Raw genomic sequence first — 144,179 nt, 5'->3', positions numbered from 1 at the left:
AATACTGCTCTCTTCTTAAGCATTCTAAACTTTTTAATCTCATTATGATTAATTATATTATTGTAATTCTAAATAACATTGCACAAATATTTATATGGAAAACTCCAAAATGAGAATAAGAAAAAAAAAGACTGCTGTTGTTCAGAATTTAATTTGATTTGTTTCCAGCAAAAGAAATTTAAGATTTTCACTTTTCCTTAACTTTTGGTTTTTGCTTAAGTATTACTTATTTCAGACTTTTCAATCAAAAACCTCAAGTTTAAGCACATTTTAGCTATTTTTATTAAACCTTTTAACATACATCTCATTTGACCAGATTTAAATAACTTGCTGAACTAACTAAAACATAAGAGAACTAAGGAAATTGTTTCCCTGAATTTAATTAGACAGATAGGCTTCCTCTGGAGGGCTTCAGAGACATCCTCCTCTCCACTAAGTACTTTCTAGAATGACTCCACTCAAATTCTGTGGTTTAGGTGCATTTTAAATGGTCAGATTATACAGTACACAAATAATGAAGTCCCAGTCTTAATGACTGGAAAGTAATTGGGCAGTTGTTATTCCAGATGCTGGTATAGAAATGCACTTAAAAAAAACCAGATAAATAACATTCAGTAATATTTCTCCTCAATGATACACAGAACTTGTTGCAATAGCTCAACAGGAATGAGTCCTTGCTAATTAACTACATCACCTCCATGTTGCTGTGAGAAGAGGATCACTGAAGCCTCTGAATAAATGAGTTTCGGCCATACCTTAGACTATGGGCTGTACATCCAGGATATGATTTAATTATCCTGTAGTAGGTGAGTCAGTTTTCATATTTTAAGAGTGTGGATTGTGTACATGCAAGATATTCTGTTGTTCATCGGGACTTCCACAAGCATCTAAGCACTTGAAATTGTCAGAGGTTTGTTCCTGGTACTTAACAGCTCCTAAACAACCTTCATGGCACCCACCTGCCTTGTTAGGCACTTAAACATTTGCTAAAAACTGGCCTCACAACTTTACTAAGGACAGTTTTGGCCCAGAACTTTTTTTTTTCCAGCCATTCAGTTTAACATGATTATTTTCCCAGTATTAAAAATCCACCTTCCAAAATACTCTAGAGGCGAGAACCCATTCTTACGATGAGCTGCCAACCCAAACTCTGGAAGCGATTGCATTAATGTAACTTCAAATGCCAGCAAGAAATAGCCCAAACCCACTGGTGTTGGGCTGACCCTGAAATTTCTAACTAGTGCTAAACCAGACTCTTCCTCCCCCAAGTGCACTAGGAAATAGTATTTACCAAGGATGTTTTGGGTCTTTTTCCCACTGCGTAGGAGTTTTGCTCCAGTAAGAGCACTGACAGATCTCTCAGCAGTAAAGCATGAGTAAAGCATGAGGCTCTGACTCATATTTTCGGGTGGGTTTAGCTAGGACAGCTGCAAGAATTATTGTCCCGCTGCTCCTGAGCGGCTCCTGCCAACCGAGCCAGAGCAGCCCAGTGGTCTGCGTGTCCTCTCTCGTGCAGTGCAGCACAGCGTGACATGGAGGCTGCTTGCAGAAGTACATCAGTCTGTGAATTGTGGCCTTCAGAGGCGAGCAAGCATCCTCTTTGACTTTTCCTTCTCTAGGAATACCAACCACTCCAAGAGTGGGAACTGCTGCAGCTTCCCCCATAGCGCTGCCTGTACAGGCAGTAAATACATCTGAAGCACACGGATGCAGGGATGCAACAGCTACCAGCCTTCAGAGATATGGCTAAAAGGAGGCATTTAAAAGCAAAATTCCTCAGGACAAGTAAAAAGTCCAGAGTGGGAATCAGTCTTGTAAGTGGCATGGACCAGTTCCCTCTCCTGCCGTCCACTATGATGAAAAGCTGGTGAGAAGTAGCTGCCATCTGCGACACTGAATGGAGAATACTGTACTTTGTGATTGTGGCTGCATTACTAAATTAAATAATGCCAGAAGCAATGTCCAGCCCAAAAGCAGCTGGAATGGCATTGGAATGTTGCCAGTGTTAAACTGGATCAGGGGACAGGGTAAAAAATTAACTGCATAGGTGACTGGGTTGCAGTGCTTGGACCTGTGCTACAGTATTTTTTGATTTACTAGTAGGAACACAAGTCTGCACATAATCCTGTCCTGATAGCCCTCAACAGGCACTGGTTTCTGGGAACTTTGCAGCCTTGAACCCCATTTTCCTCTTGGTGTGAGAGCTGCCCCTGGTGTTTGCTACAGTCAAAGCTTCCAGGATTTACATGAATTTCTACCAAAATTCAAACTCTAAGTGCTGGCATCTCGTTGCTCAGCCTCTGGAAAAAAAAAATCCAACAAACTACAACCCCCTCCACACAGCAGGGCCTGTCATTATCTTGCTAATCAAAACAAGAACTGTCAAAGGACCTGCTGAAAGGAGACTTATGTATATACGTCAAGCTTGTACTATCTAAAAAACTGCTCATTGACTAAATCATTAAACAGTAGGAAGTAGAAATGAAGCTTTAAATTTAGCAAAGATGTTACTGCTAATTATTAACCACAGTCTTTCATTACGCATTTGCCTGTCATTCTAATGAACTGTATGAACAAAACAGGATAGAATATAATCTACTAATCAAATTATAACCAAATGATGTCCAATCAAACAAGTATGTGGTCATTTTCTCAAAAGATCAACTGGTGGCTTTATCTTGCTATTGCTAATTAGCTGGGGCTTGACTGCTTGAAAATAACTTGGATTATTTCCGTATCACATTCTTTATTGTCACAAATAAGGACAGAAGAGTACTCAGCACTCGAAAAAGAAGCACTGCCACAGGATTTAACTTCACTTGCTATCTTTGAACTCCTCTATGTGATAAGGGACAATTATCTTCACAGGACAAAATCTCCCTATGTGACTCAGATTTGATTCTTGTCGCAGCCAAAGGAGTTGTTTCATGCAGTTGCTACATGATTTACTGCTCTATGAGCTGGGTTCAAAGCAAATTTAAGAAACTCTCACCTGCCAGACTCATCGAATACAAAAAGCAGATCGATATCCAATTGCTCCATCTAGGTAGCACACCAGTCGTTTCAAAATCACCTATCACGATTTTACTGAGGCTGGTGGTTTCTCCTGTGAATGATGAAATTGTTAAGGCAAATGCTGCCTTTGTGAACCTCAGGTTAATAGCTGAAGGCAATGTTTGTAGTTGTCACTCCTCCCAAGAAAATGTACATTATAATGGACTTTTTTTTTTTTTCCCCTGTAAGGCTTGGATCAAGCTGAATCCAAAGGACTAATTCTTTTCTGTGGCTTTTTCAGCTTTTCTACCTAGCATTGCAAATCTTAAATGGCTACCAGGGAAAAGTTACATTTTGGGATCACTGTGAAATTCTGCCATTGCCTTGCCTTAAATCAAAGGATTCCTAGGAAAGAACATTCAAATTTGAGCTTGCATCTAAAAATACATCAATGACAAGTGTCTTCCTCTCAAATGCATTCCTGTCTCCTACAATTAAGGAAATCAATTACAGAGGATCTCAGAGTGACAAACCAGGCAAGAGTAAAAATGGTGAAATTTAATCGATGCAACTGTAGATGTTAGAAAGTTTTTTCCCTATGTATCAGCTGCTCAGCCATGCTCCCTTCGGAGTCAGGAGGCAATTGCAGAGGGCAATTAACTTGACCCAAGAGAAACTGCCTCCTGTAAAAGCCTGGTTGTGTCCATGGACTACAACGAACATCTTAGTTTTGACTTAGCCAGATCCTAGACAGATAGTCAAGTGGGAAATACCACTTTATCATTCATGACATGACAATAATATTATGCATTAATATCATTTAAGAAATGCATTATCATTATTATAATTATCATGTAAGAAATCACAGATTTGGGTTTCAAGTCTGCACAATAATTTTCTAGGCTCCCTCTTTGATCAGGACCTCGGCACTTGACAGGAATGACCTTCCCTCGATTCTCCTTTCCTTTTCAGCACCACTGAAATGCACCAACACTTGAATCTGGATTTCACAATATTTGGGGTTTTTAACAGGTAGCTTTAAAAATCCCTGTCCTGCACTGCTTTGTTTTGCAGTTCTGAGCACGCCACAATTCAGCACTTCCTGGAGTTAATTAAGGGTTATCATTTTTCTTTGCTCCAGAGGTTCATTTTAAGACAGATCCAAAAATGGCTAAAAGAGCACTTGATGATGCTCTTTTCAGAAACAGATCATTAATTAACCTTCCTCTTTTCTGTGCTTGCTAAAATCTGCGTTCCTCTTTCTGCTAATGCTTCATCTCTTAACCTGCCATTTAAGTCTGTGTCTTTGGCTCTCAGACCAAAATGTTCATCTTTTCGTGGCTTGCAGATGGGTCACAGGGCTGGTTCTTCAGTCCTTTATATCCCTGTCTTAGAGGATCATCAGGAAAGATTTTGAAAGCTGCTGTGAACTGCCAGTATTCTCCATTGTTACTGCCCCTCTCCTTTACTATCAGTGAATTTCAAAGGTTTCTTAGTGCAACACCTCAATTTGTATCCGGGTTTTGTGACTAATTAGCATTAGCAATTTAGTATGAAGCTATCCAAAAGGTAACAGTTATCTTGCCAGGACAGTTAAAGGGATTGAGGAGAGGGGCGAGACGAGATGAGGATCGAAGGGATGAAGTGTGAGGGGATGGGTGTGAGAAAAGGGATGTGAGGGGATGGGCATGGATGTAGTGTACCTGGACTTCAGTAAAGCCCTTGACACCGTTTCTCACAGTATTCTGCTTGAGAAGTTGGCTGCCATTGGCCTGGACAGGTGCACCCTCTGCTGCGTCAAAAACTGGTTGGATGGCCGGGCCCAAAGAGTCACAGTGAATGGAGTTAAATCCACTTGGAGGCGGGTCACAAGTGGTGTTCCCCAGGGCTCAGTGCTGGGTCCAGTTCTGTTCCATATCTTTATCAGTGATCTGGATGAGGGAATTGAGTGCTCCCTCACTCAGTTCGCGGATGACACTAAGCTGGGAGGAAGCATCAATGTGCTTGAGGGTAGGGAGGCTCTTCAAAAGGATCTGGACAGGCTAGATTGGTGGGCTGAAAACAACACGCTGGGGCTTAACAAGGCCAAATGCATTTGGGACACAACAAGCTCATGCAGCGCTACAGGCTTGGGGAAGAGTGGCTGGAAAGCTGCCTGGTGGAGAAGGAACTGGGAGTATTGGTTGACAGCTGGCTGAATGTGAACCAACAGTGTGGCCAGAAGGAGCATGGAAGTGATCCTGTCCCTGTACTTGGCATTGATGAGGCCGCACCTCCAATACTGGGTTCAGCTTTGGGGCCCTCACAACAAGAAAGACACTGAGCTGCTGAAGTATGTCCAGAGAAGAGCAACAAAGCTGGTGAAGGGGCTGGAGAATGAGCCTTGTGAGAAGAAGCTGAGGGAACTGGTGTTGTTTAGCCTAGAGAAGAGGAGGCTGAGGGAAGATCTTATCACTGTCTACTACTACCTGAAAGGCGGTCATAGCGAAGTGAGTATTGGTCTCTTTGCCCAAGGGATAGATGATAGGACAAGAGGGAATGGCCTCAAGTTGTGCCAAAGGAGGTTCAGATTGGACATTAGGAAAAATTTCTTCCCCAAAAGGGTTATCGGGCACTGGAACAGGCTGCCCAGGGAGGTGGTTGAGTCACCATCTCTGGAGGTGTTTAAAAGACAGGTAGATTAAGTTCTTAGGGATACGATTTAGTAGTGGATAGGTACAGCTGGACTCAATGATCTCAAAGGTCGTTTCCGACCTAGTGATTCTATGAAAACCCTACGTAAACCTTTTGAGAAAGATGCACCATGTTTTCCCAAATTCCTAGTCCCTTGCTCTCTGATTTCTGGCTGGTGCTCCCAGACCTCACTGCCTGTTTGTGTGCGCATCAAAGCCATTGATGCTTATCGCACTCCATGTCCCCTTCCATCGAGTTGGCTTCATTTGCTTACTGGAAACCAAGCAACTTTCAAATTTGCAGTTAAGAACAAGGTTTCAGCAGGTTACAGTGTTTCTGGTATTTCTGTTCCAAAACTCTCCTTGTGCTATTGGCTTGTCTTTTATAACTTCTCTGACCTTCCTTGACCTTCTTTGACCTTCTTTCTCTGACCTTCCTTGGCAATTTGATATTATTGCTTAGGTCACCTTGCGCTTACAGAGTGTTACTGACATGCTTCTCTAGGCACTCGCAGACTTGCAAGATTCCCCAGGAGGTCCCAGATACTCCCCCAAATGTCCCTACAGCTCAAGTCATTTCTCAGTTACCTCCTCCTTAACGACCTGTGAAATCCCTTGCAGTGCTATCTAACTTTTGGCAGCCTCTCACATTGACAGCTGTCACATGCAGCAGTTCTTCGTGTCACATCCCGCACTTTTCCACATCTCACTCAGGCAGCCTTCCCTCAGACCAACGTCTGGTCTGACCTACAGTTCTAACAAAGTATATCACTCAGAGAAAGCTAAGCTCATCTTGGATCAGGAGCAGGTTTATTTCATTGTTTGGGATTTATAGCTGTCACTCATGACAATCCAAGGCTATCTCTTCCAGGAAACAGTAAAATTCTTCTTCAAATTATGTGAAGACCTTTGTTAAATTAATAGATGCACTTTGGGCCTGGAAGAATGAACGGTGTCAGGCTGAGCATGATGGAGTCGGTAGGAACGTCATAGCATATATTCCACTGAAATTTGTAATTAAAGTGGAGGTAGAATTCCTTTTGTTCATGTTTTTGTGATTAAATGTTGTCTCCATAACTCCTGCAGTAACTCTTCAGGGGACTATTAAACTGTCTGTATCATATTCTTAAAAAACTACTCCCTCCGCTATTGCTAGGAAACAATTTTAATTTCTCCATCCTGGATTTTAGTCTCAGTTTTATGGGTTTCTTCTCATCATCTGCAGCCCAGCTTATATGTACCTTTAAATCACTTCTTCAGATAGAGATCAGCTTAAAACTCACCCACAAGAATGTGACCTTTGTATGTTTACCTGACCTGAATCTTAGACAATATTTTCCCTGCCAAGAAAAGCTTAGATTGAGGAATCATTCCTGTTCTAACAAAGCCAAGCAGCAAGATCATAGCCTTTGTTGTTTTGAGACCTCTCTATCCACAAGAAGTCCTCCAGTGCTTCCCTCCTTCTTGGCCTCTGGGGATTCAGGAGAGAAGAGTCAGGATTTATCCTCTGCCTTACTAGAAACAACTTGTTCTCACACTTGTGTGGCTTATTCAGAGTGCAGCTTCAAGACCTGCACTGACCTGTCTTAGGAGGTATGAACAAGGAGTGGGAAAGAAGGCCAGGGCAGGAGGATGGAGACAGTGGTTACAGCCAAGCTGCAGTACTGACTCCCATGCCCACCTCCCTTTGCCCACCTGTCCCAGCTGGAGAGTTCTCTTACCCAGCTCCTCACAGCATGAACAGGATTAAGTGGTTGCGAATGACAGCTCTTTATTTTCTTGTCTTCAGAATCTGCATTAATGAGATATGCAGATTAGCAAACCAAAGTTAATTATTTTTTGACAGAAACTAGGGGAGATGAATCACTGATGATTAAAGCAAATTTAAGGTCTCTCTTTGCGTGCCCTAAAACAAAAGGGAAAGCAGCACTCGCACACATGTGTGTTGGTGACTGTAATACTGCTGAGTAACCAGTGGTTGATGTTTCCACAAGCATATTTCACAGCCACCTTTCTGCAACAGAAGGTTTCAAAAACAACTGAGGAGTTTGTTATATGCATGGAAACTATCTGGAGGAGCAAGTATTAACCTGGATGGGCAGAAATCCACTTGCTCTGGTTTCATCTACCTAAAGGTTAGATATTGCATTCACCTAGGTCCTTGATACAGTTGCTGGATAGAACCATGCGCCTCACCTGAGCTATCTAGAACCATAGAACCAATAAGGTTGGAAAAGACCTCTAAGATCACCAAGTCCAACTGCCAACCCAACACCCCCATGCCTACTAAACTATGTCACGAAGTGCCCCATCTATAAGTTTTGGAACACCACCAGGAATGGTGACTCCACCACTTCCCTGGGAAGCTGGTTCCAATGCTTCACCACTGTTTCAGTACAGAAATTTTTTCCTAATATCCAATCTAAACCTCCCCTAGCAAAACTTGAGGCCATTTCCCCTCCTCCTATTACTTATTACTCAGCAAAAGAGACCAATACTTGCCTCCCTACAATCTCATTTCAGGTAGCCATAGAGAACAATAAGGTCTCCCCACAGCCTCCTTTTCTCCAGACTAAACAACCCCAGTTCCCTCAGCCGCTCCTCATAAGACTTGCATTCCAGACCCTTCACCAGCTTTGTTGTCCTCCTCTGGACATGCTCCAGCAGCTCAATGTCCCTCTTGTACTGAGGGGCCCAAAACTGAATGCAGGATTTGAGGTGCAGCCTCACCAGTGCCAACTACAGGGGCAGAAACGCTTCCCTGCTCCTTCTGGCCACACCAGTTTTGATACAAGCCAGGATGCTGTTGGCCTTCCTGTCCACCTGGACACACTGCTGGCTTATGTACAGCCAGCTCTTGACCAGCACCCCAAGGTCCTTTTCTGTTGCGCAGTTTTCCAGCCACTCCTCCCCAAGCCTGTAGTGCCGCACAGGGTTGTTGTGACCCAAGTGTAGGACCCAGCGCTTGGCCTTGTTAAACCTCATGCAATTGGCCTCAGCCCATTGATCCAGCCTACTCAGATCCCTGTAGAGTCCTCCTACGCTCAAGGAGATCAACACTCCTGCCCAGTTTGGTGTCATCTGCAAACCTACTGAGGGAGCACTTAATTCCCTCATCCAGATCGGTGATAAACAAGATTTGCCCCAACACTGAGCCCTGTGGATCACCACTTGTGACCAGCCACCAGCCGGATTTAGTTCTGTCCACCACAACCCTCTGGGCTTGGCTATCCAGCCAGCTTTTTTACCCAGCAAAGAGTACACCTATCTAAGCCATAAGCTGCCAACTTCTCTAGCAGAATGCTGTGGGAGTCAGTGTCAGATGCTTTACTAAAGTTGAAGTAAGTAACATTCACAGCCTTCCCCTTATCCACTGGGCTAGATATCTGTTTCAGTATGAAATTACTAATCATCTCTTTACAAAGGCCGCCTAAGATCCCTTCATCATCTATGCAACTCTTAGACATGGAATTCAAGCATATGACCCCTATGCTAGATGCTTATTTTTTTTGCATTTGTCCTCTGGGCTTTTCTAATCCATAAGAAACTCACTTTAAGAAATGGCTTTAAAAAATGGATTAAGTGTCTTAGCAAAAAAAAGTTATTGGGTTTTGTGGAAGGAAAAGTCACACGGAAATTTTGCTTTGCATCTTCTCTCCTGGCTCTAGAAGTCACGTAGGAACAGTATCTGCCATGACCCTTAAAATGCCCTCATAAGGAGACAAAACACTGTGAGTAAATTCTAATGAGTGAGATGCAATAGGATGCTGAGGCAAAAGATCAAAATCACCATCAACCTCTGTGGGTGCAAAAAAGCTTATCCAAAGCTATCAAATGGTCCTCAACCTAAGGAGAACCCAGGAGGCATGAGGTGTACTTAGTAATCCGAGTCTTTTGTACATTTTTGTACATACACCACAAGGAATACGGACAAAAGAACCTTGTCCACCTGATCCACCTGATCACCTTCTAGATGCTTAAATGCTGCACAGGTTACTTGCGCACATCTTGGTACCTGAGATCATGCAGACAGGAGAACGGGAGAAACTGGCTTTTGAGCTTAAAATATTGTTTCTACAATGGTGCAGTCTTATTTCCTAAAATGATATGATGCAATATGAGGCCATGCGAGCTTTTTCTTCTACAGAAGCACTGTCAAATTCAAAATGTAATGTGCCACTTCCTCAGCCGGTATAAATTAATACTGATACAACTCTTGACCTTTGCTCATTTTTAAACTGCATTTCTCTGTTTATGTAAAACATACGGACTAGTTCAAACAGGAATTCATCTGGGGAAGCCCAAAGACCTTTGTTTTGACCCAAGTCAGCTTAGACTAGCAGAATGAACTCTTCTTGTCCTCGATGTAGCCATCACCCTATGAGTATTCAGTTAAAACACTCAGCATGTCTAATTCTGCATGAGTTTCAGCTTTAAGGTTAGCAAACAACACAGCTTATCATGTCAATGCAGTAGCTCCAACTAATCTTATTCACGTTACCTCTGATCAAAATCTTGAGCACTGTTGAACTTAGTCATGTTCAACCCTTTTTACTCTTCTTCTCCTGCTTTGGCCTCCATGCTCTGGCATACGGTACCTGTAGGAACAAACTGTTTTGACAGTACAGTACAATAATAAAATATGCAGTATATCACAGGTAAGCAGCACCATCTGCCAGCTCTCCCAGAGCACTGCAAGGAGCAGCAGGCTCAGACTGAACTTGGGCAACCCTGACAAAGCAGTGGATGAGAAAAGGAAAGATGATATTCCCCAAACACTCCTCACTCCCCTATAATGTCCTGTAGTAAAGATAGCTGTTCATGTCCCATCGATTTAGTTCATGACTCAAACTGATCAGGAATTTTTGAAATGCACCAAACTACAACATATTTCTCAGAACATTTTGGTTTGTTGCAATAAAAAAGCATAAAAATTAATATGTTAGTTTAATTTAAAGAATTTTTGGAATAAGTTTTCTAAGGGCCAAGATGAATATCTGGTAAGAGAGATCTTGCTTCCACCTAACCACAGGCATTCATAGATAATCAATATTTGGTTGTCCCAAACAACCCTGTAATTTCTCTCCCAGATAATCTTGAAAATAAAGCTTGGGGAATCTCTAGTCCATCCATTTCTATTTCTTTCCTCCATTTGCACAGACACATCCCCTCCCAGATGTGTGAGTATCTGAATGAATATGCCTCCCTACACAGGAACAGCCGGCTACAGATTTCCAAATATTCTTTTTTAAAAAAACTTTTAAGAAGCACGGTACTTTATGGAGTACACAAGCAGGTTATTAGGAAACCAGCCCCCAGGACTCCCCTGAGGGCGTGACCCAAGTCATCCTCCCTGCAAAAAAAAACCCAAAAAAACAAAACAAAAAAAAAAGTAAAAATAAAAAAGGTAAAAATGAGATAGTCCTCTAGACCTCTGGCTTACAAAGAAAAAACACATGGCACAGCTCTGATCTGCCAGCAATACCCTTTCCTCCACTTGCTCCTCTGTACAGCAGTGATAATTAGCTTTTACATGGATGACATGTTTTAATTAGTGACAATGGCAGATTGAGAGAGAGGAAAAGAAGATAAGCTAGGCTGCAGGCTTGTAAATTCTGGCATAGAAACATACACAATGGGGGATGATATACTTGAGAGCAGCCCTGCAGAGAAGGACTTGGGGGTGCTGGGCGATGAGAAGCTCGACATGAGCCAGCAATGTGGGCTTGCAGCCCAAAAGGCCAACCGTATCCTGGGCTGCATCAAAAGCATTGTGGCCAGCAGGGCAAGGGAGAGTATTCTGCCACTCTATTCCTCTCTTGTGAGACCTCATCTGGAGTACCGTGTTCAGTTCTGGAATCCTCAATGTAAGAAAGATATGGAACTGTTGGAACGGGTCCAGAGGAGAGCTACAAAGATGATCAGAGGGCTAAAGCACCTACAAAGACAGGCTGAGAGAGTTGAGCTTGTTAAGCCTGGAGAGGAGAAGGCTCAGAGGAGACCTTATATTGACCTTCCAGTACCTGAAGGGGCTACAAGAAAGCTGGAGAGGGGCTATTCATAAAGGGTTGTGGTAGATAGGATGAGGGGGAACGGGTACAAACTGGAGAGGGGCAGATTTAGACTAGACATTAGGAAGAATTTCTTCACCATGAGAGTGGTGAGACACTGGCACGGGTTGCCCAGGGAAGTTGTGGATGCCCCATTCCTGGAGGTGTTCAAAGCCAGGTTGGATGGGCCTTGAGCAGCCTGAGCCAGTAGGAGGTGTCCCTGCCCATGGCAGCGGGGTTGGAACTGGATGATCTTTAAGGTCCCTTCCAACCCAAACCATACTATGATACTATGATACTATGATGATACTATGATACCATGATAGAAAACGTGGCACAGCAAGAACTAGAAGCCATCAGGATCCAAACATTAACATGAGGAAAACACACACCTTTTCAGATGCTTAATACAGATTTCACACTCCTCTAAATGTCATCAGTTGAGTCCAGACAGAGTACCAGCTGGTGTCTGGAGATAAGGTGCTTTGATTTCTTGCTTGTCAGTCATTTGTCAGTCAAATGAAAAACCATGGAATCCACAAGACAAATGAATCAATATTTGAAAAATAAAGGGCATCACTCCAGGGAAAGCCTGAATTCCATCTGCTAATCTGACAACTGCAGGCAGAGGGGCAGTTCTGAGTTAGTACCCTCTCTGGTTCTAGTCATACAGCATACATCAAGTTACTAGAATATTAAATGAAACAGAGTAGAATATTAAATGAAACTAGAATATTGAATGAAAAACACGCAGAGCAGATGCCCAGCTTCTGGCTCATCACACAACCAGCCTGGCTAGGCTGACCAGCTGCAATACAAAAAGGACCCTTGTAGTATTTATGGCAGTTCTGCATTATGTTGCCACCTTGCTTGTGCTCAGCCTGCCTTTCCATGGGTCTTCAGCAAACTGCAATGTTATTAATACCCAATCAACTATATTTTTTTTGGTTTTGTACTGGAAAGACTCAAGCAAAACCAGCTGCTGTTTCATTTTAGCATCTTTCCTGAGAAATTCTCTATCTGTCACATCTTGTCTTTGTCACCGTATCAGGCATACACAGAGTTGTCACACAGACATGTGCCTGCACTGTAGCCCTTGCTCTCCATACGCTCACAAAGATGTGCACATGGCAAACAAGGCTAAGAGCAAAATGAAGTGCACAGGAGAAAGTCACAAGACTCTTTACAAGATAAAAACCTTTTTTTTCCCCTGTTTTTCAATGTATAACATTTGTAGGTTCTCATCTTCTTAGTATTAGCTTGATATTGAGTAACCTGTACTGTTTGGTTTCCAGAATTTTTTTGCAGGCTTCCAAATTTTTGCAAATTCTCTGGAATTCAACAAATGTGGACACCCACACAAGTCTACTACAAAGTTTTCTTCTCAGAGATCCACCAGCTAAAGTCAATCAGAGGTGCTGATTTCACCCTGCTACCTAAGTGGTCTTTGGCCAAGGGCTCAGCCTAGTGTTGAGTGCTGAATGACAGAGACAGCTCAGAGCAATGGCTCCATGGGCACTGGAACAGGGCTGCCAAAGAAAGCTCAGAGCTGCAGAAAGATCTCTTTCACGAGGACTGTTTAGCTGGAGGAAATGCTTGGGTACCTTGCCTAAGGTCCAGCCAAGTATTACAGTTCCATTCAGAACCAAGGTATAAACCCAAAGCTACAGCTGTTAGGCGCTGGAAAGTGTCTTTCCAAGCAAGCTGAGGGTTGATGCCAGAAGTCACTTTGGCAGAGTGCTGCAGCCATGTTCTTTCTGCTCTGGGCTTTCTCTTTCTCTCAACCCAACACTGAAGTAAAGCATTGGCTTTACTAGAGCTCTAACTTGAGGAATAATTTGTCCCTGGACTGAGCAGAGCCTCTGGCCGATGGCTTAGCTTATTGTTAGACTCAGGATTAGGTCTGAGTGCAAGATCACAGCTGGAGCAGGGCCAGAAAAACACAGAGAGGGATCCAAAATAATCTTTCCTTGGATATGGCATAAATGGAAGAAGGTGTGGGGTGGCCCATCCAAGGGACACTCAAGGATTAGGATTAGGATCAGGTTGAGAGAAAAATTCAGCAAAAAAACACAGCTGAAAAGCAATGGGAAAGTATCTTCTGAAGCAATTGAAAGGCTCACGCCCTAAATCTTCTCCAAGAGATACTCAGTCCAGGGGAAGCTCTTAGCTTGGGAATAGTGTGGCTTATCCTCAACTTACTCAAATCTTCCGACTTAACAGTGATTAAAGAGGTTGCATGTGACAGCACAGCTAATGCCGCAAAGAGGTAATATGCCACAACTGAAGCAACATGGAGCAATGTTAAAAGGGTAACAGTTTGTTGCAACACAGAAGAAGGTGCTATACATCCTTTTTACTAACGCTTAGGTGCATTACAGAGCTCTTGTGCAATTGTAACCCTACTTGGTATCCCTGAGTGAAGATTTCCCTGGCCATCCACAAGATCACAGACGTGGGCACGGGGCAACTCAGGCAGAGCACAAAGGCCATCCAGGCTGTATTGGGTCTGGCTGGGATGGAGTTAAGTCTCTCTGTAGCAGCCCTTACAGTGCTCTGGTTTGTATTGATAGCTCGCAAGGTGTTGATAACACACCAGTGTTTTGGCTCCTGCTGAACAGTGCTTGCACAGCATCAAGGTTGTCTCTCCAGCATTCCCCCCTCACCAATAGGCTGGGGGTGGTCAAGATATTGGGAGGAGACATAGCCAGGACAGTTGACCCAAACTGACCAAAGGGATACTCCAAGCCATATAACATCTGCTCAGCAATAAAACTGAAGAGAAAGCCGTGGGGTGGGGCATTCATTATTATGACATTTGCCTGCCGGAGCAACTGCTACATGCATTGAAGCCCTGCTTCCCAGGAAGTGGCAGGACATCACCAACAGATGGGAAGTAGTCTTCTGTTTTCCTTTGCTTCTAGGCACAACGTTTGCTTTTGCTTTATTAAACTAACTTTATCTTTACCCATGAGTTTTTTTCCATCTTATTTTCTCCCTCTTGTCCCCCATCCTGCTGAGGAGAGGAGTGACAAGTTAGCACTTGGCATCCAGCCAAGGTCAACCCGACACACACAGAAATCTTACAAACGTCTAATAAACTAGTGGCCACTGCTGCTTTTTACTGTTTAACAACTAATCTCTCTAGCATTACCTCACTAATGAATAACCTATCCTGTTCTCTCTGTGACAGAGTTGTCGTTAGTATTCGCTTGGTTATACGCACATAAAACCACTCCCAGACGTCTTCAAACATTCTCCCAAGATCCCCATCAGCTAAAAGAATCAGAGCTGCTGGGAATGTATCAGAGCTGAACACATTCTTCTCTGGTTTGTGAAGTCTTACACGAACTAAGAAACGGCACAGTGGCATCTAGTGGGTATTCGCTGCCTTAGCTGATAACCAGCAATTATTCTTGACTCATTGGGGTCATATCCTGCACTAGTGCTGAAAGGCAGGAGTATTAAAAGGGTGCCAAGGACAGGGAAAAGAGGAGGTTTGCCCTTCTGTCTCCATCTCTAAAGCAGAGAAACTCCTGGCATCAGGAGCCACTCTCTGGGCCCTTCCATTCTCAGTAGCTGTTCCAACAAACAGCTTATATGAACTTGCCCTTAATTTCTTCCCATTTTTCCTTCTTCTGCTCCCCCATACTCGAGTAAAAAAATTCCTTTATCACCTGGATATTTGTACTACGCCAATATTTGTCTTGTTTCTTCATCTACCTTCTTGGGTTTTACCCATTACATAGGAAGTGAGTCACTCCAGTTTATCCTTCTAAACCTTCACCACCTTGGTGCCCTTGTTTAAAACAACTTCAATTTATTGTTTTGTTTTGTTTCGCTTTTTTAGCAAAGTAGTTTCATTTTTTTGTCATGGTGCAGATAAATTCAGTCATACTGTTCAACTAATGAGGGAATTTCTGCTGCCCATTCGCACCTCAGGCTAAGAAATTACAGAAGAGCAAGCAAGTTTGTTGGTAACTGCCTTACACAAGCTTTTTCTATCCCATCCCAAAAATAATTAACTCTTAATGAAAGATAGATAAGCATTTGACAACATAAACCAGCAATATGAAAGCAGGAAAATGAGCCATCAAGCTCTGTCTTGGAAGAAGCTAAAACCAACAAAAAATAGATACATTTTTCCACCACAGACTCAGCCTCCACCATTTTGTGGTTAAAGGATGTTTCAAGACAGAGTTCACAGCTAACTAGCCATGACTTCATTTCCATTTCCATGACTTCATCCAGTCACTTTTTTAACCCATTTAAACTTTTACCATTCAAAACATCCTGCAGCAACGAGTTCAATTATTTCACCACCTTTAGGAAAAAAAGTATCTGCATTTCTAAATGCAGATTGAACCAAACACCTATTGTTTTCATTTGTTTTTTCTTAGTGACTAACTCCAGTTCTTGTATTCCACAATAAGCAGCTGTTCCCTATCTGCTGTCTCCATTCCACGCACAAATAAATTCCTTCACTTTCACTATAAGTTAAAACAAAACTTCACAAGGTTACACAGAACAGCTTCTTACCACCACCTTAATCTGTAAGGTATCAACATGTTGCTAAATGTAAATTACATTTTTGAATCACTTGTTCTTCACCTGGGTCATGTCTCCTTCTCCTGGAGGAGAAGCTAACTCAGCTCAGCTTCTCCACTCCATACAGTGCCTTTACCTTTGTGTTATGTTTGCTGCTCACCAGAACTAACTGAACAAAAATCCTTACTCTATCAAAGCCAGGGGAAACTTGCCATGATTTGAAGTGAGATCAAGACTATACCTCCAGGTATATCTAGGCTTTGATGGCTCAGAGTGCCAGAGGTTTAAGCTAGTGTCCCAGGAAGACTGGCCTATGGTTCCTCAGACCCAATCTCACTGATCTCGCTGATGGTTCCCTTAAGCCTTTGATCCACTTCCTTGTATTTAACAACTTTCAGAATAATATTACATGTGTAGTGTTAGCGATGCACTTTTTTCCCCCAGCTCCTGATCCTGGCCCTAGCCAGATATGTTTCTATTTTATCGATACCTTTCTTGTACTGTCTACAGTCCAATGGTCAATATTCAGGCTGCGCTTTCAAAATGATGTCTCGCACAGTTCAGTCTCAATGCCAATATTTAAGTCTGAGTTTCTTTCACTGCCTTTTATCATTTTTTATAGTGTCCTATATATATGCATTCCTGCCAGTGCAGTGAAGGAGCCACATCAAAAAGCCTGTGCCCTCAGAACAATATAAGGCAAAGCAGTCAATCACAGTAAACACAGTCTGCTGGCCAGCCAAAAATACAGCCTGCCGATTGCACAGAAATACTCCGGTGGAGTGTACTGCCAGACTGAACTCATCAAGGTGAAAAAAGAGGAGCAGGATGGGGCTGCAGCACCCTGCCCCATCAGCCAGCACCCCCGGGGTCGCTGGCAACGCTGGAGCGGGCTGGGTGTGCAGACTCCCCATTCCAGCCACACAGGGCTTCCACCCACCCGACTCAAGCAAGATAGTAGAGACCTACGTCTATAAAACTGCTGAAATGCTCCCTTTCACTGCCACATTTGGTAAATTTCCCTTCTTTTTGTAGTGTCTCCTGGTGTACATACACTGCTGTACTTCCCAACTCCCTCAATATCTGCTTTCTTGCAGTCTTGTTCAACCAAATACTCTACTCTTCTTAATTAACCTTTAAAATCAACACTTCCAAAAGCTCCACTACAACATAGGCAAAGGCAGGCTGGCCTTGCAAGATGTGTTTATCAGGGTTTAAGGTGAATTCTGCTGTTCAGGGATAGAAGTGAACTGGTACAGCCTAGAAAAGCCCAAGAAATGGGGTTTCAATATTCAATGACTTATTAAGCAAGACACCAAGAGTGGGAGGTGAGGCAGACTTGTGTGCTTTATGTGAGAAGTCTGATAACATAAATTCTTGCAGAAATATATGCTTGTGATAAGTTTTATGTAGATTCAGCCCTTCAGGGACAACTAGAAATCACTTTTTTTAAAAAAAAACTTACTTACATTTCCTCTAATACAATCTGAGAAGAATTTTAGCTCAGATCTGTGGTGCTGGCTGTTAGCTTTTCAATGAGCTGATGCTTTGACTTTATTGAGCAGAGATGTTAAGTGACCATAGAGACACTGTGCATACACACGCAGCGCTCGTCCAGCGGAGTTACAGTAATCAGATGCATAAACCACACAGCTATTAAACAAACTCCCTTGCATGGCAAATGCTTATCTCATTAGAAAGCCTTGCACAGAAATACAGTTTGTCATGCGAAGGAAAAAGCTTTAACTATGCTATTAATGCTCTGTCTACTGCATAGAGCAGGTGGCAGGGATGGGCATTCTGAGAGTTCATTAGAACCACTGGAGGTGATCTTCAGAGTCAAAGCTAGGTACGGTTGCTCAGGTTCATGTTCACAAGAGTTTTGAATGCCTCCAGGGACAGAGGTTCCAAAATGTCTGTGCTCTGGTGCTCTTTCACTCTCAAAGTGAAAACTCTTTTTATGACATCCAGCCAGAATTTCCCCTCTTGCAATTTTGCCTCAGTTACAACATTTCCCCTTGTTCTTCCTCGGGATATGCACGGTGGGAATTCAAGCTGCAGGACTGAGGTTCTCCACACCAAGGAGAACCTGTGCTCACAGGAATCTACTATGAGTGCCAAAGCCTTTCTATACACCAGGTCAACCAGTATGTGATAAAATCTATTTTTCTTAATGAAAGACAGCTACATTTATTGTATTACAAAAGATTTTTTTTTCCTTGCCACAACAGTCAAATAAAACAAGCCAGCCATTAAACTGAAAAATTAGAAGAAGAAAATTGATCTTCCATAAAATTAGGTATCTGTTACACTTGTCTTTCCTTGACAATCCCAAGGTGACTTGTAAAGCAACAGGCAGTCTGGCCTTCTATACAACCATATACGATTTAGTCAGCCCTGAGATTCATCAAGAGACTGAACTTCCATGTCTAGAACAAAATCAAAGCCCATCTGCAGTAATCTTAATTACCTGGAGGTACTCCTAAAGGATCCTGAGGTCTGGGGTATAGTCTCCTCCTCACCAGGCATCATGTTACTATTTTAGTTGAAATGGTTTTGTGTAATTTTGTTTGTTTGTTTTAATCCAGAACATTCTGGTATATTTGTCAGGAAACTGCTAAATATTTTACTGTAGCTTCTGAAAATGCTGTTTCTGTGCCTTCAAGCCTTGTTAGATATTTCAAGCGTTGTTAGATACTTCAGGCTAGAAGTTTGAGATTTGCTGTGTTTGCAAGTAGCTTGGTCAAACTGAAGAATAAAGAGAAACAGGCCCAAAATCACCTCCAATTTTTTCTCAGCAAAACAAGAATTAATTTTTCCATTCTGTTCCTACTCCCTGTTTGGAACTATGGGCACAGGAAGCATTGTCAAGATACACTTCTGGACAAATTTTGGAAACTACTGTGTGTATTAGCTAACTGAAAAGCTTCCATGCCTCTGATATTCCAAACTGGACGCTCATCTTCAATAATCCTTTTCTTCATATAAGGAGCTTGCAATTGAAAAGGGTTACACCCTCTCAAATAGGTCTGACAGATGTCCTCCTCCATCATCTGCTCCCTTGCTGCACATAAGTTTCGGATGAGCAGAGCGGCATCCTCAAGAATCAAGACCCTTATTACCAGTTTTCATTTTGCTGCTGAAACCTGAGGGTTCAGTCTGTGGCATTTTAAGTTACCAAAAGTCAGGACTATTTGAGTCCTGCCAGACTCTTTGCCTCTGAACCTATATCTTCTGTTGTGCAGCTGGTTCAGGGAATTGGGATAGATGAAAATTAACATTACCGAAAATGATATCATTAGCCTTTGGCTGGGTGTCCCCACATTCCTGCTGTCACTCCTTCCAGAGGGAGAAGAATGAAATAGGGCCAGACTAGCCAAATTTCTTCAAAGAGAACAGTAACACTAGTCTGGCAGCTATTAAGGATGCAAGTACTAACAAAATAGAACCTTGTCAAGGCAAGGGAGGCTTCACAGCTCAAGTACAGATGTCTAATGAGCAAAGTGCAGCAAACAAGAATCTGGAGGCCACCAGAAATCATTCCAAAACACATTCCTATCACACTGCCTCTCTCGCATGGCTCAGCTGAACGGCAGGTGACTTTCTATGGCAGTGTGAGTCATTTGCTATCCAGCTCATTTGCTATCAGGATATAACCCAAGAAAGGAGACATCTGGCACCGGAAAACATGTCTTCTGCTGTTATAAACCTCATATTAGTGCACCACATGATGTGGCAGGAAGCTACATGATGAGGTCAGACTAGACGCATCTGAAACTACTGTTTTTTCAATGACATTTTGAGAGTGCAAAAGTGATTAAATAATGGCTGTATAACAGGCTAACCTCAAATAAGTTATTATACAGAAAAGAGAATGGCAGGTCATGCTGGGGACCTGAATGACCGTGACAGTAAAGACTTGGGAGAGAAAGGTCTGGATTAGAATAGGTGCATGTTCCATTTAAGTAACAGAAGAGGAAAGGTGGGTATAAGTCTAAAATAATCGTATCTGTATTAGGATAACATTGAAGCCTGATAACTGAGTTCACTCCTTGTGACAGCCTCACAGTGATCAAGGCAAAAGGGCTTCTAAGATGATGATGTCCATTCCACCCCTGAATCGTAGTTGCTGGAACCTGGAATGTTTATAGGGTTACACCTGCCCATTAGTGAAGGCCTCTCAACATTTTTTCTGCCTCTAAGTCTTCCCCACTTTCTCCAAACAGAGTCATTTCTGGCCACGTGTCAGCCAGCAAAAGGCCTTTTTAGAGTTTCCAAACCTTCACCCCAGTCTCATCCTAAACAAATAACAAGCCTCACAGAGCACAGAATAGCTTGTCTTAAGCTCCATCCATCATTCCTTTTGAGGCTGTGCAGCAGCTGGCTATAAGCAAAGCTAATTGTTCCAGGGAGCAGTCCTCATAGCCACCGTTTTACTAGCTCTAAGGCTTCCTCTGTTTTTAGTGTCTTCAATAAAAGCTTCTGTCCACTGCCTTCCGGTAATTATAGGACACTAAAATTAAATGCATGTTAATAACACAAATTAAAAACACTCCTTCAGGCAAAGCTTGCTTTACTGTGAACTGCATTTGAGGAACCCTCAGACGTGTCTCAGTTTTGGAGTCAGGAAGCACCCAGAACTTGTAAAGCCAGAATCCCTGTGCGCTATACTCTTCCTACTCATCTGCCAGTGCAGGAACCAGGCAAGATCCTGGAATACAAGAACATTCCTCATATTATGACATTAATCCACCCACTGTCTGTTCTGTACAAGTGTTCTTCAAACACTATCTGCTCTCTCTGGTAACTGATTTCAGGTTTTGTATCAGCCGGCTCCCTTGCATGCCCTGCACACACCCGTGAGGCCTTGCACACTCACACATGGAGCAATATCTGCTGTATCAGGGAGCTGACCTCGGAATCTGCAAAGTCTCTTCTAATCCTGCCCCTGCAATTACATATATAGTTTTAAATACAGGCTCGATAACTTTATGTAGTCATGCATCACATTAGGTGATTTGCCAGTAATATCTCAAAATTCATGCTGCAATGGAGAAACGGCATCTAAATTTTCAACCCAGGCGCACACTCTCCTGGGTTGAAAACTGGTTGGATGGCCGGGCCCAGAGAGTGGTGGTAAATGGAGTTAACTCCAGCTGGAGGTCAGTTACAAGTGGGGTTCCTCAGGGCTCAGTACTGGGTCCAGCCCTGTTCAATGTCTTTATCAATGACCTGGATGAAGGCACTGAGTGCACCCTCAGCAAGTTTGCAGATGACACTAAGCTGGGTGGAAGCGTGGATCTGCTGGAGGGTAGGGGGGCTCTGCAAAGGGATCTGAACAGGCTGGACCAGTGGGCTGAGGTCAATGGCATGAGGTTCAACAAGGCCAAATGTCAGGTCCTGCACGTGGGGCACAACAACCCTGTGCAGTGCTACAGACTGGGGGAAGAGTGGCTGAAGAGCTGTACGGAGGAGAAGGACCTGGGGGTGTTGGTTGACAGCCGACTGAACATGAGCCAGCAGTGTGCGCAGGTGGCCAAGAAGGCCAATAGCATCTTGGCTTGTATCAGAAACGGTGTGACCAGCAGGTCCAGAGAGGTTATTCTCCCTCTGTACTCGGCACTGGTGAGACTGCACCTTGAGTACTGTGTTCAGTTCTGGGCCCCTCACCACAAGAAGGATGTTGAGGCTCTGGAGCGTGTCCAGAGAAGAGCAACGAGGCTGGTGAGGGGGCTGGAGAACAAGTCTTGACGCTATGAGGAGCGTCTGAGAGAGCTGGGGTTGTTTAGCCTGGAGAAGAGGAGGCTGAGGGGAGACCTTATTACTCTCTAAAACTACCTGAAAGGAGGTTGTGGAGAGGAGGGAGCTGGCCTCTTCTCCCAAGTGACAGAGGACAGGACAAGGGGGAGTGGCCTGAAGCTCCGCCAGGGGAGGTTCAGGCTGGATATCAGAAAAAAATTCTTCACAGAAAGAGTCATGAGGCACTGGCAGAGGCTGCCCAGGGAGGTGGTCGAGTCGCCTTCACTGGAGGTGTTTAAGGAACGGGTGGATAAAGTGCTTAGGGACATGGTTTAAGGGAGTGTTAGGAATGGTTGGACTCGATGATCCAGTGGGTCCTTTCCAACCTGGTGATTCTATTATTCTATGATTCTATGATTCTTAATTTCTTTCAGAGACTCCATTCATATACTGTCTTTACTGAGATAGTTAAAGCCCCTGCGAACTCATTAAAACCCTTAATACATTTTGTCTGAGTGCAGCTCATTTATCAAATATCCCATATCCTTCCCCTGTTTTCATTGCTACTTATCATTCTACTAATATTTGTGTTGGTGCAGATTTTATCAGCATTATCTTATGTGTATTTCCTGAACACACACAGAAATGTTGAATAACCCTTGGTGTAGAATTGTTTCCTGCAGAAACACACTAGGAATTCACAGAGTCAGTAAAGATCTGTGTTGAAAGCTTCTTAATTGGCAGTAAGTACTTTAACAAATGCCTCTTAGTGCTATAGAAGTGTCGAACACAACCATTAAATGTATTATTGAACAACACTGAGGAAAAATAAAATACAGTCCCTCTACGCAGCTCATTCTATTACTTAGTCCCCTCCCCTCGAAATATCAATTTTCTCTGACAATTTACATGGCACAAAAATACCCTTTAATTATTTTTTGTTTTGAGGATTTTACTTGAAACAAATGTCAGGCTAACTGCTCGATAGTGCCCCAAAGTGTCATATTTACTTTTTTCATCATACTGGTGGAACATCAGAGAGAAACAGAAGAGAAATAAACATTCCCTTGGGAACAATGGTTGCAAAGCAGCTCCTGTTTGCTTTAGGAGTCAATAAAATAAGACGTGAGGTATGTTTTATCTTAAGAACTAGGAATAACTACAAGTTCGAACCTGCTTGCTCAGTAGGCTGCCATTTCACAGATGGAAATGATGAGTCGTCAGTATTTTGTAGCTATTCTGAGTAAAACTTTCATTTCATGCAGCCCTGTTCCTCCATTTCTGAAACAAATTAAGGGCGGAAACAGCTGCTTTTCTCACTACCATGCTAACAATTTCACGCTTTTAAAAAGCAGGACTTAATCATGCTCAAAAGTGCTACTTGTAAGCATGAAGCAATGGGTGTGTGGATGGGGGTAGAATTTAGACCACCTCAGATTCAAATGGTACATTAAGTCCAGCTACTAGCACTACACTAAAAAATTCACAGCTCACTTAATCACTGAATCCCAGCTCTGCAGAAGTTTTTGTCTGGATCTATGCACACAAACCTAGCCCCAGGCTCTAATATCCTCCTGCAATGTGCAATCTGCAAAGAAAAGAACAGCTTTTTAATCAGGTTTTTTCCAGAGCTTTTGAGCTGGGATGCTAAGGGGAGGGAATCTTTATCAGGATGTGTAGCGACAGGATGAGGGAGAATGATTTTAAGCTGAAAGAGGGTAGAATTAGATTAAATACTAAGAATATTTTACTGTGAGGGTGGTGAGGCACTGCCCACGGGTCACCTGGAGAAGTCATGGATGCCCCATCCCTGAAGGTGTTCATGGCCAGGCTGGAAGAGCCTTTGAGTAACCTATCTAGTAAGATATCCCTGCCCACAGCAGGGGGTTGGGACTGGATGATATACTCTATTACTTTCCAAGGTCTAATTTTGTCATTGTGAACTTCACAACAGTCAAATCTCTTGCTAATTTGGAGCTTTGGAGCCACTCTGACCTTGCACTGGAGGTGGGGAAAGGCTGCAAACAGAGGGGATCGCGGGAGCCACAGCCGTTCAGCACAGATCACACCGAGCACACAGCGTTGTCACGTCCAAAAAACTAAAAAGCTCAGGAAAAACACTAAATTAAAAAGAATGCGATCAGAGGAACACTCTATGTAACTTTCAAAAAAAAATACAACTACTTAGATGAAACTTTACTTTAGCTTAAATCAAAATAGTCCACTTTTTGTAGTAGTAACTACTTCTTGTAGGACCCTGGAAGGAGGATGCAAGGGGGGGGTGTGCAAGAGGGGGGATGCGGGGGGGGGGGGGGGGGAATGCGGGGAGGAAGAATGCGGGGGGGAAGATGGGCGGGATGGATGCAAGGGGGAAACGCAAAGGGATGCAAGGGGCGGGGTGGAGGGTCACAGCGTGTTTCTCTGCGAGCTGCCCGCCCACACCCACGCCCCCCCAGCTCCCACCCAACCTCAGGACCCCCCTCTCCCCCCAACCCCGCCCTGCCGCGCCTGCTCAGTCCCCGCCGAACCCCCCCCATCCCGGCCCCCTCCCGCCCGCAGCGCCTGACGCGGCCGCTGCCCATTGGCTGCCCCAGTGCGCCAGCGCCGCAGCCCGGCCAGTCAGCGGCGGCCACGGCGGGGGCGAAGGGGCGGGGAGGGGGCGTGGCCTGCGGGAGAGCGGCGAGGGGCTATGGCGGCGCGTGCGGAGGGAGCGCTCTGGTGGGGTAGGAGCGGCCGGGGACGGGACTGGGGACGGGGGCGAGGTTGGGGGGACAGGGGGGCGTGGGTGGGGGGACGGGGGGCGAGGTTGGGGGCACGGGGGGCGAGGTTGGGGGCGTCTTTAGGGCGAGGATGGCGAGGATAATAAGGCTGAGGAGGGCGAGGCTGAGGAGGGCGAGGCTGAGGAGGAAGAGGGCGAGGAGGAGGGTGAAGGTGAGGTGGAAGAAGAGGAGGAGGGTGAGGTGGAAGAAGAGGAGGAGGGTGAGGTGGTGGAAGAGGAGGAGGGTGAGGTGGTGGAAGAGGAGGAGGAGGAGGAGGAGGAGGGTGAGGTGGAAGAGGAGGAGGAGGGGGAGGAGGAAGAGGAGGGGGAGGAGGAAGAGAAGGGGAGAAGGGGGAGGTGGAAGAGGAGGGGGGAGGAGGAAGAGGGGGGAGGAGGAAGAGGGGGTGAGGTGGAAGAGGAGGGGGGAGGAGGAAGAGGAGGGGGGGAGGAGGAAGAGGAGGGGGAGAAGGGGGACGGTGAGGAAGAGGAGGAGGGGGAGGAGGAGGAGGGTGGGGTGAAGGCGAGGAGGAGGGGGAGGAGGAGGAGGGTGGGGTGAAGGCTCCAGGCTGTGGATGGCTTTGGTGGTGGCAGCAGTGCATTTTGGCCACTGGCCATCCTGCTGACACAAGAAGTGGTTACCATTACGAAAAATGGAATATTATTTTTTTTAAGCTAAAGTAGAGTTAAGTTTCATCTAAGTAATTGCATTTCTTTTTTGGAAGTTACACAGAATGTCCCTCTGATTGCACGCGTTCCTTCAAGCAATGTTTTTGCATACTCTCTTCATTCTTTGGAGATAATACGCTTTGTGCTCAGTGTGATCTGTGCTGAGCAGATGTGGCTCCTGCGATCCCCTCTGTTTGCAGCCTTTCCCCATCTCTAATGCAGGAACAGGCAGAGCTGGCTGCAAAGCTCCAAATTAGCAAGAATTTTGACTGTTGTGAAGTTCATAATAGCATTACAATTAGACCTTGGAAAGTTATAGAGTATGCATAAGATTTCTGGGAGAATTTATCCATATGCCTGTACCCTCATGTGCCCAGGCCTGATAAAGGGTGCTTGCTTTCTAAAACCCTAAAATGAGTCTTAGAGAGAATTTATTTGCTGGCATTTTCGGTATTATGAGCTATTGTGCTGGATGATATACTCTACTGCTTTCCACGTGGGTTGCTGGTAGGGTACCAGGGTGCAGGCAGATGGCCTAAAGATCCCAGGAGCAAAAATAATTAAAGGGAATGGTGGACGTTTGATCCAGAAAGCCAACCGCATCCTGGGCTGCTTCATAAGAAGCACGGTCAGCAGGGCAAGGGAGGGGATTCTGCCTCTCTACTCTGCTCTCATGAGACTCCACCTGGAATCCTGTGTCAAGTTCTGGAACCCCAACAAAAGAAGGGTATGGAACTGTTGGAGCGAGTGCAGGAGAGGCCACAGAGATGATCTGAACGCTGCAAGAGGACAGGCTGAGAGAGTTGGGGTTGTTCAGCCTGGAGAAGAGAAGGCTTTGGGGAGACCTTGGAGCAGCCTTTAAGTACCTGAAGGGGGGGCTACAGAAAAGCTGGGGAGGGACTGTACAAGGGCATGTAGTGATAGGACAAGGGAGAATGGCTTTAATTTGGAGAGGGGAAGATTCAGATTAGATGTTAGGAAAAAATTCTTCACGTTGAGGTTGGAGAGGCACTGGCACAAGTTCCCCAGACAAGTCATGGCTGCCCCATCCTTGGAGGTGTTCAAGGCCAGGTTGGATGGGGCTTTGAGCAGCCTGATCCAGTGGGAGGTATCCCTGCCCATGGCAGGGGGATTAGAACTGTGCGGGCTTTAAAGTCCTTTCCAACCCAAACCATTCTATGAACTAATGACTGAAGACAAAAGGGGGATTCCATGAGCGACTGTGCTTCCTTTCCCCCTTCTGCTAAGTCCTCTTTGCTGAGTAAATCTGTAAACCTGTTCGTTAGTGCCTCTCAGACCTCTTTATAGAAACACTGAGGGTGCAGATAACTCCACACAGAGAAGAAAGGGGAAGGCTCTGCTCACCGAGGGCACACGTATGGCTATGTCTGAACCTCAGCACTTCAAGCTCTGCTGCAGGAGGTGTGAGTGTTTCAAGGAGGGAGTTCACCAGCATCCCATAGCAAATGCTTTTTTTCACAGCTCTTCAGAGTTACAACTTGGTTTTTTGATGAGAACTGATAATAGCGGCATGGAGCTGCCTTAGTTGGTTTAACAATGCTCCTATCTATGTAATTTGCTTATATTGGAAAACAACTTTTGAAATCAGATTATTTGATTTTTTTTTTATTTTTTTTTTGCCTTAATACCAGGACAGGTTTGCATTTTCCTGGCTTAGATGTTTGTATGAGAACAATCTTTTTATCTGCTAAAGATGAATTAAACCTTGACTATTTCAGTGTAGAAGAGAAAATATCCCACTAGTTCATGAGTCACAGTTTTAAAAAAAATGATGCAGTGATACATGACTAAGTGGATTTCAGCCTGTGCTTTCCTTTGTGAGTTCTCTTTAGCAGGTGCTTTTGCATAAGCTAGAACATCTCTATTTGAAGTGACAGAAATGGCTGAATGAACTCTGTTCAGCTTCTGAATGTATTCTGCTACAGATCTCTTTAGGTGATGCCAATTTTAGGTGATGTTGAATTCAATTTAGTGGTCTCATTCCATCTAGAAAGGGGTATTTCTCTTGAGAATGACTGTGACATTTAAGTAGCTTTTTCCATCCTTTTTTTTTCACTCTAGCCCAGCAGCAGCTGCTACTATAGGTCACCATAGCATGCAGTGACAGCCATGGATTGCCCTGGAAGGCAGCTGATTAGTGTTGATGAAGTGCTGTTTGTGTGTGGGCATATTGAAGGGAGAGAGACAATCTTAACATGTAGGATCACCCCAAAAGAAGGTGATTGGGTCCTAAGGACAGAAGATGCTGTTAGGGGGACAGGGGTGGTGCTGTGGCCTGAGTGCTGGGTTGCAGTGTGACAATTCAGTCCTGATGTCTGGTTGGACAGCCTGAAAGATGTTACTTCTCTCAGCTTTTCTCACCTGCAGAATAGCTGTAATAAAACTGGCTTTTCTTGACCAGGACTGATAAAGCATGGGTGATGCTGTGCAATCTGTGCACCATGTGCTGCAGAGTTTATGCATCACTGAACTGTATCTTCCTCTTGCGTTCAGCCTCGAGACTGTGCAGCTTCCTATGCAAGTTATTGACCACTTGCAGCAAAACTAACTACCTTTTGCTTAGTTCTAAGTTGGATATCTGAGCTCTTACTACCCCCAGTCTTTGGTGGATTAAGAGAAGTCTTTTGCTATGTGGATTTTGTTGCAGAGATGCTTGTCGTCTTTCATCAAGTCATCTCTTAATCTTCCTGACTAGGTAGAAGGAAGGATTAGGAAGTTTTATGTGCAAACTCTGCAGCAATAATAAGATCCAGAAGTGACTAGAAGTATGATATATTTCTTAAGAGAAAACAATTTCCCTGTACCTTTTAATGCCTTTTTTTTTTCTTTTAGTATTTTAAGGGTGCCTGATCTGTTAACCAAAGAGCTTTAGCTGTTTTTCTCCAGTCTGATGCGAGAGAAACAAGTCAATGCTAGATCAAGATCCTACTGATCAAGAATGAAAGAAGTCCCTGCACTGCCAGTACGCCAAATGCTGGTCCTAAAATCAGTGTAACTGTACAGAGGCTTGTTGAGGCAGTCATTATGTTATGCTATTAAAGATGTGTTTGAGTGCCTGCTATGCATGATGCATGGGCAATTGGCTTAGGAGTTTCTGTGAGAAAGAACTAAAATAAAATGTAGCTGATCATGGGGATCTGTCTGAAAATTCCATTGGTCTAGTATCAGTAGTAGTTAGGGTAGCAGCTTTGACAAAATGCTCTCTGGAGGGCCATAGCAGGAGTGGCATAACTCCAGCTAGCTTTAGACACAGAGAATATATTACATGATCCTGGGGACTCATGATTTAAGTGAGGAGGGAAAGCATGTATCTTGCCTTAACTGCCTTTTTTTTTTTTCTGGTAGGACTGGAATCTCTTTCCTTTTTTTTCTGCTGATTTGCAGGGGCTGGTGCAGTGATTTAGCCATGGCAACAGGAGAGCCATAAATAATCAGAATGCAGAAAAAATGCAGAAGTGCCGATTACTTTTCTTTGTGTTCTAGGCACAGTGAGCTGCACGCTATTCCTGGCAGTTAATGGTTTATATTCGGCCAGTGATGATGTGATAGAGCTAACACCAACTAACTTCAACAAGGAGGTCATCCAGAGTGAAAGCCTGTGGCTTGTGGAGTTCTACGCCCCATGGTAAGGGTAGCAGTGGTGTACTTGTATGCTGCTCTTTCATGATAAGAGCAAGCAAATCTGGTGCTGATCAGTCCAGGGTTTCATTCAGTTGTTGGCAGTACAGTTATTAATTCGATGGCCTCGTGACTAGCAAAACAGCTATAAGTAGGATTCCTATTCTAAATACCCTCACCGGGGAAAAGACAGTAGTTGGTTTCAAGTTGGCAAATAATGCCTAATAACACGAACTTATGCCATTTTACTACTTCAATTTTTCTGCTGAAATTAGTGTTAAAAAGGACTAATCAAGGTGCAGCAGGTGAGAGGGCTCCTTGCTTCTGCCTTTCTGAACCTGATTCTGATTGGAAGCACAGATTTGAATTCACATTCAAAATTTCCAGTTTCCATTGAAAAATACTGGCTTTGTGCATCTTAATTTAGCAATTCTATCTTGTGTCCTGCTCACATGCAGAGGATGGATTTCATCTTCCCTGTAAATTCTGGTGAGATATATTCCCCCTTTGCACAAATCCTCTGTGCAACTGCCATCCAGAGCATCCAGGGAAGAAAGGGGCCTTTCTTTGCAACGCCTTAACTGTGTCTGGACCGAGACAGCCCTAAGGGGGAGACTTCCAGTGTTGCAGCTTTACAGGCAACAAGGAGTTTTATTGAACAAAGTGTAGAACAGGTATAAGTAAATTGGCAGCTCCTCTTTCCTTGCAGACTTGTGATGCTGTGATTATACACCAGCTGCCAGTCAACTATTGATCTCCCACAGCCGCCTCCAGGAGATGTCCCACAAATTCTTGCTAGCTAAATTACCTCTAGAATATTTTTATGGGGGGCCTTAGCTTGCAACAAGCCGGCTAGGGTGCAAATCTGGATTTTGGTGCTCACGTTTGCCTGTTAGGAAAGCCAGGTGGCTTTTGAGAAGCGTGTATCAAGATATTTGGAGCCAACAAAAAAAAGTGTGCGCACTTGGGTAACATATAGGGAGGTTTTTCTTTGGAAGTCTGAGTGATGATGTGATGTGGCATAACCTCTTACCCTCTTCATGAGTCAATCTTAAGTCTTTCACGGTTTGGTGTGAGCCTCTGTAGTTGCAAACGCAACAAGGCCACTCTGTGAAATCGTCATCAGATCCAAATGACAGTTATTGTTGTTTTTTTCTGAAAGGTGTGGTCATTGTCAAAGACTAACCCCTGAGTGGAAGAAAGCAGCAACGGCATTAAAAGTAAGTTTAACTTTTAAATATGTTTGTGACAGTGGCTTGAGAAGAGTTTGGCTGTTTCATCTGCTTGGGAACATGGAGGTGGGGCTTGATCCCCAAAACCATATCACTTTAATCATACTTGTGCAGCCAGAGAAGTGGCCAACCAGAGGCACTTAAACTCAGGGTTTTTCTGGGATTTCTTTTCCTTTTTTTTTGAAAAGGAAGCAAGTCAGTTCTGTCCCTGTGAATTCACAGTACTGTTTTCCAGAGCTGTTTTTTAATAGCACCAGAAGACATTTGAATCCAGCCATCCCCCAAAATAGCATGTTTCCCATTTCTTCTCCTGTCCTATCACCTGCCTCTGAAGACCAGGAACAGCACGAACTTGAGTATTTTATGACAGCATTGCAAACTGTAGGTGTGAAGAGTATTTTTTCTGTTACAGAAAACGTGGCCATGTAGTGATTTGCTGAACTCCTGCCTATGTAGAATATATTCTCCTTCTTAACAAAAAAACCACAAAGCCAAAGTCCACAAACTAACCAAACAGAATACTTAACTGAAAAAAAAACCAAGCCCCAAACAATTTAAAATTTGGTTGTTGGGATGAAGAAAGAAATGGAGATATATGGTGTTCTGCAGTTAAATGCTTTTAGTGGGGATAACACTTCTGGTGACTGTTTTCTTACCGTTCCAGAGAGACTCTCTCTCTCCAACACAGAGTATAAAATATGTTAAATCACTGTAGAAGTCTTAGGTTTTGTTTTTATTTCCGTAGGGTGTAGTGAAAGTAGGTGCAGTAGATGCAGATAAGCATCAGTCCTTGGGTGGACAGTATGGAGTCAGAGGGTTTCCAACTATCAAGATATTTGGAGCCAACAAAAACAAAGCAGAGGATTATCAAGGTAAATGTGATACTCTTTCACGCACTGCATGTCTTAAAAACTTCCCTGAATACAGTAGTTATGGTAGCTGTTAATGCTGTCTTGTATGAAATTTCCTTCCTTTCTAGTGCTTGTAGTAACAGAGAGATGAATGAGTGGGATTTGTTTTACCAAATAGTGTGTGTCTTAGCATAGGCTAACAGTCCACCTGCAGTCTGTAGTTGGTGGAGGTTAGTGGGCAGTTCCAAATAATTATTCCTTTCTTCCAGTTTACTGGGAGCTTGCCACAGTTGCACTCCATCAGAGAAGGTGGGGAGTTAAAAAGTGGAATGAAGTCAACCACGCTATTGGTGTTTCTCAGTTATGTCTCACAGCTAGTACCATCTCACAGCCTGGTCTTGCCTTTCCTGAAAAATCCTTAGGATGAGGGAGTATTTAGTTTATAATTAAGTCAGGGCCTTACCTTTAACTGGCCTTTTGATGCTTTAATCACTTGATTTTGCTGTGTTGCAGGTGGCAGGACAAGTGATGCCATTGTCGATGCTGCTCTGAGTGCTCTCCGATCCCTCGTGAAAGACCGTCTTAGTGGCAGAAGTGGAGGATATAGTTCTGGAAAACAGGTATTTGAAGGAATGTGTGGGTTTGTTTTCAGCTGGAGTCTGTCCTGTAGGGGAGGTTGGAGCTTGTGCTCCCAATTCTGTTCATAGGATACTTGAAATTGGAAGGGATCTCTGGAGGTTGTCTTAATCCCAGTGCAGGGTCAGCTAGAGCAGGGCCGTGTCTCATCAAGTTGTGGATATCACCAAGAACTGAGACTCCACACAGACTGCACTCTTTGGGCAACCTGTTTCAGTGTCTTACCACCCTCACAGCTGAAAAGTTTTCTCTTCTGTTTAATTTAAATTAATATATTTCAACTTGAACCCTTTTTGTCCTGTCACCAGGCATCACAGAGAAGAGTTTGCATGTGTTTTCATTCCTCCCCTCCGCTTGGGTATTTATATATTTGGATAGGATTCATGCTGAGCCTTCTCTCATTGTATGTCGGATGCTCAAAATGCTTATCAGTTATGACCCTTGGTGGGTTTGCCCAAGTGTGTGCATGCCTCTTATACTGAGGAGCCCAGAACTAGATCCAGCACTCCAGGTGTTTCACACAGTGCTGAGCTGAGGGAAGGATCACTTGCCCAGACCTGGGGGTAACTCCCTGCCTAATGCTGCTCAGGAGGCTTTTGACTGTCTTTGGCACAGGGGTGCCGTGCTGGCTCAAGTTCAACTTGTCCACCAGAACTCGCACATCCCTCTCTGAAATGCTGCTTTCCAGCTAGTCAGTCGCCAGCACATACTGGTGCATGGGGTTATTATTCCCTAGCTGCAGAACTTTGGGGAGCACTTGTTCTCAGACAAATCAGAGCATGAAGAACTGGGGAATTGTTTGCACATCTTGTTAGTCAGTATGACCTGATTTCTCTCTCTTTTTTTTTTTTTTCCTGTTCTTTCTTAAGAGAAGGTTCACTTGCTCTTTCTTGCAAGTACTCTGGGAGTAGACTGTGTGTATTGTCAGCTCTAAAATGGGAAAGTTGTATGACCTAACACTGCCTGTTCTGTATCTTGTTCAAATAAAGATCATTTTGGTACGACACAACACATAAGGAATGGCTTGCGTGGGAAACCTGTTTTGATTACTGCTGATCTGAGGATCTGTGTGTTTCTTACAGAGCCGAGAGAGTGGAGGTGCAGATAAGAAGGATGTGATTGAACTGACTGATGACAGCTTTGATAAGAATGTCATAAATAGTGACGATGTGTGGATGGTGGAGTTTTATGCCCCATGGTGTGGACACTGCAAAAAGTAAATGAGGTTTTTCTTTGTTAATTTGGTGCCCATTAGTGCTCATTTTTTACAGTACCCTGAATCCTCTAGAAGGGACCTTAAGTCTCAGGTGTATCATAAGAGGTGTTTTAACAAAACCGTGTGGGTTTTGGCTGCCTATGGCACCTTGGTGCTGCTCTGGCTGCACTTCTCCAGAGCAGTGAAGTTACCAGTGGAAATAAGATCCAGAATTCATATTGAGCTTTTCATTCCTTCAGATGCAGGACATCAGTCTCATTTAGAATAACATTCCTAACTGGCGTTCACTGCAAAGACTTAATTTTTTTCCTGTGTGTAGTATGCTACATAACGTTGGAATGTGGTATGCTTTTGCTAGCTCTGAGAGGGCTCAGAGCACTCGTTTTTTGTTTTTCAGTCTGGAGCCAGAATGGGCAGCTGCTGCCACTGAGGTGAAGGAACAAACAAAGGGAAAAGTAAAGCTGGCTGCAGTAGACGCAACAGTCAACCAGGTGCTGGCAAGCCGATATGGGGTGAGTGTACTATGTAGCGGTTACAGTTTCCTTTCCATCTCTAGTAACTCCAATTTCCTTTTAATGCTTACTGAATTCTTCCTTAATCTGGCACCACTCAGATGTTTCGTGCTAAAAATATTAAGTGACACATAGCATTTTCCCACAAAAAAATCATTCCTGAATGTCAGTAGCGGTATAAATAAATGGAGTGAGAGGAAAGGAATAAATATGGATGTTGCTGATAAAAAGGCTGTTTATTTCCATTAGTTCTTGTACAGCTTTTTCGTCTGAAGTGAGAGATCTCTCCTTTCAGACTGTTTCTATGCTGCATGTTCCTAGAACACACACATGTACCTGAAGATCTTGGAGCCAGTTGTTCCAAGGATCAATTCAACAGTATTAGCTGCTTAGATCAGCCATTCTGTGAGCCCAAAGTGAGCTGGTATTTTTTAATACAGTACAGGAAGCTTATAGTGTGCTCCTTACTTTCCCTGTTAAGCGCATGTAGCTGGCAGTTAGCAGGAAGAGTTAACAAGTTTTACTGGAAGCGTAGCAGAGGGCGCTTAAGGTCCATTTGTTGCTCTGTTGGCACGGTGCTGTTTCCACAGAGACGGATTGGGAAATCAGTGTAGAAAAAATGGGAAAAGTGAAGATAGCCTTCCTGGCATTTAAACTGGCAGTACTTTGTGTTTCTAAACCAAGGTGAAACCGCTGCTCATCCATCAGTCCTAAAACTTGAAACACTATATATAAGCCTTGTTTTGAATTGTTGCGCAAGTAGGAAGCTTCAAAGTTGTTGAAGTTCAGTCATAACATCCTGTGAGTCTGGATTCAGTCTCATCCCTTTCTCTTAATCTAGAACAAATCAGAGTAGCAGATAATTCCACCATAAATATTCAGATTTATTTGAGCTGATGGCTTAAACTTGTCTTTCAGATCCGTGGATTTCCCACAATTAAAATCTTCCAGAAAGGAGAGGAGCCTGTTGATTATGATGGTGGGAGAACTAGATCTGACATCATTGCTCGTGCTCTGGATCTGTTTTCTGATAATGCCCCACCACCTGAGCTGCTGGAGGTACCTCTACGTCATCTTCTCAAGTTGCTTTTCCATCATATCTTTTGCAGCAGTTTCTACAGAACTATTCACTGTAAATAAAACAGCCCAAGTGTGATGCATGGCAGAATGTCAAGGATAACAAGTCTGATCGTTTAGATTTCTATTATTTAGTTTTTACTGTGACTTTTACAGTCCTTCAGTTAACAACAGAACTGATACAGTGAAAGCCTTGACAGGATGGTACCAGGGTGTCTGAATCCTCTCCTGAAGGACAAGTGAAAAAGTTGGGTTCCGAGCCCCATGTCTTTTCTTACAAGAAGGCGGCAGAGGTTTTCCATTTGTAAACTGCCCATTAGAAGTTGACTAAGCTTGCTTGTTGTCAAAAAACCCTCTGCTCTCTGTATGGTGACTTCTGGTTTCAGCTTCGTAAGGGTAGATTTGAACTGCTGATCAGTTCTGGTGCAGGAATAAAAAAATGATACCATTAATAATTTTTTTTTAAAGAAAGATATTTTAAAATGGTATTGGTAATCTTTGTTGTCCTTTTACAGTATCTGTTTTCTGTATGCCTTCTACTGTACTAATATTATGTACATTATTACATGTACATAATTGATGGGCATATATTGTCGCTGTGTGCTTAGGAATTTTACTCGTGGCAGTGCACAATCAAAATTTGAAGACCGCTGTTGGAGACTAATTGATTCCTTTTTAAGGTAGATCACACAAAACTGGTCTTGCTCTGTTAAATGTCCTCATCTTCAGCAAATGCTGCACCCTGCTGGCTTTCCTTATGCTAGCAGTACCATAAATGAAACCTACAGGCATGTCCATAGGTCTGGGTGTGCTATTTTCAGCTCTGGTCCAAGGACAGTGACTTTAAGTAAAAGTGACATCTTACTGTGCTCTCTGTAAGCTTTGTTTGGTGCCACTTATTTTCCTGTTGCTGCAAGTCTCAACAAAAGACTTGGTGAATTCTTTGAAATTAGTCTTGTGTTGAGGGACCAGTGAAGTAGGAGAGGATTGTAAGCTTTTTGTGTCAGGTTGTTTCAGTGCTTATTACCATGTAGGGTGAAGTTAATAGGCTGTTGGAGGGAATTGCAGTTACAGCTGCGTAACCAAGTCTTACTCTCATTGACTTTCTGCTGCTTTCTTTTAGATAATTAATGAAGATGTTCTGAAGAGTACCTGTGATGCTCATCAGCTGTGCATCGTTTCTGTCCTGCCTCATATTCTTGACACAGGTAAGACACAAAAGCAAGCAGACTTCTGTACGAATTTGTCACTTAAGGCACGTAGTTGTCTTTTGACTTGTCTAATTCTGTCTGACAAACAGGAGCTTCGGGGAGGAATTCTTACCTGGATGTCATGTTAAAAATGGCTGAAAAATATAAAAAGAAAATGTGGGGGTAAGTGTTGTTGTAGACTGGTTGGAAAAGATGTGAGCATTTTTAGAGGTAACAGGATAGCATTTGTATGATAGTGTTTTTTCTGCAGATAAGAATTGGTCCACGCTCAGGTTAGAATGTCGTGGTATTTCACTAACTGTGCTGTGGGAAGGGATGCAGTGCTGAATTTTTTTCTTCCCATCCACCTGTCAAATCCTGCTTTTACAAGTGATATCTAAGCATTAATGAGAGATGATTGAACATCTTTTATTCTTGTCCTAAGTGCTAAAATATTTTAGGGTAGTATTTATCCAGTTTCTTTTAGATCCTCTTGCTGGTGAGCAAGTCTGCCAATATGACTGAAAAAAGGAAAATTATAGTTCGTGAGCAAATTTCATGCTCTCAGAGGAGGAGGCCAGCAGGCTTTGCCTTTTCTTCTCCTGTCGAGTGGAGTTTTAAGATCTCTGGGAATTCTCTCGGAAGTGGGAGTTGTTCTGACACGCTGACTGCTGTGAAAAGGGGGGGCAAAACGTCATTAAAGCCTGAGGGTAAATGCAGAGATTGGCTGATTCCAGAGGTTCGTCAGAGAACTTCTTAACCATTAGAGGAACTGCGACCTGAGCAGTGAGGAACTAATGCTGAGTAAAATATTGGTCTTATAGTCTTTGGCCAGAAATCCTTTACAATGGGATTTGGGCACTACTTCTGTCATGTTTAAATCTGGCTTGAGCAACATTAAACTTTGCTTAATATAGGTTAAAGTGCAGCAGTTTATTCAGATTGGTAACAGAGTTCTTCCCCTGGACTGTTTTTCATGGCTCTTCTTCTGATCCATCTTTCAGTGGCTGTGAGCAGGGGGCTGACCTAGACCTGATGTTCAGAAGGGGCTTTTTTCTGTTACATGGTTCAAGACTGGGACGCTGCTATTCCCTGCTGACTTCAGTAACCATTGACACTGTCAAGGGCAGTTCAGAGCCCAGCTTGAACTCTGCAGGGTTGCAGGTTATGTGTGACTTCAAAATAACTGTAGCAACTATCCCACTTACTCATTTTCTGTTGTATCTTTTCCTGAAGGTGGCTGTGGACAGAAGCAGGTGCTCAGTCAGATCTTGAGAGCTCTTTGGGGATTGGAGGCTTTGGGTATCCAGCAATGGCAGCTGTTAATGCTCGGAAGATGAAATTTGCCCTTCTGAAAGGATCCTTCAGTGAGCAAGGAATTAATGAGTTTCTCAGGTATGAAGGCTTTAAGTGGCTTAAATCTTACTGTGACTCTTTAGACCACGATCAGGTTCTCCTGGATCAGACAAGACTTGCACAGTTAAGACAATTAAGATGACAAGTATTCAGTGGAGTAAATTTAAATTATTAAACTTCACGTTATTAAAATGTGAAGTGCAACTAATAAAGCAGTCTCTACCTTTTTCTAGTGGACAGAATTAGGAAGTTGTCCATTTAGACTTAAATGTTAGCTTTAACAACTTCTGAAAACAGTTCAAAAACAGAAATAAGCTAGAAGAATTCTGTTTCTCTGGTAACACAAAAACGTTATGAGATTTGGTAGTCAATGTTATTTCATTCAACTGGTCCTTTCTGCTTAGTAAGGGGGAAGTTCACAGTCTGGGAATCTAAGTGGGTGCTGTCGTGGTTCTTGAGGTTCTGGATGTTGCTGTTCATCTGGTTCAATCTGGTCCCATCTTCCCCATCCCACTCTCCCATCCCCTATCTTCCCCATTCCCCTGGCATCTGATAAACTGATTGGGGGTGCCGAAGCAATACATTTAAACTGTTGATAGGTCTCTGCTCAGTTCAGGATCCCCAAAACTACCTGTTGTGTAGCTGAGCAAGAGCCAGTGCTGAGCAGAATTGAGTAGGAAAAGGAAATGGAGGGGAGGAGAGAAGGTGGTGACTGCACTTGAAACAGCAGTTAAACTGTTACTTAAGCATAGTCAAAGTCAGGTGAAACACCAGCTGCTGTAAGATGTGTTAAGAGCCTTTGAGAGCTTACATTAGCAGTGTTATTTCCATGTACCTGCTTGAGGAATGGCAAAGGGCAGCCAGAATTGCAAAAGCAAATAGAAACAGTCTCTCCCCACCTTGCCATAAGAAGCAAATTAATTGAATGCTCTTCCTGCTGGATTAATGGGAACAGTGCTATATTGTCTTACCTGATCAAGCTTTCTCCTTAATACCAAAAAGGGAAAGTTCTCACAACATAAGCAAAATTTAGGATTCAGATGCAAGAAGAGTAATACCAGGCAGTCTGTGGGAAATGTCTGCCTTTCTCAGACAGTGCAAATTCTCTTGGCCTATAAAATCCATCGTAGTGAAGCCTCTCCTGGTGAGGGTAGATGGTGCTTCCAGGACATAACAACAAATTTAACAGCTTATATTGCATTAGGTGATTGGTTTGGATTGTCTTACTACAGAGCAATACTTGCTGGAATAGTCTCATACTTGACAGTTCAGCTCAGCGGCGTTGCCTAGAGAAAGCAGTAGAATCACAGTTGGTGTAGCTGGCTGTTAACTCGGCCTGCTGTGTGTGGCTTTTGTCATTTAATAGGCAGTTTCAACAATGTTGACCAGAAGTAAGGAGATCAGTGCTGAGAGGAGCATAAAAATTGTAGACTTCACCTTGGGAGGAATGCTTATTCAGTCTTATTTGCCTCTGAAAGAATGCAAAGGGATTAGCTCTTCAGGATTTTTATGTTAAGCTTTTTGAGCAAGACTAACTAGCGAGTGCAAGATGAGATGTCTCAAAGTAGAAGCTGGTTACTTGGTACCCATTGTAACCTGTGGAGGCTGAGAGTCCACAAATAAACTCGCTGGTGATTTCAAGTAGCAGTTGCAGATGACTTCCAAAACTAGAAATGCAGACTCCTCTTCAGTTGCCTCAAGCCATACAGAATGTGCTGTTCAAGATGCTATGTTTGTTCATGGGTGTCACAAGCGGCACTGCTGAAATATGAAACAGTGTAGTGCATATAATTTGTCTTCTTCTATCCAATTGTAAATTTGTAATGCTGCTTTAAGGGCTCTTTTACATTTTCTGCTTCTCAATTTGAAAAGCTTTTGCTTCCAGACAGTTTAAATTTGCCTCGAGATGCAAGCAGACTTCAAAGTTCAACTTTCCCTTATCTGAAACAACCGTTGTTCCAGGTGGATGGAGACTGGAGAAATTTCTTAAACTTAACTTGTATTTTTTTTTCCCCTCAGGGAACTATCTGTTGGTCGTGGCTCTACAGCACCAGTGGGTGGTGGAGCATTCCCTAAAATTCATGCAGTTGAACCTTGGGATGGCAAAGATGGCGAGGTAAGAAGTCCTCCGTCTCTAAAAGTGCTGATGACTTGCTAGGTTCAGCAGTGACAGGACAGAGTAACTAAGAACTGTCAATGTGAAAAGACTTCCAAGATTGTGTCTAGTTATGTTTGATCCCCACTATCTAAATCCTGCCACCAGACCAAACACCCGATTCATCATCTGACATTGTGGACAGGTATTCCTGCCTAGTTGTTAAGATGTAAGCTGAAAGTTGAATCCCTTGAGGCTGAAATGTGGTGTTACCCGTGCTGAGGGAGGGAGGTGACACTGTGTTCAAGACCTGACCATTTGTGGCAACTTTGGTTCTGCAATAAGCTGACCTTACCATCAAAGTCTTAATGTCAGAAAGTTTGTAAGGTGAAGTCTGTGTAATAACACCATGACTGAGCATGTACTATAAAAAACAGTCATGACAATCCTTTGATCTATTTCAGATGGAATTAAAATATAGGTTATGGTGATAGTTTTGTTGCTTAGTCTAAACTGTATTTGCCTTTATCTGGAGTATTGTTTTAGTTGAAAATGGCCCTCTAGTCTAAACTTTGAACTCTTGTCCTGTGCTTAATATGCTTTGAGCTTTACTGGCAGGATGAAGAAAGCCTCTTTCAAAATCAGTGATGTCTCTGTATGAGGCATTTCTAAACTTGTACTCAAAACCTTCCCTTTTTTGCAGCTTCCGGTTGAAGATGATATTGATCTCAGTGATGTGGATCTGGATGACTGGGATAAAGATGAGCTGTGAGATCTTCAGGAAATTTCTTTTCTTGGGAGAGTTTGCGCAGCAGTTTGCAACCTGGTTCACAATCAGATGGATATTCCAGTGGCCTTTTTATGGAGAAATAGCACGTGACACGCTGCTATTTGATGCACTGCAGCAGTGAACTGTACACATCTCAAGAAAACATTGCAGAAATTCTATGAATTGTCATAACCAGTAAACTTGATTGTATTGTGTAACAAATATTTTGAGGACAACATGGATATTTCTCTGGAACATCTTGGGTTTTTTGTTGGTAGTGTGCTGTTTGAGTGCTACTGGAGGCTGTTAGTGTAACCAATTTTAAATGTTGTTTGGTTTTTTTTTCATGGAAGTGAAACCTGGTCAGCTTCTGTTTCAATTAAGGAATAAACCAAAATATTTTTCACACACAGTGTTAGTCTTGAATAGAGAAACAAAGGTGCCCCTGATAAAAGCTTTCCTATTTTGACTGACTCCTGAACTGTAGAATAGAGAGGCTGGTGCAGAGGGGAGCCCTAAACCACCCCCTTACTGTAAAAGACCTTACAGTTTGGGCTGAAGCCTGATTGGACAGACAATCTTAGTTTAAATGCTCTTCAGTCTTCCTTTTCCTTCTCAGGGGCTTTCTCTTTGTGCCAGATCATTAATACAATGGAAGTGGGATTGCTGCTGCAGTGGGAGATGCTGGGAGCTGTTGGTCTTTTCCCTAGGATTAGCAGTGAAGCTAATCCCCATTTTGAGGCATGAGAATTTCCAGGTGCTAACAGAACAACACTGTGGTGCCGTCTCCAGCAAATTGGATCTAATACTTTGTTGCTTCCCCATCTGGCATTGTTTTGATTTGAAATTGCTATTTCCTTGGAAGAGGAATCGGGACTGGGAATAGGGGTGGTTACTGCTGCTTTTTTAATAAAAATACTCTTGTATTCTGTTGCTCTCCATGTCTCATGTATCACTGTCTAGTGAAGTGACCCTCATGATCAGCTTGTTTATAAGTAAGGAATGAAAGAACTGAAAGTTTCCTCTTCTTTCAAGGAAATAACTTAATATGGATGTTTGTCATCTAGTGTCTGGAAGAGATCACCTGTAGCTCAAGCCTAGGAAAGGCAGTGTAAGAACCTCTGGTGGCCAACAGTAACTTGACTGCCGATTTGAGGCAGGAAATGTGCTCTGGCTCTTAAGCATCCCGGCAGATGAGATCTAATGGAATGGCTCTAACTGAAATGTCTTGGCAGAAACCAAATTTAAGAGTACTTGAGACTAGAAGTCATACAATAATAAGTACCACAGCAGTTCTGAGTACCTTCTTAAGCTGTTCTTTTTTTTTTAAATTAAAAAAAGTCTTTTGGGTTTTTCTTTGATGCTTTCTCCTTTTTCTGGTTTGGTTTTGTTTGGGTTTTTTTTAAGTTTGCTTTGTTAGAAAAATGGAACTGTACACACCTAGACCCATTAGCCACCACACCTTTTTAATTTCTTTTATTTCAGGTCCAATAGATATTCTATCTTTGTAACTTGCCAAAAAAATAAATACTACCATAGTACCTCCTGCCTCTGAAATATGTTTTTGTAAAACTATGAACAACAGTTATTTATATAGAAGTTGCTGTAAAAATTACTGGAAGTGGCAGGAAGAACTTAGGCAATTATCTACAGCATCTGCATTTTAATTTGACTTTCAGCAGCTCTAAAAATCATTTTTCTGTAACATTAGGGTCTTGAGAAGGAGTAGATGAAGCTTGAGTGATCTTTTTTTTTAACTGCAGTCAAGAAGACTGAGGTCAATCTTGAAATAGACATAAGGATAGTATTCTTGGTTACTCAGTTGTAAACCAGGGATGTCCATGCCAGGCTGTAAAAGGAAACAATATGACATTAGCACCAGTAAACAAACTTGCACAGTTCCAAGCTACAGTGGATTGCTTTTGTGCTCATCTTCCACGGTGAAATGGAGTTTTGTATTTACTGTGCTTAAGATGGGAAACCACTGAGAAACTGGCGTTCGCTTGGTGTTTTCAGGCTGTGTAATGCAGTTAGCATGGAGAATTCGTGCTTCGTTGCGACTTTATGAATGTGTATTGTACATGAATATGCATAGTAGCATCTTTGTGTGCTTCAACTCTAGAGCACTTAATTTCTTTTTCTTCCCTTTGTGCATTGGGAATTTTATGCTTGGGGATTTTAGGCTGGTTTAATGCTTACTGGTTTATCTTAAATCGCTCATGCACTGAAGACGGGGAGGGAAAAGCAAGTACTGGGGCTTGCTAAAGTTCTGTCCTGAGGTATTTAATCAGTGACAGCCTTTTACAGGGGACAGAGGTGTCACAGTCCTAGCATTTAGTTCAGAGTTCCTTTTTCTTGCTTGTATTTATAGAAGAGTTGAAGCTTTTAATCTAGAGGAACTGACATAACTGAGCTGACGTATTTCAGTCTGGTAGCTGGGAACATCAGATGCTTCAACAGAAAATGTAAGCAGTCTCTATGCACGTCCACCATAATCTGAGCCTACCTGTTCCCTAATCCAATCTGTAACCGCTAGGGATTAGAGCTGCAGCCAGGACTGTAACCCCTGGATGGTGAAAGTGTTCATATGGCTCAGCTGAGACAAGCTACAGCATGTGCAGTTGTAGCCCACATACGTACATCCATTATACTTGCTGCTGCAACTTCATCCAGGTGTTTGAAGACCACGTTTAGGACATCTCTTAGGCGTTTTACAGACTTCTTATTTGGCTGCAGCAGCATTGCTTGGAAATTCACTGGAAGACCATACCTTGAAACACATAAATATACACGCTGACCTGCTGGGAAGGGGTACCTTTCCACTCCCGCCCTTCTTCAGTCTCCTGAAATGCTAGCTGATGGTTTCCGCAGTGCACAATCTCAGTGGTGGTGTGCCACCTCCTTACGTTAAAGCATTTTCTTTTTGAGGACAAAAGTCAACTGAACATTGTCTTTCTGTTTTTCCACTTCCTTGTAAGTGCCCCTTAAGAACTGTTTTTCATTGGCTTTCTGTCGTCTCCTGGGAGCTCCTGGAGCATGTTGTGTATGTTCTCTCCCATGAAGGAACTACCCCGGGAAGAGTTGTACATTTTACCTTCTCCAGGAATCTGCCAGCACTGCATGTTTATCCACTTACCTCAGGACAGATTCAACAAAGACTCTCAGGGCTTTCACATGAATCCAAGCCACAAACGCTTCACTGAAGTTCACTTTCAGCCAGCGCAGTAGAGGGCCCTGCGAGTACAGACACAACAGTGTCATGGTCCCCTTGCTGCATGAAGATGCTCCGTAGCTAACACCCCTGAAGCCATCGTGGACTGCTGAGAGAATTCTCAGGCAGCCTTAGTGGCGCGCGGTTCATCAGAAACTCAAGTGACATTGGGCAAATTGTGTTCTCTATGCTAAGCCTCAGTTCTTGGAGCTAAAAACTCACAGAAGTCTACTGGAACCATCAAGCCATTTCTGAGAGAGTATTTTGGGCACACCAACAGCAAAGGTGGTCGTTGGGCCACCAACTTGATATGCTACTTACATATTGTTGTTTCTTATCAGAAGCTAATTTCATCAGCTCTTCCTTCTCATATTTCAGTTCCTTCTCATCAAAATAAAATTCTCGAACCATGAACCTACAATGGAATGACATTTTCTGTCGTAACCCATAGTCCAAGCAGTATGCCTGCTAATTTCTTTTGCCTCTGGACAAGCAGATACAGGATGTTTCAAAAGTTGCTAACCATGTAACTGGTTAAAGGATGTGGGGAAAGTTGGGAGTTGAAGTCGCCCCCAGAAAGCAAGCTTCCTGCTGTCAGTAGCATGAGAGCAGGAAGGACGACTCAGGGATCTGTGGTTTGGTGCTTAAAGAGGATCATTGTGTGTGCTGCCACAGCTCCTTCCCACTCTGCCTTCTCAGTGGCTTTAGGGCCAGCAGCAGCACGAATAGTAAAGAAGTCTTAAAAACAGTGATGGATTCAGCTGTACCGCACACAAACAAGCCTCACCTTATCCTCATTGACCTCCTCCCTAGCCTGGCCTGCTTAGCAATCAGTGTTTCTTACCTGTTCTCTCTGGCTTTAGCCTTGAAGTCATCCACCACTTTCCTAAATAGGGTCACGGTGAAGAGTCCTCCCTCTGCATCCTCAGCAATCATTCTGTGGGAGGGAAATTCACTGCTGTGATTTGGTATGGCAGCTCCCTTGTGCCTTCTCTACCTTCCTCCTTTGCAGATTTTTGTTTCTGTTTGTGATACTGAACAACACTGTCCTTTTCAAGAGCTGCTGTGACTGAAATAGGGAACAAAGGCTTCACTAGCACAGCCACACTATCTCCTATGTAAAACTCCCACAAATTAAGTTCTTGAACCTATCGTAGTACACATGCATTCTGCCTGCCTGATTTTTCTGTGTTTCCTGGCAGTGTTCCCCCACTTTCCACGGGCTTGTTTGTTTGAGACAGGCAGTAGAGCACAGCCACCTTCCTTCTCCATGCTTTCCATTTCTTCCATTTCAAATAATACCACTTTCACCTCTTGTGCCTCCGATTGGACCCGATGGCCTGTGGGAGCTGTGCCATGGAATATTTAATTCCTAGTAAGGATTTTTTACTCCAGGTGAAAGGATAAGTGTTAATATGGCATTTGCTAGTGAAAATGACTGTACACTGAATTATCCAGCAGGAAGCAATTAAAGCTGCAAAGATAGTGTTTGATCTTTGTAAAAAGTAGTTTTCATAAAGTTGCCTGTGATTGCATGTCTGAATTATGCCTGGGTTGCCGTAACAAATTGTTGGTCTGTTTTATGCAAAAAGCAAAGGCCTTAGCTGAAAAGTAGAAAGAACTCAATTACTGGAAAAGGGAACAAGCTCACCGTTAAAAAAAAAATAAAAGGATTTTTTTTTAACTTTCATCTGCAATAGAGTCATTGCTAATTGTAATTGAGAATGAGATTGGGCGCATCTGTATGTTAACACAGAGACCACGTGCCAGACAAGTGGTTCCTTCCAGAATCCAGTAATTTGAGGGGCTGAAATGTGACAGGGATCTCTGAAAAAAACCAGGGATCTTAATCTGGAATTTCACTTACTTGGTGGAGCGAGGCACTACCATATCAGAGAGGGATTCGTAGGTCCTCTGCCACTGTACATAGCTCGACCTTTGAGCAACACAGAACAAAGCACAGTAAATACTATATACTAGAAAGCAAATGCATTGATAAATATAGTTAATTAAGCTAATGGCTTAGGGTAGGAGAGTTGGAGCTCTTCTTACTGGGTTATGTGATTAAGATACATTTAACCTCTCATATCCTTTTCTCTCCTGTCCAGCCAGGGAGATGATTCTCTCAGTGCTGCACCCTTAATCCTCACTTTGGGTCTTGGCATGAGGAAGGTCCCAAAGCAGGAAGCTGACAGTGGGATGAATGTGGATTTTGGCACATGGTTCCAGGCTGTTTCACAGCGTCCTACGCTCCAGGATCCCCTGCGCAAACTGCGCCTGACCCACGGGTAGGTGTGTGGTACATCTGCTGTGTGCAATCCCAGAGCTGATTTGACACTATGCTGCAAACATGGCAAATGCTGGCACTGGGAAAGGCATCAAGGACCTGGTGAGAGTTTGCAGAGTGAGAAGTCTGTTTATAGGGGGAGTCTGAAAGAAGTTGCAGATAATAAACTCAGCAAACTTCCTTCAAACAGTTTTTTGTAACGTTTTTTAAAGACAGAGAAGTTATGGCACTGTATGTGTCTGTGTTGGGACAGGGCTATACTAGGAGGAAGTTTTGTGTAGGCTTCTGGGAAGGACAACACAAGAACTTCACAACTGGTGGTGATGGTAGTCATCCTACGTGCAGGCATTTATGAATACACAGCCAGCAGGGCCCTTGTGAGTTTGACAGGTCTAATTCCTTTGTAACGTGGCTGCACTCCAGTAAAAATCTGTTTCTCTCTTTTTTGACTTGTACTATTCCTGCTAGAAGGCTGTTTGAGACCTCACTCATCAGCAAGTAAAACCCTACATCACAATTCTGTCCTGTTCCGAGTTTCGAGTGGTCTTTGTCTCTTTCTTTTGCACACCTCTTGGCAGAAGCTGTTTTTTCCTGTTTCCTAACAGCTCTACCCATGCCCCAACCCAACCCCGTATTGCCTGGATGCGGTGCTTAGGGCTGAAACTCAACGCCAAACAGAGCACGTGTGCACGCACTATTGCCTTACTTTGGCACCACGACGAGCAGCGTGATAAGATACTCAGAATTCAGAACAAAGTCTTCTTTATGCACAATGTCTGCTAGGGTCCGAGTCAGCAGATTTCCCCTACAAGACAAAGGAAAAATAATGCTAGCAGGAATCCAGCAGCAGCCCGCTGGAGGTATTGAGCTGTGTGTATAGTTGCTAATAGTGTATACCTGGGTAGAAGGCGACCAGGAAGGAGGTGGCTAAAGGACATGTCTACACTTCTAAAATGGCCATTTAGTTATTTTTACTGCAACTTAAAACAATAAAAAAGCAGCTGATACTATTGGCAGAATATTGGTGATTGGCACTAGGCTAGTTTATGCCTTTATGAAAATTACACCATTCAACTGCTATTGTCTTTACAGTAAGGAGCTTGCAAAGTGCACACCTGAAGCTCCCACCCTGCTTCCCAGCCAAAGCCGCATCTTGCCGGAGGCATCCGCTCGCCTGATGAGCTGCTCGCCTGACCACGCTTCAGTCAGAATAAACAACACTAGCATGGACCTAAGGCATCAAAGCAGCCCTGACAAGCACAAGCACACAGAGACAGCTCCAGCTAAGAACAGGGGGAACAGCAGTCTTGTGCACAGGAAGGAACTGCAGAAGTCTCCTCGCAGCCTGAGCCCACTTAATCACGTTAAGCCCCACTAGTGCTACACACCGAGTAAGTGTAGGTGGCTGGGGCTGGCTGGGCACGGCTGGTCAGCACTAGGTGTGTATGGGGAGAGAGAGGTGCCTTACCCGTCACCGGGCAGCACTGAAGGACCAATAGTTTTTAGTTTGAGGTTTGCTGTGCCAGTCTAAACATTAATTGACTGTCCAGTCATACCTTATTAGATGTTTGTTCAACCTGAGTTAGCAGGCACTGGTAGACACCAGGGATGCCAGCATTTAAATGTGGACAGGACAGGGAGAAGAAAATAGGTCTGGACCATGAGGTCTCCATTCTTCTCATGCATCACTTTGCTTGAGGTTTGGCACTGCTCCTGTTCCCTGACGGAGACCAGCTCACAGGGACGCCTAAATCGACAGACGGACTACCGCTCTGGTGGCAAGTAGCGACATTTTATTCTCCAAACGGAGTTTTTATACTCTTCTGGTTGAGATAACATCGTACTTGTATGCACTGTTTACATACTTTATTATTATTCTTGTCGTGAGAAAGCAGGCTCTACAAGTTCTACAAAACAAGGAGTCTACGTGTCTGTCCAGAGTTCACATAACATCCTTAACTAAGTCTGCAGGTGTTCCTGGAGTGTATACATTTAGCTTGGGCCCTGGAATGGGGAGAAACACATTATACTGCCAAGAACCTCTGTGTCCGCATCCTCCCTTTCAGGAGGAGCGGCTTTTAATCTCAGCACAGTTTTCTGTTATCGACCCTTTCAGGCCGCACAGAACACTGCTCTCAAGGTTTCTGGCTTCATCATTCTGCTTTTGACCCTTTCAGGCCCTCAGAATGTATAATGGTTCTCCTCAGTTCCCGACACAGAACTTCTGCCTCTTTCCAGGTGCTTAGAGCTGAGGCGGGAGCTGGAGAGATGCTGCAGGAGTGGGCTGGGAATACAAATGGTGCTGAAAAAAGGGAAATGGGAGAAATGGGAGCTAAGGTCTCCTTGTCTCTCCTGCCCCTGGTTATCCACATGCACATGGCCTGACACTAATGTGTCTAACACTGTCTGTGCTGAGCTGGAGACACAGGACAGTGGTGCTGGCTGGCAGTAGTGAGGTGTGGACACAGGAACTCAGCAGAGAGAGGGGGAAATGTAATTGCCATATGGCTTTGCTGACCCTGGTGGGCACTGCAGTCCCAATGCTGAGAAGTTCTCCGTGAGGGATAGCGTTTTTTTTGACAAAGTCATTCTGAACCACCACTTGGAAGTATTTTCGATATGGTTTTTCTTGGGTTCAGCACAGTTGGTGCCAGGCACGTTCATTTTAGCTCCATATTCAGAACAAAATGCCAACCACCCTGGGGGTTTGTTTGAGCTCCTGTAAGTGTTCTCCTGGCGTAAAGGCTGGTTTCTAGACAGGCTGCCAGCCTGACTTGTTGCAGCACCAGGAAGGCGAGGACCTACCCGTGTCTCATGCCCAGAGCAAGGGGCCTGAATAGAAAGAGTGGCACATATGAGCATGTGTTGGACAATGGCTTGTACAGTATCTTCTAAGTTGCTCTGAGTTTACTACTGTAACCTACTATTCTCCCCTCAGAGAAAATCCAGGTACCAGCCCTGACAAAGGTAGGGACCATAAGCAGTTGAAGAGAGGAGAGAGAACATTTGGGAAGCCCTGACAGATCATCACCTGGACTAACAGAATGAAAGAAAGAAAAGAAGAATTTAAGTGGGGTATACTAATGAGGTAGGCATAGCGAGGAGGGAGAATAGATATCTTTGCCTGGAGTATTGTGGTTAACTTTCTGAACAGCATTTGCAGAGCTCCCATAGGAAACAGCTCTGTCTTGCAAAGGACTCCATCTTTTAACCCAGCTGATATAATTTCTGGTTTCCTGAAATCTCATCAGAACAATAGATTGCATTTGGTTGTAAGTCTTTCCCAAGACTCTCTGCTCACTCAGCCAATAAAATCCTGTTACGAACTGCAGTCTCCCAGAGCTGATACCGAGACACGCTGACCAATCCAGCCCTCCTCTTGGCTTTTGCTGCATCTGTAGAAGCTCAGTGTATCCAAAGCCAGAAAAAGTTGTTCCAGCTGGAAGACATGTAGTCCACTGCACAGCAATGGGTGTGAGCATGCACTGTCCTTAGTTAAGCCATGCAGTGTTCCAGATGCAAACAGGCATGTGCTATATACAAGAAGGATGTTGAGGCTCTGGAGCGTGTCCAGAGAAGAGCAATGAAGCTGGTGAGGGGGCTGGAGAACAAGTCTTACGAGGAGCAGCTGAGAGAGCTGGGGGTGTTTAGCCTGGAGAAGAGGAGGCTGAGGGGAGACCTTATTGCTCTCTGCAACTACCTGAAAGGAGGTTGTGGAGAGGAGGTTGCTGGGCTTTTCTCCCAAGTGACAGGGGACAGGACAAGGAGGAATAGCCTCAAGCTGCACCACGGGAGGTTCAGACTGGATATCAGGAAAAAAATTTTCACAGAAAGGGTCATTGGGCACTGGCAGAGGCTGTCCAGGGAGAGGGTTGAGTTGCCGTCCATGGGGGGTATTTAAAAGACGGGTAGACGAGGTGCTCAGGGACATGGTTTAGTGGCAGATAGGAAGGGTTGAACTCGATGATCCAAGGACGTCTTTTCCAACCTGGTGATTTTATGGTTATACTTACACGGTTTTTTTCTCCAGGCTTTGCAAATTTCCTTTAATATTGTTGTATGCAGCTGATCGGGTCTTTAGGTCTGTTTCTATTTGTGTCACTTGCTAAAAAAAAGCAAAAAAAGTGAGTCAATGTGGTGCTTGAGGTGTTGTCCTCACTGCCCTCCTGTTATCTCTGTACCTCAATGTGAGGACACAGCTGTGAGCCCCTTGTATGACCACCTGGCTATGGCCAGAGGGACCCCGTGTCAGAGTCCCCCTGTGGCAAAGGCCTCTGCAGAAAGTTGGATTCAGTTAACTGTCACCGTGTGTGGTAGAGCTGTGCCCGTGGAGCAAGGCCACAGTTTCACTGGTTACCTAAACTGAGGCACACGTCACACCTTCCCGAATGGACTGCAGCGTAAATAATTCATCCCATCTGATAAGTGTTTGATTTAGTGTCAGAGCAACAATTTTACAAAAGAATGGAGAACAATATGGCAGTATGTAAAATCAATAAGATATTACAATGAAGGAGATTAAAGTTCAGAAAGCCTGCTAGTGTACTCTAGGGGATGTGATGAAGTGCCTTATGCTTATAGACTGGTTAGGTTTGAATATATATATTATTATTATTACACTAGAAATTAAAATAGTATTAACTGCTTCAGTACAGTGTCTGCTTCTGAGCCTGTTCCTGCCCAAACCAAAGGCAAATCTCTCACTGACTGCTGTGAGAGGAAAAACTGCCAAAAGACATGCTTCCCCGTGCTGACATCTTAACATTTGGAGTACGATTTACCTTTGCTAATGCTTCTGATATATTCTTCAGCGGCTGCTTTATGGGATATTTGGCCATGTCCCATTCAAACCGTGTCAGGTAGCTAATTAAGTCAACTGAAAATGCAAAGAGATGCATTAAAGCAGACAGCTTATCAGATGGCAGGTCAAAGTTTGGGTAGCAGTCCCCAGCTATAGCCGAGGCATAGCTTTCATGAACATTAGAGGTGGGAGTGAACCAAGAAGCCTACCTCTGAATCAGCATAGAAATTTGATCTAGATCAAATCTGCACAGATCATATGCCAAACCTAATCATCTTTCTAAATATTCCCAAATGTAGAAGTTGAATCTGAAATCTTTTCTGCATTATACGTAAGAGTATAGAACAAGTGTTACTGTAAAATTAGCAGGACAGAGCAATGTGCTGCCATTCTTCTTCACAGCTGAAACAGCTTTGTGTAACCACAATCTTGAGTATTGCAATATGCCTGAATTTAATCCTGGCAAGAGCTCTCAGAAAAATCCTTTGTGCCCAGGACCAGCAGCAATACTCAAAGTTGTTGACAATTTGATCAAAGGTACGTAGCTGATGTCACTTCTCTGTGATTCAGTCAAGCGCTCACCAGAAATCAAACCAATTCAGGTGCACTGACTTTGCACACAGAGCTCCTCATATCACACAAAGGCATATGTTATTGCTCCAAATGGATAAATCCAGTCACGGCATCCAATGACAGAAATTCACAGCAAGGCCTTGTGCATGCAACCCCCAAACAAAGCAGACTTGGACCACAGGGAGCCACGGCTTCTTCGTAGAACTGAGGGGAGATGACAAATATAACACCCTGCTCCTAGAAGTGGATGATGCTGATTCACTCTGTTGGAAGACCAAGGCTCCTTAACATCAGAAAGCATTAAGGCCTGGTACATTATGGTACCAAATAGGGAATTCGGTAGCAGTTCATCAAATCAGACCCTGCCTGAGTCCTGAGAGCCCTTACGATACCAACCAGACCCCTATACAGTGTTCTTGGACAACTTTATGGGATGAGATAAAGTCATGCGTCCTGCCACAACAAAAAAAAGGGGGCTAGGACTGTTCCCCTGCCGGGCAGGGAGGCTGGAGAACGGCAACAGGCAGAGTCTTGATGTCTACGCAAAGAAGCCGGAGGCACTGTCACCTGCAGGGTGGGCTTCCTTTCAAACCAGGGGGTTAAACATGGTGAATATCTGGGAGGTTGCTCTCATTAGACGGGGAGTAAAACAAGTTCAAGATGCCAAATAAAAGGAGGGGCATGCTGGGGCCAGCTCTTTGCTTCATTGTTCAGAGAATTAATTCATTCCAACAGCAAGGTCTGAGTACAATTTCCTATGGGTCGGGCTTCCAGGGTGTGGGGAAAATTTTATGAACTGAGGTGCGTGACGAGGAATGTGAAAAGTTGTGTAATTGCCATACTACCAGGCTGAGGGTACTGCCCTGGCTGGTGTGATACCAAATACCCTTGACAGGAGAGCACTATACTTTCCATGGGCTTCTCTCATCCCACAACAGAGTCAGTTTACCCTATTAGATTTCCAAAGGATGGAAAGTCTTATGTTAGAAGGAAATAGGCTTCTTATCAATGGATAAACTGCCTCAGAGGTGGAGAGCACTGACATGATGGTGCTCTCCTCCTCTTTCTTTGAAAAACATAACTGTGTAAACCTCCCTCACACCCAAAAGACAGGAGTCACGAGGCAAAGATCCAACCCTGCCTGCCAAGGTCTGATCGAGAACCAGCAAATTCTCCTGCACAGGGAGGATGTGAGAAGGGGGCAAAACTAAGGAAGGTAGGGAGAGCTGTCACACACCTCCCATGTGTGCAGTTCTCTGGCAGTGCTTGTCCACGGTCTCTTCCCTGAGGGGAATACAGGGAGGTCAAAAGTTCTTGAGTGACAAAGTTTGCAAAGTATTTTCAGCACAGGGTACATGACACAAGGTTTTCATCCTGCTGCCTCTCTTCCAAGCTTTCTTGCTTAGGCTTTGCTAAATTTAATGGGAATGAAACCTGCAAAGAGCATGGTATTAACGAGTTGTGCAGAGGAACAAGTGTATTCACAGGCTCTTTGAAGACAGTCACTGACCTATTCGTAGCTGTGGAGCTATGAAAGGTCCCTGAAGACCCACAAGTGCCCTTTCTATCCTCAGCAGAATTCAAATGTTAGGCAGTTAAGCACAGCATTAGTTCTCAGCCTGTTTCACAAGTTCACTCCTGAGCAGATGCTCTGGCACTGATGCAGTTCAGTTAAGCAGCCTGATCTTAGGGATGGCACAAACTGCTGTGAACACACTAGCAGAACTGAGCTTAAAATGCCAGGCAATCCAAGCACCCTGATGCTCCTGGAATGGCACCTCTCATGTATGGAACCTGTCAAGTCAGTTCTAAAAGACTTCATATAGCTGTTTATCCAGGAGGGATGCTTCCTACCTACCCCAGCAGGCTCACAGGTGCCTGGAAGCCCATGGCCTGAATCTCTCCTGGCTCTGGTTTACTCACGCAGCTCTCAGAGGCAATGTTAAATCCTTTCCCTTCAAAACACTTAATTCTTCAAAATTGTTACTTGCCATTTTGCTTTATTTTGAGATCATTGTAAAGAATGGAGTAATTCCACCACTTACAAAACTTAGAAATTCATTTGGATTTAACATCACTATAAATGGAAGAGAATTTGGTCTGAATCTTTGGTGAAAAGCTTTACTCGTGTTTCACATTTTTTACTTGATCATTAGCAAGAAAGCATTTCCTGCTGTTGTGATATACTAGAACTCCCTTTATTACACAAACACATTTTCCTTCTATAAGAGAGACATTTCCATGTGGCTGCTTCCAGCTCTTGCCCACTTGAGAGTATTGTGTTTGTTCACTTAACTTAAAGTGCAGTATTTTCTAGTACTTTGCATTTTTCTTTGCACAAACCTAACCAAGAAATTGTTAGACACATAGCCATCATCTTCATCAGTACATGGACCAAATTGCTGTAGGGAATATACGCAACTGAGATAAAACCAGAAAATTTGTCTAGTGTAACTCAAAAGAAAATTTTAATTGGGGCAGTCTAGTAGTCTGAAACAAGATCATAGAGCAAGAAGTTGTGTCTCATAATTTTGTTTCTGATTTCACAACCTTGAGGAAGTCTTCAGCTTTAGGGTCCTTTTGCTAATGTGAAAGTGAAGGAGGAAGAGCTTCTGCCACTTACGAAGAATGACACTGGAATATATGATCATATACTACATCTGACTCACTTTTTTACAATGCAGTCAATAATCTTGGAAATGTCTTAGTTTAGTATGAGTTGTTTGGATGACCAAATCCAGACAGAGGACAGAAATTAACAACACATACGAGCTGATAGGAAAGGAAAATGGTGTAGAAAGAGGAAATAAAGGAAATCAGTGAAACCTGTTGTTTCTCAAGTCATAGGGATATCGTGATCAAGCTACGAGGCTGTTACTTGAGAAATCCATCATAACCTGATCACTGTATCTCTACAACCAGAACAAGACTTGCATCTAGCACTAATACACACAAATGCATGCTTGTAACAACACCGCAACCATCAGTCCTCAACATACTTTTTAGACATTTCATTTTATCCTTTAGCCCTGAAACACAATAAGTGAGATTATTATACCTGTCAAGCAGTTGCACTCATCAAATGTCAGTCTTACATCATGCAAGGAGGACATTTCTAAAAGAAGTTCCTCCCCATCCGTTATTCAGACAGTGCAACACTGCAGACAGTCAGAGGCTGATAGAGTGCACACTGTTGGTTTAATTAAAGCCTGTAATTAGCATATGTAACACATCCAATTTTCTTGTACTTTTCCAAGATAGCAGAGTCTAGTGAAAAATGCAGAGAACCAGGAGCCATCAGTTTCTAAATGTTAATTTTGTCCTTGACACAGGCTTCCTTTGAGGCTTTGAGTACCATACTAGGTAATAAAAGGGAGAAATAAGTTCATGAATGCCATAAAAACACTGTTTTAATTACTTAGAGATGCTGCAGGGGATTACACAGTAAGGTAATGGGCTCCCACAGCCCTCTGTCGTGACAGAGATGTCCATGACATCACTACCTTCTCTTCTCTGCCACACAGCTGCTGCCAGCCAGGGCAGAACACCCGGGAGGGCATTTCCTCCTGACAGGAGTAGTGGTGCATGTCCTGCCAGATCCTGGCATGACCTTGTGAGTGCAGTCCTGGCTCCATATCTTAGAGCTGTTGCCTCACAGATCCAGCTATGGTGTCAGAAGTCCATAGTTAACAATGTGATCTATCCCAGCACTGTAGGAGGGAAGGTAAATTGCTAACAGATAACTGAGAGGAGTCTTGCAGCCATACAAAAGCTTCAGCTGCCTGCGAGAGATGAAACCCATACAGGGAATAGAAAGGTGCTAGGAGTGAAGAAGGATGTCTCCTGCATTCCTCTTCACTCCTCAGCTCTGGTGTTAGAAACTACTTCAATACTAGACACCCAACACTCTCCTGGAAGCAAAGTTGGCAAAACTTCTGCTAACTCTGAGAAAAATGGAAGCAGGAGAGATGTGTCCCAAAGAAATGTCACTGATGGTTGTCCTTTCTGATGTGTGACTGTTTCAATTCTACACATTCATATTCTGAAGCAAACACAGGCAGCATCAATGCATTGAAATATCCACATTCACAGCACCTACCTCCATTGGCCAGAAGATTTTCCTGGACTTTATCTTTTGAGTCCTCCATAACTTCTCCTATGTACTGGACTATTTTCTTTATTATGCTTAGATGTAACAAGAGAAGCTTTGTTAGTGAAGAAACAAAATGAATACAAAACAACTGCCACAATTAAATAAATATGGCGATGCCCAAACCAAAAACTTTTGAAGCAAGATGGGTTAATTTGCAATTCAAATCATCATAAACAACCTATGGCATATTGCAGAACTAAGTACCTTATTTCTAAATACACTGATCTCCGTAAACACATCAGCAATATCAGCTCCCGAATGATCTAGACTTCCAGAAGATCAAGACTCTGAAGATCAAGTCTTCTGAACACTCGATACTTATAGCAGAAACCAGAAGGCGAGAAACCCGTGTTCAAAACTCTGGAGGTAATAAAGGAATAAGAGACTGCGTACAGACTAACACTGGCTGAAAATGTGTTCCATGGGCTTCCTGGGATAGGGTCCCATGTGAGCCATATGTTCACATGAATGTGAACCGTAGGGCTTCCTGGGATAGGGTCCTTACAAAGTATTCAGGGGAAAACAACAATGTTCTCTTGTTTGACAGGGAGAATTTCCTTCTCATTCCTCTTCTTTAGGGGGCTCTTTCTCTCTTCTCTTTAGCATGGAGCACAAGGCACTCCTTTAAGGTGAGGGAGAACTAGATTCAAATTCTCTTTCTGCCTAATTCAGAGCAGTGAATTGAAAATAGTCTTTCTTGGAGTACACCATCTCCACACAGTTACCTGTTCCCTGCTTTTGTTAAAAATGGATTCATCAAGTCCCTCCAGCAGTAGATCCTCTTGGATCTATTCAAAGTACCTCTTTCATACAGTCCTAGAGCTTTTCTTGTTGTTTAAGTACTCTTCCTTACTCAGAATTATTAAAAATATTTGGCCTTCAGTTCCGTAACTGTTCCAGGTTGACTATACCCTGGAAAACATGCTGCAGCTAAAACGTGACTGCCTCATCATGAAATCGGCAGAGACATGAAGTTGACACAAGCCCTGGCATGGTGACAGGGACTGGAGCATAGTAGCAGGCTTTTTCTCCCTTTCTTTCCTTACAGAGGGGAGACTAGTACGGATGCAGATGAGCTGGAGACTGAAAGGACATCTATAGTGTTTGGACAATATGTCTTGTGACATCCTGTGGCTTTCAAGAGTTTGGGAAAAGGACTTCTGGCCAGGTACAAATGCCATGAGAGCATCAGAGAAAAGGTCTTTCTTCGATATGCTGCAAAGCAGGTATATAGGCAATTTAAAAGCAGTAATTCATAGAGGGGAAGATTCCCCCTATCTCTATTCCTGTGAAAAAAAAAATCACAATCTTCGGAAAGGTTTTCCCATCCTGTGAGAGAGAGATTGCTGATGCTGGCAAGAATGCAGTAGTCAGAATTTCTGCTGTTTGGGCTCATTCAGCCTGGAAAAGAGAAGGCCCTATTATGGCCTTTCAACGTATAAAGAGGGCTTATAAGAAAAATGGAGAGGGACTTTACCAGCACCTATAGTGACAGGACAAGGGAGAACAGTTTTAAACCAAAAGAAGATAGATTTAGGTTGGACATAAGGAGGAAATTCTTTATGATGGGGGTGGCAAGACATAGGAACAGGTTGCCCAGAGAGGTTATGGATGCCTCATCCCTGGAGGTATTGAAGGTTAGATTGGATGGGGCTTTGAGCAACCTGGTCTAGTAAGACATGTCCCTGCAGGGGACATTGGACTAGATGATCTTTAAAGGCCCTTTCCCACCCAAACCGTTCTTCTCGTGACTCTCAACAGGCACAGTTCAGAGTGCCTGTAGGAGAAATCTACACCACTGTGCTTTAGTTCACAGCCCTCTTAGGGGCTCCCACCATCTTGCTGCGGCCACTTACGGACCCAGCGCCAGCTGAGCACTGCTGGAGAACACTGCATGGTGCCTACACATGGGCCATGGAGAGAGTGTAGGGATCCCCACAGCTGTGATCTTGCCAAGAACTTCTGTGATATTCAGCTGGTAGATACAGCTGGTTTTCAGTTCCTTCAGGATGTCCAGGGAGCCCAAAGGAACTTGGAACGAGACAGGACTCCAGCCCCATTGGTAAGAACAGTATAGCAGGAGGCTAAGCACATTATGGAGAAAGCAGCCAACAGGAAAGTGCAGCATTTTCAAGGGCCTGAGCTGCTTTTGTTACTGTTGAACCAGCTGGGGGCTAACCTGATAGCTGGGAGACCGTCGGGACTGGTCTCTCTCCACAGGTATAGATGGTGGGACAGGCATATTCTTTCAAGCTCTCAACAGTCCTGGCTGCCCAGGCAAACTTGTCTCCCTTCTAGCTTAGGACCCCCAAGGTCTCTGCAAGCAGGATGTATATACGGGGCCAGAGTAACGTTCTCCAGTCCTGACTTAGTCTCTGTGCCTTGCCTTGCATCCTGTGAAATGTAAGTGGGATTCACTCATCCAACACATTCCCCATGCAAAGACAGAATGCATATCAAGATCTGAGAGAGAATCAGACCCCCAGGGGAGCCCAATTGACTATAGTGACACCCAACAGCGAGCAGCTCTTACATCCAAGCCTTAAACTTCTGCCTTTAGATGACATGAATCCCACCCTAAGAAAATATCATGCTAAAATGTTGTTTTACAAAAGGAGAGGGTTTTAGTTAAACTAACTCAAGAAGTAGGAATAATAACCTATTAAGAGAATAACTCCATTCAGCCTATTATTATGGCTTGGAAGATTCTCACATTTTGCTTCTGAAATTGTTGCAATGACATTACTTTAATTAATAAAAGTCTAATACTCTTTAAATGATGCTACGTATTATGGGGTGCTACCAGCCAGGTCTGCAAAACACTGCAGGAAGCCGAAGCCCTGCAATCTGAGGCCACTGAGGCCAAATGAGGACTCAGGAGAACCCCTGGGTAAGAGTGATCGAGGCGATCGTTAGCTAGAGAGAGCTCCATGCTATCACAGGGTGACATGGAAAAACACTCCACCTCCCTGCGTAAATAAATAATAAAAGTGCGTGGAAACAATAGATCCTGCAAACTCTTGCCCCTTCTCTGCTGTCCTAGCAGGAGGCAGCGCTGACAGGTTGGCTCTGCCTGGCATTCCGGCAGCTGTGTTTGTCCAGCCACAGTTCAGCAGGTAGCTCTTTCAGAGGAGCAGGAACATAAGTGCTCAGGTCATTTGAACAGGCTTGTAACCCTTTGGGTGCCTTTTACTTTAAAGAAGTCCTTGGCATTTTAACCCTTGAGTCACAATTTGGATTCAAACCCCTAGGCATTTATTAAACACAAAATGCTTTTGTAGTTCCTTGTGGGACTTAATCTATGTTGATTATTCTCTGCTATTATTCTACTCTAATAATTTTTTCTTAATTTTAACTCATTTTTCTTATTTTTAATCTCATTGATCCTTCCTAATTACCTGGCTGGATGGGCAAACGAGACAAATGAGTTCCTGCCTCAGTAGCTTATGGTGGAAGGGCCCTGCTGACCCCTTTGTTCCATGCCTATGACTTGGTAAGTGTCATTACTGGCATTAAAGGGACAATTAGTGGAGTAAAGTGGCATCCAGCTTGAACAAGGGGTTGTACCATGTTGTCAAGTAAGGACAAAGGTAACAGAAGGAGACTGTAAGCCTAGGAAGCTCACACTGACATTTCACTTAAAATTACATCTGTGATCTCACATGGATCCTACAAACGGCTTTTCAGAAGTCCCAATTCTTCATAAAGCTGAAAATTAGTGAAGTGCTTCTGAAAAATCAATTCTGCATGATTTCTGGCAGCCCTCAAACCCAGAGTGTGCAGTCGTTTGCTTATCTGCTGCCCTGACTAGAGACACCTTCCATAATTACAGATAGCAGGTATTGGCACTCTTTCTCCCCAAATTTGACCCCATTCCCACTTCATCAAGAATTTCTGCAGTATGAACCAGGGGCCTGATCAAGTCTACAAAAAATTCAGGGTTGCTTTTTTGGCAGGGTCACAATGGAGAAGATTTTCGTGATGGATAAATTATTAAGTTGCCCCAAATCTCCAAACAAAAACCCAAATGAAAAACCCCAGCAGATTGTACTTCACTGCCTCAACAACAAAGTCTGCTTTGTGCCATGAAGTATCTTTAAACCTGGCATCTTCTCAGCTTGCTGTACTTACTCTTTGTACACCCGGGTCAGTTTGGCCCAAAAGACTATCTGGATGATGATCAGGAAGGAGATCCTGTGAGTTTCTGCACAGGTAGGTTTGATATGATGTGAGTCAGTATTCTGATTTTCAAGGACTTTAGAAGTCTAAGAGGGAGAGCTCTGGATTCCATTCTAAAGAACTTATTCCTTACAACTCCTATATCTGTTTGAAAAGGGGCAGAAGGCTCAAGAAAAACATTCTGGGAAAATAAGATCAGAGAGGGCTTCATATTCCCCAAACAGGTTTTACTAATTTAAGTTTCTGGATGGGGCAGGATGATGTTCTTCAGAAAATAAAAAGAACCTTTTTTAGTAGTTTCCCTTTGAGAAACAGCTTCCCTAGCAGTGCCACTCCAACCGGCTGCTGTGCAGATAAAACTATCACTGGCTTAATTAATCCAAGTTTAAAGGAATGGGCTTTTCTTCGTGATGACTCCATGACAACCAACAAAAGGGTTAAACAAAGCCTATCCACGTTAGTCTAGTTGTAGTCCAGGCTGAACTGAGTGAGACAGAGGTGAACACAAGGACATACAGTCCCATATAAACAATGTCTGTTTCTCATTTGTAGGTAGTAAATAAGATCTATTTTACCTTTCAGCAAAGCTATCAAGTTTTCCCAACTCATCTGACAGACCAACAAGAGCATCCAGTGTCCCCACCTGTGCAGAAGATGAGAAGTAGGTGAAAGGTACACAAGTCATTCTAAGACTTCTGTTGGCAGAATTTTATTTACTTGGTGGAAAATAGTAGCAATTCCTTTACTCAAGGCCTAGGGCATATAGAACCTTTTCCAATAAAGGAAAAATGGTATATGTAGTCTTGAGATTACACGTCAGTGTCTTCCTTCCTGTTTTCAACCCCATATCACCAAGTAGCGTAGACTGTTCTTTTAAATGATAAAATAGTAAATAGAAATGCACACAAAACATCTGATATATTGAGAGAACCAAGGGAAGTAGCACTTATTCAAAAGGGGGACTCTTTTTTGCGTTCTTTGCTATTACCGAAGACTAAGCCTCTCACAAAGCCATTTCTTCCAAGACCAACATCTGCTTTTTGTATGACTCTGTCACAGTCATAATCTTATGTTTATGGTATTGCAATATATTGCCGAGCCTTCTCTTGTAATGTTGCCAGCTCAACATTATGAAGGGTCCAACTGAAGGAGAAGAAAAAAATTTTACATAGAACAATTAGGAGAATATTAATGGATGATAATTAGGAGAATATATAATGGTTCCATCTTCAGGTACTGCAAATGCTTAACTTCCTTCGACATTAATGGACTCACACCAATGCTGGCTGGGTAAGGCCCATAGGTGGTGAAACCCAGCAATCTCAGGTGCACATACAAAAAGGAATATTCCCAGTCTGAAACATTCATGTGAAAATTCAGTAGGTTATTACTTTGGAACAGGCCACACTCTCCTTTTACCTGCATCCTTATGTAATCTTATAGCACAAATCTTATAGCTGTTAACAATTTTTTTGGACTAAAGTCAGATCCTGGACAGTCTCAGTGTAGCTTTGTTAAGTGATGGGTGATGGCAACTCCCCAGAGAACCAAATTCTATGTCTATGGTAGCTCCACTGACTTTAATGGAGCATATTTGGATTTTTCATAGCCACACAAACTAAAAATAAGGTGTTGATTTAAAAGAAAAAAAAAAGGTATAAAAAACCATCATGGATTCATACTCTTCCTATTTATATGGTGATATGAAGCAGGGTAACGTAACTGAATATACACATACATCCATTTTCCAGGGAGTACTGTGCATTACAGCACTGTTTTCTCTGTCAGTAGTCTTACTGGCACGGTTTAAAATACTCAGCTACTCCCTTTGCATTAGTGATTAAAGATGTCCAATGCTATATGACTTTCATGGCTGGGTGCAAATGGAACATTGAATACAATTAATTAGTTATTTAACTGGTCATCTTCACTCCTTATACCTACAACCTTAAAATGTGAAGGTCAGCTTTAAGCACAATGATTTCTTTTCTCACTGATCAATTTTCAGTTGACTGAACACAAATCATTCCCTGACTGCAATCTTCTTCTGCTCTTTGCACATTATCCCGAAAGACAAAGCCCACTTTTTTCCAAAAAGTCTTTAGTTGTGGCTAATGCTGCTGTACCACCCCTGCCCAAATCCTCTCCCTGTTTACCTTTAAGTCTGGAATATGGAATTTGCTGTTGCTGGAAAGGTTGGATTTAGACGTCACCGCATTCATTCTCTCCCATGCCTGCAGATTTGTTTTATCTCCTGGGGCAGAAATTAGCCAGAACTCCGACATGATCTTATATTTTCCCTTCACTCCTGATCGCTGTGGAGACACAAAGCGGGTAAGGGTCTAAAAAAGCACCACACAAAAAGGGCTGTTCACAAAGAACAGAAAAAGTTAGAACGGATTAATGATTTTTTTTTTTCAGAAGCACAAGGCGAGTGAGTCAGCCCTGCATCTCAGGCTGAAATGGAACATGACCTTCTCCGGAATGTCACAGAAAGAGTGGGGCTGTTCCTCCTTTCTCAGGGTTGTTCCATCCAGTTTCTGAATGAAGAAATGAAGCTTCCTCCTCCCCTTTGCCCTCCCAGCCTGCCTTATTCTCCTTGCACCGTAAGCCCAATCTCCATTGTGGAGCTTGGGAACTTCACTAAACCATTCAAATGTAATTAAGGAATTCTGTTTGTTAAATACCATCTCTCACATTTTTGGACATTCGTAGGAAAAAGTGAAAGCAAGATGTAAAATGACCTTTACTGAACATACAGGTGGCAAAATACGCCACCAGCAAGATAGAATCCTGCTTTTTCCTGTGTTTTTCCTCCCAGGCTGGATGGGAAGGAGCTGGAGGAAGGCAAGCTGCGGCATTACAGAGGTGCTATCAGCAGAAAAACACAGATATGACAGTCACGAGAATCCCTGGGGGACAACTGCACCAGTGACAACGAAACAGACCAGGGCAGGACAGCGAGAAGCAGAAACCACACACAGGAATTTCCCACTCGTCTCTGAAGGCTCTCCCCACACCCGGCATGGCTTTGGTCTCAGCTGCGTGGGACGGGAAAGGTTTGACTCTTGCCTTTCACGCACTTGGAGACCCCACAGTGCATGGGCAGAGGGGAAGGGGGAGATGCTGCCGGTGGGGGGGATGCTGCCGGAGCTGGGGGATACTGCCAATGGGATAGAGGGAATGCTGCCAGTGGGAGAGGGGGGATGCTGCCAGTGGGATGAGGGGAATGCTGCCCGTGGGATAGGGGGGATGCTGCCGGTGGGATGGGGGGAATGCTGCCAGTGGGAGAGGGGGGATGCTGCCAGTGGGATGAGGGGAATGCTGCCCGTGGGATAGGGGGGATGCTGCCAGTGGGATGGGGGGAATGCTGCCAGTGGGAGAGGGGGGATGCTGCCAGTGGGATAAAGGGAATGCTGCTGCCAGTGGGATAGACGGGATACTGCCAGTGGGACAGGGGGGATGCTGCCAGTGGGATAGGGGAGATGCTGCCAGTGGGATGGGGGGAATGCTGCCAGTGGGAGAGGGGGATGCTGCCAGTGGGAGAGGGGGAATGCTGCCGGTGGGATCGGGAGATGCTGCCGGTGGGATCGGGAGATGCTGCCGGTGGGATGGGGAGATGCTGCCGGTGGGGAGATGCTGCCAGTGGGATGGGGGGATGCTGCTGTCCCAGGAGCCCTGCCCGACCCTCCCCGCCTCACCTCGCTGCCCGCTGCTGCCGCGGCTCCCGGCGGGGACCGCGCTCCGCCCGCGCTGGGCGAGGCAACCCTTACAGCTGGTGACGGCCCCGACTCTTGCAGCTTCTCATCTTTTTGCTCGCTTTTAAACTCGCAAAAATAACGCGTTTCTCTTCGTTAAACACCGCCTGACTTTGGGAAGTGTGTGGGTTGTGGAATAAATAAAGAAACTTTTAGGAAAGTTTTGTTTCTTGGACTTCTCTGCGTGTTTTGTTTAACAAATGGTCCAGAGCCCCTGGAGTCCACAAGCTAGTGATGCTCCCTCCTCTGGTGATGCTTCTTCCTTGGCTTCTTCTCTTTTTCACAAAAATAATGCATTTATTTTCATTGAACACCGCCTGCGTTTGGAAAGTATGTAAATTCTGGAATAAAAGAAGAAACTTCGAGGAAACTCTTGTTTCTGGGACTTCTCTGTGTGCTTTTTTTAACAAACACCCCAGCACTGCAGGAGTCTGCGTCTCATTGGTGCTTTCTCCCCTGGGGATGCTTCTTCCTTGGCAGAATATACTTTAGAATATACTTAGAATATACTTAGTCTTTACTAAGTCTTAAGTTTTCCATATGTCACCTTAAGTTTGCTTAAGGTATTGGGAGCATTTTGTAGCTGATGTGAAGGAATGTCCTGCAGCCCCTTCTCATTCCCTTCTTAATGAACACAAGCATCTGAACCCTTAGAGCAGCTGTCTTGGAGCAGAATCTCTGCAAGTGGGACTTTAACCCCCTCATACAGAGTACGTGGTGCATCCAGTTCCCATTTTCAAACTGAGTGTTCCAACCACTGTCCCATCATACAGCGCTGAGGCAATCTCTCCCTTATTTTCTGCAAAAAACAGTGCATTTTTTCGCTCCTGTTTCTGTGTGCCAAATGTAAATGAAGCCTCACAGAAATTAAACAGGAGGATGCTTTTGTCTTTCCACATGATCTGTCCTAAACTGAGAGAGTTTGAGTTGCCCGGACTAGGAAGGACTGGTCATGCACAGAAGGAGACCTCATGACACCTCCAAGAACTTTAAATGAAGATCCCTAACAAGTTTAAGTATCTCCAGCATTAGGCAGAAGCAGCTGATAAAAGACATCCAAGTCTTAGATTTGGACTGCTCCATCTAAATCATGCTTTAGGTACCTAACACACAGGTCAAGGATTTTAGAATCTGAATTTGTAGGCTCTTTAGATTCGCCAAGGATTCATTTTCCTTTGCTTCTCTTTAACATTTTTAGTGATCTATAAAAAGGCAAAACATGCAGAGGAAGAGAGTCTGTACTGAAAGCTCTCCAGAAAACGACACTGAGAAGATCTGTGGCTGAAGTAAACACTCTATGATTTTTATTGCTTGTTCATGTTGTTTTTTTTTTTTTTAATTTTCTAGGCTAATTAAATATTCAGTGTTCATAACTGTGATTACTCTACTTCTCTTCAGTCATAGTGTCCCTTAGAGCACAACAAAGGACTTCTCAGAAGTTATACAAAAAACTATGTCTGGATGGCATTCACAGAAATAGTGGTAATTGTCTTATCTGCCATTTTTTTTGCTTCTTTAGACTATAGATTTTAATTATGAAAACAGACTTAGCTGACATTCGAATATGTAGATCATACATTCCTACCCACGGACTAGTGGTCTGGAAGGTACAGCAAACCTCATCAGTTTGATAAGGCAGTTTTTTCCCACCTCAGACCCACTACAGAATTTGCATCTGATCCTTGCTGCAGTCTCAAGCCACAGAAATAATTTACATGATTACTTTTACAAAAGTTACGATCTCATAAGCTTCTTACATCTAGAATTGTGTCAGTTTTCTCTAATACTAACAGATGAGAAATGTTATTTGCTGCAGTGGTGCTAGCTATTGGGGATGTACGCATGGATACTGTAGTGAAAAAGGTAAAACCCAAGCAGAAGGGTCATCAGATTTCTAGATTATACAATACATGTTCTTTCCTTCCTAAGCTTTTTAATTGCAGTAATGTCACTTTTCTGTTTCTATTTTTTTTGCTTTGGTTACTTTTATTAAAGCAGAAAATATTTTGCTACCTATTGTTTTAATAGAAAATTATCAAAGAAACACAATATTAATGCCTAAGCAATGTCTTCTTGAATATTTTCTATTATTACATTTTCAGGTTTTACTGCGAGTTTTAAAACATTTTTTTTCTCTCCCATTATACATGTTTTCAGGCTGGATGAAGCAGCAGAGAAGGTGGAGGAGGGAAGGCACATGGAGCACCACATGCCATGGGATATGGAGAGTGCATGGCACACTCTGGCAGTAACAGAGCTATGACAGCTTTCGCCTCCCCTGCCATTTCCCTGGCTGGTGCTGTGCATCATGCCATGTGATCTCAAAGCTGCCTAATCCCCTCGTGATCATCATGCGTCTTTCTGCTCCTTTTGACCCATCAATGCACTGAACCTTTCTGTGGCTTTGCCTCACTCTGTGTTTATGAATACTTCTTCAGATGTCACACCAAGGAGCAAAACTCTGCCTCCAAACAGTAACTAAGAGCACTGAAGTACCTCCCAATGTAAATTTCTCTGATAAATAACCAAAATTAACCACCTAGACAATTATGACGTCGATACTAATGGGAAAGCACACATTTGAAGCTTGCCAAACAACAACTAAGTGGCTATAGTTTCTCATGAAACAATTTATACATCTGTTACATGAATTACTTGTTTAGTCTTCCAGTAATGTGGGAGGTTTTATTCCTTGGCTTAAAAAAAAATCTTGCAAAGTCATATTTCCTACTCCCATGTGGTTTATTATTATCATAGCAATGTATTTAAATTATAGTATAGACAAGAGGGTCAGGTATCCTTGGGCAGTCTCACCTAAAGACAGTAATATAATTCTCCAGCCTATAAGAATCTCCAGTTTTATACCTCAAGGAATTCTTTGTGGGTTCAGTCCCCCTGGCTCTGCCCAGTGTCTTTTGAGGTGTCCTTGCAGCATCCTTTCTTGCCTTCAGCTGCTTTTCCAGGATGACACTGGTCTTCTGCATATCTAGCGTTGCACCAACCAACCCTCTCTGGATGTCTGGGATTCTTTAAGGCGTCCTTAACCGCACAAAGCCTCTATGTGTGGACACACAAATTCAGTCTGTTATTAGCTAGTGGTGGGCTAAGTAATTAGACAGTGAAACCTAGAAATGATTGCGTTCACCCCAAAGAAGACACCTTGTGGCTACAGCGCTATATTGCTCCTCAGGGTTCATTAACTGCATCTACTTGGGATGAGACTCAGCTGTCTGAGCTTCTAGTGTGACTCAAGACGGACTTCTTGCACATCCTGCCTGACCTCCAGGAGGGCATGGGTTTTCCATAGATCTTGTGTAAGCCCCACCTAGGTGTCCTGGATACCATACGACATCTCAAATGCCACTAGACAACCTACATTTAAGCAAGTGAAGCCTTAGCTCTCTGAAATGGGAGCTTAAACATCTAGCATCCACATAGACACTTATATTTAGATGCGTTAATCTCCCATGAATCTGAGCTACAACACACTCTAATACGGACTAGAATAGAGTCCTTTCTAGTCATGATGTTGGCATCACCACTGTTGGAGTATATCACCCAGGGAAGACTTATGAAAAAGCTTCTGTTGCAGTTTTCTTCAGTTTCAGAATAAACTTGATGTTAACTCACTGTTCAGTCTTGAAAATGGACATTTTCTGACTAAGCGTAAGACAACAATTATACTTGAACTTTGTACTTGAACTTCTACTTTCAAAGAACACAGTTACTTAAATGAAACTTTACCTTAGCTTAAATCAAAGTATTCCACTTTTTATAATAGTATCTACTTCTTGTATCACTTTCCTGGGGGAAGGAGGGGACCAGAGCTGCCACCGCAGGCAGGGATGCTGCTGTGGGCTTCCCCTGCCCCCGCGTACGAGACAGTCTGCTCCCATTTCATCCCATCCCGTTCCATCTCGTTCTATCCTACCCCATCCCATCCCTTCACATCCACTCCCATCCCGTCCAGTCCCATCTCTTCCCATCCCATCCCGTACTATCCCACCCCGTCCCATCCCACCCCATCCCATCTCCTCCCATCCCATCCCATCTCCTCCCATCCCACACATCCCATCCCCTCTCCTCCCATCCCGCCCCATCCCACCCATCCCATCCCGTCCCCTCTCTTCCCATTCCGTCCCATCCCATCCCATCCCATCCCATCCCATCCCATCCCATCCCATCCCATCTCCTCCCATCCTACCCCATCCCACCCATCCCATCCCACCCATCCCATCCCGTCCCCTCTCTTCCCATTCCGTCCCATCCCATCCCATCCCATCCCATCCCATCCCATCCCATCCCATCTCATCCCATCCCATCCCGTCCCATCCCGTCCCATCCCATCTCCTCCTGTCCCATCCCATCCCACCCATCCCGTCCCCTCTCCTCCCATTCCGTCCCGTCCCATCCCATTCCATCCCATCCCATCCCATCCCATCCCATCCCATTCCATCCCATCAAGTCCCCTCTCCTCCCATTCCTTCCCGTCCCATCCCATCCCCTCCCCTCCCATCCCGCCCCATCCCCTCCCCTCCCTCTCCCGGGGCCGCCCCGCGGCGTTCGGAAGCTCCGCACCATCCGCTTCCCCCCCCGCCCCGGAAGAGGCGGGCAGAGCGGCGGCCATGCAGGTCTCCAGCCTCAACGAGGTGAAGATCTACAGCCTGAGCGCCGGCAGGAGCCTCCCGGAGGTGAGGGGGCGGCCCGGGCTCCGGGCGCACCGCGGGGGGGGGTCACACCGAAAGTGCCGTTCGAGCGGGAGCAGCTCAGAGTGCGCGGCTGCTGCCGCCCAGGCCCGGCGGACCCACGGCTTGGGGGGCTTCGTGGTGAGGAATGGTTAAACTGACCCTTCAGTGCACGACTTCTGGGGTTTTCATGGTGTGGAATGGTTAAACGGACCCTTAAACCCCAAAGGTTTGTAAGTTTTCGTGGTGAGGAATGGTTAAATTGACCCGTAAAACAGGATTTTGTAAACTTTAGTGGTGAGGAATGGTTAAACTGACCCTTAAAACCCAAAACTTTGTCAGTTTTAGTGGGGAAGAATGGTTAAACTGACCCTTAAAGTTCACAGATTTGTAGCTTTTCATGGTGAGGAATGGTTAAACTGACCCTTAAACCTCAAAAGTTTGTAAGTTTTTGTTGTGAGGAATGGTTAAATTGACCCATAAACCACAATTTGTTAACTTTAGTGGGGAAGAATGGTTAAACTGACTCTTAAAACTCAAAAGTTTGTAAGTTTTCGTTGTGAGGAATGGTTAAATTGACACATAAAACAGGATTTGGTAAACTTTAGTAGTGAGGAATGGTTAAACTGACCCTTAAAGTTCACAGATTTGTAGCTTTTCATGGTGAGGAATGGTTAAATTGACCCATAAAACACAATTTTGTTAACATTAGTGGGGAAGAATGGTTAAACTGACCCTTAAAACCCAAAAGTTTGTAAATTTTAGTGGGGAAGAATGGTTAAACTGACCCTTAAAGTTCACAGATTTGTAGGTTTTCATGGTGTGGAATGGTTAAATTAACCCATAAAACACAATTTTGTAAACTTTAGTGGTGAGGAATGGTTAAACTGACCTTTAAAACCCAAAACTTTGTCAATTTTAGTGGGGAGGAGTGGTGAAACTGACCTTTAAAACTTACACATTTGTAAGTTTCGTGGTGAGGAATGGTTACACTGACCTTTAAACCACACAACTTTATACTATAGTTTTTTGTGGTGAGGAATTGTTAAACTGACCCATAAAACATGATTTTCTGAGTTTTCATGGTAAGGGGTGGTTAAATTGACCCTTAAACCCCACCACTTCGTAAGTTTTCATGTTGCAGAACAGTTGAATTCACCCTTAAACCCCATGTCTTTATATTACAGTTTTTGTGGTGAGGAATTGTTAAACTAACCCTTAAAACCCACGACTTTGTATGTTTTCATGGTGCTGAATGGCTGAACTGACACTTAAACCCACAACTTCATAATATAGTTCCTGTGATGTGGAATGGTTAAACTGACCAGTGAAAATTTAAAACAAAAAATCAAGCAAAAAAGAATTAACGGCTTCGATGTCTTATATGGTCATTGGGCACTGGCAGAGGCTGCCCAGGGAGGTGGTGGAGTCGCCTTCCCTGGAGGTGATTAAGGAACGGGTTGATGAAGTGCTGAGGGACATGGTTTAAGGGAGTGTTAGGAATGGTTGGACTTGATGATCCAGTGGGTCCTTTCCAACCTGGTGATTCTATGATTCTATATAGTTCCCGACTTCTCTGGTTCCTTTATGAGTAGCAGGCTGAAGACTGATCTATGTATTTCCTTGCAGTGGCTCTCGGACAGAAAGAAAAGAGCTTTACAGAAAAAAGATGTGGGTGAGTTTTCCCATCACAGCGTCCTTGGCGATACTCGGCTGCACATCTACAGCGCGCAGGTCCAGAAGGAAACACTTTAGGAACTGATATAAGGAAGTTGCGCATAGCTCATGTTTTAAAAACTACAGAATTAAAGTTACAAATAGTTATGGTTAGAAGGCCACACCTAACTGTCTATGCAGCTTTGTAGCAGTAGAATATTACCAATATTGCCTTAAATCTCAGGCATTAAATATTGGGTTGTAGATTGTAAAGAAACATGGCAGATGAATTCCACATATCACTTATGATAAAGTTTAACTATAAGCTCTTCTGTGTGTATTACTTTCATCTTAGAGTACAAGAACATCATTGTTTTAGCCTAAACTTGTTATCCAAAATAAAATATGGCAGTTTACATACCATAAGTAGTGTTGTATAAAAATCCCAATCAATCCCCAAAATGCATAGAGTTAGCAGAAGGATGGAATGTGTTATACAGGGTTTTAGTAGTATAAACTATGAGATAAATAGTTGCTATTACATTATATGATTATTTGTTACATTGTTACCACCTCAGGATAAGCATTTATTTTGTGTGGAGGCAGCCAGGGTTAACAGAATGTATTAATCTACTTATAACATTTGTTAATTATTCTTAGAAGGGTTTTATATTTTAAAACAGTTTGAAAGATATTCCCTATATTCAATTAACTCAACCTGATTCCTTAAGAAACAATTACATTTTTTGGGCTGATAGAATAGAGCAACCTCTAAAAAATAATGCCTTTTTTTTTCTTACTTTACAGATATCAGAAGAAGAATTGAACTTATTCAAGACTTTGAAATGCCCACAGTTTGCACAAAGATTAAGGTATCGAGAGATGGGCAGTATGTTATGGCAGCTGGTGAGTTAACAAAGCGTCTCTCTGTAGCAGAGGCCAAAAGTACTCAAAAGTCTCGGTTTCAGGTAGAATTGATAAGAGTTCATTTTTAAATGAACAGAGTTTTGGGAGCTTAATCTTTAGATGAGATAGAGTGGCTGTCTCTATACTGTTATTGTGAAATGATTCTTTTTAGAATACAGATGTTCTTGGACTCATAGAATGGCTTGGATTGGAAGGGACTTTTGAAGATCAACTTGTCCAACCCCCCTGCCATGAGGGAGTTTGTAATACAGTTGAAAACCAAACTGTTTATAGTACAGTTAAAAATTATTTTGTTTTTATTGTGTATACATAAATTTGCTTTAAATAACTTCTGAACATCATTGTTTGAGTATTGTTTTAAACGGTAGAGGATAATGCTACATTTTGTAACTGTCAAAGCAGGATCCCAACATGAATACTTTAGTAGGTATTAATAGCATAATGAGACTTGGTCTTTCAGAGTTGCTGGAAGATTTTAAGTTCTGTATGATGTATCTGATAATCAGAAGAACTTACATACAAGTAGGATGCTTTCAGGCACCAAAAAACAGGCCATAAGGTTATCTTACTAAGGGGCATGTTTTTCCAGTCACAAAGACTTTGAGATCAGAATACTTAGAGTTGAAATGTAGTGAAGCTTGTATATGTAACACGTTATATTTTTTTAAAAAAAATGCCGTTATGTTATCTTTTTGTTTAATTTTTATGTTAAAGATCGAATTGTTCTTTCAGGAACTTATAAGCCAAGGATCCGCTGCTATGATACCTATCAGTTATCCCAGAAATTTGAAAGATGCTTAGATTCTGAAGGTTAGTATAAGCTGTGGCTGTTGGTATGTAATATCTTTTGTATATAATTGAGGTTGGACTCAAGTAGAAATTACCCTTCCTGTGCTGAGGGGAAAAGGTCATGTGGTCTTCATTTCTTGCATTTATTCCCCTTTCTCCTGCCTTCAAAGTTCTTTTGTCACACAGAGCGATGTAAGGAATGTAAGATACACCTTGAGGCAGTAAGTGCAGGGCTCAGAGAGTGAACGTGCCTGAAGGCTGTGCTTGGTTTGGGGAATGCTGTGTGCATACAATGGCTGTCAGTTCTCCCTCCTTTCCTCTTCTGTGGAGCTGTAAGGTAGGAGAGTGCACCATCGTTAACTGAAATGAGTTCTCACCATTTCCCACTGAAGCCCAAGCTCAGGAGGTGAGTTATGGAGTAAATTCCCTGAGAGTGGGTTAGTTTGTTTGTTTTCTTGGAAGCAGGGTACTTAGGGATAGGCGGTAGCATGGCCAAGGCTCTAATTACAGCTTATTTGCTACTAATTTGGAAGTAGAACAACTATGGTGAGGAAAGTAAGAAGGCATCTAGACAAGGGGAAAGGAAGAATCTGCTGGCAGTTAGGCTAGGGAAGGAGATTAGAGCTGCTATGGTTTTGAGTTTTAGAGTGTATAGATTTCAGGAATGGTGTGTGGGTGCTTCTGTTTTGGTTTGTTTTTTGTCAAAAGGCTGGGGTATTAGAAGACTGGTGGTTGAAAACTGGAACGTTGAGGTGACCAAAGCAGTGAGGGAATGAGCATAGAGTGGCCAAAGTCCTAAATTGTTACAGAAGAATGAAACCGATGTAACTGTAATGTCTGGGAAAGTGAGGTGAAAAATGAAAATTGAGAACTACTGAATTAGGTCAGGAAAAGGGGATTAGAGTTCAGTTGTGTTTCTCTAGGCCATGCCTCAGGACTACAAGGAGTCATGTAGGATGAAGGGACAGCACTACGACATAGTAAGAGAGTAGGTGGTAAGGGTCGGGGTTCAGAGAGGCTGAGGAGAGCAAGGTATGGCAAGAGTAAGACTCGCTTTAGAAGTGTATGAGTCATTGTAGTAGTAAATGCTTGCTGATAATTAAAGCTTAAAGTACTTTTTTCTTGAACTGGCATCTTACTATACTGTGAAAATATGTTTAATTTGAAAAGTAGCATAGAGTCACTTCAGGTAACTTTAAATGAGCTGCCTAATTTAAATTGAACCAATTTAGCTGAAGCAGCTACTCCCTATGTTCCCAACCCAGCTCATTTAGGCAAAGTTCAATATGTTGCAGTGTACAGCAGCATATTGCAGTGTCAAATTTGTGGGTTTTTTGAGCCTGTAAAATTTCTCTGTGGAAGTGCTGACCCCTTAAAAAGATCACGTGTGCAAGTTTGTGCGTAGCAGAGCCAAACTCGCATCGTTGTTTATCATCATTGACAGATTACCAAAGGCAGACCACACACTCACTGGAAACTTATTTGATTAGACCTTCCCCGAGCCAATAAATACATGGTTGAACACTGTGTTGAGAGACATGTCAGGTGTACAAGAACGATAAAAAGATTACAAGATGCTTCATATGTTTCTAAAGTTTTAGAAAACTACTTACTATTTTGCAAATAGAGTTATATAATTAAAGATTTTATCACAATGCCTGCATTATGCATTGACACGTGGGGAATACTTATATGACTAAAGGTTAGCATGAGTGTAAATGCTTTCGGGATTTATGCCAATGTTTGCAAATAAGTTTGCTTACTTAGTTGACTTAAAATTCTCTTCTCTCTCCTCTAGTGGTTACGTTTGAGATTTTATCAGATGATTACTCAAAGGTATGTTTAATGTTCTCAATGTAAAATGAAAAAAATTGTTTAATATGTATATTAAAATGCATTTTCATATATAGTAAAACGCAGTCAATCAACACAGCTTTTGGAACAGAGAAGTCTTTTTCAGAAGAGCAAACAGGATGAACAGTTTTTTTTGTACCTTCAAATATTGTTTATTTTCTTTGTCTCTGTGTTTTAATTTCTCCTACTACTCTTAAGTCTCATTGTCTGTAAAAGAGAAAAACTTCGGGTAATGATCTATCCTACAGACAGTGTGAGAAATGGAACTGGTTGTTCTTTCTAGGATAACATTTAGTCACGATCCCTTGTGGTCAGTGATACACAATGCTTGAGAGGTGGGAGAGCTATAGATGGTAGCCTGATTTTTCAGTGTTGTAGCCATGATGGCTATAAGCATATGAATGAGGCAAAAATTGTGGAAGGAAGTAATGTCTTTTTTCGTCCCCATGAAGTGCTGTACCTGGAGGGAACAGTTGAGTTCTTAAGACCATCAGCCCTTTTGCAGGCCCAGTAGAGTTAGAGCTTTTAATTCTGTTTAGCACCTTGAAAAGTGTTTGTCCTTGAAAGCTCATCTGCTTCCTGCAGCTGCAGCAGCTGGTGTAATAAAAGATGTTACCTTTTTCTGTAAGCTGTGCTATGCTGATTCATCGAAGTGTTATGTTCAAAATTAAATATGAAATTTAAGCATATGATTTTGCTGATTTCATTAAGACAAGTAATTTTATTTTTTTTTAGTTAAATGTTAAATTTTTTTTGAGAAAAAACTTTAGCATTTTCAGCATAGGTTTCCTTTAACAAATATTTGTTTGATCAGAGATGGTATCATCTAGCCTTCTAGCTTTAGTCTTTTCAAATATTTTTCCCTTGTGAGATTTCCAAGGATGTGCATGAATTCAAGTAGCAGAAGGTGACTGATACAGTAGCCTCCTGCTTGGCTGCCGGTGGCAGAATGTTTCTGATTATATAGACCAAGCAGTTATTTGGGAGACTGAGGAACACATTGTGTTCACAAATACGTTTCTGAGTGGTTATGAACACTAATGTTGTGTGTGTGTGTGTTCAGCTGAAATTGGTACTATACTTCAGACTGAAGCGCTACCTTCACAACTTAATGCAACCTTATTTTTAATTCTATATTCCTAAAACTTACCAAATCATTAGAAAGCAAACTAATTTTAAGGAGTTGTCAAAACATTATAATGTGTTATAAAGATGGAACAGTATTGGAGAAATTACCCTTGAAATGCATAGAATCATAAAAATATTGATTGGAAGGGGACTTTCAGCCATCATCTGATGCTTGAATTGGGCTGTTAAAAACTGCATGCTTGGGGGTCCTACAGTTTCACTGAATATATTGTTGCAGTGCTGCACTACCTCAATGTAAAAAAATTCTCCAACCTGCCCAGGAAAAGCTGAAATATTCACTGTTGCTACAACAAAGAATTTGACTTCTGTCATTTTTGTAACCGCACTTCAGTTGCTGGCTGCTATTAGGTTGTCATGCAGGGTGCTCTTTGCCTGACCAAACAAGCTAAGACTCTTCCAACCTTTCTTTGTACATTTTGCGTTCTGCCCGTTGTCTATCTCGGTAGCCCTCTCAATGTTCTCTGCATCCCTCTTGTATTGGTGAGCCCAACCCCTCATGCTGTAGTAGCGCAGACAAAATATCTTCTCCCCGTCTGCTTCTGCTATCCTCAAAAGGTCGTTTTTTAGGCTTTGAGGATTTCCACAGTGAAAGCACACTGTTGGCTTTCACTCCTGTTGGTATCCATAAGGCCAGTTTCACTTTTGTGCTCTCCTGTGTTTCACACTTAAAAGGTTTAGGCTTGGAATAAGTTTCAGGCTTAGAAGAGAGTGATGTCCTGGGTTTTTTTTCAGGTTTTTTTGCAAAAAGACACATTTCTGCTTATTTTTGCCATGTGTGGGTGGCTACACTTTTGCTACCCTGAGATGGTAGTTTTCTGTTAGTGACCAAAATTAATTTAGGATGAAGGAAGGACAAAGATTATTTATAGTGAGTTGCATGCACTGCTGGCAAAAGAGGACACAAGTGTCTTTAGGTCAAATATTGCAGAAATTTATCTTAAAATAAAAAAATATTAGAGGTAAGTCGATCATTAGATTATTTGGTTGCTTTGGCAACTATCAAAAAACTTTCTAAATTCTTTTTGGATAGATTAGGTGAGAAGAAAATTCACTTTTCTCCTTGAAAGCAGACTACATCATCTGTCTTCCTGGTAACAGGTTTTTGATGGCTTACTTGTAGTTAAGTAAGATATTTTTAATTTAAATGCTGTTTGTGTTCCTCTCATAGTTTATTGAGCGTCTGTACTGCATGAAGATGCTGACATTTATTCTTTTGTAATGATGATATAGAAAATATTTGATCTGGGCATTGATTCAAACAGATAAGTGAAGAGCTTTGCTGGTAAACCTCCAGTTAAAAGCATAAAGGTGCTGGGCACACAAAGGATTGATTGGGATGTATATGAAAAACATCATTGTATAACATCAGTTGTACAGCTGCATTTGTAATCTGGTGTGAAACCGTAGTTACACTTCTGAAACATGATGCTCTACTTGGTCTTGGACTAAGATGAGCGAGTCCATAACTAAAAGTTCAAACACTAGGGGGTTTGATATAAGAAAATGCATAACTAAGGAGGGACTTAATGATAAATAGGCATGAAGTACAAGCCCAGGTCAGTACTTTCACCATGTCTCGTAAGAGAAGAATATGCAGTTATAAAAATAAAGGCGACAAATTAAAAAGTAACTTTTGTACCTCACCTTTCTTGAGCTTCTCACCTTTAGTGGAGTTGCTATCAATGTAGGCTAGCACTAGAAAACTTAAAATCTTCTTTTTTTTACATGCTCTTAGAAGATGCATGGACTTTATCTAAGCTAAACTAACACTTCTCTAATCTAAGCTATATAGAGATGAGGCTCAGAGCCAAAACTTAGCCTGTGATTATCCGTATAATTTAGTTGTTCGCATGCATTGTGGCATGATTTTGGGCCAGGCCAAACTCCATCACACAGTGCCTGGACATGGTTTGAGGTACAGCGTGAGCGTAAGGGATGGTGGAGATGATGACGTCTCTGTTTGGAGTGGGTGGAATTCCGTTGTATGGATATGAGTTGTGCCATGTTAACTTGCCATCAGGATTGTAGGGGCAGGTTCTGACCTATTTTGTGTACTAGTATAGATCGTAGCCTTCTGGTAATGCCTTCTGTGGGCTCTTCCAGGACTGACTTGTATGTCTAAGTTTCAGAAAAAAACAGTGTTGGCAAGCAAAAAATGCACAGCGGTCGTTGGTGTCATTTATTGGAACCCTGCCGTGTGTCAGGACACACAGTACATGTGCTTGGTACCTATGAACATATTGGTGTCTGCATGGTGTTGTACCTGAAAGAAATTAACTGGTCTGGTGTCTGAAAGAAGTACAGGTGTTAATTTTGGTGCAGCGTAACACCGAGATGACTATCATACTCCTGGTTTCAAAGTCACTTGCAGAGTATCGCAGAGATTCTTGTGAATATTCATTTAATCTTTATTAATAAAGCACTTTATGTGGCTAGTGAGAACGCTAAAGCACTAGTAGAATCAAAATACTGAGGAATCAAAGTAATGCTCATATCTGGAGCTGCAAAAAGTCCAACAAAAATATTAGATTTTCAAGGCTGTTGGAGCTTCTTGCTCTTATCGTGAGTAAATTAACTTAGATTGAAACCCAGACAACATTGAAAACAATGCAGATGCTGTGGGAAGCATCTGTGGTTGCTCATCCTTTCTCCCCTAGATGAGGAAGACTATCAGACACTTGCAGGAAATCAGGCAGAAAAGCGTCCCAGATTTAATAACTCTCCAGTGCCTGTAAAAAGTTACCCAAGAGTTTAAAATCGATCATACTCTTCTCATCACAGAGGCAGCTATCTACTGTCTGAACACTGATTTTGATTTTACCTTCCACTCCTCGTCTCTCATGATTATTACCACCACCAACTACCAAGTGTTACCAACCACAGCTTGTTTTACACAAGATCACCTCAAGTCAGTTTAGTAGAAATGGTTTAAATGGGTTGTGATAAACCTGTTTGAGCTTGAAAAAAATCACTGGAGTTTGCGCTATAGGACAAGTTGAGCAGATCGTTACCTGCTTTTGTATGTTTCAGTTCTTTCTGTTTTATTTTCAGATTGTCTTCTTGCAGTGTGGCAGGTTTGTGGAGTTTCATTCGCAACATGGCCATTACTACAAGACAAGAATACCAAAATTTGGTAGAGATTTCTCTTACCATTATCCATCGTGTGACCTGTATTTTGTAGGAGCAAGGTATTGATTAAGTGCTTTATTTTGTTTTGCTTTTGTTAGCAATGTTTTCCAAGACAATGAATATTAAAATACAAGAAAAGTTAATAATTAGAAGAAATGGCAATTCCTTCCAAATTAATAATGGAGACAGTTTATGAAGAGTGGAAAAGATGAGAGGACTAAGATTATATCAGTTTCACATGCTGTTTTAAGATTTTTCTTCTTTGATTCTTAAACTGGTACATCATGTATTTGCAAATTTCTTACAGAAAATGCAGTTCAGTATATGTTTTAAAAGGTGTTCAGAATTTAAGAAAGGAAAATACAGAACTTTTTCTGTCTTGTTTGATGTTTTGTTGCTGTTAAAGCATGAATCAACTCACATAAAATATATAATTGAGTTTGTGAGAAGATGTAGTGAATATAAAATTAGATCTATAGGGTTTGAAACAAAATACATTGTGATTCAAGAAGTAATGTAAATCATAAGAAATTACAAGATCTTAAGGGAATTGATGCATCTTTTCCCTGAAAAAAAAAGAGGGATTGGTAAGATATTGCAGTGTAATAAATATCTTTGGTGAACGTGTACATTTTTCTCTGTATTTTTAACACTAAATACATGTCATGTATTACAATATGAAGTCTAAAAATTGTTTGTAAAATTAGGCTGTCAACAAGGATCTTTATAACTCCTCCTAACTTATAACAGTATTCTTAACTTATAACATATTCTTAAGAGACAGGTGTAATTTTGGACTTTTCCTTTGTAGTTCTGAAGTGTACAGGCTAAATCTGGAACAAGGACGGTTCCTCAACTCCCTGCAAACTGATGCTTCGTAAGTTATCTGTCATGAATGATGTTAGTCTGTCTTTCCACAAGGTGGAGGCAAACTACTAGCATGCTCACCATCAGTACTGTATCTGAATACTGCCCAAATGCGTTGGAGAGTTGAAAAGGAACTTATGCAGAATCTGAGCCTCATTTTATTTTATGTTCTGTAATTCCGTGTTCTAGTTTTTATGTTTTAATTGAGTTCTCTTTTGTGCATATTTTAAAATTGCTTAATGTAGACTTCTAGAAGGTATTATGCAACTTGATCTTAAGATCATTAAAACCTTACCTTTATTGCTCAATTTAGCCCTCATATAGAGATCTGCCCACAGGGTATGTACTTTCCCGGGCATGTCTTTGTCCTTCTGCTCTTGGAGTAGCCCAGAGAGAATTTTTGTATCTCCAGCTCGTCTTTTTCTTTTGAAAACCCTACCAGAGCAGGAGTTGGGCTCCGTATGTAGAGAGAAGCAGATGAGAGCACCACACTTGACTAGATAACGCGGCTAGCTGGTGGGCAACAACCGGTGCTCAGTGGGTAGGAGAGTTTAATGGATGAGGGAGTATTTGGGAAGGCGTAATTACAGTCGAAAAAAATATCACAGAAAATCCTGGAGCAGGAATCCTGAGGGTCTTGTGTAAAATCTGAATTAAAGAGATTAGACTTGAAGTTGTGAGAAGGTTGTGAGAGTAGGGGAATTGCATAAGTTATAGTCTTAGAGGTGGGGGGTAGAAGTTGGAAAGCACTAGGATGGGTGATGTGAAGAGAAATACTTGTGCTTTGAAAAAATTGTTGGTGAAATACACGGTTCCTGGATGCCTTGTTGAGAAACAGGATACTTGGGGGAGAGACAGGAAGACAGGCTGTTCGCTAGAATATGTTGGAAATGGAAGCTTCGGAAGATAAGTAGTCAGGAACACCTTTTGATGTAATTGAGTTATTTAAGAATATATTGGAGCAGAGCAATAAGCAAAGGTTTGGTGGTAGATGGTGGGTATGGGCAGAGAAACAGAGAGTCATTCAGCTTGGAAAGAACCTTGGAGCCTGCTGAACGCACGGTCACAGTGAATTCAGGTGAATTTTCCCAGGGTGTCTTGAAAACTCCTGAGATGGAAATTCCACAGCCTCTATGGGCAACCCATTCCAGTGTTAGTTATCTGCATGGCTTAAAAATATTATCCTTACATCCAGTTGGAACCTTACCTGTTTCAAGTAATGAGCACTGTCTCAATCGCTACAAATTCTTCGTGTGACCCTTTTAAGTATGGGCAGCTGCTATTAGATGGCCATCCAGCCCTCCCTCCAGCTTTTGCTTTTCCAGGCTGAGCAATAGTGTACAAGATTACAGAAATCTTTTTAGTTGTTCATGTGTTAAATTATTCTGAAATCATTAAACTTGCTTCTATGTTTGTTTTAGAGAGAGTAACGTCTGTGACATAAATCCCGTACACTTCTTGTTTGCTATGGGGACGGCTGAGGTAAATGTTTGCATTCATTTTATAAAAAGGGGCAGTAGTGTTTGTTTCTTTTTTTATGTTAGTTTGCTTGAGGATAAGAAAAAATCATGACAGGAACCTAATTAATTAATTTAATCTTGTTTTCTATGTTGAGGATAGACTTACAGATAAAATTTCTGAGCAACCTTGGTTGCTGAGATGCTTGAGCTTTTGCAGATGGGAGAGAAAATGTTATCTTGCTTTACAGTGTAGCCATCTGTAGAAATTAGCTAGCATGTGTATCTTATTAATCTTTGGAAATTTAGTGTTAATGATTGTCATTCAGATTGGATTTTTTTTTTTAAAATGTAGATGAAATGTGTGGAGCTCATATGCTGTTATTAGAACAACTCTTGTTAACCTAGGAAGTTTGATTAATTATTCATAGGTGAGACAATTCATAATTCTATTTAAACATTTTCAGTATACCAGACATCTGTTGCATAAGCTTGAAATGTACTTTCTAAACTGTTTAGGGTAAAGTTGAATGCTGGGATCCTAGAACTAGAAATCGAGTTGGGCTGTTGGACTGTGCGTTAAACAGTGTGACAGCAGACACAGAGTGAGTAAAGGCTGCTTTTTCCAAGTGTGTTCTACTGTCTTCTCATAAGTTTTTCTTTTACAAATGAACCCCACTTTGCATTAAAATGATCTACCCATGGTTTGCTTTTCTCCTTGCTACTGTGAATAAAGGATTTTCTTAGTCATTTAGTTACTCTTCTTAGTAGTAGTGGCTAAACCTCAAGTTGTGAATGTACACAATACACCTTTTTGAAGTGATATTTCTAAGTGATATCTGTAAATTAATTTTACATTCATTATCTTAGCTATTCGCAGCTTTTAAGAATGTCTAACTAAAAGCATTCTTCTTTGCAGGATAGAAGGTTTGCCGTCCATTTCAGCACTGAAATTTGATGGAGCTTTGAATATGGCTGTTGGAACATCTACCGGGCAGGTAGACTTAACTTCATCTACAGCGGTTCTTGGGAGGTTCTGTTCATGCAATTGCTGGCCCAGCTCTATCATACATTGAGTGCACTTAATGTAGTACAAATATATAATAATACAAGTATTTATAAGAGCATAAATTATAGAGTAGTAATAGTAATTCTTAAACTGCAAGTTAATTTTGTTAAATGGTCTTGCTGTTCAGAACACTGTAAGGACCACTTAAAATCATCACAACCTACACTCTGTAACTTCAGCTTCTCCCGTTTTCTTATGACTTAAGAGTCAAGCGTGTGAAAGTTGCTGCTTTTTGAGCCTCTATCAGTACCATCTCAAAGCAACATACATGCTTTCCCTTATCTTGTTGGTGGTTAACGAAGCAGAAGTGATTGTCCTTCAAGTATTGTTTTTATTGTCTTGTATTTCGGTAAGGGTTCATTTAGATTCATTTATTGTTGTTACCATGCAATTTGTAAAATGGAGTATGGAGGTTTTTTCTGCCTTCATCAGTATTTTGGTGGGCTTAGAAAACAGTTCAAGACCAAGATATGTATGTAAAAGTTGTATTTGTTATAATGTTAGTATATATCAGGCAAGTTTTATTGGAGATTATATTTTTTTATAAAACAAATGGGTAATTTTTTTTTCCTCATTCACGTTCACGCTTTGCCTGTGAAAGGTTGAAGGTCTTTCTCAAGTTCCAGAGGAAAATTTGGAAATACAAATGCAGTTTTTTTGGAAGACAGAGCCTGTACTCTCTGTTGCCTTAAAATAAAAAACTGTGTTCTTTGGTGTTTCAGCGAATGGAAGTGATACTCACTGAATGGGGAAGGGAGTCTGAAAATTTAGATGTTGTAAGAACAGCACAAGAAACTGAAAGTGAAATATTGGTAATTAAGGAATGCCAAAAGCCTTGAAAACAGTTAATTTTTTCACTAGAAATTAAAAAGACTTTAGAAAGATGGTGAGCTCTTAAATTTGCTCTTAACTTTTCTAGACTGAAGCATTCTGAGGTTAAAATGTATTGTCACTGGGTTTACTTAATAATACAATTATTATTATTATTATTAATTATTATTATATTATATAATAATTAATAATAATAATAATTTTCAGAATTCAGAATTATTTCTTTCCTGTAAACCCTGTCCATGTATTTAAGTAAAAGATCTCAAATTTAGTTTAATCTTTAGTGAACATCTGATATATGTGTGGCTTCCCCTTGATCTTACGATATTGTAAGTTTAATCTGTTTCTTATTCATCCAGGTTTTATTATATGATCTCCGGTCTAGTAATCCATTAATAGTCAAGGATCACCACTATGGCCTGCCTATAAAGTCAATTCAGTTTCAGCATCAATTGGATTTAATTATCTCTGCAGATTCTCGAATCATAAAAATGTGGAATAAAGATACAGTAAGTGCTTTTATGTTGCTTGCATTCAGATATTTTTTGGATCATACAGCTTGAATAATAAGTTGAAATTCACTGTAGAAAGTTAAGTTTTTAATGTGTCCTAATTCACATAGCGTTTTGTTCTGTCTGACTAAACAAACCGATATCTGGGAGGGTTTTCAACAGCCTGTCAGGTATAAAGATGTAGTCTCAGGTGGTTTTTTAGCTGCTTGTTCGTGTCTGCCTACAGTGCTTCTTACAATAGAAGGATTTAAATATAAAAGTAGCACCTTAGCCATTGCCCTGGTTTGTGTATTTCTCACCGTGTGCTTGAACCACATCCAATTATGATTTTTCATCACAGAAAACATGGTCATTCCAATTCCCTGTTCAAAGAAGGGCTAACTTCAAAGGTGGATCGGTTAGTTTTGGACCTATTAAAATTAGGTAGTGCTTATTTTCACAGCTACCTATTTGAATATTGAAGCAGATACTATACCTCGATCCAAATACTCATGTGTGCTGTGCTGTAGTAATGGATTATGTTGCAATAGACAGCATCTCCATCCCTGCCTTTTGCACCTCTGAGTGAAGTGGAAATCTCCTAAGTTTCATAAGGCTTTCTTTCATTATATTCTTTTTCTTATCTTTCCGCCTGTGCAGCTTGTACAAAATATATTACGCCATAGATTCATAGCAATACTCCTGTAACTTGGTTTGAGAGGCTCTGTTTATTCATTGTATTCCTTCTGAAGAACATGCACCATCTTTGCTTTTCTGGCTTTACAGTGAAGCATATCAAGAACAGTTATAGTAGTTTAGAGGCACTTTTTTCCTGACTATTTCAGGCAGTCATTTCTCTGTTGTTGTTCTGCTTCATGAACTTTCAACAGGCTCTTATTTTTTCTGTGATCGCAAGCAGTTTTTTGTAAGCTCCTCTGCAATTACTTTATTGTTTAAAAGAGCAAATAAATTATCGGTTATTATTTAAAACATCTGCAGTGGCCTCTCTCCATTTTTCCTAGGTGTATATATTTCCCTCTTTGAGAATGAAACACTGTAAGGTTTGTCAGGTGGCCTCTGCAGTGGGAAAAGGGAGGGTTTCTTACTGCTGGAAGGCAAAGATAGCTTTGGACTCCTTCCTAGAGTATGTTCCAGCTGGCTCCACCTCTCCCAGATGCTGGTTCCTGACTATCTCTGGCTGGGAACCAACTGCAGAGGCAGACTGTGGGGTGGAGAGCATATGGCTTTGATACCAGAATAGCCCCATGCTGAGACGTGCCTTGGGGTGTGGAGCATGAGGCTTTTGTCTGGGGTGGGGGAGGACTCCTATTAATCATCAGGGAGAGACCAGAGGTGGGTGGGGTAACAGCGTGTAACTGGGAGGGAAAGGAAGGGCCCAAAAAGGTAGGTGGGATTGCTGGAGGGAAAGAAAAAAGAGGAACAGCATCAAAATTTGCTCTGTTCCTATCCTGCATTTAGAACTGTGTAGGCATGTACTCTCATGCTTCAGGTTCTGTGGCCCAGTTCTTAGATTCTTCCTTTACTGGCTGTATTGTGTGTTGGCTTATAAGAGCACCTGTATTTTGTCTGGGTTTTTCAGATTCTGTTCCAATTCTTATTTTTTTTTTTTTTTTTGAGAATGCTGTTTCCTGCTTTTACCTTTTTCTTAAATAACCTTTATAACTTCAATTCTGATCTAAGCTAAGTACCACTGGCTACTTTTCCTACTTTCATTTTATATTTAGACCTCTTTAATACTCAGTTTATAAACTACAGGTGAAGTGCTGAGCTATATTTCTATATTTCATTTTATGTAGACATGAACAAGGTAGAGGAACCAAGCTCCAGAGTCAGATTCCACTCCAAATCTATCATTTCATCTAATGATACTTACCAAAATAAATTGATTTAAAACTATCACATTCAGACTTAAACAAAGAGAGGGTCATACTTGGCCATGTGTTGGGGACTTATGGACCTTCCCCCTCCCCCATTTTTGCGTGAAGTAAAATAGAGCAGCTCTGACACATCTTTTCAACACAGAAGTCTGAGCTGAGAAATTAGAAGTGCTGCTGTACATTGCTGTGTCTTAAATAACCAGTAGATTATGCTTCCTTATAAGAATTTGGATGAGAGACAAAACAGAATATTGAGTTCCTTGTGTTCTGCTCAGATACTTTAATAACATTTTATTGTTCTACAAAATCTGTTCCATCTTTATTCCATCGTATTTCTTAGCTTCTCTAATGACTATTCTTAATGTTTAGATTTGCTAAATTTAATTATATTGTTTGGAGTTCTTATTTTATTTTCTTTCTACAATTTCAGGGGAAGATATTTACTTCAATGGAGCCAGAACATGATATCAACGATGTCTGCCTGTATCCAAATTCAGGTACATTAGATATATTAATGTCTTAGTAAGTTCAAAAGGGAAAGCTTGTGTTAAACCAAACTATGGACTTCTTTTTCTGTTTAGGTGATACGATTTTGTTCTACTTTCTTCCTTATGACAGAAGTAGGAAAAAATGGTTGCTTGTCAGTGTTATTGTTTCCTTTGCATCTGTATTAAATCGGAGACTCTTTGCAGTTGGGAGCTGCTGTGCTGTCTATTGAGTGATTGACCTCTTTTGCCCTTTCAAATATCTGAAGTGTTCTGTTTCATAAGATTTTGGCCTCTTGTCTCAGCCAAGTCCCAGGGGAGTTAGAGCTTGCTTTCTAGAATTAGGAAAAATCTCTTTTCTGCAAGGTTACACGACTATTTAACATTTCCTCATTTTAGCTGTAGCACTTGCCGTGCCCTCCCTGAGACTGAATACTTTTATTTTAAGTGTAGACTCATAAGTGCATCTTTTGTGACTGTTTTCAGGTGTACTGTGTCTCATAACATCATGTTTAGAGGTCAGAACTTTTAACCAAATTTTTCAGGTTCTACATTAGGAATATAAAGGTTTTACAAAGTTGTGCTTGTATGTGCGTGTGTGCTTTGTTTGTGCCTCAGATTGCAACTAGCCTTAGTTTTCCCTGCTTGATCTGAGTTGCTTAATTCTTAACTAGTACGTGACGCCTACTTAATTTATAGAAACCAGTACTGAAAAACATTAAATAAAACTTTGAGCCAGTAGGAGAGCAGAGAAAAAAATTCTTGATCCAGAGATTGCCTGTATTACAAACGCTCATGGTTTCATCACTTTAGAGAGAGGTAGCAGAAAAGACAGAGCGACTTGGACTTTGATTCATAGTAGCAGCTCAAATTCAAGATTGTAGATAAGTGAGTTTGAGATTTCTAGCGAGTTAAAACTTCTTTTCTGCCAACTTCAGTTAAGAGTGCATCCTTTTTGGTTTTGTGGGTTTTTTTTAAAGATGAGCACTTAAATACTGATCCTTGCGGAGATGGTGGGCAATTTTGACCTTACACAGCAGCAGAACTAAGCCTGCAGGACCTTGCTGATGAAAATAGTAACGTGCTTCCATGCCGCTCAGGTTTAGCCCTCACTGAAACAAACCAGTGTTTCGCTGCTTAGCAATCGTGCTAGGTTTTTCCGAGCCCTCAAAAAGGCATCAATACCATTTTTATTTGTGTTCCATATATATTTTTTTCCCATTTCAAAGTGCAGGAAATAATGCAAGCAAAGAATTGAAGCCTGCCAAAACAGGGACCTTATGGCATGGTGCTGAAGGCATGTCTTGTGTGCCCTGATTGAATGTACAAGTTCCTTTTGGGATATTCGAGAATAACTGTGTGGACTGTGCAATGTGGAAGCAGACAAACCTGATCTTCACTCACCCATAGTGGCTACAGAGAGAATTATCATCAGGATTTTATCCAGATTTCACCTTTGAGCTTACTGATTTTATCCAAAAGAGAGCCGGGGGTGAATTGACTTCCACGCAGCATTGATAATGGAAGGGCTCATGATAGGGAGTGCAGCAAAAGTTATTTTTCAATGTAGAAGTGACATAATTTAGGTTAGAAAAAAAACCTGTGGGGTTGTGTATTTTCTGCTCAGAGCAGGGCTAAACTGGACATTAGATATAACTTCAAAGTCTGATCAGATTACTCAGGTCATAACCAGTAAAGTTTGAATATCTACAAGGATGGACGTTACTCAGTTGGGGATGCTCTGTAGCCTGTGAGTTATGTAAATATGTCTCAAGTGCTTTTGCAGAAATTATTTCCATGAGACTCTGCAGGAACAATTTTGTAGCATAGATGTTGGAATGCATGGATCTCTCTAGTGCTGCTTATTGGATGTTACTTTTTCATGTGTCTGTGGTCTAGGTTGTGCATTCCAGTCCTGTGTTCCACATCTCCTCCTTCAGTCAGTTCTGCTTTTCTTATCGTTCTTTATTTGACCGTGTCTTTTAGGTTGACGTCTTTTGTTAAGAGCTGTTGTGGCGTTAAAACTAGGTTGTATTTTACGAAAGACAAAGGGGGGGAAACTAGAACACGTTGTAGTGAAAATTACGGGGCTTAAGGTATGAGGTGCTGCCTTGTGTGTTCGTTATAAATACTGCTGCTGCAGAATTTCAGATGCTTGGCACCACCTCATCCTCATTCAGTATTTAAAGGATAATTATGTTTGAACATCTGAGAATAAGGAAATACTTTCAGTGATAGGAACTTGCAGTTGTGGAGAGCTAGAAATAAGGTAGAATTTAAGTACCAGTATAGCTATGGCTCAGTGCTGTCAATTCTGCCCCAGCATTCCCAGAGCACCCTGGAGGTTCATTGAAGAGAACAATTGCAAAAATGTCATGAAATGGGAGTCACTGAACCTGCATTTAGAATGCTTTTGTTTAGGGAAATTGTTGTCAAGGAAGTCTAGACATTTTACTTTTCCATTTTATATTTATAATTTTACTACAGTCGTTGTAATAATCAAATTTTGTTTTAAAACTACAGAAAGTAACTGATACTTCATATGAGTTGCAGCCCTATTTTACATCCAAAAGTTTGCTGCATGTGCAATAAGGAAATAATTTTAACACAGCATTGTCACAATCATGAAAAAAGTAAAAAAGTAATTGGAAAGATGAAGCTACATTGTAACATAAAACACTCCAAAATGTTTATGGTAAATTATGGATCAGTATAATGTGAATTATTCTTTTTCAGTAGTTTTGTGGGAGTTTCATTGCAGTGGTTTGGTTTTTTTTTTAAATTAAATTATTTTACCAACCAGCTTCAGTATTACAACCTTTCATGGGAAGCAAACCCTTGTGTATCTTTGATCAAACTACATAATGGTGAACCTCAGTGGATCTCTTTAACTAGTTAGGAATCTCTTTTCTCTGATCATACGTGCACAGAATGGGACTGGGGAGAAAAATGGCTTACCACTTACTGAGTAGCCTTGATTCAGCATCAGTTAAGTTGTACAATATAAATGAAACTTAACAGCATTTTCAGTGTATAAAAAAAAAATCATAGAATCATAGAATAGTTTGGGTTGGAGGGGACGTTAAAGCTGATCCCCACTGCCATGGGCAGGGACACCTCCCACTGGCTCAGGCTGCCCAATGCCCATCCAACCTGGCCTTGAACACCTCCAGGGATGGGGCAGCCACAGCTTCCCTGGGCAGCCTGTGCCAGTGTCTCACCTCCCTCACCGTGAAGAAATTCTTCCTTATGTCTAGTCTAAATCCGCCCCTCTCCAGTTTATACCCATTGCCCCTCATCCTAGAAGTTAGTGCCTAATTAGCTTCAATTATTGTATTTTTAAAAGTAAAAAATTTGCCTTTTCTAAAACTGCTGCTCCCATTTACTACCACTTCATACTTGTGTTTTCATTCCTTAAAACTGGTGGTGCTGTGTTGTAGACCGCTTTCCAAAGATGGTCTCATTAAAACCTTTTCTCTGAAAAAAAGAGTTCTCATTTATTTCTCTTTTAAAGTCATCAGTCCCGGCTGCTGTGTAGTTTGTTAGGGTGTGGCCTCTCTTCCCATAGAAGTTGGTTAAAACTGACAAGCTGAAACCATGAAAATTCATGGAGTAGACTATTCCTTCCACGGAGTTGTTCCTTTTTTTTAAAAAATTCTTTTTTTTTCCCCTGTAGTATACACCCATGTACTGTTCTGAAGTCTGCTTTTCCCTCCTTTAATTATTAGTGGAAGACTCTCAAGAGGGGGTTTTCCCTTTACTGTCATCTTTGAAGCACCTGCAGAATTAATTTTTATCCTTTTATCTCTAATGATTCATATTCATTCAATGGAGAAACTCTTCGTCTCTTGAAACAGTAGTGAGCTTGCTGTGAGCGTGTAATCTATATACTGTAGGGTATACATATAGTACTTTTTGTGTGTGTGTATGTATATATGTATATATATATATATATATACTATAAATTCTTGCTTTTTCCTTAAATTGCCTGCAAACCTTTCCAGGTATGGCTTTTAGCCTTGATTTGCAGATTAAGCTTTCACATATCCCTTACTTTGCCAGCAAAGCAAACCCCCTTTTTTTCTGACATTTTAAGTCCAGCTGCGCTGTGTATTTTTAATGAAAGGATTAGGTAGGAAGGATTACTCCACCCACGTTAATTGCGTTCCTCTAGTTGGGTGTAAATTATATTTCTACCCTCTGGGTGTGTAGTAATTGACCCAATTATTCATAGTCTCAGTGGCATATGTTACAGTACATTTAGATCAGAATGTTATCTAACTTGAATGCTCTTTTCTTCATATTCAATTTCTTATTATCTGGTGATCAGCTACGTTTGCAAGACAAAATTGAGATAAATGTGCCAAATGTCCTTAGTACTGTCATATGTTGAAGGAAATTGAGAGTATTTTTCATTTAGTACTTAAATGAAATCTTGTGGCAGTTGGAGATTTTTACATAGATTTTAATATTTCTACAGTAGTTTTCTTTATAACCAGACTATTTGCAACCCTTATTCATGGTGTTTCTTAGGAATATTCATAGATATTTCAACTTTTCCGTTTGCCCCTGTTGGCTAATATCACTAATATTACTGCATTTGAAGCCACTCCATCCCGTGTTTCAATTTGTGTTCAGAAGCAACTGTTGTGCTGGTTTCCCAAGCTGAGATACAAATAAAACTGTAAACCATGTTGTGATTTATGACTTCATTTAAGCTCTAGCTGTGTGTTTAAAAACAAGCAAAACAAATAACTAAAACCCTAACCGAATAGTAACCTAATAATACAAGTTTACAAGGTAGGTTTTAAGTATAATACTACCTTGATTTGTTAGAAATAGCGTTATGGAACGAACTGTTTAAATTTGTTATAAAAATTGGCAGCTTGCAGTTGTCAGGGCTTAGTGTTACTGGAAGTGGTGCTGAACACTTGTTAAGATAAAGGATGAAAGGGGATGAATATTTAGGAAACTAAATTTTGTTAACTCTGCTGCTATCAGACCTTTCTTTCCTTAGCATTTGACACCACAATTTATTATGGGTACCAATTGCAGGACAAGAACACGTACTGTTTGAGCTACAAGTAATATGCTTTCACTCCTCCCCTAACCCAGGAAGGATTCATTCCCTACAAATGCTCAAGTTGCCGTTCTATTTCTTTTTCTTTGGTGCCAGCAGGTTTTTAATCTTCTTTTTCATTTCCTGGAAAGGTATTTTATGTACAAATTTTATTTTATTTCATGTGAATTAAATGCATCAAGTATATATCTCTCTCAATATATTAAAAAGTCGCATTATCCTCTTGTGATCAATATTTTTAAATGTGGAAATCTCTCTTTAGGAATGCTAATGACTGCCAATGAAGCCCCTAAAATGAACATCTATTATATACCAGTAAGTAATACAAAATTGTTGCTGATATTGCTCTTAAATCACAGTTGTTTGGTGTCATTCAGGTAATGTTGGAAAATTGCTTCTGTTAATTCATGTGTTCATTCTCTGGCTTTTCATGAAAAAGTAAATTTAAGCTAAGCACGATTTATTAACATAACATGCTGAATTACTAAAAAAAACCCCAGCCTGTAACTTGCCTTCTGCTACTATTTCTGGAAGTGGCTCATTAGTGGCAGTAAGAAATTCAAGCGGAGCTTTGCTGGAAAGGTTTTGATGCCTGATCAGAAAAGAATTTATAAATTGGAACTGTATAGCTTACTTTCAAGATAATGATTTTGCTTTGTTGTGAAATATTTCACTACTGCGGTACATGGTGACATAGTCACAGCAGTAAATGTTATTCTCTGTTCTTACAAAGAAATGTTATTGTGTGGTTTCAAGTATGGCTTTTGACAGTAGCTACTACTCTATGTCCTGCTTGGATTATAGCTTTTCACTTGAGAAACCCCTTTACTTGAAAGGGTTAACTGTATGTTGTATCTCAGCAGGTTGGTTTTGGGGAGACATAACAGCAAGCTTTCTGATGTTAGGGAATGGTTCAGAAAGCTACATCTACAATTCATGTTTTGATTTTGATTCTATAGTATGTTCCCTCGTGCTTTTTGGGTCTGGTAGAAAATAAATGGTAGGATGTGCTTATATATGCAAATATTACATTTAAAATAGCTGACTGGACTCTAAAAATAGTGTAAACTTCTTCTTAAGTAATTTTATTCACATTCTGGACAAACTATAAAGTTTGTTAATTTTGAAATATATTTTTAACTGTTTTCTAAATCAGCCAAGAAGTCTTTATTCAGGTGGTCAGCAGATAATAAGTAAATCTTAGGATGTAAAATCTGTTTCTCCAATTCAGCTCTAACCGACTTGTATTTTGTTAACTGGAGCTATTCCATGCTTTGGGTAACATACAATGGGGAGACGACAAATATTTTTGTATTTAAGCAAAGTATTGCCTATAATTAGAAGCTGAACACTTTGTTTCTATTTACTTTGTCCTTTGTAAAGCTTAAAGAGCAGCTCTCCAAGCATTTTTTTCTCTATCATCTTTTTTAATTAAGAGATTGGGGAAGACAAGCTCCCATATTTTAAAGTCTGAGAAGTTTTTAAAGCTTGAATGGACTAGTTACTCAATTTAAGTAATTCAGATGGAAAGAAACATTCCTTCTGTCAGTAAGGGTAAGGTTCAGCTTCTCTCTGAAAATTGTGCACTGAGGGGTTTTTTTCGTGCAGGTGTGCATGATATATGAACTTTATAGCTACAGTACAGTAGAGGTGTGTATCTAACATTGCCATTTAGCTAAAAAAATATTTCATTGTCTCGATTGTCACTAGCAATGAATGTTTGTTAGAACTTATTCTGGCCGGTATTCTTTTGACTATTCGTGCACATAGTGTAAATCTAAATGAAAAACACTTATTTTTTTACTCTCTCAAAAATCTCACACTCGTAGAATCCTCTCTGAATACTACATTCATGTTTCTGAAGTCAGATAAGTAATTTTTAGTTAAGAAATATAAGCACTTTATGTTAGATCTCAGATCATAATTAACAGACGTTAATTGCAAACCTAAATATTGTCTAATACTATCTAGTATTTTTGCAACATGCATGCTATTCCAGTGAAAATTAGCATAAATCTTTCCTTAAACCATCTTCCTTTGTCACCATTTTCTGATTATTGGTACCTGAATCTGTTTGAACTTGTTTCGATCATACCTTTTTATGGGTTTTATGTCCACTGTGGCACATAAATATACTAATGGACCAAAATTGATGAATGTTAAAGCATGAATCCAAGTAGAAATCGTATTTTTAAAAGACTGTTGTGTATAATAAAATTAAAAGTTTGACGCAAAGGCTGCTGCCCAGACTAAATTCACTTTCTTAAATAAGCTTAGATAAGCTAAGGTAGTAAGAAGAAGTTATAATATTCTGAAAGAGAGACAGAAGTCTCACAAACTAATAACTGGCTTTTTTACCCTGTCTGCCTTTTCATGGGCAAGACTGAAAGGGCTGGCACAGATAGTATTGCATAATTGAAGGGCTTCTTACTGCATTTCCTAAAAATTAGCTATGTAGGATCTGAATCTGGTTTTGGTTGAGGTTTTTCTATTTTTTAATCCCCTTTTTTAAATGAATAAAATATAAAATGGAGAAGTTCTGTCAGCCTTAAGCTGCTCCAGGGCATTAAGGAAAACTCTCTTATTAATGTGTTCATGTTACAGTTTTATTCCTTGATCTTTTGGAATAGTTATTTGAGCTCAGAGATGCACACCTGTCCTTTGGTTTCTGTGTCAGTAGATTATTAAGACATGGGACTTTTCCATCCTTGGAACACTGAGTAATTTTCCTTGCAGAGGCAAAGAGGAGTTAAGTTGCACGTGTCTTTGGAACAAAACTTGAAAGAGCTTGCGATTTCTGTATTATCTGATCTCTCTTCATAGCCCAGTTTTCTGGCTTTTTCGAAGAACTAGGATTAACCTTTATTCCCCAATGAACAGCTTAATTTTGCATTTGTTTGTTTGCTTCAAGATAGACATGAATGCTACTGAAAATATGTCCTTTGTTTTTTTAGATGTTAATGAGAACTGAGTTATAGTTCTTGAATTCCACAATAGAATAAATGCCTGGGGGAAGTGCTGCTACTATAAGGGACAGTTGTGTTTCATGGCTTTTGGAACTACTTTTGTGTGAACAGAATCCATTCTGCTGCCCTAGCCCCTTGTTGCCCTGTATTGCTAGTAATCATTTTCTTTTTCTTAAGACTTCATTGGGACAGCCACAAGGAATTACCATGGTTATAGTCGAGGAGGATGCTTAAAATCTCAGCTATATGGTTCTCTGCTTTAGCTCTTCTAGGTTATGAAATAATAAAAATAATCTTCAGAAGAGGAGAGGCACAGAAATGAGTCTTAAAGAGCAGGAGTGCTTAGGTACACAGGTGGGTGCAGACAGACCCAGCATCCTCTGTCCCTGACTGAAGTTGGCCAGACAGTGTAGAACTATGCCCAGCCTAATATACCCAGCCTCTCAGCAGGTTTTATTAGCGTGGGCACAGCGCTGCGCTAAAAAAGCTACATGACTTGTGAACTAGAGCTGGCTCGTGTCTGGCCAGCTTGGAGTACGGTCTGACTGAGCTCATGTCTGACTGAATTATCTGTGTACATGTGCCCATTCTCTCCATTGTTAATGCCAAAGCTCAATTTCCATTGCAAAACCAAAAAATGACTGTCTCTTCAACTTCAGGATTATAAAAGAGTTGACAATGGGTATCATAATATTGTCCGTTAATGAAATGATATGCCTCAGTTTTTCCTGCAGAATTTTCAACAAGATAGGTATGACATTTGAGATTAGGAATGTCTGCGAGAACTATGCTTTTCTTTAAAAAAAAAAAAACACCGCAGTTGTTTCTTTTTCTGTGCAAAGCTGTTAGAGGAGGGAAAAGGAGATGGTTTTTGTTTTACCAGAAAAGACAGACAGGTTTGATTTTAAATGACAAGAAGCTGTCTTATGCAGGTACACAGTGCAGGGAATGAGTAAAACCCAAATTGAACCTGATGGTTAAAATGAAATGTTTTTTTTACGTAGGTAACATCTCGAGTGGCTTAGCTTAGAGACTTTGTTTTCATTTTATTTTGTTGGGCTTTAATGAGGGCAAGTGCCTCCGACTGGAATTGGGCTGTTTGCCAGTAGTTTAATAGTTAACTTGCAGTTTGTGCAAGCGTTTGGAGCCTGCTTCTTGCCAGCTGGCTTCCTGGTACATCACTTTGATGTGTGCCTCAGGAAGTTTGAAATGAAAGTTGTGTGTGCCTTGGGATACTTTTCAGACTACTGACTCAGAAATGTAAGTTGAGTCAATAGTGCAACCAGGTCTTGGCCAAAGGAGTGAAGAAGGGAAGAAGCTCTATCGACACATGGTGGTCCACTGGCTTGAGATCAAAGATGGGCCAAATTCTCTTGAGTTTGATTGAGGCTGTCAGTTTCTATGATGTACAAGGTTCTTTTTGTCCGGCTGGACAGCAAGAACCTGACATTATTAGCACCTGGGTGCTCTGGGTGAAAGCATGTTAATTGTTCTGAGTGTTTACTACTGTTTACATGAATGCATCTGATCTTAGCACGGGCGTTTCGAATCCGTTTTGTCTCCTTTGCTGGACTTGAAACTTTGGGTTACATATACATACTGAAACTGAAACTTGCTCTATTCATTAGGCTGTTAAAAGAAGAGAGCAATTAAATGTGTAATTAATTGAGTGTAATATTCTGTGTTCTGGAGTTTTTTTTACTTTCTGGCAGTCTTGGCAGAGAACTCCCTGTTGAGGCTAGAAGCAATGTACTTTTGGTGTAGAGAAGTTATTAAGCTCTTTAAGAAAAAATAAAACCTGGAGCGTCTCTGGCTTCTTTTCAGGTGGTTTTGGAAAATCATTTGATATCCTAGCGTGCTCCTAATTCAAGGGGTTTGGAGTTATAAACTGGAAATGTTTCAAGGGAAAGTATTTCTTGCCTGCTCAATGATTCAGTTTCTCCAAGAATATCTTTGTAATGCGTCTGGTTTCTAATACAATACTTGGTTTGGATATGTGAATCTCCTTATTGCTAGAAATGTTTATGAATTTTGTCCTCTTCAAATTGGGTGGCTTTTGAACTAAACCAGCCATTCCTGGTACTTCTTTCCTGTCATACATGTTGTTTTAAATTACTTTGTTTCTCCTTTTTCTTAGGTCCTCTACTTGCCTGTTTTAATTTTTCTTCATCACCGTATTTTTAATATACATCAAAAATGCTTATTTGAAAATAAAAAACATGGTTTTTTAGTTTTTTTTCATTACATTTAGGAAAAAAAGATTTAGAAAAACTGTAGAAAAAGCTACTTTTTCCTTACTAGTTAATCCCAAAATAACATAATCACAGGTTAAGGTGCCAAATTCTACTAACTTTGTATGTTTTCATTTAATGCATTGGATATTTGATTAAAGAAATCTGTAGAGGAAACTTGTACTGAAAGAAATATAAGTGAAGGCAGTTTTTTAGTATCTTCATTCACCCCTTTATTTCTTTTCTGATACTAGTTTGCAATAATTCTGAATTGTAAATTAAGGATGAAAATGCTTTGGTTTGATTGTCGGCTTCCAGGTTAACTGCTTCTAAACCTACTTGTGCCTGAACCGACTGAAGAGTTGTGTTCAGTTCACTCACAGACAGAAAAAACATTTATCTGAAATCATAGAATCATAGAATAGTTTGAGTTGGAAGGGGCTTTAAAGATCATTTAGTTCCAACCCCCCTGCCATGGGCAGGGACATCCCACTGGATCAGAGGTTAGTGTTTTCTGTCAGTCTGGTGACAGAGTGCTCTCACTAGTTCAATACAGAGGGTTACGATCACCAATTATCTATCCTTACAGTCTGTCATTTTTCGCCGAAAAAGATATGCAAGGTTTCTGTTGTGTGGCATGCTCCACACTTCCCTCTATGTTCATAACCTTTCAGAACAATTTTATCACTCTAAGGCTTTGTCGTCTTTTCATTATTTTGAGATCTACTAATTGATTTTTTTTTTTATGTCTGCTGCGTCTTTATATGGTGGGGATGCAATTAGAGAAAAATACCTATGCACACCTTGTACTTCATGCCCTTAAGACTAATGTTCTGTGAAGGCAGCTGTCGTTCAGATGGTTTATGGGTGCTGTTAGAGTTACAGCAAGATCTTCTGAACTGATTTTTGGCTTCTGCGTGGTAAAAGCTATGAAGGAAATGATGCAATTCTTTGTGTATTTGTGTCTGGCATTTTGACGCTAATAGAACAGATAGGACCAGAGTGTGAGATTTTGGGTTTTTTTGGGGGGTATGTCTTCATGTCTTCTGATTGTCAGCATAAGGTCACTGAATTAAAGCTGCCTCGGCTGTTGTCTTGAAGATCGTATGATGAGGCCATATTTTTTTTTATAGGACAGTTCCTCATCTCCTTCAGTACAGCCCTTGCCTAGGAAGTTTTAGTTAAAGTGGAAAGCAACCGTGAGACTGAATTGCACTAAGAGATCTTTTTTATGTCCTGAACATATAGTGTTGAAAACATTTCATTCCCTGGGAAAAAAATGTGGTAAAATAAAGATACAGTAGCTATGGTGTAGAATGGGAAATACTGGGCTTAACCTTATTTTTCTCATTTTGAGAACTGTGAAATGATTGAGAAGCAGAGCTCTTATGAAGTAGAGTATTACAGTTGTGCTTTGCAGCTGTCAAGTGTTAAAAGAAAAAACTTTCCATTAACAAAAAGACACTTGAGTGCATCTTTAGCCCTTAGGCTAATTTTGACTTTTGGTATATCAGTCTTTTGGAACTGTGTTTTCCATTCAGAACAGAAAATTGTGCAAACAATATAAAAAGAATATCTGGTGAATGATGCATTACCTATCTCACAGTATTTACAAGCGTAGGAAAAAAGCTGTTTATCTTCACAAACAGAAATGTGAGCTTCCTACTTCTAACCTAAACACTTTCAAACTGAAAAATAACTCTCTGGCCTTATTCCCACCAAAGGATATCCTCCATTTCCCATGCACGGGCTGAGAGACACTGTACCACTTATCACGCGTGTTTAGAAGGAAGGCACCAATGTGTGTGGCAATCAGGAAACAATTTTTGATCTTCCTGTAAAATTTGTTTTAGATGTTTTTTTTTGATGCTCATGATGTTGTAGTTCAACGTTGTATAGATTACGAAGGTGTGTGATCCCCGCTTACTGCTGTTGGGAGTGATACTATGATAGTATGATAGCGATAGTCTGATAGGCAGCACTTCTTAATAATTTTTTAATAGATAACAGAAAGCTGGCTATTAAGTCTGTACTTCTGTATCGTTTACACCACCCTTCACAGAGCAAAGGAGAAAACTCATGAAAACATACGTTTTTCTGAATTGCACTGCCAGTTCTGGTGACAATTGCTGTACCGGTTAATAGACTCAGACTTTTCTTTAGTGTTTTGACTGTTTCTTAAGCAATTGGTAGTATAGGACCCTCTGTTCTTGAGTTCCTATTTTAAGCAAATAAGTTCAGGGAGAAGTGTGCCTCCCTTTCTAAATGGCACAAAATTTAAGCCTTGAGTATCTGAAAGATTTTATTATTATTATTATTATTATTATTATTATTATTATTATTATTTCTTCAGTTGCAGTTTTTCTTTCCTTCGTGTCGTCTGTCTTCACGTGGTTTCTGAAAATTTAGAGGTGTAGTTGCTCAGCTTCAGTCAGTGAAGGCAGAAGCAGTCACAGGTAGTGAAAAGATATAAGTGCTGAAAGGAAGTTTTGTACCACATTGTGGTCTGTCAGCATGTAATAAGAATGGGTTTTTTAGCTCTTGGGATCAAAAAAGGCAAAGCATGTGAGAATTTTCTCTATGTGATTATTTCAAGTGAGTATTTCATTCTGTTTGAAAGCAGAGACAAGTGACTCTTGTGGCTTATCAGTATTGTTATCTTCTGTACTGCACTTGGTAGTGAACCAAATGTGTTATGATTCATGACTATTTGGTGCAAAAATAGTAACAAAGTTGTGAGGATTTAAGATTTCTATCACACAAACCTGAGAGTGAAACAAAACCATCAAATAAGTGAAAGCTTTCAGATATATATTTGACAGATGTTTCCTACTCAGATAAAATGATTTCATAAGTTATGTAAAATTTCTTCTCTCTAGCGTTATCCTCTGTAAAGCGTAGGTTGGTTTATGTGGAGGTTATCTTCTTTATCTGTATGGACGAGTTGCACATTCCCAACAGGTTCCTTTCCTTACCTTTGTGCTGTCTGGCAGTCGTTGTATAAACTCACAGAGCAGTCTCCCTCCCAGATTTGCAAGGAGCAATTAAGCTGCCATGGTAAGGATTTATTAGAGGCTCAGGTGTTCCTACATTTGCAGTAGTCTGTCATTTATGTGAGTAGACATATAGGTGCATTTGCCCTTACCTTTATATGTAGCATCCCTCCAATTTCCCTAGAACGCAGGTCATGCTTGTTATGGTCATGAAAACAAAAAGATATTTATGCTGTAACATTCCTTGACATCCGGCTTGTACTGCAAGAGCCCTCTTGTTCCCAGCCACTTAAAGAGGGTCAAATCCCCACACATGGTCGAGAAGTTTCCTGCCCCATCAGAGAAATGGGGAAGTGGACTTGCTGGGTTTTTACTTTTCAGGCTTATTCTTAGCTCTTCTTTCTTGTTAATTTAGATTGCAATCAGAGGCTGTTATGTATGTACCAAAATCAGTGCACGTGTTACTCTCATTTCTGCTAGTAGTGGAAATTTTATCCATTGATGGCCCATGCCCTTAGTATTGCTAGAAATGCTATTAGATTTGGAGAAACAGACCGTGTTGGAATAGGTATAAGCTGCATAGAAGTCCTCTCCTTGTGTAAGAAAAAGGCCAAGGAATTCATGAAGTCTCCTACTTCACAGTCACAGCTGTTAATGCAGGAGGGCTTTGTGAGGGATTTATTCTTCAAAGAGTATTGTGATGGGGTGTTCTGTTTTGTTTTGGTTTTTTTGGCTTTTTTTTTGTTAAACTTCCTATAAAATGTGGAGATATTGTGTTTGTGTGGAGGTTTGTAGTGGTTCAGTGACATTGAGACACTGAATGGTAAATTGACTTCGTGAAGGGTCTAATGAATACCCAAATCTATGCAAAGGAATTGGTCAGAGCCAAAGACTGAAGCCCAAAACCATAGAATCAAGAATGGAGAGCAGATTTTCATGTCTACAGGCTAGAAATAATCCATCTGATTTCAGAGTGTTACCGATCGCAATTGATGTAACCTTGACTATTAACAAGGTATAATAACAAGGTATTCTTTCTTCTATTGCCTTTTCAATGCATATAGGTGGAAACTTTTCAAAGTTATTACATATTGAGATCTGTCTAATTCTTAAAATTAGAGAGCAGAACATTGAAAATGGTACTCTTAAAATGAATAGTAATTAATTACTCATGTAATTGCATTAATTAAACCTGGCTATGCAATTAGGGAGCTAATTATGTTTAAAATGCTATTGCACATTTCAATCACTGCCCACACCCTGGGGATCACCCATTTTTTTCCTCCTCCCTCCTTAGACCTTCTGTAACCTCCTTCTGTTAAATGGCATGATTGAAGCTGAGAATATGGATACATAGATGTACATTTGCTTTCTCCAGCAAATGTGTCCTGCTAGAAGTTTAAAATGCTTTTTATTGTGTCATTTTATTAAAAAAAAAAAGCACCAAAATTAAGATTTTATTGTTATTCTTTGACTCCTCCAAGTAATTGTTTTTGTCTTCTACAGGTAAATATGTGTGTGAGGTCATTAAGTCATATGTATAAAATATGCTTAATTTAAAGAAATTAAAATTCTGTTAAAGTGCTTAAGTGTGGGTTCTTAAATTTTTTCAGATGGGAACATAACATCATGAAGTCCAGTCCCATCCTATCACAAGCAATCAGATTGTATATGCCAGATGTCATATGAAACTTGTTTGTTTCTTCCTCATTGTCTCATTAAAAGGCTGTTCAGGAGTCACATTACTCTGGTGCTTAGCTAACTTTTCTAGTTTACAGTGCCACGCTGGTAACTTTTCATGTGTGTATTCTTGTGCAAGCATCACCGTGTCAAAAGCCATCCTAGTAGCCTTTCACTGTACTTGCGACAGTTTCCATTCGTGTATCTGGAATAAGATATTGCCTGGAGTTATTGCCTGGAGTTGTACAAGATGTACATTAAGTCCACTGTATGCTAATACAATGGCCTTACGACTTTATTGTCTTCTGATCAGATAATATCATTTTTTCTATTCTGTTCCTTACGGCTGATAGTGATAGGTTATACATTTCATCTGATTTTCATCGTTTTTGATTTTGAAGTAACTTTTTTTTTCCCCCCTGAGATATTTTGACACTTCTTTTGTGACAGTTTGTCACTGACAAATTCTAGTGGCATTTTCCTACTGTACGTGGCAGTCATTAATGAAAATATTTAATAAAACAGTCCTTGGACTTCCGTTACATCCTTCTTTCTGTGCAGTAATTCCCCTTTCATCATAAACTGTTTCTTGTTAGCCAGTTCCTGTCCTGCCTTAGTTATTAAAAGTCTCATCCTGACTGGTAATCTTACACAATACACTGTACCCAGAGCTCTGTTGAAATCCTTAAAGAGATGCTATTTTCATTGTAGTCAACAGTGTTCAAATAGGATGGCAGTGGATGATTTAACTGTAATTGTACATTTTTGCTACCTGGTAAAGGTCTTTGAGTCTAACTAAAATCCATGGAAGATACCATAACAAGCAATTTGAAGGTTTTCAAAAGAAAGTTTTACTTTTAAAATACATGATGAAAATATTAGCTACGATTAGAGACAGTATTTTTGTGGCTCTAAGGGCTCTGCGGAGGTGGCTGTCAGATCATTGGGTGGCATTTAAAAGTGTACAAGTGCTGTCTAGTGTTCAGATTGAAGGTAAGGAACATCTACTGTGGGTTGGGAATAATACCTACTCCATCCTAGAGTTCATTAATTTCAGGGCAATCGCAGACTGATGACAGGATACTGTTTTCTACAGAACTGCTCAGGAATTAGGCATGGCAGAGTTGTACCTTGTAACCTTTGTGGTGCTATAAAGGTTAAGTTAAACATCTCATAAAACAGATTGCAAAGAACTGTTTTTGAAGTTGTTTTACAGTGTTTAAAAAATATTTTTCTGTCAACATTTTTCTGTTCTTTTCCTTGAACAGTTTGGTCTTGCACTTGTCTCTGCTCAGTTGCGTGCTAAATTAATCATCGTGTTTTGTTTTCTGTGTCTAAAACTTTTAAAAAAAGACATTCTAATGTGTACTAACAAAAATTTGGCATTTGATGGCATGATACTAATGAAGTCCACATCTTTACTTCTTGTGGCTCGAGGTGAGAATCAAAAGGCGGTGGTGAGATGTCTCTGTTACCTGTGTATTGCAGTGTGAAGCACGCTGAGGGAGGCCTGTGGGCAGAAGTAGACCACTGTCTGCCTGCTACTTGTCCCCTGTCCACTGTGACCCAGCTGCCACTCAGTCTTGCAATGTGCTGATGGGACACCGCGCCATATAATGGACAGCTGCTTTTTGGTCACCTCATGGGTGCTGATAGGTAGGCAAATTGTTTCAGTAGGGTGGGAGAGAGAGAAATACAGCAGTAAAACATACACAGACATCTCTCTAGGGTTTTCCTTTTTGACTGTGTACATGTGAAATATGAATAATAGTTGGACTTTCTATTTTTTCCTGGTATTCTGCCACTGCTTTTTCGGTTAATTATCTCATTTCCCCCCCACTTGTTTTCTGTGATCTGATCATCCAACTCGCTCCACAAATCATAATGAATAATCGGGTCTTTTGGCTGTACGTGTTTCATGGCACAGGTTATGTGCCATGAAAGGTTTTGCTGTCCGTATTTGCTTTTGAGTACAAGGATACTTGGAACAATGAGTGGAGGCTCAGCTGAAGAGCAGATAAACTGTTTTCGCTTATTTGTGAGACTTTTGCTTTAGTTATTAATTTGAAGAGTTAGACATTTAAAGATTTCATCAGGGGATTACCCTAACCGGTTGGAGTGGCGTGAGTTCTAATGAGTAACGTGCACTTTGTAAGGCTTGAGCAGATAGTGTCTTAAACATGGAAGTGATGGGAAAGGTTTGTTGAAGTGATAGAGATCTTTACATGATGAGTCAGCAAGGTGGAGCGAAGGGGAACTTTTTATTCAGTGGAAATGGGTGTGAGTCAAGGGTTCTCTAATCTGATTTCTAATAATCTTCAGCAGAGAAACTTAAATTTTATTACAAGAGGAATTTTGTTTAGTTAGGAAGCAACTTGTTTTTTATAAGGCCGAACTGTTTCATACAAAGCAAAACTGTAGGTAAGTTTTTAGAGAAGATTCCTCCACCTTGGTCATGGTTTGTTGATCTGGAAATGAAGCACAAAGAAATGATTTCCTGAATGTCATGAAAACCAGTGGTACATCTAATACATCTAGACTGCTTTCTTATTAATATAAAAGTTTGTCATTTAGATTTCAAGAAGTGGTTTTGAGGGAAATAACTGAAAAATTTAAAATCTGGTTGGAGACAAGATGGGACAAAAGCTTCTGCAGTGTTGGCAAGAAACCAGTCGGAACGCTTTCTAGTGTTTAAGCTGAGTGTTATTGGAGCAGACATGGAGATTTGCTTAATTCTTTAAGTAGATAAAGTGTTTCCTGTTAGTGACATCTTAGGTCTTCCTTGGAAGCTTTTCCTTGCTGGAATAAAATATGCAGCACTGTAAAAAAAAAAAATAAAAAAAAATTAATTTTTTCATTTGGGGTGTTGTGGTTCTCAGCTAGGGCTGAAATCTTGTGAAGGTAAAACGTTTGATACAGAGACTGTAGTGATCTAGAATGCAATGGCATTGTCTGGAGTGTCGCAGTCTAGAATACTAGGATATTATGGTCTAGAATACAATTTTGTAATATTTTTGTGTATAGTTGTCTTCAAAAGAAGGCTTTTGAATGCGCAGTAACACGCTTCCTTTTAACAGCGTTGTCTCAGACTGTTACCACAATATCATGTTAAAACAAACTGTATTTTACGAGATAAAATCACTTCTACTCGTTCCCATATTCGAATAGGATCTTAAAATGTTGTTGAATCATGACCTTTCCTCTGGCCATGTTGACTGCTGAGTTTTTAACATGAATTTTTAGTGAACAAATCAGACATCTCATCAAAAGTCCCACTCTAGGAGTAAACTGGCCACTTTATGTTCTAAAATATCAGCTAATATGCTCTAGAGAGCAGAATGTGATGTTGGATTTTTCCATTCGGCTAACTCACCTACTGAAATATTGGTACTGGAACAGTTGAGTATGGCTTTGTGCATCAGGACAGAGGAATTTCAGTCAGAACAGTGGGAGGGAAAAGTGAAGGAAGCTGATTGTTACCTTGGGAAATTGGAGGAAGCTCGTATGGAAAAGTACATTGATAGTGCAATATAATATTGGTCAAATAAATCCTTTGCCTCATGATGGAAATATGCAATTTTTTTAAATATTTCCCATTATCTGTTTATACAGTCTGGGTCTATCCTTGAATAAAAATACATTAAATATATCTATAGTGTTTTTATGAAAATTAGTAGGGCAGAATAGGATTTAACATGATTGCGCAGTGAACCTAATGAGTTCAAGATCCAGCGGTGCTTTACAGATTATCTAGTGCCATTAGTTCATAATAAGCTTTTAATAAATCAAGTGGACTGTGACCACTTGAAACAGTTAAAGCCTCTAGATTGCTGGTCCCAGGTAAGTGACCTAAATTAAAAAACTGTTTATGTAATCTGTAGTACTCCTTATTGGTAACGTAACCAGTGGGTTTAATTGTGTTCTCTAACTGCTGTTGCTTTTAAGGTCAGTTTGGTTTCAGAGGGATTCATTTGTTATTCCATTACAGCACAGAAGCCCAGCTGTATTTTTTTTCTGTTAGAACATGCAATGTTATAACTTTCTATAATATCTACAGGTTTTAGGACCTGCCCCCAAATGGTGTTCCTTCTTGGACAACTTGACTGAAGAACTGGAAGAGAATCCAGAAAGCACAGTTTATGATGATTACAAATTCGTTACCAGAAAAGACCTTGAAAATTTAGGTAAAACAGTTGAATATCCTCTTTAGCTGTTGACCTTGATCACTGTTTGATTGTTTACGCATGTAGATTCTGTAGTTCCAGTGTGATGCATGAGACTGTCAGAAAGACGCTAACAGTCGTTTCCTCCAGTCGTCTTGGTTATTAATATACCAGACTCATGACTTTGTGTTCTTTGGTTCCCAATCAGTGCAACACTAGATATTTGTGTTTCTCCGACTGTTATGTTCTATCAGCTATAAAGCTGGCTGATACTCCTGATATCGTATGTTTAGGACTGTGTCGTGTGTGCTTTCAGACGCTAAATGGAAGGCATAAGAAGAGAAGTTGGTTTGGTTTTCAAAATGTTTTTGAGGTGCGCAAATGGTATTTTGAGACACTCGGCAAAATCAGCCAAAGGCTACCCTGTTTGAATGTAGTAATTTCCAGAAAATAGAAACCATTCTAGGGCTAATAGAAACATGGTTTCAAGAAATTAGAGTGCTGAAATTTATATCACAAAGAAAAATAGGCAGGCTTCTCCCAAAGTAGTTAGTCCTTTTTCTGTCTCTTACATGTTTTGATTGCAATGTTCTGCTCCACTTTAATTAATTTACCTCTGAAGATGGGAGTTGGGTTTGGCCTGGCCGGAGGCCATGCAAGGAGAGGGTCATCCAAAGCACCTAGAGTTCTAAAGTAGATGGTTGGAATGTAGCCCACAGACCCCTATCCCAGTTGTAAGGCAAGAAGGCAATGCAGTATTATCAACACAGACACTGGACTGAGAATACTTATTCTGTTTTAAATTCACTATAACTCAGTCAAATTAATTTCCCCATAATCACAAGCTTTTGAATGAAGAACCAGTTTAAGGGGTATTTTGTATTTCATACGTCAGTGTCTCTTTGTATTACTAGCTGAAATGCTCTGGTTTTGGAATATGCAGGAAGATTGTTTCCTGGAAACAGTTAAAAACATTTTTAGAGACAACTTTGCTTTCTCAGATGCACGGCTGTTTCTCACTTTTTTTTTTTTTTTGCCATTCAGTTCTAGAAGTACTTTGTTAATTCTTAGTTTCTAAAGTTTTGGGGTCTGTAGAGGATTTTTTGCTATGAAAAGCTTTTCCTTTTCTCGGTTATGGAATTTTGTGAAGATATACACAAGAAAAATTAGAGAACTCTCAAGTATTTTCATTCTTACTTAGGTTAGGGCCTAGCATGACAGTTTAATGACCTGATGTGGTACCATATTTTTTCAACATGTTGATTCTTCAAAGATAGTGACCCCAGGCAAAACTCTTAATTAAAAACATCTCTATTCCACACTAAAAAAGTCTTGTCAAACATCTATGGACTTTCAAAAAGATCCTCTGAAATTTTCCTTGAAAACTTTTATGGAGCATAGTGCATGTGGGCATTTTTTTAAGAAGTGCACAGTAACATGTATTATGACAAGAAAAAGGAATTTTGTTTATCTGAAGAAGCTCAGATTTCTTGCTGGTCAAACTGATTTTTTTTTTTCTGTGGTTTTACTTAGTCTTGATGTAATGGATGTGACTGTTGGATTGATGTGTTGAGTTGGAAGTGCTTGTTTGTCTTGAATCGTGTAAGTGAAGTGGCTGGCTTGGAATAGGAGTTATGTATATATGAAAGCTCTTTGAAATCTCTGTAATTTTTTTCCCAGGCCTTGCTCATCTCATTGGATCATCGTTGCTCAGAGCATATATGCATGGCTTTTTCATGGACATTAGACTTTATCATAAGGTACGTAAGGCTGATTCTTGTCAATTTTTACTTTAAGAATAAAATATGTGTTGAGCTTTTCTTGGGTGTTTTTCATGGGCTTTGTTTTGTGCTTTTTCTTTTCTTGAAATAATGGGCTGTGCCCTGTGTTAATGGTATTTTCTTTTTGCTTCTTCCTGCTTGTTCAAAGGCAAAAATGATGGCCAACCCCTTTGCATATGAAGAATATAGAAGAGAGAAAATAAGGCAGAAGATAGAAGAAACACGTGCACAGAGAGTTCAACTAAAGGTAAATTCTGTAAACATTGAGTATACTTCTGGGAAGACTGTGCTTAAAGAGTACTGTATTCTTCACTGTATCTCAGAGATGTAATGACTTTTGATTCAGTTCTATTTATCATCAGAGACACAAAGTTATTTATAGAACTTTTTGAATGGAACCATGAAATTCCCATGTGTGTGGTTCCCACAGATGAGAGAGACTGATATCAAACTGTAAAAGAGCAGCTTTCATTGAATTTGCCACTTGAGTGGATAAATAACTGGTGAAACTTGCAATTTCTACTTCTGTCATTAAGCTAATTACTTAAGCCATTAAAACATAATACTCTGGAAAGAGATATATAAAAATAGTATTATGTTTATAACTAGTAGCTTCCTAGATTCAATTTATTCAACATGCAAGGAGAAATAATTGCTTTTAAAGTACTAAAGCTGATGAATTGCTAGGAAAATAGGATACAGAAGTTCTGCTTAAATTTTCTCCTAAAGTGCTATTGCTTTACTAGTACCTAGAAACATTTGGAACCAGCCAAAGAGGTTTTCAGGAAGAATTACAGGGCTGAATAATTCTCTCTTCATCACACTTTGAATGTAAAGCATGTAGGCTTTTTTTTTTTTTTTTCCCAGTAATTTACTGATTAATTGCTTTCCTCTCTTTAGAAACTTCCGAAAGTCAATAAAGAGCTTGCACTCAAGTTGATTGAAGAGGAAGGAGAAGAGCAGCAGGTTGCTAGAAAAAGGAAACAGAAGGTGAGCATTTGTTTTGGAGACTTCTCTAACCAGGGTCACAGAAACAATAATACTTAGAGTATTGATTTTGTTGTTGTTGGGTTAGGCATTTTTTGTTATCTGGACAGATTCAAAATTCCATTATTTCTGTTTCTCATAAATAACTTATAACATACTAAGGGGCTTATTTCGTTGTAGCTGCAGGACCAAAAGGGCCACGTAGTAACTTAAAGCTTAACATGTTGAAATTCTCTGAAGATCTTGGCTTCGTAGGGCTCCAGAAGCTAGCTAAGTGCAGTCAACAGCAAATGTTTGCATTTGTTCGTATTTTGGTGGTGACCATGACAAGACAGATGTTAGATATAAAACCAATGGTGCAGTTGCCTTTCTTTGCGTACATAGTTAAATACATTTTATAAAATAGCCAAAATGGTTTGCTCTTAGGCAACAGGAATTCTTCTTGATGTTGAAAATAATCCATTTTTATCCTAAGTGTAGTCTAAAGAAAAGAAGTAGTCTATAGTAGGAGAAGGGGCTTTCTATGGGTAGCACTTTGTAGGTGCGCATTCTCACAGAAATACGGCATTCATGCAAGGGGGGTATTACCTTCATGTGGCATCTGGTGTAATCCCATGTGGTATGGTTAGTAAGAGACGTGAACTAACCTTAAATGCAGACCGTCTAAGCCAGTGTTACAATAGAAATGCAGGTTCGATAAGTGGGGGCTGATTTGTCTAGGAGTACATATGGATTGTGTTATGAGGCCTAAAAAGAGTATATGTAAAATGGCAAATGTCCTATAAAAAGGAATTTATTTTAAGCTTTGGGATTTAATGTTTGGCTGTGTGACTGCAAGTCAAACATTTGCAACACTTTCTGTGTTTGAAATTTACGCTTTTTGTTTTCTGTATCCTTTTTTTTTCAACTTTGTAGGTAACAATGCAAATTCAGTGCTGGGGTGGGGTGAGCGTGCTGGTATAAGTTTGGCAATTTGAAAGATCAGCTTTTTATAATAAAAAGCTGCATATTCAATGATGATAAAATTATGACAACAGATATTCATATAAACTGATGTAGTAGCAGGAGGTACACAGAGCTCATTTTATTTTTATGTGAATGAAACTGCTTTTTCCATTCCCTGTGCAGTGGCAGTGAAGAAAGAGTTACAAGATTTATGCAAACACTTACTTTTATGTATTTACAGTAAAACAGTAGTAGCGTTGCATAAAGACTTGTTTACCCTGACAATTTATTTTACGTGTTGTAGAATCACCCCCCTCAGGCAGGGTATTTGCCTTGGAAGTGTTGCTGATTCGTCAATAGATATCAACACATCTCCAGACTAGCTGGCTTGAGTGTATGAGGAACATTAATTCAAAAATATTAGTAATTGTGTGTTTAAGGTGTCTGTGATGTGCGTTAAAAAAAAAACTGTCTTGCTTACAGGTAGCTTAGAATGATATTTATTTGATCTTTGTGAAGGTAATATAATAAGCATAAATCTTGATTTATCCTGGAAGGATAAAGCAGCTGGTATTCCATGTTCTGGTTTTGAGTTTTGTTTAATTAAAAAGGTAATACTTACTTTTACCAATGTCTGTTTCAGAATTTTATAACTTATGTATGCTTTGCTTCTTTTCCAGAATCTGCCGAGCCTTCTCAAAGATGATCGCTTTAAGGTCATGTTTGAGAATCCAGATTTCCAGGTGGATGAGCAGAGTGAGGAATTTAGGCTACTTAACCCTCTTGTTTCTAAAATAAGTGAGAAAAGAAAGAGGAAACTAAAGCTCTTAGAGGAACTGGAAGCACAAGAACAGGTAAAATATTTGCCATTTGGATTAGGAAAAATCGAGAGCTTTTTTTACTTTGTTTTGAGGATTCAGATTTTTCTCTCTACAGAGAAAGAAAAATGGAGGCAATGCAAGAATGTCTTATGAGTTGGAGTCATTAAGAGTAATATTTAATGTTACACTAGTTTTCAGATATGAACAATATTGTGTCTATGTGCATATGGTTTTGAAAAATGTAAAATATGTAGGTGGAAATTATTTTATAATATATATTCTGCTTCATTTGCTTTTATTGCTTTTGTTCAAATTTTGGTTCTCTTCAACTGTATCTATGTAAAAGCTGTCATGTACTTTAATTGCAGGAATGGTTCAAAGAAAATTAGTTGATATTTCTTATTTTATGCTATTTTTGTCTACAGGAAGAGGAGGAAGAACCAGAAGGAAAAGCAAGTGATGCAGAAAGTTCTGAGAGTTCAGATGATGAAAAAGGCTGGGTTGAAGAGGTCAGGAAACAGCGCAAGCTCCTACGCCAAGAGGAAAAAGTAAAGCGGCAGGAAAGGTTCAAGGAGGATCAGCAAACATTACTGAAACCTCAGTTTTTCGAGATTAAAGAAGGAGAAGAATTCAGAAGCTTCAAAGACTCTGCCAAAAAACAAAAATTAATGAAGTAAGACTAATGTTCCTATTTTAATAGCTGGGGTGGACGAGTCTCAAGTATTTCTCTACAACACAGGCCAATGGCATTTTTGCTTGGAAGCGCTTACTAGTAAAGCAGGATCTGGCGATTCAGGGCTATAGCTAAAAGCGACATAGTTGTTGAAAGATTTGTTTTGTAGTTAAATATATGGTTTAAACTATGGCAGAGACAAAACATATGAGATGAGTAAGAGGTTAATATTCTGAGGCAGATTTGGGGATCCATTACTCCGTTTTGACGAACTGCTGCTCTCACACGTACCACCCCCAGTGTCAGTATGAGGTTAACAGTGCAGAAGGTTTTCCTCCGACCCTCTAGAAGGACGTAGAATACTGCATGACTAGTCACTGTTCTGAGGGTACGGTCAAGGTGGTCAAAGAAAAAGATCATTTTGTCTGGGTATTATTAGAGCATTCAGAAACTTTCAAAAAGCTGTGATGTTCTTAGATTGTCAGGTCTCACTATTCCTTTTTTTTATTTTTGCAATACAAAAAACCACTTTTTTTTTTAAATTTGGGTTTCCTTAAGTTGATGATTGGCTGAAGTAATTGGTACTGTATAAAGAGCACATCAAACTAAAGGACTTCACTTTGAGGTGCTTAATTGCCTGCAAATCTCATTGATTTTTTTTTTTTTTTTTTTGTTTTTTTGAGGTGAGTTGAGCCCTTCAGAAGATGAGATTTAATAGAGCACAGTCACTAGTTTTAAAACATTGAAAGACAATAGCTTCAAAGTTCTTGCAGCACACTCACTGCAGAGCAGAATTTTGAGTAATATTGGAAGCAAGTTGCTGGGTTGGGTGAATGTAGTAATAGCCATTATGTTTTTACTTAGAATGAAATGATACTGTAAAAGAAGAGGAAGTGAATAATATGTATAATGGGGCTGTTTCTTTGTGTCAGTAATGACTGACTCTGCAACCTAGCTGTTTCATTATGGAAACTTTCTAGAGATATATAAAGAAACATTTGATACAAATTCCCTTAAATAACTAAGCTTTTTACTGGACTTATGTAAAAAGGTGTTTACTACTGAGATGGTGTTTCTGCAATAGTCTAGTGGTCTTAGATTCCCATGGTACCTGTAAGACCTCTTTAAACAGAAGTAGTAGTTGTTATGCACTGGGATTTATAGCAATTCTGCAGAATTCCTGGATTCCTGTGTTTTCCATAGCTGTTTTTTTATCAGCAAGTGTTTTCACACAGGGATTTTACTCTGTTCTTTATGTTGAATGTACACACTCATTCTGGACTCTCTGCTTTCTTGGATTTCTCCATCAACTTGCTTCTGATTATTTTTCTTTCTTCTTTCCAGAAGATGAAGCAACCTTTTACTTTTCAGTTTTTCATATTTGTTAGGAGAAAATCCTGTGTGGACACCCTGACAGACTATTGTAGGATAAGGATATTTTTTACTTCTATTTATAGTGACTTTGATTTAGTAAATTACTTGAAAGGAGCCTGAGACAGTGGTCAAATGGCACCATGTTCTTGTTATGGTTGAAATAATTCCCTAAAAGGCAGTGTGGCTGCAGCCTACTCACATACTGTTCTTTTATGCAAATTCAGCTGCTGACCTCTAAAGTAAATTCTCAAGGGCACTCAATTTGTAAAGGTTTCATTTTGTTCAAAACATGGAAGGCTTAACTATGAAGAAGGATACTGAAAATTAAGTAAATAAGCCAAGACGTGCAAGGAAGAGAAACGTTCAAGAAAAACTTAGTACAGTGTGACACAGGACAAAATAAATTCTTTCATCTGGTGTATAGAGGGAGAAAAGTCATTGCTTCAGCTCAGGAAAAACAAAAGCAAATACGGTAGACCTGTCCAGTGAATGGAAGAATATTGGTGATGGAAAGACTTCTAAAAGACTGCTGCTTTTAGGGAAGAGAGAATCGATCTTAAGACTTGCTGCTAATTCTCTGCAGAATATTTAATAAGTGGTGTATTATTAGGGTGTCTGAGGTTAAATACCGTCTGTGTGGCAGATGCACAGATGGGATGTAATGTGACCTTAAAAAAAGAAAAGGAGAGAAAATTAAGAATAGAACAGGATGACACAAAAAATGAACGTGACAGCATTGCCTGCTTCATGTTTGTCTGAGTTGCTGTCATTCAATTCCATGATTTCCATGATTTTCCATGAATTTCCATGTTTTTTATTTTTGTTTTAGTCTAAGCAATTAGCTCTGTATTCACTGATCCCGTTTGTGCTCATCCAAGCGTTGTTTTGAGTATGGAGTTCGATATTCCTCAAATTCTTACTGGTATCTGTTTCTTACAACATACAGCTGATACGATTCTGTAATCATAGTCTGTGTTGTGAGCTGAGTTGTTTGATAAATGAGCATTTTTACATTTCTTTTATGAAGAAAATACCTAAATATGTTTTCTGCTGGCCTTAACTTGGTGATAAGTAGTCAGCATAAAAATAATTAATTCAAGTAATGTTCTGAAAATTGGAAAGACTGTAGTGGCATGTACAATCTGGTGAGGCTGGCATGTTTGTCTTTGATTTGATTTATCCAAGTTATGGAATGATGGTCTGTGACCAATATAATTAAGTACCTTAATACCTTCACTATGCACTTAATGGTTAGGTGTTCTTTTTTTCTCTAATCATATAATGTTCTACCTGAGGAAACAGTTTATGACTTATATAAAACTGGGTGTTTCTTTTGACATGTTCCTGACTCAGCACGGCTCCAAGCCCAGCTTCTAAAGAAGTGGTGCATACTATAAAATTCTTCATAGACCAACAGTCTGTGCATTTCTGTGCACAGGAAAGCTGCAAAATTTACTCATTGTGGTTGTAAAAACCACCTTGTCTCAAATCTGTCTACATTTCATTTTCCCCTTTTGCGTTCTTAGGCTTACACATGAAAACATGAGTACATCAGCAGAGATGCAAAGTTTGCTTTGTTTTCTTACTGCAGAAGTTCCCTATATAATAACTTAATGGGGATCCGGAAAAGAAAAGGGGGTTTTATCAGTGTGCCAAGAGCTCTTCTGATTTTCTTGATGTCCCTTTAAAAGGTTTATTATTGAAATTGGAAGCTGTGAAAATTTAAAACTACAGTACTTATACTTTATAGAGTGTGACAGTTGATGTGTATATCTCTAGGGGTGGTCAAGAAGGTCTACAAAAGCATAGCTGACATTCCTAGGTATTGCTAAAGTAAAATAGCAGAGAAAGTCCTGAAAAACCGTTCTCTTTATAATAAGAAAAAAAGAAGCGCCTTGGCAATTTGTTTGTTTGTTTTTTACTGTAGGGCAGGGGAATTTGCTTTTAATAACACTGTTAATGTACCCCTTGAATCAATTTGTTGAGAATTATTTATAAAAAAAAACCCAAAGAAGCGAGCTATTGTGTTTGTGTATCAGTGTGTGCAATTCATTATCGTTTGAGGTCTGCACACTTTCAGATAAATATAGCCTTACCTGCATTTATTCAGTAAAATTGCAACCCTGCAGCGTTTTGCTAATATCTTCTCATTTTAATTTTTCTCCTGACTGAAGCGGTATCTAAGCAGTCATGCTAAATAATTGCTGGGTAGTAGCCATATTTCTCCAGTTCACTTTCAAAGGGGAGAAAAATGGGACTTCACTTGAGTGTAGAAATCCCACCACAGTGTCGGTGACTGATCTGCTGCCATAGTTAGCTCTAAGGCTTAGAGCTTGTCTTCCCGATTCGCACAGATGGAACAAGTTTTTACATGTACTCAATGAAAAATATACTACAGAAAAAAAAAATACAATCAAAGTACCTAGTCATGAGAAATAAAATAATTCTTGACAGTAATTTTTCATGGTTAATCTGAAAAGTCTTTGTTACATAAAATGGCTCATTAACCGAAATTCAGCGGACTTCAGAGACTTTGGGCATAGGCCACAGTCCGTGAGCCCTTCATCCATAGTAAATGCCATTGACTTTGGTGGCTGCTAATCCTCTGTATTTTTGTGATGACTTATTTTCCTCTTTAAAGCTTGTGCAAAAAATGTCTCTTGGGCTTCTTCAGAGAGATCTAATAAGACACTAATAGCAGCCTCTCTAATTCCGAGAAACTAATTTCATGTACGGATAGACAAATGTTTTCTGAGCACATCACAGAGTGAATTTGCCTGGTGATGCTGTCCATGTCATATTCTTGGGTGGCATCACTTGCTCGTAGGGCCCGCATTGTAGAAGGACTGTCCACGTTAGGAGTCACAGGTGCCTTTAGGGAGGCTGGCTGAAGCCAGCACCATCCCTGCCTGCCTCCCCCCTGTGCCTGGAGGCTATGTGGGAACAAGCTCTCCTTCGCTCTTCCAGTTTACAACCCAACTAAACCGAAGTTGGAGAGGCCAGTGTTAGATACCAGCTACCAACCTGGAGCAACTGGGGCACATCTATGTGTCTTGCCTTTGTAGAGGCATTATTTTCCAGTGGAGGAGAGCTGAAGCTGTATGAGTTCTAGCCACAACTACCTCCTTCTCCATGGAAATGTTGGAGTTCCGTACCCAAGGCTCTATACCAGATAGGTGACACAAGCTGACTGATCAAGCACCATGCAGCTGAAGGTGTATGCTCATGTGGAGATACTCTCTGGGGTCAGGGTTTGTCTTATTTTTCACTCTTGTTTGCGTTGTTCTTTTTTTTGGACAGTATTTGCATTAGACTGTTGGAGGCACAGTCTCTGAACAGTCATTTTTGTTTGGACTAAGTAGTTTGTCTCTACAGTGAAGTAATTCACTTGGTGATGAATTCATTGCAATGTATAGTCATGATTATTTCCCTCAAAAGTGTTTCCAGTTCAGAAATGAGAAGATTTCAAGAGAACTAAATATATCTAGCCTTAATTGGTTTTTTGTGAGTGTATCTGCAGCTGAATATTCCTGACATTTTATAACATTTAATAGAAAAACTATAGCAATAGGAGGGTGTGTTTTCTTTCTCAACTAGAGTCCTGTTGCTTTTTTAGTAGAAAAAACAACTTTACATAAATTCTAAAACTGTTTCTACTGAAAGCAATGCCTCAAGGGAATGATTTGATCTTGTGTTTCTGTTCTGTTTACTGAATATTTATTTTTTTAGAGTTATGGCATTTCAAGGATTCAGAGAAATTGAGATAAGTTTTGACTGCATTATCAGCTTTTATTATAGTAAAAAGATGGCAAGAATAGGAACTAATGTTAATTATTCTCCACAGGAAAACTCTTGGAGATCGTTTAAAGCTTGAAGAAAAACTTGGCACACTCGATGTGTCTGATACCACAGTAGGCAGCAAACAGGCAACATTCAAATTAAAGAAGGTGAGCTATATATATAATTTTTTAAGATAATTCACAAGTAACTTTAGTTTTTGCATGAAAGAACAGGAACTTTAAAACCGTCAAGCAAATGTCCCTCTTCATTTCTTTATAAGCTGCCAGCAATTCTGCTTCTTGCCAAGAGAATGAAAGCCTCCGGTAGTACTCTGTGTGTTTATACCCTTATAACTTAGGCAGCACTCATAAAATCTTGTGTTCCGGTGGAAAATACTGGCTTCCATGTTTTAATAATTTATTTGCAGACATACCATCAGAAGATTGTGACCTTAGCTGACTTCTGTCCCAAGACTGATTAGATCTTGGTCTTCAGGTCCAAGTGCAATCAGGATGCTGTAGGAGACAGGCTTGGCTTTCTCTTGGTTGATAATGTTGCTAGGTCACGGCATAGTAAAAACAGAGCTCCTAACCACCTTTGTCATTGAACTTGTGTAGCACAGATCACAAGAACGAGCTCAGGTCCTGTTCTACTTGCGAAACTCCATTTGAAGTGTGGGGCTGGCTGCTGCCTGTTTAGCTTTCCCAAAGGGTTTTGATTTCCCATGCTAAGGAATTGTGTAGATCACAGGCAGGTGGTTACTTTATAGTGTGGACAGAGTTAAATGCTTGTGTGCATCTGCTACTGCTGTAGAACACTTAGATTTTTTTTTTTCTTCTAGAAAATTGCTTTAGAATTGATGAAAAGCTGCCTTATAAAAGCTGAAGACCCATATTAGTTGATACTTGAGCTGACAAAATTTACTTCAGTTAAAACTGGTTTTCCTCAGGTCAGCCTCTTTGCTAGAACACATTTCTTCTTAGCAGTGGTCAAATATCATTCTGGTCACAAGAATGGTTAAGTAGTTATTTGGTTGTCACATTGGTATGCCTGAAAAAAAAATTTAAATAACCAGATTGACTGGACTATTTCTACCTTACTTGTTTTACGTAAATAATGTCTGTTTGCAGATGTCCTTTTTCATCTGGTTTTGATTCCTGTGTTACTGGAATTTAAAATGTGTTAGCTGTGGAATAAGCCACAGATTCTTCTGCAGTGCTGTGCAGGATAACCATTCTGGAGATTTTACCAACTGCTGTAACTGATACATTAGTGTCTTGCAGCTAATTAAATGGCCTTTGCAGGGCTTCAAAACCACAGTCCTTTTTTGCAGTAGCTGTAACTTAGAAAGCCCAAAACCACAAGGTTTCTTAGAGTTGGTGGTGAACAATGAACTATCACCTTTTGCTAACAGTTCTGTGAAGATTTGGGAGTAAGGTGGCAGAAGACAGTCTTTGTTCCATCAGACAAGCTAGAGCTTTGAGGTTTTAAATTATTTTGCTGCTAACATACCTGGATTTTTTTCTGATTGTTAACTGATGTTGCTTTATGCTCATTTGCATTAGAAAGTTTTTTAAAAATCTAATTAAAAGAATAAAGCATCTACTACAGTGGAGATCTCCTATCAACAGAATAGCAAAGTAGGACCTACAAGTCATCTTTCAAATAAACAGACCCTCTGTTCATATTCTGAAGCTCCAGGGAGTGGATCATGGAGAGCTAGGAAGAAATCACGCTATGCAGCGTGCTATGTCTTGACACTCATTTTCAGAGGATGAAGAGATGAAGTTGGCAAGGCAAAACCAGGGATTTTAGTGTTACTCTGATCATCACAGTCTGCTTTGTGATGCCTCTTCCTTAAAGCGCTGGTGTATTTAGGAGTAGGTAGAAAGATTCAGTAGAGAATTCAGCAGTGTAATTTTACAGTCTTTTTTTAGACACTGGTTTTCATCTGAAATGCATAATTTTATTAACTGTTTTTTAATGTCTTTATCTTAAATGTTTACTCTGAATTACTTGAAGTGATAATTCTGAGGGATACCCAGAATGAACAGCTACGGTAAAAGACAAGATAGCGGGGGACCATTTACAGTAACATTTCCAGATTTCCCTAATAGGATTCTGACTTGATATATAGATACTTGTACAATGAGGTGATATGTAAGTTTACAAGAACCTGAATCTATTTGTGTTTTAATATTCCAGTCGGAGCAGCAAAGGAAACAGCAGGAAGCTGAGAAACAACATCGCCAAGAGAGAAAAATTCTTAGGCGTTCTGCCAGTCATCTGAAGAGCAAACGTGGAAGAGGACGACTGTTTCATTGATTTATTTTATATTATTTTTTTAAAAAAAACTTTTTATATAATTTTTCATTTGAAAAAGGGACTTCTTCAAATTGCGACACAGTGCCAATGTATTTGTTTTATTCATTGGTGAACACGAAACCCAGAACTTGCTAAAACCTGTGTTAATTATTTAAAAGTTTATGAAAGTAAAAGTATTGACCAAAGGACACTCCGCGTATGATGTCTTATAAATTCCAGCGTGAACTGTATTTGTGCAGAAATCACCAGCAACTGTTTTTTATGTAACCCTGGATATTTTCTATGTAAGAATTTATGTATACAGTGAGGCTGCCTGTCTTTTATTTAACTTGAGCTGTGGGGTTTTGCTTCCCAAAATCTGTATTTGTGACTGCTCAGATAAAAGATCAAGGGTAAGTTATTTTGTCTAAAAACTTATCTCTACAAGGGCACAACATTTTTTTTCTCCTATGATTCTTGAAGGATAAAACACAATTGTGTTTTTCAAAAACTGACTTTGACTTTTATATTCTTGGGTTGCCTTAGTAGCCAGGAGGAGGTAGAGTGGTCATCACGAGGGCAATTGAGAATGCCCAATTTAGGTTCCTCTAATTCACATGTATAAGGAGACCTGTCTTGCCACACCGATATACAAAAGGGAATCTTGGAAAGATAGTCTTAATAAGTTCAATTTTGTGAATATTGCCTTTACAGAGAATCTTTAGGACCGGCTTGAGTGTGTTTTGGTAAGTCACCTATGGTTCAGCACAGATCAAGTGTATATGTTCATGTAACAAGCACTTTAATGCCATACCAGTAGCTTCCTATTCTTCAAAAAGTTAGTTTAGTTAAATAACTTTAAAACTAGAACCTTTGTTAAGAAAATGATTGATTTTTTCTGTCTTCTTTTTGATTCCCAGCAGAATGTTTGTTGCTAACCACCTTGTTGCAGCATTGCAACCCATCTCGATCTCTTCTTGATTTTTATCTTGCAAACCCATCATTTGCATGTAGTTCACTCCTAAGGCAAAGCAGTTAATTTTTGCATTTTAGCAGAGGATCTTTGTTTATTGCCTTTTAAAAATTTTTTATAAGTTGGGGAGTTTTGTTAAATCCAAGAAGCTGTGAACTTTGATTTTAACAAGGATCAGTGAATCTCCCCGTCGCTGAAAATCATTTTAAGAGACTTGGAGGTTCTTAAGTGTTTTGGTTTACAAACCATAGAGTTTATTGATCTGGTCAGGTAGCCTTGTGAATTGTTACATGCGTAGGAGAATTTAGTGGTGAGAGTCAGTTTTAAAAGCTCCCTGTAAATAAGTTTATAGATAGTGGTTAAATGTGAGTGAAATACTGGCAAATTTAGAAAATATATTAGGTCTGATGCATCACCTATATACTTCAGTACTTTCATACTCCACAAGTAATATAATTAAGTTCAGATAGGCTATTAGTCATTGAACACACATTGAGCCACAACTAATTGTGTAATGTTCTTTCCAAACTGCTATTACCAAGCAAAGAAGTATGCTGTGTTCCTGTGGCTGGTATAATTGTCTGAAACAGAGTGCATCCATCAGTTTATACAAAACAACGAAACAATTCACTGTACCACACTGTTAGTTTTTAATGTAAGAACAAAATAATGAAATGTGATTTAAGGTATTCCCCTGCATAAATAGTAATATTATAATAATAATAATATATGCATTTTTATATTCACTGGAGTTCATTTATGTGTGAAGCTCAAAGTAGGTATGATTTGAGGTTACCAGCTTCAGGAAGAGTTGTGAGGGAGTGTGTAACAGCTTTCAAATCACTCCATCTTGCTTTGCATCAGCCTTTTATGTTTGTACTCTCCATGTCTCCAGATAGGAAAATGAGTAATAGACTTGAATTCCAAGAAGAAAGAACCGACTTTCAGATGCAGGAGGACAGTGAAATCAGTACAACGGTTTGCCTGGGAGGCTGAGCAATGTCCACCAAAAGACTTGTGATCTAAGTTTAAACATCTGCAGAAACCCCGCAGGTAGAGTGGAGCCCGCCTTGAGGAGGGAGGAACGGATTAATGAACTTCAGAGGACCTCTCCAGCACTGTGACTCTATGATTGGTTGTAGGGCATAAGGAAGAGGCATACAGTATTAATTGACTAGAGCTATTTTCCCCCGTCTGTCCCATCCTTCAGGTGAATCACTTAGTAGTTTTATCTTTTTATCTCTTTCATGAAGATTAAATACTTTTTTTGGCTTGTTTCCATAGCTAATATATTTTGTGTGATCTTGGGAAGTATAGGCTTAAAGCTGAATGAAAGCACATAAATCTATTAATAAACTTTAGGTCTTGATTGTTATCTCTGTATTTCAAATCCCGTTTTACACAACAACTGACTCTTTGTGATGAAGACGTAGTCCTGTTCTGTCACCAACATGAACAATATATAGTACAGCCTGAACAAAATAATCAGGTTTAGCAGAACTTGAGGTTTACACAACCGGAGGAAAAAGAATTCTCTTGTCTTAAAGACTCTGTAGGTGGATAACTTGCGATGTGGTTTGTAAGTCATTCTATCTGTAAAGGTAAGTATTGATAATTTCCCCACCCATTGCCCCACCTATAATTGAGGCATTTTCTCTGCCCCATCCTCTCTGATGGCTCTGCTTTTGTTAATTGCATTTTAATGTCGCTTCCTTCCTTCCTCCTTTGTTTTTTAATTTGGCCCAGATCCTTGATCCACGTGGGGCCTAGTGGCCAATTTCTTTGGCTAATACATCATATTATCCTGTGTTTGTTCTGTAAGTGGCGTTTCCACATGAAATACTTGTGAGCATCCTGTGGCACAGACTGATTTGCACCCTCACATATCAGCAGAGATAAAGTAAGTTGTCCTCAGCACAGGAAGGACGTGAATTGGTTAGAGCAAATCCAGAAGAGGCCATGAAGATGATCAGAAAGCTGGAGCACTTCCCCTGTGAGGACAGGGTGAGAGTTGGGGTGGTTCAGCCTGGAGAAGAGCAGGCTCTGGAGAGACCTTATAGCGACCTTCCACTACTTAAAAGGGGCCTGTAGGAAAGCTGGGGAGGCGTTCTTTAGCAGGAAGTGCAGTGACAGGATGAAGGGTAATGGTTTTAAGCTGAAAGAGGGTAATATTAGATTAGTTATTACGAAGATGTTTTTCCCTGTGAGCGTGGTGAGGCACTGGAACAGGATGTCCAGAGAAATCATGGATGCTCCTTTGCTGGACATGTTGAAGGCCAGATCTGATGTTTTGAGCAACCCGATCCAATGGGAGGTGTCCCTGCCCATGGCGGGGGACTTGGAACTAGATGGTCTTTAAGTTCCTTTCCAATCCAAACCATTCGATGAATCCGTGCTTTCTGTACAAGCAAATGAAAGCTGCAATGACTGTAGGTAATCCATACTAATATAAATTCCGAAATATCTGTTGCTGACTATAGTTTTCAGGCTCTCGTCTTCCGTTCTTTGCTTGGTGTTTTAGTAAGTGCTGTATTTCATTTGACAGTTGCATCCACTGAGAGTTTAAGTACAATAAATTTAGAGCAAGATGAGGTATGAGTTTAAAACACTACTGTTCCAGGTGTGGCCATGCTTTATGAGTGACATTTGGGTCTGCGTAACTATGAAGGCAAGTCCTTGTTCCCATTTAATTCTTCACTGACTGGAGCAAACGTGAAAATGAGATTTCCTTATTGAAGAGAAAACTAGGCAGTTGAAGTGGGAAATACCAGCCCAGCCCTAATCAAAGTTTTTATTCCCAGTTCCTGGAACCACCCTTCCCTTCCCTTGAGCGGTTTCTGCCAAAGCTGCTCTGTCTCTCCTACTTACTATCTTCTTGTTTTAACATCTGGTTATTTCTTGTGAGGTGCCTATATCTACGCTTCAGTTTTTCTATTGACTTCAGGATCTATAGTACACATTTTTACAGTTATAGCAGAGATTTGAGAATAAGCACTGAAATGGTAATAGTAGAAGGGTTGTGTATGGGCAAATCTTGAGCAGATTGGAATTGTATGGACTTGGAGATGCGGAGAGCTGTGATATCAAAGTGTCGAGGGGGAGCTTCAGAGAGCTGGCATGCACTCCTGTGCATGTCATTGGTGATAGGCAGGGAGAAATGTTGCTTTAACCCCCCAAAATTCCACTCTTACTGCTCTGTGTACATGTGTACTATGTGCTAGCTCTACTTCAGTAAGGGTCTGGGTGTTTTGGGTGGGATGGTTGTGTTTTCTAATTGTTTTGAAGGATTTTACTACTGCATTAGTACATTTGCAAAGTACAATTACATACGTGCACAATTACATTACATTATGGACAATTACATAAAATGCTCAACATTCAAAAGCATTCAAATTTTATATCGTCTGACTTCATTGATTAATATTATGTCCATTCCATTTACTGACATTTCTTCTGTAAATAAGTTTTCTTACCTATTTTTACCTTTATGATATTGCAACTTTATACCACGAGTGAAGTGCATACAGTAGGGGTCATAAAAGACCATATGTTTACTTGTAACAATTTAATCATCTTATGCAAATGAGAATGTTGGGAAAAGTAATTATCTTGTCTATTAGGATTTTTCTGATATTCTTGTAAACTGAATCAAAAGGCAAATTTGCAACACTCCCATCCCAGCTACTGTGTTTTTTCTCCTTTCCCAGCTGTAAATGGGAGATTGCCCAACAAGACTATGACGCTGTTGCACTGAAAATATGAGGCAATATTTTAAACAGATCTCCACGGCAAATAAATATCCTCTATTTGAGATATTTTAAACAGGTTACAACAAATCACATTTGCACAACGCCATGGTAACTACATTGCTATAATTTACAGATCATAGATGAATATGCTCCTGTGCTTACAAAGGGACCTGACGCTGTTCCGTTTACTAGTATAGACATGGGCAAGAACATCGCGTGTAATATCCCACGTGTGCATGTAGCTGGGGACTAGTAACACTAAATTAACTGTAGTTCAGCCAGTTAAGGGAAGAAATTAGAAGTACTGATAATTTTAGAGACAGTTACTTTAGGAGAATTTGAAGGAGATGATCCTTTATGTCCATGGTCAGTCTCCCAAACCATGGGAAGTTCCAGTCAAAAATGGAAGATGAAAGCTTCTTCCGAGCAGAGAGGAGGTATGAGACTATTTCAGGTGTTTGAAACTCTTGAGCTCCCTGGAGTGTGGGAGTGAAAGCTGACTTCAGCAGTGGCCTTCAGGATAGATAAGAGGGCAGGAATACTAGTATATGGTGGATATTTAATGTGACCAAAATGAGGGAGATTCTCCTCTCAAGTGGGGAGAACACTCTGCTTCAGGATACCCAAAGATGGTACCAGACAGTCGAGACAAGCAGCTCCTTCTCTTCACCATTTTCCCAGAGGATTTCTCTTATCTTCCCTTGTTATATGATGTGTGTGTGATGTCTACTGAAGCAATTTCTAGACAACAATACCCAACAGCATATGACTGTCTTGGTCTCCGGTGATGCTTGCATGTGTCCTTTTAATCACAGAAAAGTAATTGACTTTTTGTGTCAGTGAAGACCTATTTCCCCTTGCCTCTGAAGATCTGAAGAAGCAGAGCTCCTTCCTTCAAGCTGGCCACCACTCCCCATGAAATTAGAGGAATTTCATAGAATGAGATAATGTGAAAAGAGTGACTGTGTAGTAGGGCAGTCGGTAAAGCAGCAGAAAGGAGGGAGAGAGCAGAGGTGGAAAATAATTTGAGATCTGGCCAAAGGTTTCCCTTAAAACACTTTCCAACAGAGAAAAGAACTTATCAATGTCAAATTTCCAAGAGCTGAACCTAATCTATTCTGGTTTAGGGTTTTCAGTAAAGACTTTCTAGGTCTTCATTTTACCACCATTTTCTCTTAGAGGGCACAGTCCTGACCTGATCCGCTCTGGTTTCTTGCACTTCAGTGCCTTTTAATAACTGGATTCCTCCAGCCAGCATGACAAGGTTACTGGAGTTGGTCAGGTAGAAATAGTAAGGTAAACTCTTTCAAACTGTTTTTTTTCCTGTTTCTCCCCAACATCTGGAGTTACCGGGTGTTGGATAACTGGCACTATCTAATCATGAGGCCTGAGTCAGTGAGTGTCTGAAGTGAGCTGAAGTGGTCAGCTTGTGACCACTGACATGCTCAGTTGTCTAAACCCTTTCTATCTTCCTTCCTTCCTTCCTTCTGGGAGGACATGTTTTGACACTGACAGCATCAAGAAAATGGGCCACAGCAGCTTTTGGGTTTCCCAGCCTCATTTTAGTTGATGGAACATGGTTTTAGTGAATGCTATTCAGAGGACAGAACAGTTATAGGAAGTTTGATAGACAACCTTTTCATTTCTTCAAGCTATCTTTAGCTGTTAAGTCCTAACAGCAAACTAATCTCTGCACTAAGTAAGATAGTAGGGATGAAAATTATTACCAGTGCTGATTTTTTTTCTAGTGTGGTTGTCATTTGGTGAAAACTGACTGATAGCAGCAAAGTGGAAATAACTTATTAATCACAGGAAACTTTGTAGCTTCTGGGGTTTAGGGCATCTAAAATAATACATCAAGATACAAACTAGGCTGAGGAATCAGATGGGCTTTTGAATCTGTCATTGCCTGAGGTATTCGTGCAGCCAACAAACTTCTACTGCATTAGGTTGTGTAACTCTCAGAGGTCAAAATTTCTGCCTCTTGGCTAACACAAGAATTTGGACTAGTCTCTAGGCTTGCTCAGAGTTCAAAGATGCTTGAATCTCAGAACACAGGCCCATCCTTTCTTGGACCGCAGCTCAGTAATCTTCAGCACAAGTCTGTCCCCCAAAAACCTGGCAGCGGCCGTGCTCCTAGGTTTCCCTCTGCCATGCATTCTCTGAGCAATCTTCCTGCTCTTTCTTGAAAGCCTTCAGTATGTCAGTGCATTTTGAGGCTGATGTATCTAGAAATCTCTTTGGTGTTTCAGAAAGGTACCACGAGATCCATGTGGGGCATAGGCGATGTCCCTCACCACCAAGCCGAAAAGCAATAGCACCAAGACTGTCCATAGTGATTTTATTTTCTTCCATAAATATCAAGAGTGTCTGAAAGTAAAGCAGGGCACTGGGTTCAGAGCAAGGAGGACTAAGCCGTGAGGCAGACGGACATAAATAAACAAGGGTTCTGAGGAATTTCAGTGCCAGTCTCTCAAAGCATCTAGTACAAATGCCTCAAATTAGAGCAAGACATTTGAAAGCTGCTGAAACAGTTTTCTTGGAACACCATTTTGCATGTGCATTTCAAGCATTGAAACAGGGAAATTCTCTTATATCAATGAGGTCTCTTGTGTTTTTAGCACAGAAGGAATGATACTGTGCAAGCTAGCTACGGTGACCACGCTCCAAATCCTTCAAGAACAGGTCTGTATCTTGGGTTGATTAACATGTGATTATTGAGAAAGACTTACTTTTCTCTCAAACAAAAGTTCTTGCTTTGATACATAACTAAAGCAGCCCAAAGGCAGAGAGTTAATTCGAATGACTGGTACTTATTTGGTATTGGCTCTCATGGATGCTGCTTACTTTAATTACAGGGAACCCAATGCACAGGATGAACTATTACTGAATCATTTCTTAGATTTATTAAGCATAAGCCAGCTTTCGTCCCACATGCAGAGCTTTGAACTGTTACTGAACAATTTCTCAATTAATTTTCTTTGGGCTTTTATTCCACCTGCAGGCCTTGTCTTTTCCACCTACACAGCCTCCAAAACAACAAGGTCAATCCTGCTGCTTTGACGCAAGCAACTCTGTCACTGACATCAGAGGAGTTTTGCCTGTGTTGAGATGATATTGGCTCTATGTTTACTGTGACAATTGCAAGGTACCATCTGGGTTACTGGTTGGTTTGGTTTGTTCAGGTGGTGGAGTTGAGGGGAAGGAGTATATCCTATTAAAGGTAATGGAATATGGCTGTTTAGGTGTGGTGAGTTCACTAGGCCTAACAGCTACTGCCATGACCCCTAACCATGGTCATGCGGAGAAGCCCATGATTCCTACTCTGCGACAGAGGCCAAAGGTGAGTTGTGCACTACTCTAGCAGGATGCTCTCCTCAGGTGGCCAAATCTGCCATTTGATTTGCATAGATCAGTTGCTGGTTGCCCAATAGTTTTCCAAAGTGGAAGGAGGATGCAGGAAAACACTGGAAGCTCTGTAGGGTTTCTGCTGCTCCTTTGCCTCACACCCATTCCCAAAGTACGTGCTATGGTGGGTCTCAAAATGGGAAGGGATCAGATGAGGACAATGTCTTGGAAGAACAGGGTGAAAGTTTCTGAATCCACTGAGTGGTTCTTTCAGAACGTTGTCTTAACTGGCATGGGAAGGAGATGAAGTTTCGGTCTGTTCTGATGAACAAGACCTTTTACATATTTGCTTTGATTTTCTGATGGTATGACACATCGTACACCAGGAAGGTGGATAAATGCAAATGGGTTCTGTCTTACACAGAAGGCAGGGGAAAAAAAAAGGTGCATTCCCTGCTCTGAAATTGGTAACTTAATTAAAGCCAGTATTTGTCAAAACATCTCTGTGCCCCAGTTGCTGTTGCTAAGGATTTAAAGTGAAGACGCCCTTTTCTCCAAGGAGATACAATTTGAAAGGGAAAGAAAAGAGAATCCTTAAATAATATTTATAAATAAACAAAACAACTCCTTCCCTTTTTTTTTAATTCTTCTGTTTTACTTCTTATGAGCTAAGGAAGACCAACAGAGTCTACTTTTGAACGGTTTGTGTCCTTTAAACTCAATGGATCCTGCTTGCAAAGAAGTCTGCAGCCACAATCAAGAACTGTTCAGGTCTTAAATGCCATTGTTGATTTGGCTTTATATGCGAAAGGCCTTGAAGTTTCCCCTGCAGAACAGGTTAATTATCTATAGGTTTCTTATGTGGTTATAGGATTAGACAAGGGCAATGGGATTGCTAACTATCAGAGAGATGAACACCCGATGAAAACTCAGCTTCAGATGAGTTTGTACTTCTCTCACAAAGCTTTTCTTTGAGCAGCGCATAGTTATGGTGTAGCCCAAGTCTGCTTGGAGATGGGACACTTGTTTCTACAGCAGTGGCTTCTACCTAATAGTCACTCAGCTGTCAGCACTGTTTAGGTTGAGATCAGCATTAGCTGGATATAGTTTCTCTGTCCTTTATACCTCAATTTCTGTGTACTCCTCCACCTTCCTCTTGGAGCCTGAAGATTTTAGCATCCACTACATCTACTGCCACTGCATGGTGAGACACTTCCTATTGCTTATGCTATGCCTGGCTCCATGGCTTTGCTTGGCTTCGAGTAAGACAGCTGTTCCCTTTTCATCCTCTTTAGCTAAATGTCTAATGTGGGGTAGGTAGAAGCTTATTCTACTTCAGATGGCCAGCTGGACTTGGGGACCTTCGAACGTCACTTTGATCCCATTTTCTGTGGTTCAATGGAAACCACAAGTAAAAGTGACAAATTATTCTCTCTGCAGCTTTGGGCTCCTATGAGAACATGACGGAAAGGGATCTTGGGTGCTAAAGGGAAGGAAAACACAAAACAAGGGCAGAGCCTGCAGCCAGCATGTAATCTTCCCACCGTTGCTATCACTGTGGAGGCTGAGGGTGAAGTGCACCAGAGCAGGCACGCCAGGGTGTGTCTCAAAGGCCAGGCTAAGCCATAAGTGGGGTCCGTAGGCAGCGGAGCCAACGTCGTGTCAGTCTGCTGTGTTCCTGGCAGCCTGCCTACAGAGGAGTGCAAGCAGCAGAATGAGGTTGCTTCAGGCCCTGGGAAAAAGAAATTGCAACCACTGAGCCTGTATGTGTGAGCTGTTATAACATCTCAGCAGAAGTGGTGAAGATCCAAATGAAGCATCTAAGGAACAGTTTCACAACACATCTGGCCCATGACCTTTCCATGGAGAGAAGGAATGGGCTTAAGGACAGATAGCAGTCTCATCTCTACATACTGCTCTTAGTTTCTCCTGGAATGAGCTAAGCTGCAGGACCCTGCGGGCAGATGCAGAGTGATGGTGGTGGTAGGGAGGACAGCTACAGTAGATGCTGATGCTCATGCAATTCAGAAGGCACGTTCTTCAAGGTCATGCAATGGTGAAGTTACCGCTGACCGAGTGTCCCTCCCTTTCCCTTTCCCCCAACAAAACCAGTCCCTGTAAGTAGCGTTGAAAATGGACAGTGATAGACTTAAAGAGCTAACAGACTATGCTGGGAGAAAAAGATGACAAAAATCTCTGTAACTTGCAGTTTCAGAGTCAAACCAATTTCCCGAGTAACTCAAAGAACATGGGAAGAGCTAGCATTTGAAATTACTATGTATAAGCAAACGGTGAATCTAGTGCATATTCCTCTATGTCTTCTTAAAAATATATGAAGATTTATGTGAGCTACAGCTTTTTTCTCCCAGGGACTTACTCTGAGATCTTCTGTTATTAATGAGAAAAGTAGTCTTGACAGTAAGATAGCTGAACCTCTACCTTGCAGTCCAGCTCATGAACTCTTAGTCCGGGAGAATGGGACTACTTCTAACCACAAATACCTGAGCCTGGAAATCCCTCCTCAGAGGCAAAACAGCTTCCAGCCTCTGACTGCCTCTTGTGAAGAAATCTGAAGATGCTCTCCGTGACCATATCATGCACGTTATGAGGCTGAGAAGTCAGAAGTGTTTGATGGCTCCTGCCCAAGTCGACCTCATACTGTCTACCACATATAAAGTATGAGTAACACCCAGTCTTTGAACCACAAGCAAACCACTTCAGTGTAGTTCCATTAAGGTATGTTCCACAAATAATAATTGAAAACAGTTCCTTGCAGTCCATAAAAGCATTCCACCTCCACAAACCCTCTCCTCTTCCTATGGGGCAAGATCTTTCCCTAATGACTTTGAAACCAGAGCAACAAATGAAAATATTTTGGTTTTAACTGTTGCTGACAACCTTAGAATTTATTAGAGAGCATATTTCTTTCTTGTTTACTTTTTGTTATGTCATTTGCATTCATTAAATACAGGCATGGCACAAGAAATTAGAGCATAAGAGATGTGTTTGTGGACTAAAACCTGGTTGGAAGAATGCCAGTCTGACTGCTAGTAGTCTTAGAGGTTGGCATTTCTGTAAACTTGCTGGAAAATTGAGCCTGACAGGACATAACACACCTCTCCTGCTCCAAAAGTACTTCTGTATTTAACGTAGACCAAAGGAGTTACATCTATTTTAGCAAGGCACATCCTGGAGCCTGTGCAGGAGGGAGATGATGTTGTATCAGCCCATTATTCTTTGTGCATCCTTATTAGCTCCCAGCATTAGGGAAATCAAAGATCATATTGCAACATCCTAACCAGGATCCTAGTGAGTGTTTATAGGGAGCGTCTCTTCCATTAAAAAGTGAGTTTTTGGCCTGTTTAAACTCTGGTCTGAATTCACCAGGTATTTTAGGCAGATCTCTTGAAGGATTTGGGCGCCACTCACAACGCGGGCAGAAGGACTGGGGTCTCTCACACAAGTGGACTAGAGAAGCCTTCATCTTTTCACCTCTGAGGAACAAGGCATTTTGGGGATAAGGCTTCCCTTGTTCGGTAAGCAGGACAGATGTTCTGTACGGTATATTTTAGCTTGGACTGCAGAAGGAAACAAGTACTCTGTAGCCTATAGTTAAAACATTCCTCTACAAAATATTACTCATTTGCACCCAAATTACGTATTTTGCAGATCCCAGGATGGTTTTATCAGGTGAGGGTAGGTAACTCTGCTCAGAATAATGTATGGAAGTGATTAAGAGACACTGCTCAGAGGGAGGTCTCCGTCCACATGCCTTCTCTCACATAGCAGAGCTGACCTCCAAAGCCAATTCTCTGTTGTGCCTCTTCTCCCTCTCGGTACTAGCTCTAACAAATCTTTTGGATAGGTTTGTCACCTGCAGCTTTGAGCTCAGCCATCGGCTTTCACTGCAGATAGAGCAGGCCAAAATTGAGTTTTCCATTTTCTTGAAATTAATTAAAATCAAGCGTTTTCAGTTTCTGGCCCACTTAAATTAATTTTTATTTGTTTTTCTCTTCAATGCTGCAACCCCCTCCCCTGCTCCCCAGTAAAATGTGCATGTCCTTAATCCTAGGATTTACTTAAGCAACTACAGAGAATCCTGAAATGACTTCTCCTCCAATTGCTTTGTCACCAGCTGGAGACAATTACCGATTTGTCCAGTTCTCACCACATATATTATGAAGATCAAAGGCAGCCCTCAAAACATTAACAACTAATTTCAGTGTTATAGTTCTAATAAAATAAAAGCTGGCCACTATTAGGCAATATCTCTTTTGTATGTGGTAGCTTCTTCATTGAATTCTGAGGTTTTCTTCCTTCTCAGATAGAATTAATCATAGCTGGATCTATAGATTACTGCTGCTTTTAAATTTGCATCAGGGTGGCAGATGGGAGTAATTTGGGCATGTCCCTGGCAGGAGCATGGAGAGAGGCAGAATAGGGTTAATTATTTGTTTTTGCTTATGTGATAAAATTCTGCATTCAGTGTTGGAGACTTTTTGCAAGGGTCTCTCATAACATGGCTGGATGCAGATATTGATTGGTTCTGTAGCATTGCAAGCAAGAGGAAAAGAAGGTACCACAGTTCAGTCTTCCGGACAGCAAATTTGGAAATCCCAGGGGAAAGTTGCCAGGTTTCAGAACTGAGGAGTGCTGAATGTGGAAGGTGGAAAGAATTAAGGGGATAGGGAATATTGTGCCTCATTAATACAGGAGACAAAGGCAACTGTAAATGACTGAATTAGAAGATAAGAGTAACTGCTTTCTTTTAAAGTATTTCTATGTTTAGGCCCTGCTTCCTAGAGAAAACATCTACCCTTTCAGCTCCTTTCTGGCAAAGAAATTCAATGGCCTTCAAATCTGAACTGAGCAACCGTCTCTAAGGCGTAGTGGTGCGACCACACCTGAGGTCTCTGCCCTCACCCTCTACTAGCCTGGAGGCTCTGATGAAGATGAACGTCTGAAGGAGAGCCCACCAGCTCAGCCCTGCCTCAGCCCACCCCAGGCGCTCAGCCGGGGCAGGGGGATAGGGAGCTACCAGTGTGCAGCTGATGGATCCCTGGTCCTACCAGCCTATCTCGGGACACCCCACCTCCTGCTTATTCACCTTGAAACTGGAAGCATGCATGAAAGGAGGTAGAAGCTGGATTTACTGTGGAGCTGTGCTGTGGGAGCACAGAAGTCCAAACCACGGGCTGCAGAAAGGGTCTGGAGAGGGAAAGGTGAGCATTAATTCCCTCCATGGTGCCCATTGCATAAGCTTGAGTTTTGCCACCAGTTAGTGTAAGAAGACAGGCAAATCAACGATGATGAGAGGACTATGTCTGAAACCACCTCATCTGATTTGTATCTCAATGCTCAGCTCAAGGCTGGAGGAGGACCCCTCTTGCCAGCAAGATTCACAGCCTAAGAGAAGCCTGTCAGAAGCCTGTCCCTGGAGCTATTGGATAGGGCTACCCAGGAGTGAGAGGTGTTAAAGATAAGGCACAAGAGTGGGAGCAAAGACTAGAACCTGTGAGAGCCTATGAACCATCTCTTCTGAGCTGAGAACTAGATTTTGGGCTGCTGCACAGAAGATGCTTAATGACATTTGCACTGTATGCTTCTCTTGTAATAAACATAGCTGCTGCTTTTTGGGCTGTTGGTGACCTCTGTTGTGGGTAGTCCCCTCCTGAGTGGGACTTTACAGGAGCCGCGAGTACTAACAATGTTCTCTTAGAAAATCTCAGACAGTAAAAGGTGTGCACCATAGCTCATGACTTGGCCAGGGTGCCTTTTCACTGAATCACTTTGCAGTGCCATCCTCGCCATCGTCACCCCCTAATCTGTCAATCTGTCCCAGGTGAAGGATGAGGAGATGTGGTGACGGAGCAGTGCGGGTACCTTCAGCTGGCCTCAGTGCCTGGGTAGAGGACAGGTTAATTCTCTGTGCCATAAACTGGGTAGCCAGGAAGCAGTTGTGAGACCAGTCTGTCTGAATGTGCTGCAAGATAAAGAGGATGTCATAAACAACTGTGGCAAAATTTGTTAGAGCTGCTTTGCCAGAGCCCGGGATTAAAAGAGATCTATTCCCATGTAGTCATGCCAAAAGAGATGATCACAAACAACTGACTGTCACTGATCTGCTCTGAAGTCCCAGTTTTTGCAACACCCCGATTTAAACGGTTCCATCCCCCAGTGATTCCAAGGGTACCAATCAACCAGGCAAAGCATCCTGCTTACAGGAAAAGCTTTGCAAGAGGGACTTGCATCTCAGAGCTGTAGCTGCTCCATCAGGGCAGCACAGAGCAGTGCAGCTGCTGTTCAAGTCTCTGCTCTGGCTCCTGTGTTTGCATCACTTGGGGTGGTCAGCAGTGGTGCAGACTGATCTCTTGGGTTTTTTATTTGGAGATGATCTTGACATCACCTTCGTGTGACCTTTAATCTTCAAACTACACTTGTTTTTTTTTAAAACTGAAATAATGCATGGACTAATAATGTAAAAGAGCACAGGCCTGGATTTAGCCTCAGCTTCATGTCTGCAACGTTATAGATTTGATATTACCTGCTGCAGTTGTGTACCCTGCACAACACATCAGCGTGGCTGTAGAGGGCCTCCCAGAGGCTAATCTGAAAGCTGATTTATGGCAACCCACCTCGATCCCTAACAGCCATTAGCTCACTTCTGACAGTACGCTAGGTTTCCTGACTTTCTGGCTGGTTTATTTCAGAAGCAGAAAGGAAAGATGGGATTTTGGTTGGATATAGGCCAGCTCTTCAGCTGGTCACTGAAGCTTTGCCAGTTCTTGCCAGATGGGGATTGGGCACTGGCTTTGTCAGATGAAATATTACCTAGAAAAGATTTACTGGCATCTGGCTAGACATTCTTTGCTTTCTAAGAGATTTTCTGTTACTCATCCCAAATACTTTGGTCTTGGATCTGGTATTATCTGACTACTGCTTTTCCCTCAGCTACTTACAATGAGGTATTTACGTATACAATCACAACAGATAAATCTCTTATAAAGAGATAATCATAATCTCTTTAATCAACACAGTGTAGTAATCCCCTGTAAACAGACAGGCTGCAGCAGACCTTACTAGGTCAGTGTCACTGCTGATATTTTCTCTCTCCTCTTTTGTCCTGTGACAGCTGTGTAGCAGGAGGTGTTTCGGAGAGATCAGGAAATCAAATGATTCTGTGTACATACAGAAGTTGATAATGTGCAACTTGCATGTAAATGCTCTTTGATGACCACAAATCTGAGAACAGCATACGAAGACAAGTTGGAAGAATGCAAAAACATCTTCACTGTGATTAAGCACGTGGCAAATTCCAGTGACTCCTATCTTGGAGCATTCCCTACTAAACCAGCATTTACTATGTGCTTTTTAGCACAGGCTTTGCTCTTCAATCCGGGAAGTACGTGCTGCTGCTGGCACCGGAGAGGTTACAGTTATGTTTCTTGTCACACATGGTACATACATTATTGTAATTGTACTTGTAGAATGAATTATTGGAATAGCAGGGAATGTGAAATGCACACGTGCCTCCAGTGAACTGTGCTTGTCTGGGTTTATTCAGTTGCTGTAAGATCAGTAAAAAACATTTCTAAAGGAAAAATTATTTGTCCAAGGACTTCCAGAAAGAGGTCACCTGTCTTCAGACACATTCCAGAAAACAGAGGAGAACGTCTGACCAGAGGAAAGCCAGTGATGTTACCTGCCCACAGCCCCTGCTCCTGCCCTTCTCACCATGCAGGCATTAACACTTCTGCACGTATCTTTTAAAGAAGATTGTTTCTAAGTACACATTAGGAGGCTCAGCGAGTTCACTACTGCACTGGAGGGACTCCAGGTAAAGCAAAGAGGCAAAATGAGGTTTAGGAAATTGGTGGGGCTCATCTAGTTCAACAAGGCCAAGTGCAAGGTCCTACACCTGGGTCGGGGCAACCCCAGATTCCGGTACACAATGGGGGATAATGTGATTGAGAGCAGCCCTGCAGAGAAGGACTTGGGGGTGCTGGTTGATGAGAAGCTCCTCATGAGCTGTCAACGTGCGCTCACAGCCCAGAAGGCCAACCATATCCTGGGCTGCATCAAAAGCAGCATGGCCAGCAGGGCGAGGGAGAGGATTCTGCCCTTCTATTCCTCTCTTGTGAGACCTCATCTGGAATACTGTCCAGTTCTGGAATACTCAACATAAGAAGGAGATGGAGCTGTTGTAACAGGTCCAGAGGAGGGCCACAGAGATGATCCGAGGGCTGGAGCACCTCCCATATGAGGACAGGCTGAGACAGTTGGGCCTGTTCAGCCTGGAGAGGAGAAGGCTCTGAGGAGACCTTATAGTGACCTTCCAGTATCTGAAAGGGGCTGCAGGAAAGCTGGAGAGGGGCTGTTTACAAAGATTTGTAGTGATAGGATGAGAGGCAATGGGTATAAACCGGAAAGGGGCAGATTTAGACTAGATATAGGGAGGAATTTCTTCACCGTGAGGGTGGTGAGGCCCTGTAACAGGTTGCCCAAGGTAGTTGTGGCTGCCTCATCCCTGGAGGTCCCTTCCAACTCAGACTATTCTATAATTCTATGATCTAAATGGTCAGATGATGTTCTTACTTTAGGCAAGGGCTCTGTAACGCCAAGTTTGGGGCTGTCTGGAGAGATTTAGAAAATACTGTGAGAAAGAAGAGTGCCTCAGGCATCTTGGGGTTTGCCTTAGAAGAGAGGACAGTGTAACCTTTAATGTTTGCTTTCTTTCCTGATTTGCAGGTCAGCTTTCGCAGGCCTGCACACATTTGAAAAAAAACAAAACCATGACAAGCTTCGTCCAGTCCTGTGGGTCTTACTCATGGGACTAGTCCTTACTCATCGGATCGGCCCCCGCAAGGTCGATGAGACTGCTTGTATGATTGAACCTTTTGGCAGAAAGGCCTGTTCATTCAGATGGGGATCTGTTTGTTTTGCACACTGTAAAAACACAACCGTTGCTGAAAGACAAGAGGAATTGTCTGTGCTTTGAGGAACACAAACGTGGTGAGTTTGCCCATTCAGTTATTGCTGGAGCAGTAACCTCTCACAAAGAGGCAGCCAGCTGCAAGGGACAGTCACTTCCGAAACTGGTCCTACTGTTTCCAAAGGGAACACATGGTTTTGCACTTAATAGCTAAAATCAAGTAGCTGCTCTATTTTAGCTCTTGACAGTTCTACTTAAACCCATGTTTTCAAGGGCTCTTACACATACACAAATGGCAACAGCCTGCTGATAAACCAGGGAATTTTTTTGTAGAAGATCTAAAGCATCTTTCACAGACAGTTTAACACTGATTTGACAACTACAATTCATAACTTGTTAATTAATATTGTCGAATCAGTCAGGTCTCTGAAACCAATTTGCACATGGGTTTTGCCTAAGGCATTTTCTAAACCAGTCTTTAAATATATCACTATGTTGGTGCAGAAATCTGAGTGCAGATACTGGTTTTTTGGTTTTTGCACTGCACTAGACCAGCTTTTACTTGTACAACAGTGGCAGTTCAAATCAGAAGACAAAATACGTCTTTGATACTTCAAAAACAAATTTCATAAAACCACAGATCTTGTCCTTTCTGTTTAAGAATGTGCCAAATAAAGCTGGGGAAGATGAGCTTTAAAAAAGACAGCACGTAACAACAAACCAACCTCCTTTCTATGTTATCAAGCAGCAGAAAGACCTCGTAAGTTAAAAGTACTTTCACATCACCATTAAATCTATTTGTCTTTTCAATGTTTCCTTTTTGTTTCTGTGCTTTGGTTATGCTCCTTTATGATCTCTTTTCCACTTCCAGTCCAGAAGACTAAACATGCTTTATTTTCTTCATGGTACATTTTCCCATTTCCTGTTCTTGCCTCCTCACACTCACCCTCAGTGATCTTGGATGATCTGAAGACAAGACAGAGTGCCTGCTGTGTCTAAACATAGTTTCTGGGCTGGATGGGTAATGTGATACTGAGCAATTCACTGTCTGGGTTGCTAATTTGGCTATAAATCAGATTGATTATGACTAGAATAGGCTGTCCTTCAGTAGCTTTCTAGATGTCTCTGATATGATTTATCCATGTCCATATCAATCCAATCCCATTTGTCACAAATAACCACTGCAACGGAGCATGACCCTGCTCTCAAGCTGATGCCCACCAAGATGTTGTAGGCCTTTCGATTTTCTCCTCGCATTTTTGTTGCCCATGTTGTAGGTGCAACAGTTCTTTTTACAGAGAAAATTGACCCTCGCTTTTCATCAACCGGAAAAGACAAGTCCGTCTTGCCCAGCAGTAAGGGCACAAGCACACCCTCCCTTTGCTGTCAGCTATGCTATTTGAAGACGTTATAGCCTCTTCACGGTACAGATGACTGTCCCTTTGCTAGAATTGACTATTTTCAAAGCACTGATACTGGAGAAGACAATACAAACAACCTCTGATCAGCTTCAGTCAGCCACATTGGTTTGAACAGATAGCACTGGCAGGTTAAAATTAACTGGCTGATTATGACAACAACACATTGGGAAGTCCTGCTGTGGTGCTGGGTCTCTCCTGCTGGTAGATCACAGGGGTGGGTGCTGTGAGTAAGAAGGTGCTGTTGTGCCCTAGGCAATGAAAATGGCTTTTGCTGTCAGAGGTAACCCTGAAAATCTGCTCATAACCTCTGTGTGCACTTCGCTAGACTGGGCACTCTCTCCAAAGATGGTTGAGGTTTGCTACTGCAGGTCTTCCAGTGTCTGCAAAGTCCTGTTGACCTGCTGCTGCTGTGCCTAGCGTGATTTGGATCTGAATCAGCTTGGACTGTCAGGCAATGCCCACTCCATGGCTTGAGGCTCAGCTTGGACCCAGTCTGAGTAGGCAGTTTGGATGTGGCCAAACTGGACAGAGCTAAGCTGGACTGATATGATCTGGTGGGCTATTGACCTCAGGATCAGAGAATGGGTCTGGGTCCATTTTACAGTTATTACAGTCCCCTCTGTGCCTCAGTATTTGTCTAGTGTCTGCACTTTGTTTTTTCTGCATTCTAAAGATGTCATTGTAATACAAGGGCATGACCTGAAATAAGAGTGGTCATTTAATAGCCAGGGAGATTTAATAGTTTGTTTTAATAATAGCTGGGTCATTCAATAACTCTTAGGGTTTTCTGCACCTCAGAGGTCACTCAGGCATTCCAGTGCTCTCAAGGGACACAGGAGTGGACTTGATAGGTAGTCAAGACTGGAGCGATGTGGTCTCTGGTCATGTTTACAAGCAGCTTCAATGCTAGAGTCCCTGCTCTCAATGCACCACAATGTAAGAAGACCAAAGGAGTGGAAATGTGAAAGGAGCTGAACGTTTGGAGCTCTTTTCTGGTGTGGCAGATTTGTGGTGTGGCATTTGCCAAATTTCTCTGAGCTTCTGTGTCTTGGCATTGAAAATGGAGAAAATGTTTTAGTCCCATAGTGGCTGCAAAACTCATTGTGGAGCCATCAGCAGAGTTCTTTAGATCAGCAGATGGGAGGATTTGTGTGGTATTCATTATTTGCATCACAGACCTCCCTTTTCGTTCGATCAGGAGGTTTTTTGCCTGGGTGTCTTGTTGGAACTGCCACTGGCATCCTAGTTCTGGGCATGCACTGCACATTTTACCTGCTTTCTGAACATTGATCAAAGCTTCTGGGAAGAGAAGCCAGCAATATACTAAATACATGTTAGTTCAGTTGTTTTCACATGCAGATCTTTGCTTAGCCTGCTAAAGCTCCTTGTCTCCAAGCCAAGTAATTGAAGGAGTCAAGGCCCTATTTAACCTTTTGGGAAGAGCTGATGCTTTGACATCCACAAAGAACTTCTTTGTTTGAGGAACTAAAGGATCTTTGCAAGATTAGGCTCAGATATTACAGCCCAGCACATGGTTGCTAGCTGTAATCAGTAAGGTAAGTGGTTGGGGCTGGGATGTGGGAGATCTAGGGCTTGACTGATTAATCTGCACCTGCAAGGACATTGCCGTAGCCACCAACTGTGGAGTAGTGTACTGTTAAGGGATGGAGAAAGATATCATAAATACTCTCATTCCCTCATAGCAGATCTTCTGCTTTCTGTAAGGTCACTTAAATAATGATTAATCTGCAGGAAAACAAACAAACAAACAAAAATACCTAAAACCCTAAACCATTTTCTAGCCTTTGAATAACTACTGTCAAGCCCTGGTTCTTGCTCCTATGAACAGGAGGGTTACTCACACCAAGGTAGCTTTGATTTTTTTTTTGTTATGGCAGACCGTCTGTTTGAAGCCTTGTGCTGAATGAGACAAAGAGTGATTTTGAACCGGGAATACCTTATTTTCTGACTTGAAGAGAGAACAGTGATCTTCCTCAGGTTTTGAACCTGTTGAATATATTGAAAAATTTGGGGTAGACCAAGCTAACTTTTCCCAGGAAATATTCTGCCTGAGATTCCACAGTCACCATCCTGTAGGCAGTTTGCGGGAGTCAGGTGAGCTGCTTCACAGGAATCAATGCCGTATGAATTTTGCCCCATAAGTGTCCAGCATTCAGTACAGCTATTGATTTATCTCTCGTGTTGCACTCTGTTATGAAAATGGCTATAATGAATAAAATTGTAATTCCTTTTTTTCATTATTCAGTCTATATTCATACAGCAGTCATTTTATCTCAAGTTTTTTTTGTTCTCAGTTGTCACTGATGCTATTTTCTCTGCTTCTGCTTGTGTTGGAAGTGAATTTGGACCAAATGAAGAACTGCTGTTTCTTATCTAGTATCAATCATATTCAGCAGCTCTGCGTTCAACATGATGTAGTTAATGGCAGGAAATATTAATTACACCATCTTTATTCCATTGTCTTTGTCCCCTTTGGGATTGTTGCCTTGGCACGTGCAGTTGCAGACTTGCCCTTTTTTAACCCAAGTTACCCTCTAATAGATCACCACCCTTCTGTAACCCAGAAAACTGTGGCTATGCCTTACTGCAAGCTGAAACAGGCACCACGTGAGGCACTTCTCCAGTGTCATGCCTGGTATTAGCAAGGTACTCTACAATCTACTTTGTCATCTTCACCCCTATAAATCTGCCTAGTATAAGGAGGCTCATGGGTTATTTCAGGTGGAGGTCTATCAGCTTGAGTGCTAAAGACCCATCTTTCATTCACATCCCCGTGTAAGCAATTCCACAAGAACATAGGAATCTTGCAAAAGCACTGAATTGCCTTATGTTACCTCAGAAACCTGTTTGAATTGCAAAGTTCTACAATAATCACATTTTGTAGTTGATTTAAAATGAACAACAGAATCATCCAGGTCCCACACAGTGTAATGAATACATTGATTGTAATTAATTATTAACACGTTCCTTTTTATTCCAGAACATGGCCAGAAAGCCAAGTGTATCATTAGCACCTACTGAGGGAGTAACAATCAATTGAGTTTGCTATTTATGACCACAAGAAAGACAATAAGTGCTTGGCATATTTTGGCTGTGGAGAGCCACTAACATATATCCTCACGCTCTTACAGCTTATTTTATGTTGCACACAGAGGGATGATTCTTGGTGTCCAAACGCTGGCATAAGCCGTACGGATCAACAAACAGCTGGGCCAGTGCTTTTCAATTACGTTGTACTCATCCCCTGTTGAAGCCTTGGCAATGAGCCTAGTGCAATGCGAGGCACTGCCTCGTGACCCTGAACCCATAGGCTAAGAACACTTAAAGGACTCTGATCCGCAGCTGTAGAAATATTTTCAGGAACAGACTTCCTTAAATATTGATTGCTAGAGGTGAAATGATTCAATGAGCTGAAATGACTGCGGAATGGATGTTGTTGCGTTTCTGAAGGCAGGTTCCTGCTCCCCTCTGCCTCCTGTTCTGCCCGTGGCTGGTGCAATGCCACCAGCACGCAGGCAGCTCTGGACACACTGTGATGGATGAGCAAGGCAGTCTCTGTGTCACCTAGCCCTGGCTCAGCTGTTTTCCAGCAGGTTATTGAAGCAATTTGCAATTAATTTCGGCCCTATGTCTGCTTCTTGTCTATTTTACCTGGGGTGGGAAGGTCTTATTCACTCAGGCTAGCACATAGGCAAGCTAAAAACGACGCAGATGCCTCTGCGTAGTGAGAAGTACAGAGCCAGTCATATGCCTGGAGTGTACTTATGCACAGGACAGAGGGTCTGGTGTCCCATTCTAGGAGTGGGCATGCAAACATTGCTTTTTGGGATTCACTTGTATTTTGGCCATATGGTGGATGTCCACCCAGCTGTGTGAAGAAGACAGAGCTAGAACCCTGTCTTCTTTTTGTCTCTATAAGAAGATACAGCAACCTTCTTAGCAAAAAAAAAAAAAGAAAAAAGAAAACCACAAATTGAGTCAATGAGAAAAACAAAAAAGAACCCTCCTCCCTCCTTCAAAAAGGTACTGGACCATGATGCAAAAGTATACTTCAGGTACTAAGTAGGGGTTTGTGGTTGACCACTGCCAATTGCTGGTGCACAAATCCAAGACTCTTGAGGCTCAAGAGCAGCATGGTGCTGGACGATCTCTGCCCCACCAATTACCTACTGTTTGGCCTTGGGGTAGTCATGTCATCTCCTTCTGCATCTCTGCTTCTTTCTCAGAATGTGCCTTGTCTATGTAGAGAGGATCCTCTGGAGCAAGGACCAGCCCATGACATTTATTAATATAGTGCTTGGCATGCTGGAGCATGACTCCACTGAGGACTCCCATGGCTACTGAAGTGCGAAATAATTAAACCAGTATGTTAAGACTTCTTTTATGTAATGCTGTCATACAGACATTTGATGCTTGCTAGCTTCTAGGTAGAGTTTGACTTAGACCTCAAAACCGTCTCTTGCTTATAATATTAATTCCTTCCAGTATGCTATACTGTCATGGTTACAACCGCTGGAGAACCGTTCTGTATGTGGAAGAGTAACTAAGGATTTTCCCTGCAGGGCCTTTAGACTGGAACTTGTCCCTGCTTGCCCCAAAAGAGCTCTCAGTGGAAAAAAACCTTCACAAGCATTTTAGAAAGTGGTTTCTGAATTTGGGGACCCACAAACTGACAATTTGATCCACCTCAGAGGTCTGAACAGCCACAAACCAAAGCGCTTGGCACATCAGAAAATGCTCCACGAGGCACATGAGCCTGGCTCTCTGAGTTCAGAGATTTTTGTGAAGATCTGAGCCTGAGGGAATATCGGTCCTGTACAGGTTGATCTGACATGGAGAAGTTCACCTGCCACCAATCAAATCAATGCCTAACTAGAAGTCAAGTCATTGTAGTTAGAGTACAGTGTACTTGAACTTTCTGCGGCCCCCACCGCACCTGATTTGCTTTGGACCCACTCAGAGCAGGGACAGAAGTCACTCTTGTCTGGTGTGAGAGGTTGGATGAAAATCCGTGATATGTTTCTTATCTGAAGTAAAACTGAGTCAACATCACCAATAACAGGAGAGCCCAGCAACACATTACCTTCCTGAAAGGAACAGATGTAATAAATTTCGAAGAATGGGAGTGCAGCCTTTGAGACTATTGAAGAAGCCACTGACAAATGCTGGGGCATCTACTAGGCCTTTAGCTCTTGTGCCACATTATTTCTGGACTTTGTACCCTCCTCAGCATGTTGCAGTCTTTTACATGGTGCTGTTTGGCTCTGGATTCCCCTGGTGTGACCCAGAAGAGAGGATGCAAGACATTTCTGGCTCCAGACAGCATTAAACTCACAAACTATCAGTAAGTTCAGCTTTGAACTCTACTGCTCCTGGCAACTTGCTTCTTTGGTGCAGATGATGCTCTGCCACATCACAAAGACCCATGCAAGCAATGGAGATTGTGGCAATGAGATGTTAGTTCCTTGTGAAGGAGCACAAATTAGAGGGGAAATGCTTATTTTTTTAGTCTTTCAAATAAAGCAGACCTGACAGGACAGCTTAAAAAGCCTTTTAATTAGTCGATTTTCCTTCTGCTGTTTAGCGCTTTGTGACTGCTAAGCTTTTCATTGCTTTACACTTCTGTGCCAGCTTGTACGGTAACTCAGTAGCCTACATCAGGCTTTAGTAGCATCAAAATCTGTTGTATCAAAAGCAGCTGATGGCTTCTTGAAAGTCACCTTAGGTTTTATGAAACAGAAGTGCAGAAACATCTGACAAAGGGTTCATCAGGTACAATGCTGTTTCTTTTCCTATACTTCAGTTTTGCCTGATATAGCAAGAGGTAAGCTTCATTTGAGGAAGATGACACTGGAAGCAGTGTCACTATGCTAAAGCCCAGTTGTACACAGCTTCTGGCAGTACCACAGGCACTTTTCGGAAATGCAATTAATTAGGAAGACATATGCCTTAGGTTTGGGAGGTATTGGGTAATGGGCAAGCAAATCCCTTGAGGGTGAGGTGCAGTGCCCTGGAGATTACATATGCATCTGGAAACAACTGAGACCAGTGAAAACAATGAAGAAAGGGCTGATGGTAACTTGCCTGATAAATTACTCCACTGAGCTGTCCTATGTTGCTAATGGGAATGACCTTGTTTTGCTCTGCACTGTGAAAGTTAAGGAGAGATGACTTGCCATGCCAGGTCTGTGCTGTGCTTTGTGACTCCCAGGGCTGGTGTACAGGGGCTGGTGCTGTCCTGGCTGAGACCTGCCTTGGCTCTGCCCATTTTCCAGAAGTCAGGTAGGTCCCTCGCAGTCTACTGAGCATTTTTTTGTTGGGTTATTTCTTCCTGGGGGCAGAAAACCGAGTCAAATCCAAAAGAGGGATGAGATGGATCAGACAGGTATCTGGACCATATCCTCTGCTGCCACAGACTGGCCTCAAACTTGCAAAGGCAGCCTGGTGCGGTTACCCAGCCCCACACACCATCCACAGCAGATGCAGAAAGCCACCAGGCTGTGCTGGAGGCTGCCCTGGGTCAGCCAAGATGAAATAGTGGGCACGAGGTCATCAGAGCCACAGCCTCTCTCCTGAGGACGGGAACCTACCAAAGGTCCCCTGGACTGTGACTGGGTGCCAGCACTTCATCTGGCAGTGTTTCTGGAATACAGGCTTGGAAGAACTCTTTTAGGCAGATGGACTTTGGACCCTTGTGTTTGGATTCACTGTACTGGAACTTTCTTTGCTGCAGTTTCCTTTGTTCTGAAGAGGCTGCAAGAAAATCTTTTCACCCACTTTAGCACTGGAAGTAAACGCTGGATTTTCTACTCACTACAACTCTTTCCCAGGAAAGGGCCCAGCTGCTTCCGGCTTCCAACAGCCACAGCTCTGGCTTTGGGTTTCACATGTTCAGGGGCATCTGAAAGAGCCATAACAGGCATTGTAAAGATGTAGGAAGACAATCAATATTTACTGAACTAGGATGAAAAATGCGTGGTTAGGAGAACATATATATTTATATAATGGGTGTGTGTACATGTACATCCATGTGTAGATCCATCTTCAGTTTCCCATTGGGCATTCACTGAGCTAAGGTCAGTGTCCCCTGACTCATGAAAGGCTTCTTCTGGGACAGACTGCAGTCCTGTGACTGATCCCCTGCTTCAATATCACGCCTCTCTCCTGCTGGGACTTGTAGCTTCTTCTGAGGTCTCCCAGAGCTGCTCGAGAACTACAGTTCTTAAGAAGCAGAACTAATCTCATTGCTTTATTCTTCTGTGTTAGAAATACTTGCTAACCCTCATTCTTCTGTAGCAACATCAGAAAATAAAACATTTGATCTACCATGTAGATATGTTTCAGTCCAAAGTAAGGGGGGGGGCTTTAATTTTTAAAGCTTGTCTTTGGTCTATGAGACATGAGTGGCACGGTCAATTTGATTTGATCAGCCTGAGTTCATGAGCTGTGCATGAAGAGATCCCCCGAGTAACCACAAGGAAGTCCATCAGGTCACAACTTACAGTGTTGGATCCATTTATAGGTACTACTCTCAGACACTTATGTGCTGCTGTTTCGTCCAAAGCCTTGTTCAATTCATTAGCCTCTCATAAAAATGGTACAGTAGACAAAATATTCTGGACAGAAAACTGCTGAGCAGGAGAAACCTTTAGTTGGAAAGTACCCTTCCTGCAATCTCACCCAACCCAAAACATGGCATTACAAGTTTGAAATTGTATCACTTTTTAATTAAGTACAACTGATGTTACCTTTAGAATCAGGGGCTGGAGACACAGAATACTAATGATTAAGTATCTTGATCCCTATCCCATAATCCTAATGTTCTGCCAGTTGGCTATCAAAGTATGTCCAGAACAGAGCAAGCATTTGGCAACTTCACAACCTTCAGTGATTTAAGAAAAATCCCAAATGACTCCTTAGTTTATGTTCCTATATTAATCTACAAGCAGTATCTATTGATGCTGAAGAAAGGCTGTTCAGCATTTCCTTGGTTTCACATGCTTTGAGGAACGGTCATGATGAACTCTTTTTTTCCCAACTACAAAGTGCTTGATGTTTTTATAACAGGCTTTGGACAGGAAGATGAAATGATTCTTCAGGGAGTGTCAGTAGGGCTCGATGTAATAAAAGGACTTAGTCACGGTTGTGTTTGAATGGCTGCAAAGCCACACTCATAACAGCATTGCCTTTGAGGGAGTTTGTGTGGTGGACACAACTGGAAAAGTCTTTGTCGTGGGCCATCTCCTTCAATGATAGATTGCTTATGATTTTGTCCTGAGCCATGTCCTGTAGTTTCTTGAGATGGTTTGCTTATGTGGTACTTGAACCCATTTAGAAGTCTATGTGGAGTATTTAGATTAAAAACTGAGCTGTAGTTCTTAAAGACACTTATCTGGTACTGCCACAGTGCCAAGTTTGCCCATAGGGCAGTCAAGCAGACAGCGAATGACTTAAAGACTTTAAAAACTGACAGATAAGTTTTAAAAGTATCATATCCAGCAAAACAAAACTGGGTGGGAGTAGGTAGTCCTTCCTAGCGTGAGTTCACCCATCTGGGATCTGGGACAAACTGGAAATAGTAAACTGCCTTCAAGGGTGCATTCAGCTTTTGTGCTGAGCCCCTCTTTTGTAAGCTTTTCCAGAGATGCATAGCCCCTCCACTTTCTTCAGTGGTTGCTGTTACTACCCTTTTTTTCCCTTTGTTTTGGTTTAAGGAGGCTTAAGCCCCATGGTGTAGCTATTCTCATCATTTGTTTTGTTTAATCATATATTTACTCTATGTGTTGCTCTTAACAGCTACAGACCACTTCCCATGAAAGACTGTTTTCCTGAATATCCTATAGGGGTACAGCCAAAGTTTTCAAGAAGGATTCATTTCTTGCTTCAATTCCGCTTACTTATCCAGCATATGTGAATCCATTTCTGGGAAGGGAGCTTCTTTGACATGCCACAAACACAGGAAAAAGAATCTGCTTCAACAGCTGGTCTTTGTTGGAGGACTCTCCCTAATGCCCTGTTGCAGGTACACTGTTCCATGTATTTATTTCATTTACTACTACCCTCTCTATGTACCTCCATGGTGCTGTTTCCTCTTGAAGATTTCTGAGCTGAGGGCAAAGTCAAAGCGTGAGATCTATCTCCTGTGGTAGTTTCTATTTGGTGGCTAAAGGGACTCTCCTGTGATGCCACATCTCCCCCTCTTCCTTGCTCTGGTTTTTAGGACGCTTTGGGCTCCTCTTGCAGCTCTTGGGAGGATGGGGAAAGTTAAACAACACCAAGGACTGCAACTCAGTGATTTTCACCATGCTGAAAATGGAAAATTATTTCATGCTGAAAACTGTTTTTCACACTATTTCATTTCATGTATTTTCTAAAATATAAAAAATGGTGAGAAAATATCCATTTTGTCTTGAAGCTCCATGTGTCTTATTGCTGTTAGCACACTGAGGCTGGCGCTGGGAATCACACCCTAGCTGTTACTGAGGTATTTAAGGGTATTTAATATGCATTTCATTGCTAAGCCAGCATTTCTGCTGTTACTGTTCTGGTGTTTCCCAGGCACCATAATATGATCCTTTAATTATTTCTATTTTATTCTTGTGTGGGTAATTAACAGGATGCATCAGGGTTCTCTGTGTGAAATGCTGTGTTCGGTTTTTAAATTCAGAACTTGTTTAAGGCCACTTTAACAAGGTTCTGCAGCAGTGA

The 144,179-nt window shown here is 41.3% G+C and overlaps 3 protein-coding genes across 6 annotated transcripts; 2 read left to right on the top strand and 1 right to left on the bottom strand.

The window, feature by feature from the left end:
• Positions 1–24,627: 24,627 nt before the first annotated feature.
• Positions 24,628–41,271, top strand: PDIA6 (protein disulfide isomerase family A member 6). The gene is made up of 13 exons (XM_054061927.1): positions 24,628–24,726; positions 28,932–29,073; positions 30,229–30,286; positions 31,044–31,170; positions 31,663–31,769; positions 32,868–33,001; positions 33,399–33,513; positions 34,432–34,572; positions 35,714–35,798; positions 35,891–35,963; positions 37,017–37,175; positions 39,156–39,252; positions 39,935–41,271. The coding sequence occupies exons 1-13, from the start codon at positions 24,693–24,695 to the stop codon at positions 40,001–40,003; spliced, it is 1,341 nt and encodes a 446-aa protein (XP_053917902.1). The 5' UTR covers positions 24,628–24,692; the 3' UTR covers positions 40,004–41,271.
• On the bottom strand, positions 40,671–63,122 carry ATP6V1C2 (ATPase H+ transporting V1 subunit C2). 4 transcript variants are annotated; one of them, XM_054061930.1, is made up of 13 exons: positions 62,906–63,122; positions 61,361–61,519; positions 59,780–59,847; positions 54,972–55,057; positions 50,280–50,374; positions 49,512–49,603; positions 46,205–46,303; positions 45,079–45,147; positions 44,056–44,148; positions 43,533–43,626; positions 43,137–43,234; positions 42,641–42,770; positions 40,671–41,849 (listed from the first exon to the last, which is right to left on the bottom strand). In XM_054061930.1, exons 2-13 carry the CDS (start codon positions 61,487–61,489, stop codon positions 41,754–41,756), a joined length of 1,149 nt encoding a protein of 382 aa, XP_053917905.1. In that variant the 5' UTR covers positions 61,490–61,519; positions 62,906–63,122; the 3' UTR covers positions 40,671–41,753. The 4 variants fall into 4 exon arrangements, with proteins under 4 accessions (XP_053917905.1, XP_053917903.1, XP_053917904.1 ...); XM_054061928.1 differs by lacking the exon at positions 62,906–63,122 and adding an exon at positions 61,949–62,205; XM_054061929.1 differs by lacking the exon at positions 62,906–63,122 and adding an exon at positions 61,902–61,925.
• Positions 63,123–67,503: 4,381 nt separating this feature from the next.
• Positions 67,504–118,548, top strand: NOL10 (nucleolar protein 10). The gene is made up of 21 exons (XM_054063145.1): positions 67,504–67,653; positions 69,277–69,322; positions 70,111–70,209; positions 70,963–71,040; positions 72,818–72,855; positions 77,074–77,210; positions 77,963–78,028; positions 79,440–79,500; positions 79,995–80,080; positions 80,395–80,473; positions 81,735–81,884; positions 84,195–84,261; positions 89,592–89,644; positions 103,257–103,383; positions 105,043–105,122; positions 105,292–105,390; positions 106,044–106,133; positions 107,756–107,929; positions 108,322–108,569; positions 113,788–113,890; positions 115,929–118,548. Exons 1-21 carry the CDS (start codon positions 67,588–67,590, stop codon positions 116,046–116,048), a joined length of 2,067 nt encoding a protein of 688 aa, XP_053919120.1. The 5' UTR covers positions 67,504–67,587; the 3' UTR covers positions 116,049–118,548.
• Positions 118,549–144,179: the final 25,631 nt, after the last annotated feature.

This window comes from Cuculus canorus, chromosome 3 (genome assembly GCF_017976375.1).
Source record: "Cuculus canorus isolate bCucCan1 chromosome 3, bCucCan1.pri, whole genome shotgun sequence".
In the NCBI taxonomy this organism is placed as follows: domain Eukaryota; kingdom Metazoa; phylum Chordata; class Aves; order Cuculiformes; family Cuculidae; genus Cuculus; species Cuculus canorus.
Note: the sequence above shows the minus strand (reverse complement) of the source record. Positions and strands in the feature narration are given on the sequence as shown.

Bases quoted from the DNA above. Each gene is read 5' to 3' on its own strand.
- PDIA6 (XM_054061927.1), top strand. From the start codon at position 24,693: ATGGCGGCGCGTGCGGAGGGAGCGCTCTGGTGGG. The intron at 31,171-31,662 runs GTAAATGTGATA...GCTGTGTTGCAG, and splicing joins CAAAGCAGAGGATTATCAAG to GTGGCAGGACAAGTGATGCC. The intron at 39,253-39,934 runs GTAAGAAGTCCT...CCTTTTTTGCAG, and splicing joins GGGATGGCAAAGATGGCGAG to CTTCCGGTTGAAGATGATAT.
- ATP6V1C2 (XM_054061928.1), bottom strand. From the start codon at position 62,065: ATGCCGCAGCTTGCCTTCCTCCAGCTCCTTCCCATCCAGCCTGGGAGG. The intron at 44,149-45,078 runs GTAAGTGAAATT...TCCCTCCCACAG, and splicing joins GTAGTGCCTCGCTCCACCAA to AATGATTGCTGAGGATGCAG. The intron at 43,235-43,532 runs GTAAGTAGCATA...CTGTACTCGCAG, and splicing joins CTGATAAGAAACAACAATAT to GGCCCTCTACTGCGCTGGCT.
- NOL10 (XM_054063145.1), top strand. From the start codon at position 67,588: ATGCAGGTCTCCAGCCTCAACGAGGTGAAGATCTACAGCCTGAGCGCC. The intron at 77,211-77,962 runs GTATTGATTAAG...TTTCCTTTGTAG, and splicing joins CTGTATTTTGTAGGAGCAAG to TTCTGAAGTGTACAGGCTAA. The intron at 105,123-105,291 runs GTACGTAAGGCT...GCTTGTTCAAAG, and splicing joins ACATTAGACTTTATCATAAG to GCAAAAATGATGGCCAACCC.